A 144,179-nucleotide genomic window follows, 5' to 3' on the forward strand; every position below is an offset into this window, starting at 1 on the left:
GTCTCCAATATTCAGTATGTTTCTACCAATGTCTTCTTACATTGCCTGTAGTGCTTGCTTCATAAGGGTAGTTATTTGGTGCATCGGTAATCATAACTATTATATTTTTTATTTTGAAATGAAATGTGCCTTTCTTTATCCTATACAATAATTTTGACTCGAATTTTACTTGTCTGATATCAGAATTGCAATCTACACTTTCTTATTATTTCCATTTGCCTGTAATTCTTTTGTCCATCTCTTTGTTTTGAACCTTTCCAAATCCTTTTGTTTAGGTTTGTTCTTATATGCATTAAACAGTTGAGTCTTGCTTTGTGAGTTAAACTGAGAATCTCTTCCTTTCAATAAGTAAGTTAAGCCCATACACATTTATTAAGATGATTGATATGCTTAGTCTCTACGTTGCCCAATTATTTAAGTTACAATTACAATATCTGTTCTATTTGCTTTCTCAATGTAATGTGTTCTCTTTACTTGTTTATTTTAAAACTGAAATAATATTTTATTTTTTGTCCTAATGGCTATCTTCACAATTTTAAAGTGCCCCTTTTTTCTTGTTTTCTTATCTAACCTTTTACTGGCTGGTCAGTTTGTGATGCTATACTTTGACTATACCTATTGCCTATACAAAAAATTAATGAATTTATTCTACTTGCCTCATTTCCACTCCCTTGTCACCTTTTTAGCTGTACTATTTCTTCTGTCCAAAGGTATATTAGTATATTTTAATACTCATCTCCACCCTTGTTTTAGTTTCAGATCATCAATTTAAAATACTAAATACATATCAGCAGGGTTTTTTTGCTGAAATTTCCTCCGTTACCCTTTGATTGGATAAAGCTCATCTTTGCTTAGAATGTTCAAGAAATAAACTTCAATATCTTGAATGTTTTAAATTGTTTTATTTATAGCCTTCACACTTGAAGGATAGCTTACCTAGGTAAAAAAAGCTTTGTTCAGACATTCTTTCCTTGAGTGTCCTGAAAATGGTGCCCTGAAAATGTTACTCATTGTTGTCTTTATTTATATGCTGTTTTGGGAAGGCTGATAGTCTAATTTTCATGAAATGTATTTATTTGTTTGCTTGTTTATTTAGGCTGAGGCACGGGGGACCTTGATAATATTTTATTTTTAAAGTTTAATAGTTTTATAAAAATATGTCTATGGTTTGATTTTTCTGAATTGATCTCTGAATTGATTCTGAATTGATTTTTCTGAAGTAGGAAGTCCTGCTGATTAATGTTATTTTATTTCTGGAAATTGTTCCTGTCTTATATATATAAATACTAGTTTTGTTTCCGTGTTTTGTTTTTCTTCTTCAATAACTTCAAATTATGCTTATGTGGATCTTCTTTGCTTGCATATTTCAACCACTGTTTCTCTGGCCCAATTTACTTCTTTCTTATCTCAATTTTTATTCTCTTTGATGTTTTCCTACTTTTATTTCTCAGACATCTTGTAATTTAGTCTTATTATTATGCAATTTTCTCTTTTTCTTCTATATCTTTCCTAAGATCAATCAAATACCATTTTATTACTTGATGGTTTGGGTATATTTCTGTCCTTTCTAAAATTACTAACCTAAGATTATTGGTTTTTTTAATATTAGCAAATGTTTGAGAATATGTAATTTATTTCACAATATTGGTTACATTTCTGCTGTGTGTGGTGGGAGGGAGAAGCTTTCATTAGCTAAAGTAGTTTGATTCTTATTTTTAGTTTTCTCTGATAGTGTCTTTCTGGAAGTCAAAATTTATTTTGCCATGAATTTCATGGACAGGACTCTTGATTTAGGGTGATTTAAAACATTCTTATAGAAGGCCTGCCCCACTCTTTGTCATGGTGGGAAAGTGCAATTTCTTTAGTTGATGGCACTTAGAGGACAGGTTTTATGTTTTGTGCTCTGTTATTTTATTTATTTATTTGAGACAGGGTCTTGCTCTATAGCACAGGCTGGAGGGCAGTGGTACAATTGTAGTTTACTATAGCCTTGAACTCCTGGGCTCAAGCAGTCATACTAACTCAACTTCCCAAGAAGCTGGGACTACAAGCACCACCACACTTGGCTAACTTAAAAAAAAAAAGAAAAATTTTTTTTTGTAGAGACAGAGTCTAGCTATGTTGTCCAGGCAGGTTTTGCTCTGTGATTTTTGTCTTTTCTTTCATCTTTCAGTATTTTAAGTCCCTATTGCTCTGTTTGTCTCTTCACTGCACAGTTTTCAAAGTCTGACTCTCTCTTCTTTCTTCCCTTATTCTTCCCAGAAGAAATAGCTTTCCAAGACTGTATCCTTTTTAGGTCCCTTATCTGTAGCCAATGTACTGATATACAGGCTCTTTTTCAGTATTTTAGCACTTAACATGGACTTTCTTTTTTCTAGTGATAATGTTAGCTCAGTCATAAGCCCTCCTTTTGCTTCTCCTATCTTCCACTTGGTTTTTCAAGATGTCTACCCCTTACTCTCTGCAAAGGTCAGTGGAAGCTCAGCAAACAACTCTACGAAAGTGATGTTTATATTTCTATTTATAGGTAATTTGAAGCAGTGGTGTTCCGTTTTTTACTTGGGATTTCTGGGTTTCTCTGTTGTTGTTCATATTGAATTGTATTGTTTTGAAGAGTATGTTGGGAGACTTTAATTGAGGTGGCCACCATTACTTTGGCTATTCCAATTCCATCAGTTTACTTGGTATGGTTTAGCTGTGTCCCCACCCAAATCTCATCTTGAGTTGCAGTTCCCATAATTGCCAGGTGTCATGGGGTGGACCAGGTGGGAGGTGATTGAATCACGGGGGTGGTTACCTTCATGCTGTTTTCATGATACTGGGTGAGTTCTCACATGATCTGATGGCTTTATAAGGGGCTTTTCTCCCTTTTGCTCAGCACTTCTCCTTGCTGCCACCCTGTGAAGAAGGACATGTTTGCTTCCCCTTCCACCATGCATGTAAGCTTCCTCAGGCCTCCCCAGTCATGTTGAACTGAAAGTCAACTAAACCTCTTTTCTTTATAAATTACCCAGTCTCACGTATGTCTTTATTAGCAGTGTGAGAACAGACTAATATAGTACTTTTTAAAAAGTTGTGTTTCATCTATAGACTCTTAATTATTGCAGAAGAAAATATAAGCTTCTCTAGATTTTATTCAAAATTCTTCACAATATGGCTTAAATTTAATTTTGAACCTTCATCAGCCAAATCTCACTCCTAGCCCCGCACAACTATCTTCTATTTTAATAACCTGTGCCACAGTTTTTTACATTCCTTAATTTTTCCATGTATTTCTCATCTCTATACTTTTGCTGTGCTCTCTCCTCCTCCAAAACTGCCCTCCATTAACTTATTCACCACTTAAAAGTATTATTTCTTTACTGGGTTTCTGCCCTTTCCCCTTAGGTTTAATTAAGTTTTTACTCTATGATTATATGAAAGGAAATCAAATCAGGAGTCATTTCCCACTCTTGAGACTGGTACAATGGGGTGGGATAACTAGATGTAACATTTAAGCGAGATAATCTTTTTCTCTATTCCAAAACTAATTTCAAAGGAAGGAACAAATTCAACTACATCAATCATTTATGACTCATTAAAACTGACTCCCACTTAGCATTTTGGTAACATATGCTAACCTTTTCTTTGGTAAACATTGTGATTATGAAGTTTCAATACCTGTGATATTTTGTATTTTCCCAAAGATGTTTTTAAAACATAAGACGTTTTAAATAATTAAAGGTGAATTTTTCACAGCATAAATATTTTCTATCCTTGATTAACCATTACAAGAGACATAATTAGGAGGCTGGATGTCAATTTTAAATTTTAAAAAGAAGATATGCTTTTTACATAAAAAGGCACTTTGATATTTTCCAATTTATAACTGCGGGTGTTGACTTCTACGATCACTTGTCTTCATAAACTGGAGTGTGCTTTGAATTATATCTAAACATCTACAGCAGAATATGGAGGAAATGAAACTTTGGGGAAGTCTCATTCACTGACAACCCATGAAGTACCTTATCAAGAACTTCTGAAGAATCTATTACCTTTCAGTTCCTAACCTTTCTTATACTGTGGGGATTGGCCTACTCTAGGTAAACTAAATTTGTGAAGCCTTTGTAGTTCCAACTTGATATTGTATGTTTGTTGCTGATTTGGGCATATTTTGCTTACTGAGGGAATTACTGCTGAAATAATTTGGCTAAACTTTGAGGTAAAATAAAATTAAATATATAAATATTGAAACCTTATTCCTCATAGGCTATATATTTAGGCAAATACCACATTATCTACCATATTGCCCCTTAGAAAACTGACATTTGGAGTTCTTCCCTTAATGTTCCCATGACCCTCTAAATGGTATTTTCCCAAATGAATAATGTCACTGAAGGAGTGGAAGAAATATTTATAACTGATGGAATTTTCCTAATACAACTTATCAGACTACTACACAGATAGCGGGCCTTAATATCAAGATACCAAACACATCAAATAAGTTTGGAAATCAAATTTAATGCTCTTTAGCTGATGAAAAGGTAATGACTTCTTCCCTGGCTTCCTTTCCTATTTATATATTTCTGTCCCTCTATTTTGCCCTCAAGTAGGCACAACACAAATTGGATTTTCTTAGTCAGATTGGAACACAGCCCTGTCCAGAAAAGAAGCTTAATTTTTTTCTTTGATGAAAAAAATCTGTACATTAATGAAAACATTTGGTAGAAGTGATTAATATGAAAAATTAGAGTGAAGCAGTCACAATTCTTACTTTTTCAAGGTTATCTTTTCTGTTGCTTTTAGCCATGGCCCTCCAGAAGGATGACTGTCTCTTTTCCTTCCTTCTTTCTCTCTTCTTTCCTCCCTTCCTTCCTTCCTTCCATTAAGCAAGATAATCTTTTTCTCTCTTCCAAAACTAATTTCAAAGGAAGTAACAAATTCAACTAAATCAACCATTTATGACTCATTAAAACTGACTCCCGAGCCAAGATGGCTAAATAGGAAGAGATCCAGTCTACAGCTCCCAGAGTGAGCGACGCAGAAGACGGGAGATTTCTGCATTTCCATCTGAGGTACCGGGTTCATCTCACTAGGGAGTGCCAGTCGGTGGGCACAGGTCAGTGGGTACATGCACCGTGCACAAGCCTAAGAAAGGTGAGGCATTGCCTCACTCGGGAAGCACAAGGGGTCAGGGAGTTCCCTTTCCTAGTCAAAGAAAGGGGTGACAGACGGCACCTGGAAAATTGGGTCACTCCCACCCGAATACTGTGCTTTTCTGATGGGCTTAAAAAACGGCCCACCAGGAGATTATATCCCGCACCTGGCTCAAAGAGTCTGATGCCCATGGAGTCTCGCTGATTTCTAGCACAGCAGTCCGAGATCAAACTGCAAGGCAGCAGCGAGGCTGGGGGAGGGGTGCACCACAATTGCCCAGGCTTGCTTAGGTAAACAAAGCAGCCAGGAAGCTCGAACTGGGTGGAGCCAAACACAGCTCAAGGAGGTCTGCCTGCCTCTGTAGGCCCCACCTCTGGGGGCAGGGCACAGACAAACAAAAAGACAGCATTAACCTCCGCACACTTAAATGTCCATCTCTGACAGCTTTGAAGAGAGTAGTGGTTCTCCCACCATGCAGCTGGAGATCTGAGAACAGGCAGACTGCCTCCTCAAGTGGGTCCCTGACCCCTGACCCCCAAGCAGCCTAACTGGAAGGCACCCCCCAGAAAGGACAGATGGACACCTCACACAGCCAGGTACTCCAACAGACCTGCATCTAAGGGTCCTGTCTGTTAGAAGGAAAACTAACAAACAGAAAGGACATCCACACCAAAAATCCATCTGTACATCACCATCATCAAAGACCAAAAGTAGATAAAACCACAAAGATGGGGAAAAACAGAGCAGAAAAACTGCAAACTCTAAAAAGCAGAGGGCCTCTCCTCCTCCAAAGGAATGCAGTTCCTCACCAGCAATGGATCAAAGCTGGATGGAGAATGACTTTGACGAGATGAGAGAAGAAGGCTTCGGACAATAAAATTACTCCGAGCTACAGGAGGATATTCAAACCAAAGGCAAAGAAGTTGAAAACTTTGAAAAAAATTTAGAATAACATATAACTAGAATAACCAATACAGAGAAGTGCTTAAAGGAGCTGATGGAGCTGAAAACCAAGGCTCGAGAACTACGTGAAGAATGCAGAAGCCTCAGGAGATGATGCAATCAACTGGAAGAAAGGGTATCAGCCCTGGAAGATGAAATGAATGAAATGAAGCAAGAAGGGAATTTTAGAGAAAAAAGAATAAAAAGAAACGAACAAAGCCTCCAAGAAATATGGGACTATGTGAGAAGACCAAATCTACGTCTGACTGGTGTACCTGAAAGTCACGGGGAGAATGGAAACAAGTTGGAAAACACTCTGCAGGATATTACCCAGGAGAACTTCCACAATCCAGCAAGGCAGGCCAACATTCAGATTCAGGAAATACAGAGAACGCCACAAAGATACTCCTCAAGAAGAGCAACTCCAAGACACATAATTGTCAGATTCACCAAAGTTGAAATGAAGGAAAAAATGTTAAGGGCAGCCAGAGAGAAAGGTCAGGTTAACCACAAAGGGAAGCCCATCAGACTAACAGTGCATCTCTTGGCAGAAACTCTACAAGCCAGAAGAGAGTGGGGGCCAATATTCAACATTCTTAAAGAAAAGAATTTTCAACCCAGAATTTCATATCCTGCCAAACTAAGCTTCATAAGTGAAGGAGAAATAAAATACTTTACACACAAGCAAATGCTGAGAGATTTTGTCACCACCAGGCCTGCCCTAAAAGAGCTCCTGAAGGAAGCGCTAAACAGGGAAAGGAACAAACAGTACCAGCCGCAGCAAAATCATGCCAAAATGTAAAGACCATCGAGACTAGGAAGACACTGCATCAACTAACAAGCAAAATAACCAGCTAACATCATAATGATAGGATCAAATTCACACATAACAATATTAATTTTAAATGTAAATGGACTAAATGCTCCAATTAAAAGACACAGACTGGCAAATTGGATAAAGAGTCAAGACCCATCAGTGTGCTGTATTCAGGAAACCCATCTCACGTGCAGAGACACACATAGGCTCAAAATAAAAGGATGGAGGAAGATCTACCAAGCAAATAGCAAAAAAAGGCAGGGGTTGCAATCCTACTCTCTGATAAAACAGAATTTAAACAAACAAAGATCAAAAGAGACAAAGAAGGCCATAACATAATGGTAAAGTGATCAATTCAACAAGAAGAGCTAACTATCCTAAATATATATGCACCCAATACAGGAGCACCCAGATTCATAAAGCAAGTCCTGAGTGACATATAAAGAGACTTAGACTCCCACACATTAATAATGGGAGACTTTAACACCCCACCGTCAACATTAGACAGATCAACGAGACAGAAGGTTAACAAGGATACCCAGGAATTGAACTCAGCTCTGCACCAAGCAGACCTAATAGACATCTACAGAACTCTCCACCCCAAATCAGCAGAATATACATTTTTTTCAGCACCACACCACACCTATTCCAAAATTGACCACATACTTGGAAGTAAAGCTCCCCTCAATAAATGTAAAAGAACAGAAATTGTAACAAACTATCTCTCAGATCACAGTGCAATCAAGCTAGAACTCAGGATCAAGAATCTCACCCAAAACCGCTCAACTACGTGGAAACTGAACAACGTGCTCCTGAATGACTACTGGGTTCATAACAAAATGAAGGCAGAAGGAAAGATGTTCTTTGAAACCAACGAGAACCAAGACACAACATACCAGAATCTCTGGGATGAATTCAAAGCAGTGTGTAGAGGGAAATTTATAGCACTAAATGCCCACAAGAGAAAGCAGGAAAGATCCAAAACTGACACCCTAACATCACAATTAAAAGAACTAGAAAAGCAAGAGCAAACACATTCAAAAGCTAGCAGAAGGCAAGAAATAACTAAAATCAGAGCAGAACTGAAGGAAATAGAGACACAAAAAACCCTTCAAAAAATGAATGAATCCAGGAGCTGGTTTTTTGAAAGGATCAACAAAATTGATAGACTGCTAGCAAGACTAATAAAGAAAAAGAGAGAGAAGAATCAAATAGATACAATACAAAATGATAAAGGGGATATCACCACTGATCCCACAGAAATACAAACTACCATCAGAGAATACTACAGACACCTCTAAGCAAATAAACTAGAAAATCTAGAAGAAATGGATAAATTCCTCGACACATTCACTCTCCCAAGACTAAACCAGGAAGAAGTTGAATCTCTGAATAGACCAATAACAGGAGCTGAAATTGCGGCAATAATCAATAGCTTGCCAACCAAAAGGAGTCCAGAACCAGAAGGATTCACAGCCGAATTCTACCAGAGGTACAAGGAGGAACTGGTACCATTCCTTCTGAAACTATTCCAGTCAACAGAAAAAGGGGGAATCCTCCCTAACTCATTTTATGAGGTCAGCATCATCCTGATACCAAAGCTTGGCAGAGACACAACCAAAAAAGATAATTTTACACCAATATCCTTGATGAACATTGATGCAAAAATCCTCAATAAAATACTGGCAAACCGAATCCAGCAGCACATCAAAAAGCTATCCACCATGATAAAGTGGGTTTCATCCCTGGGATGCAAGGCTGGTTCAATATACGCAGATCAATAAATGTAATCCAGCATATAAACAGAACCAAAGACAAAAACCACATGATTATCTCAATAGATGCAGAAAAGACCTTTGACGAAATTCAAGAACTCTTCATGCTAAAAACTCTCAATACATTAGGTATTGATGGGACATATCTCAAAATAATGAGAGCTATCCATGACAAACCCAGAGCCAATATCATACTGAATGGGAAAAAATTGGAAGCATTCCCTTTGAAAACTGGCACAAGACAGGGATGCCCTCTCTCACCACTCCTATTCAACATAGTGTTGGAAGTTCTGGCCAGGGCAATTAGGCAGTAGAAGGAAATAATAGGTATTCAATTAGGAAAACAGGAAGTCAAATTGTCCCTGTTTGCAGATAACATGATTGTATATCTAGAAAACCCCATTGTCTCAGCCCAAAATCTCCTTAAGCTGATAAGCAACTTCAGCAAAGTCTCAGGATACAAAATCAATGTACAAAAATCACAAGCATTCTTATACACCAACAACAGACAAACAGAGAGCCAAATCATGAGTGAACCCCCATTCACAATTGCTTCAAAGAGAATAAAATACCTAGGAATCCAACTTACAAGGGACATGAAGGACTTCTTCAAGGAGAACTACACACCACTGCTCAATGAAATAAAAGAGGACTCAAACAAATGGAAGAACATTCCATGCTCATGGGTAGAAAGAATCAATATCGTGAAAATGGCCATACTGCCCAAGGTAATTTATAGATTCAATGCCATCCCCATCAAGCTACCAATGACTTTCTTCACAGAATTGGAAAAAACTATTTTAAAGTTCATATGGAACCAAAAAAGTGCCCGCATCGCCAAGTCAATCCTAAGCCAAAAGAACAAAGCTGGAGGCATCATGCTACCTGACTTCAAACTATACTACAAGGCTACAGTAACCAAAACAGCATGGTACTGGTATCAAAACAGAGATACAGATCAATGGAACAGAACAGAGCCCTCAGAAATAATGCCGCATATCTACAACTATCTGATCTTTGACAAACCTGACAAAAACAAGAAATGGGGAAAGGATTCCCTATTTAATAAACAGTTCTGGGAAAACTGGCTAGCCATATGTAGAAAGCTGAAACTGGATCCCTTCCTTACACCTTATACAAAAATCAATTCAAGATGGATTAAAGACTTAAACGTTAGACCTAAAACCATAAAAACCCTAGAAAAAAACCTAGGCATTACCATTCAGGACATAGGCATGGGCAAGGACTTCATGCCTAAAACACCAAAAGCAATGGAAACAAAAGCCAAAATTGACAAATGGGATCTAATTAAACTAAAGAGCTTCTGCACTGCAAAAGAAACTACAAACAGAGTGAACAGGCAACCTACAAAATGGGAGAAAATTTTCGCAACCTACTCATCTGACAAAGGGCTAATATCCAGAATCTACAAAGAACTCAAACAAATTTTCAAGAAAAAAACAAACAACCCCATCAAAAAGTGGGTGAAGGACATGAACAGACACTTCTCAAAAGAAGACATTTATGCAGCCAAAAGACACATGAAAAAATGCTCACCATCACTGGCCATCAGAGAAATGCCAATCAAAACCACAATGAGATACCATCTCACACCAGTTAGAATGGCAATCATTAAAAAGTCAGGAAACAACAGGTGCTGGAGAGGATGTGGAGAAACAGGAACACTTTTCCACTGTTGGTGGGACTGTAAAGTAGTTCAAACATGTATACATGTATACATATGTATACATGTATACATATGTAACATATGTACATATGTACATATACATATGTAAACATGTATACATATGTAACTAACCTGCACATTGCGCACATGCACCCTAAAACCTGAAGTATAATAATAATAAATAAAAAAAAACTGACTCCCACTTAGCATTTTGGTAACATATGCTAACCTTTTTCTCTCTCCCTGCCTCCCTTCCTTCCCTCCATTCCTCCTTTTTCCTACCTCCATCTCTCTCTCTGTGTCTTTCTCTCTCTCTCATAGTCTGACTTCTCACTGGAGAAACATTTATATTAGGTGGAAATTTTATATTTGAAAGCCTAGTTCATCCGGGCTGGCAATAGAATGATGGAGAAATGTTTTGTCACGAGATTGTTCTCTGTAGTGGAAAACATTGATTTCAATGATTTGTCTATCAACTGCCAATATACCAAACATGTATTAATTTGTTTTGTCATAAATTCTGCATATTTTATATTTAATATACAATAGATTTTTTCAAAAAGATTTGATGAGCATCTCATTGGAGTATGGGTACAGAAAAAGATTTCTATATGTTTTATTGACTGCGTTTTTTGAAGTAAGTATTAAGTGAACAATTGAGGAAATAAAAACTTAAGGAAGTAATGTCTGTAACTGATATTTAGCTAGTTCCAAGGTAAACTTTATAACTGCAAATCTATCAAACCATTACTAAGATGACCTTAATAGAATTTAGATTACAGTCATATACTTTTAACTTGTCTCCCCGCTTTGACTCTAGACTCCTGCATTCTTCACACAGCAGTCCAAGGGATCTTTTCATAATCTAAATCAATTTGTATCATGCTTGTGCTCAACACCACCCAATGGTTTCTTATATCAGAGCCTACTCATATTCCTCCAATGCCTACTTACTATTTTGAGGGAGCAATTGTACCCCTGATGTATTCATGAATGATTAGAATAAAAACTACATTTTCTTCTTTATCTCAGACCTACAGGTAACCATGAGATGAAATGAAATTCTATTCAATGTAATGGAATCAGAAGTGTCTTAAACACTTTCTGGGACATAACTTTTTAGATAGAGGTATTTTCCTTGCTCCTTTGTATTTTATGGTTGTTGAAATAGAGAGTTGATGACTGGAGTTCATTCAGCCATTTCAGTCCCTGAGGCAGAAGTCATAGTCTGAGTATGATTGAACAGCAAGAGACAGGAACTTAGGTCCCTGATAATTTTATGAGTTTCAACAGGATGCCTGTATCTTGATGTCTTTATATGAAAGTGAATGAATCTTTATCTTTCCTGGAAAGAGACAGAGAGAGAGGGAGAGGGAGAGAGGGAGAGAGAGAGAGAGAGGGAGGGAGAGAGAATATACTTATAATATATATATTCTAATGCTTCTGCTTACATTCCATTGAATGGACTTCTGCTTAAACTTCTGCTTACATTCCATTAAATAGAATTCAATCTTGTGGCTAACTCTAGCTCTGAGATAAATTAGAAAATGTAGTTTTTATTCTAATTATTTGTGAATACATCAGGGGTGCAATTTCCCAAAAAGAATAGTAACTATGCATTGGAGGAATATGAGTAGACTCCAACATAAGAAGCCTTTGGATGGTGTTGAGCACAGGCATGACACAAACTGATTTAGATTCTGAAAGGATCCCTTGGACTGCTGTGTGACAAATGGAGGAGTCTAGAGTTGAAGCAGGGAGACCAGCTAGAAGTCTATGACAGTAATCTAAATTCTATCAAGGTCATCTTAGTAATGGTTTAATAGATATGTAGTTATAAGATATATGTTATAAAGTTTACTTTGGAACTGGCCAAATATCAGTTACTGACCCTACTTCCTGAAGTTTTTATTGCCTTGATTATTCACTTAATATTTACTTGAAAAAACACAGTCAATAAAAAATGTAGAAATATTTTTCTCTACCCCTACTGTAATGAGATACTCATTGAAAGATAGAAGATTCATGCACTTCCATATGTGTGTGTGTGTGTGTGTGCACGTGCTTGTGTGTGTTTGTATACATATATATTTCATTGATGCCTAATTCTAACTTTTCACAAAATTGAGAGGGAAATTTAAAATCTTCTTCATGGCTTGTATGTTCCTATATGACTCAGCCCTTGGCTTTCTCTGTTATTTCCTAACCTTCATCCTCATTCATTCTAGTACAGCTATGCCAAACTTCTTGCTGCTTCTTAGAGCACATCACACCATAAGGTTGTCCTTTCTGCCCTTCAGACTGCAATGCTCTTTCCCCAGATACTCACATAACTTTAGTCTGATCTCTGCTTGGATCTTTTCCAGAAATGCCTTCAAGTCATCATATATTAAATAAAAGCACAAGTTAGTCTTTCTTTGCCTGCTACTTCTTTTGTAGTACTTATTAATCTCAGCTAATATATTATATATTTTATTTGTCTTTTACTTTATCTGTCTTCTCTGTTAGAAGGTAAGTTCCATGAGGGTAGGCACTTCAATTTGTTTACCATGCTATCTCCTAGACCAATAACTGTTCCAGGTACAGGTGTCCAATATATATTTATTGGCTGTATAAATGCATAAATAATTGATTATACATTAACTTACCCACAAAATGTTCTTATACTATTCTTATAATATCATAAAGTATATATCCTATGTACTATACCCAGGACATCTAGGATACAGTTAGGCTGGTAAACTGATAAGACACTGATCATCATTTGGATGGTCAGTTTGTTAAAGGATCCCTGAAGAATCTTCAGAGTGTTACTTGGTGAATTCTTATGTTGTTCTGTGAGTTTTACATACAGAAAACAGGAAGAATTTTGCTGATATTAGACCTTAAGTTCAGTTTTTTTAAATGGGAAAAGAGTAGAAAATAAATGCAGTGACTGTTACACCACAACCTGACCTGGACAATTTTTGACTCAACATGATACTATCTAACATTATATAATTCAAAATTCTGGAAATATAGTGATTTCACACTACTGTGGGATTGTTTGGATACATGCGTGTTATGGATGGGAGTAGAACTTTCCCCCATGAATATTCCCACAGTCAATTATACTGGACAAATTGTCAATCCTGGGGAAGAAATTTCCTCAAGAGCCTCAAGAGGTGTGCCACAGCTGAGAAGTGTGAACATCTTTCATTTTCTCTAAATGTTTTGGACATTTGGCCTAGATTCAGTGAGACACAGGTAGTTCTCACATTGGTGGAGGCAACCTGGATGTAAACAGGAAGAAGTGGGGCTGACAAAAACTCTGCGGTAAAGGGCTGCAACTGTGTAATAATTGTGAATTATTTTCTATGCTGTATTTTCTTCTAGTGTGGTCAAGCCTTTGGTAAAACCTTGATAAATGTTCTCTATGTCATGAAGAAGTAAGGAAAAGGGACTATTCTACATATTAGGATAAAGCAGTCAGAGAGAAAGTAGAGTCCCTTTCCAAAAATTCAGAGAGCTGGTCTCTTGGTATGGATGTGCCCAAAACAGTGGTAATTAACCCAGGTGATATAGCCGAGACAGCAGTGCCATATAATAATAACAAAATTGGAGGGACAAATCAGAAGGTCCTGATACAAGAGCCAGAACTGTGAAAAAATTTTAGAAATTGTTACACTTGAGAATTTGAGAAAGTGTTCATTTCTGCACTAAAGCATGTGGGAGGTCATTCCATTTTAAAGAAGGCTACCTAAGTAAGATCTCCTTTATATATTCTTTTCTATTTATATACCAGAGACCATTCATTTAAAAAAAAAAAGAGCATTTTTCACATTATACTGAAAATTGTTGCTTTTTACCCAACACTAGCCCGTACATTCTTTAAAGACAGGAACTACCTCATTTATCCACGTATTCCCAGTAACCAGCACATTGCTAAGCAAAGGGAACCCCTCATAAATATTTGTGGAAGGCAGAAACAAATCTTTTCAATAGCATTTACAGTCATTCCCATGATTTGAATGAAATAACATATACAAAATATGTGTCTTAATAATGTTAATTGAATCTGAAGTTGTGTCAAGGGCCTTGCACAAACAAAAACTAAAAAAAAAAAATCAGCAAGGAATATTTTAGAATACCTTTATTGCAAAAACACTTGTGCATTGTTATAGAATAAGTTACATGACATGAAAATAATGCTCTACATCATTAAAATTCAATAATTTTCGTCTTCACATTTTTACAATTCCTACCCTGTCTTTCAAAATTACAAAACAAGAATTTGGAGTAGAGAAAAGCCTATGGAAGAAACATCAGAATAAAAAGGTATTTTTCTCTCAGTCCAACTGTGACCTAATTCTAAGAAAACACACTAGCTTTAAATTATGATCTCTCTAAATACTTAACTTCCTTCCTCAAATATAAGTTCTTGGTATTTTTTTTTTTTTTTTTTTTTTTTGAGACGGAGTCTCTCTCTGCCTCCTGGGCTCAAGTGATTCTCGTGGCTCAGCCTCCCGAGTAGCTGGGATTACAGGCACATGCCACCATGCCCAGCTGATTTTTGTATTTTTAGTAGAGACAGGGTTTCACCATGTTTCCCAGGCTGGTCTTGAACTCCTGACCTCAGGTGATCCACCCACCTCGGCCTCCCAAAGTGCTGGGATTAAAGGTGTGAGCCACCACACCAGGTCAGTTCTTGGTATTTCTAAGGCTAAATCAAATGAACATGGTGTCTGATGCCTGATCCCTCACTAGATACTGGTTAGCAACAGTTCTGGCATATATAACGTACCAAATGCAACCACATTCTATTGTGTGTAGCGTAAAAGGAAAATTGGTAAAAAACAAACATCTAAGTTCTTATTTACGATCTTAGCAGTTCAAAGGTTATGAAAGGAAAACATTTTGCCACAGTTCTCAGGAATTTGCAAAAATTCAATTGTATCATAGTTCATTCATTTGGCATCCTTCTTTCTTAAGTCAGCCAAATGCAAGGACATTCAGCTCCTGTCTTCTTTTAACAGCAATCATTTGGACTGAGAAGCTTCCAGCCTAAGCTCAATCTTATGGATACTGATTGCTTTTCTGAAACATACTATGACATTAATTGAAGCCCATTTACTCTGTGTGCACAGGGATACACAGACATAAACATTTAGTGCTTTGGCAAATTGATATGATTAAAACAGAAAGGTAAGAATGACAGATGAATTTCATATGTTTTAGAGTCAGATTAATAGCCAAAAATGAAATAATGCCTGTTCCCGTTATATAAGGGAACATCATTATTTCTTTCTACAACCAATTTGAATGAACACGTTTTGGGATCTGAGCTCAAATTGTACTTCACCAGGAATTATTAAGCACAGAATAACAGAAAATAGTAAGGCACTACTTAATAACTGTAAGAACAGAAATTGATATTTCATTGCTAAGGATTAATTTTCTTAACTGTGGTTTCCTCTGTATAAATAGATTTACAGTTTCTATCACCTCCGTGTACTTTCATAACATTAAAAAATAAACTTTGAAAGAGTGATGCCCACAAGATGGAAGAATAGGAAGTCCCAGCATTTAGTTACCCCAGAGAAATAGCAAACAATAATATATACACAAAAATACCATTATGAGAAGTCTACAATGTAGGTAAAGAGTTGCAGCACAACACATGAGCACAAAACCAAGAACAGCCACACTGAAATGGCTATGAGTAACTTCACTTTATCCACATCAGCCTTTCCCCAAAACTGGCACAGCTCAGCACAGAGAGAGATCGCCTGGCCCATGACTTCTACAAAGGGAATAAAGAGAGGGTGAACCATAAGCCTAGCTTCCCAGCTTTTCAATATGCTCCACTAGAGGCTAGTTTCTGTGTTACCTCAAACAAAGTGCTGGAGGAAGCAGCATAGCTCAGATTACTGGGATAGCTTGAAACAAAGAAAAAGGGGTGGGCACCCTCCTACAGCTAGCACAGATCTGCAAGATTGGAAACAGTACAGAACTGAGACTTCTCCCTCAGGAAAGAAGATGAGTGGAATGTGACTCCAATGTCCCGTAACTCCAATGTCCCTGGCCTTTCAGCACACTGCTCAAGGAGTCAGTGCCTGTCTTGCCTTACACTGAGCACTAAAGGAACTGACACAGTCTAACACCAGCAGGAGCAAGAAATCATGAGCTTTAAAAATAAAAAGACTCGATGCCTGGGCAACTAGGAACACAGGCCTCGAATCCCTAGCCAGGCTGATCAGGAAATTTTTTCTGTCAAAACCACTCTATGGAGAATTGCTAGAAGAGTTAGTTGTTTCTTTGAATCTCCGGACATCAATACAAAGCTACAAAAAATAGGAAAAGATCAGGAAAGCATGACATAATCAAATAAAGAAAACAAATCTCTACTAATGGATCCTAAAGAAAGGGAGATATAAAAACTATTTGACAAAGAATTCAAGATAGTCATCTTCAAGAGGCTCAGGAGTTGCAAGAGAACAAGACAATTAAACAAATTCTGAAAAATAATACATAAGTAAATTAAGAATATAAACAAATAGAAATAATTTTTTTAAAGAACCAAACAAAAATTCTGGAACTGAAGAATATAACTGAACTAAAATATTCAATGTAAGTGTTCAGGAGCATATTTAATCAAGCAGAAGAAAGAATTAGTGAACTCGGAGGGGTGAAGCCAAGACAGCTGAATAGGAACAGCTCCAGTCTACAGCTCCCAGCATTAAGCGATGCAGAAGACGGGTGATTTCTGCATTTCCAACTGAGGTACCAGGTTCATCTCACTGGGGAGTGCAAGAAAGTGGGTGGAGGACGGTGGGAGCAGTGCACCAAGAGTGAGCTGAAGCAGGATGAGACATCATCTCACCTGGGAAGTGCAAGGGGTCAGGGAATTCCCTTTCCTAGACAAAGAAAGGGATGACAGATGGCACCTGGAAAATTGGGTCACTCCCACCCTAATACTGCACTTTTCCAATGGTCTTAGCAAATGGCACACCAGGAAATTATATCCCGCACCTGGCTCAGAGGGTCCTATGCCCACGGAGCCTCGCTCCTTACTAGCACGGCAGTCTGAGATCAAACTGCAAGGTGGCAGTGAGGCTGGCGGAGGGGGGCCCACCATTGCCAAGGCTTGAGTAGGTAAACAAAGCAGCCAGAAGCTTGAACTGGGTGGAGCCCACAGCAGCTCAAGGAGGCCTGCCTGCCTCTGTAGACTTCACCTCTGGGGGCAGGGCATAGCCAAACAAAAGGCAGCAGAATCCTCTACAGACTTAAATGTCCCTGTCCGACAGCTCTGAAGAGAGTAGTGGTTCACTCATTATGCAGCTGGAGATCTGAGAACAGACAGACTGCCTCCTCAAGTGGGTCCCTGACCTCCGAGTAGCCTAACTGGGAGGAACCCCCCAGTAGGGGCAGACTGACACCTCACATGGCCGGGTACTCCTCTGAGACAAAACTTCCAGAGGAACGATCAGGCAGCAACATTTGCTGTTCACCAATATCTGCTGTTCTGCAGCCTCCACTGCTGAAACCCAGCAAACAGGGTCTGGAGTGGACCTCCAGCAAACCCCAACAGACCTGCAGCTGACGGTCCTGACTGTTAGAAGTAAAACTAACAAACAGAAAGGACATCCACACCAAAACCCATCGGTACGTCAGCATCATCAAAGACCAAAGGTAGATAAAACCACAAAGATGGGGAAAAAACAGAGCAGAAAAACTGGAAACTCTAAAAATCAGAGCGCCTCGCCTCCTCCAAAGGAATGCAGCTCCTCACCAGCAATGGAACAAAGCTGGACAGAGAATGACTTTGACGAGTTGAGAGGAGAAGGTTTCAGACAATCAAACTACCCCGAGCTAAAGGAGGAAGCTCAAACCCATGGGAAAGAATTTAAAAATCTTGAAAAAAAAAAATGGTTAGATGAATGGCTAACTAGAATAACCAATGCAGAGAAGACCATAAAGGACCTGATGGAGCTGAAAACCAAGGCACGAGAAATATGTGACAAATGCACAAGTCTCCTCAGTAGCTAATTCAATCAACTGGAAGAAAGTGTATCAGTGATGGAAAATCAAATGAATGAAATAAAGTGAGAAGACAAGTTTAGAGAAAAAAGAATAAAAAGAAACGAACAAAGCCTCCAAGAAATATGGAACAATGTGAAAAGAACAAATCTACGTCAGATTAGTGTACCTGAAAGTGACAGGGAGAATAGACACAACTTGGAAAACACTCTGCAGGATATTATCCAGGAGAACTTCCCCAATCTAGCAAGGCAGGCCAACATTCAAATTCAGGAAATACAGAGAATGCCACAAAGATACTCCTCGAGAAGAGCAACTCCAAGACACATAATTGTCAGATTCACCAAAGTTGAAATGAAGGAAAAAATGTTAAGGGCAGCCAGAGAGAAAGGTCGGGTTAACCACAAAGGGAAGCCCATCAGACTCACAGCTGATCTCTTGGCAGAAACTCTACAAGCCAGAAGACAGTGGGGGCCAATATTCAACATTCTTAAAGAAAAGAATTTTCAACACAGAATTTCATATCCAGCCAAACTAAGCTTCATAAGTGAAGGAGAAATAAAATACTTTACAGACAAGCAAATGCTGAGAGATTTTGTCACCACCAGGCCTGTCCTAAAACAGCTCCTGAAGGAAGCACTAAACATGGAAAGGAACAACCGGTACCAGCCACTGAAAAACATGCCAAATTGTAAAGACCATCGAGGCTAGGAAGAAACTGTATCAACTAACGACCAAAATAACCAGCTAACATCATAATGACAGGATCAAATTCACACCTAACAATATTAACCTTCAATGTAAATGGGCTAAATGCTCCAATTAAAAGACACAGACTGGCAAACTGGATAAAGAGTCAAGACCCATCAGTGTGCTGTATTCAAGAAACCCATCTCACATGCAGAGACACATATAGGCTCAAAATAAAGGGATGGAGGAAGATGTACCAGGCAAATGGAAAACAAAAAAAAGGCAGGGGTTGCAATCCTAGTCTCTGATAAAACAGACTTTAAACCAACAAAGATCAAAAGAGACAAAGAAGGCCATTACATAATGGTAAAGGGATCAATTCAACAAGAGCTAACTATCCTAAATATATATGCACCCAATAAGGAGCACCCAGATTCATAAAGCAAGCCCTTAGTGACTTAGAAAGAGACTTAGACTCCCACACAAAAATAATGGGAGACTTTAACATCACACTATCAACATTAGAAAGATCAACGAGACAGAATGTTAAAAAGGATATCCGGGAATTGAACACAGCTCTGCACCAAGTGGACTAATAGACGTCTACAGAACTCTCCACCCCAAATCCACAGAATATACATTCTTTTCAGTACCACACCACACCTATTCCAAAATTGACTACATAGGAGGAAGTAAAGCACTCCTCAGCAAAGGTAAAAGAACAGAAATCATAACAGACTGTCTCTCAGACCAAAGTGCAGTCCAACTAGAACTCAGGATTAAGAAACTCACTCAAAACCGCTCAACTACATGGAAACTGAACAACCTGCTCCTGAATGACTACTGGGTACATAAAGAAATTAAGGCAGAAATAAAGATGTTCTTTGAAACCAATGAGAACAAAGACACAACATACCAGAATCTCTGGGACACATTCAAAGCAGTATTTAGAGGGAAATTTGTAACACTAAATGCCCACAAGAGAAAGCAGGAAAGATCTAAAATTGACACCCTAACATCACAATTAAAAGAACTAGAGAAGCAAGAGCAAACACATTCAAAAGCTAGCAGAAGGCAAGAAATAACTAAGATCAGAGCAGAACTGAAGGAAATACACACACAAAAAAAACCCTCAAAAAACCAATGAATCCAGGAGCGGTTTTTTTGAAAAGATCAACAAAATTGATAGACCGCTAGCAAGACGAATAAAGAAGAAAAAAGAGATGAATCAAATAGATGCAATAAAAAATGATAAAGGGGATATCATCACCAATTCCACAGAAATACAAACTACCATCAGAGAATACTGTAAACACCTCTATGCAATAAACTAGAAAATGTAGAAGAAATGGATAAATTCCTTGACACATACACCCGCCCAAGACTAAACCAGGAAGAAGTTGAATCTCTGAATAGACCAATAACAGGCTCTGCAATTGAGGCAATAATTAATAGCTTACCAACCAAAAAAAGTCCAGGACAAGACGGATTCACAGCTGAATTCTACCAGAGCTACAAGGAGGAGATGGTACCATTCCTTCTGAAACTATTCCAATCAACAGGAAAAGAGGGAATCCTCCCTAACTTATTTTATGAGGCCAGCATCATCCTGATACGAAAGCTGGGCGAGGCACAACAAAAAAAAGAGAATTTTAGACCAATATCCCCCATGAACATCGATGCAAAAATCCTCAATAAAATACTGGCAAACTGAATCTGGCAGCACATCAAAAAGCTTATCCACCATGATCAAGTGGGCTTCATCCCTGGGATGCAAGGCAGGTTCAACATATGAAAATCAATAAACATAATCCAGTATATAAACAGAACCAATGACAAAAACCATATGATTATCTCAATAGATGCAGAAAAGGCCTTTGACAAAATTCAACAACTCTTCATGCTAAAAACTCTCAATACATTAGGTATTGATGGGATGTATCTCAAAATAATAAGAGCTATCTATGACAAACCCACCACCAATATCATACTGCAATAGCAAAAACTGGAAGCATTCCCTTTGAAAACTGGCACAAGACAGGGATGCCCTCTCTCACCACTCCTATTCAACATAGTGTTGGAAGTTCTGGCCAGGGCAATCAGGCGGGAGAAGGAAATAAAGGGTATTCAATTAGGAAAAGAGGAAGTCAAATTGTCCCTGTTTGCAGATGACATGATTGTATATTTAGAAGACCCCATCATCTCAGCCCAAAATCTCCTTAAGCTGATAAGCAACTTCAGCAAAGTCTCAGGATACAAAATCAATGTGGAAAACCCACAAGCATTCTTATACACCAATAACAGACAAACAGAGAGCCAAATCATGAGTGAACTCCCATTCACAATTGCTTCAAAGATAATAAAATACATAGGAATCCAACATACAAGGGACGTGAAGGACCTCTTCAAGGAGAACTACAAACCACTGCTCAATTAAATAAAAGAGGATACAAACAAATGGAAGAACATTCCATGCTCTTGGGTACGAAGAATCAATATCGTGAAAATGGCCCTCCTGCCCAAGGTAATTTATAGATTCAGTGCCATCCCCATCAAGTTACCAATGACTTTCTTTACAGAATTGGAGAAAACTACTTTAAAGTTCATATGGAACCAAAAAAGAGCCCACATTACCAAGTCAATCCTAAGTCAAAAGAACAAAGCAGGATGCATCACGCTACCTGACTTCAAACTATACTACAAGGCTGCAATAACCAAAACAGCATGGTACTGGTACCAAAACAGAGATATAGACCAATGGAACAGAACAGAGCCCTCAGAAATAATGCCGCATATCTACAACTATCTGATCTTTGACAAACCTGACAAAAACAAGAAATTGGGAATTGATTCCCTATTTAACAAATGGTGCTGGCAAAACTGGCTAACCATATGTAGAAAGCTGAAACTGGATCCCTTCCTTCCACCTTATACAAAAATTAATTCAAGATGGATTAAAGACTTAAATGTTAGACCTAAAACCATAAAAACCCTAGAAGAAAACCTTGGCAATACCATTCAGGACATAGGCATGGCAAGGACTTCATGTCTAAAACACTAAAAGCAATGGCAACAAAAGACAAAATTGACAAATGGTATCTAATTAAACTAAAGAGCTTCTGCACTGCAAAAGAAACTACCATCAGAGTGAACAGGCAACCTACAAAATGGGAGAAAATTTTTGCAATCTACTCATCTGACAAAGGGCTAATATCCAGAATCTACAAAGAACTCAAACAAATTTTCAAGAAAAAAACAAACAACCCCATCAAAAAGTGGGTGGAGGATATGAACAGACACTTCTCGAAAGAAGACATTTATGCAGCCAAAAGACACATGAAAAAATGCTCATCATCACTGGCCATCAGAGAAATGCAAATCAAAACCACAATGAGATACCTTCTCACAGCAGTTAGAATGGCGATCATTAAAAAGTCAGGAAACAACAGGTGCTGGAGATGATGTGGAGAAATAGGAACACTTTTACACTGTCAGTGGGACTGCAAACTAGTTCAACCATCGTGGAAGTCAGTGTGGTGATTCCTCAGGGATCTAGAACTAGAAATACCATTTGACCTGGCAATCTCATTACTGAGTATATACCCAAAGGATTATAAATCATGTTGCTATAAAGACACATGCACACATATGTTTATTGTGGCACTATTCACAATAGCAAAGACTTGGAACCAAGCAAATGTCCAACAATGATAGACTGGATTAAGAATATGTGGCACATATACACCATGGATATTATGCAGCCCTAAAAAATGATGAGTTCATGTCTTTGTAGGGACATGGATGAAGCTGGAAACCATCATTCTCAGCAAACTATTGCAAGGACATAAAACCAAACAGGACTTGTTCTCATTCATAGGTGGGAACTGAACAATGAGAACAGATGGACACAGGAAGGGGAACATCACACACTGGGGCCTGTTGTGGGTTGGGGGGAGGGGGGAGGGATAGCATTAGGAGATATACCTATTGTTAAATGACGAGTTAATGGGTGCAGCACACCAACATGTCACATGTATACATATGCAACTAACATGCACGTTGTGCACATGTACTCTAAAACTTAAAGTATAATAAAAAAATGGAAAAATATTTTCATTTAAATAATAATAAGAAAGCATAATATATTAAAATTTATAGGATTCCACTAAAACATTCCTTAGAGGGAAATTTATGACATTAAATGAATATGTGTTCTTGATGAGTATTGATGCAAAAATCCTCCACAAAATGTTGGTGAACCAAATCCAGCAGCACATAATAAAGCTGATACACCACAACCAACTCAGCTTTATCCCTAGGATGCAAGGCTGGTTCAACATACCCAAATCAATAAATGTGATTCATGACATAGAGATAACTAAAGACAGAAACCACATTTTAATCCCAATAGATGCAGAAAAGGCTTTCAATAAAATTCAACACCTCTTCAAAAAAAAAGAGAAAGAATTAGTGAACTCAAAGATAAGAAAACAACAGACTTGAACAATGCTACAGGCCAAATTTACCTCACAGATGTGTAATAAACTTTCCTCTCACTAGTAGCAGAATATGCATTCTTCTCAAGTAAACAGGGAATATTCTACAGGATATGTCACATATTAGGTCACAAAGCAAGTTTTAACAAACTTAAGAAGGTTGAAATTAAACCAAGTATCTTTTCTGAGCACCATGAAATTAAACTACATACTATAAACGGTAATAAAATAAATGGGACACACACAAAAATGAAGTTATCCAATGCTCTTGAGTTGGAAGAATTAATAGTGTTAACTTGTCCATACTACCCAAAATGTTCAACAGATTCAATGCAATCCCCATCAAAATTCCAGCTGAATTAATTATATTTCTTTACTGAAGTTAAAACAGAAATATAGATCGATGGAACAGAATAGACAGCCCAGAAATAAAATCATGCATCTACAACCAACCGATCTTCAAAAACGGTGCCAAGAATACACAATGGGGTAAAACAGTCTCTTCCACAAATAGTGTTAGGAAAACCAGATGCTCACATGCAGAAGAATAAATTGGACTCTCATCTCACACCATATATAAAAATCACCTCAAAATAAAGACTTAAATGTAAGACCCCAGACTGTAAAACTCTTAGTACACATAGGGGGAAAACTTCTGGATGTTGGTCTTGACAATGATTTCCTGTATATGACAAAAGCCCAGGCAATAACAACAAAAATGAACAAGTGAAACTCCTTTAGACTAAATACCTTCTGTATAGCAAAAGAACCAATCAACAGAGTGAAAAGGCAGCCTATAGAATGGGTTAAAATATTTTCAAACCACATATCCAATAATGGATTAATCTCCAAATATATAAGGAACTTCTACAACTCATTATCAAAAAATAATTTTTAATGGGCAAAGGATTTGAATAGACATTTCTCCAAAGATGACATACAAATGGCCAAAAAATATATAAAAAAGCATTCAAACTGAGCTCAGTGGCTCACACCAATAATCCAACACTTTGGAAAGCTGAGGTGAGAGGATCACTTGAGCCCACGAGTTCGAGACCAGTCTGGGCAACACAGTGAGACCCTATCTCCACAAAACACTTAAAAATTAGCCAAGCATGGTGGTACATGCCTGTAGTCCCAGTTACCCAGGAGGCTGAGGCAGGAGGATCACTCGAGTCCAGGAGATTGAGGCTGCAGCAAGCTGTGTTTGTACCACTATACTCCAGCTGGGTGGCACAGTGAGACCCTGTCTCAAAAAAAAAAAAAAAAAAAATTCAACATCACTAGTCATCAGAGAAATGTCAATCACCTCACACCTTTAGGATGACTCTTAAAAAACAAGTGCTGTTGAGGATGTGGAAAAGCTTGAACTCTTATACACTGTTGATGGGAATAGTTGAGGCAGCCACTATGGAAAGCAATATGGAGGTTCCTCACAAGAGTAAAAATAGAACAACTATGTGATCCAGCAATCCCACCTCTGGGTATATATCCAATAGAATTAAAATCAGGAACTCAAAGGAATTTCTGCATTCTTATGTTCACTGCAGCATTATTAGCAACACCCAAGATTTCAAAACAATCTAAATGTCCCTCAATAGATGAATGGATAAAGAAAATGTGATATATACATACAATGAAATATTATTTATCTCTTAAAAAAATTCTACCATACGTAAGAACATGGATAAACCTGAAAGATATTGTGCTAAGTGAGTTAGCCAGAACAAATGCTGTATGATGCCACTTATCTGAGCTATCTAACATTAAGTTAATCTCATAGAAAGTAAAATGGTTGTCACTAGGAGCTGGGGGAAGGGTAAATGGGAGGTTGTTGACCAAAGGGTATAAAGTTTCACTTATGTAAGACAAATAAGGTGAGACTCGGTCTCTACAAAATATTGTAAAAATTAGCCAGATGTGGTGGCATGCACCTGTGCTCCAAACTACTCAGGAGGCTGAAGTGGGAGGATTGCTTAAGCCTGGGAGATTGAGCCTGCAGTGAGTTGTGTTCACTCCACTGCACTCCAGCCTGGGCAACAGAGCAAGACCCTGTCTCAAAAAAAAAAAAAAAGAGAGATCTGGTGTACAACATTGTGCCTATACATTTGTTAAGAAGGTAAATCTCAAGTTCAGGGTTTCTGCCACAATAAAAAAAATAACTAAAAATTAAAAATAAACTTTGGTTTCTCTTTAGATAAACATACTTATGTTTATGTTTTAAATTACCATATTTTATATTTAAGCTAAAGGTTGTTTGCCCCAATTCAGGAGACTTCAGAACATAAAGCAGAATTAGAGTATCATTTGATAATTGTTTTCAGAATCTCAAAAGTTTTAGAAGCATAACATTTTTTCACTGCACAGAATTTTAATGCTTTCAGCACTACATGCCTCAGCAAAGCACACAGGCTGGCTCATGGTACTATCAGACAGGTGTCTGTCTCATTCATAAACATGTGCTGCTGAATGTTATCTCTAGCCACAAACTGTCTCTTGCCACTGCAAATCATTGTGAACCTTGATTAAACACTCTTATCTCCTGCACCACATTTTAGCTACTATAATGGCTCCAGATCACCTATTTACAGAAAGAAATATGTGAGTAAATGTAGTTATTATAGGGAGGTGACATGAATATGAATATTTACTCTGGTGTTTTGTGTGTACAGATATTTTTTAGTAAGTGTGAAAGGTTTTGATTCATACTTGAAAATGTACTTATTTCCAAAATAAAATAACCTTTTTTTCCCACTATAAAGCGGCTATTGTAGCTATGGCTAGATATAATGAGAGATTTAATATATATAATTTCTTTCTCTTATGTAGCTACAGTAACACAAAACAAAGATTCTTCTCAAATGACCTTTATCAAGTTTATACATAAATATTGTCAATCATTCAATGATGAAAGGACATTTTAAAACCTGTACTGTCATTTAAATAGAAATAAGAAAGACTTTTTTTTTTTTTTCTTGCAAGGACTATCTGGTAAGACATCTGAGCACATGGGCTTGTAACTGACTCTGTACTTTGCTTTTATGCCAATAGTTTGAGCTGATAGTTTAGGTTGATTTTCTACCTAAAGCAAGAATAAAAAAGTTAAAAAAAGTCCACATTCTTTTCTAATACTAATCATTTAATGCTTAGACTAATGAATTGATTCAAACATTTTAAAATATTTTGTTTTGAAAAAATTACAGATTCATAGAAAGTTGCAAAGATATTACAGAGAGGTCTCATTTTCACCTAATTCAGTTTCTCCCCATACTTATATCTTAAGTAATTATAGTATAATATCAAAAGAAGGAAATTGACATTGGTTATAATGTATATGTATTAGTTCTATGTCTTTTATCACATTTGCAGACTCACACAACCACCAAGATACAAAACTAACCCATTCCCACAAAGATCTCCCTATTATTACCTCTTTATAGTCACATCTACTCCCACTTCCCTGCTCCCCCAGCATTCCTAACCCATGGTAACCACTAATTTGTTTTCCATCTCAGTAATTTTGTCCTTTCAAGGACATCGCATCGATGTACTCAGATCTTTTGACATGGGCTTTTTCTTCACTTGGCATAACGTCCTTGAAATCCATCCAAATTGTTGCATGTATCAACAATTCATTCCTCTTTATTATGGAGCAATATTCCATGATATGGATGTACCACAGTTTGTTTAAATATCCTCCTACTTTAAGAAATTTTGTTTACTTATAGCTTTAAGCTTTTATAACTAAAGCCATTATGAACAACCATGTACAATTCTTTGTGTGGACCTAAGTTTTCATTCCTCTGAGATAAATGCCCAGGAATGAGATTTATTGGCCATATAAGTATATGTTTATTCCTTTAAGAAACTGCTGCGGCTGGGTGCAGTGGCTTACGCCTGTAATCTCAGTACTTTGGGAGGCCGAGGTGGGTGGATCACCTGAGAGCAGGAGTTCGAGACCAGCCTGGCCAACATGGTGAACTCCATCTCTACTAAAAATACAAAAATTAGTCAGGCATGGTGGCAGGTGCCTGTAATCCCCGCTACTAGGGAGGCTGAGGTAGCAGAATCACCTGAACCAGGGAGGCAGAGGTTGCAATGAGCCGAGATTGCACCACTGCACTTCAGCCTGGTTGAAAAAGCAAGACTCTAACTCAAAAATAAATTAAGAAAAAAAAAGAAAAAGAAAAAGAAACTGCTGCACTACTTTTCAGAGTGTCTGTACATTTCTTCAAGCGATGTATGAGAGAGATAATTCCTGTGTATGCTTACCAACATTTGGTATTGTCAGTAGTTTTAAGCTATTCTCATATGTATGTAGTGATACTGATTGTGGTCTTCATTTGCAGTTTTTAATCACTAGTGATGAACATTTTTGCATGTGCTTATTTGTCATCTATATATCCTCTTTGGCCTGCTCATGTCTCTTGCTCATTTTCTAGCTAGAATTTTTGTTTTGTTGTTATTGTTGAGTTTTGAGACTTCTTTAAATATTCTAAATGAATCATCTGTAAGATATACGGTTCCCAAATATTTTCTCCCAGTGTGTAGATTGTCTTTTCATCCTCTTAACAAGGTCCTTCAGAGTAAGTTTTAAATTTTGATGAAGTGTCGTTTACCAATTCTGTTTTTATGGCTTTTTTGAAGTCAAGCACTCTTTATCAAGCCCTAGAGCTTAAAGATTTTATTTTTCTTCTGAAAGATTTATAGGACTTTTTATCCTACCACTTTTTAAATCATAATTTTAAAAACCATAAAATTTGCCATGGTTAAGATGAACTGTTTTCAAGTGTACTGTTTAGTAATGTTAAGTATATTTGCATTGTTGTGAAACAGATCTCCAGAACATTTTCTTGCAGAACTTAAACTCTATACCCATTAACCAATTACTCTTCTTCCCTCCCCCATCCCCTAGTTACCATTATTCTACTTTATATTTCTATAAATTTGATGACTTTAGATATTTCATATAAGTGGAACCATACAGATTTTTTTGTGACTCGCTTATTTCACCAAGCATAGTGTCCTGCAGGTTCATCCATGTTGTAGCATGTGACAGGATTCCCTCCACTTTAAAGACTGAATAATGTTCCATTGTATGAATATACCACATTTTGCTTATCCACTCATCTGTCAATGACATTTGGACATTTGCATTGCTTCCACCTCTTGGCTTTGTGAGAAGTGCTTCTATAAACATGGGTGGAACAGGTTTATAGTTTGCTTTATAATTAAATCTATAATCCAGTTTGAGATGATTTTTGGCTAACGTGTGAGATTTAAGGTGAGGGTCATCTTTCTGGATATACAATTTTTCCAGCAACATTTGTTGAAAAGACTCTTTGGCAATACTTGCGTGGAACTATTTCTGGTTTCTTTTTCTATTTCATTGATCTGTTTTTCATCCTTCAGCTAGTACCACACAGTCTTGATTAAGGTAGTTACATAATAACTCTTAAAATAAGATGAAGTGATTTCTCCAACTTCATTTCTATTTTTCAAAAATTGTTTCAGCTCTTCTATTTCCTTTTCCTTTCCTAATAAATTTTAAAATAACTTTAGTTTTGTCTTTAAAAATTCTTGCTAAAATTTTTATAATAATTGCATAAAATATGTGTATTACCTTGGGAAGAAATGACATTTTTACTCTGTTGAGTGTTCCAATCCATGAACACTGGATGTCTATTTATTTAAACCTTCTTTCTTTCATGACTGTTTTGTAGTTTACATCATAGCAGTCCTGTACATATTTTGTTAGATTTCCACCTAAGTACTTCAGTTTTTTAAAAAGATTATAAGTAGTATTGTATTCTTAATTTTAGTTTCCACAGGGCCATTGCTTTCATGTAGGAATACAATTAATTTTGTATGTTTTACTTGGAACTTTTGGCATCGCTGAACTCATCCGTTCTGGGAGTATTTTTATAGGTCCCTTATTTTTTTTGTAGACCATTGTGGCATCTGCAAGTAGGGACAGCTTTATATTTTCCTTTCTAATTGATATCTTTTATTTCCTTTTCTTACCCTATTGAGCTTCCTAGAACTTCCTGTAATATGTTGACTAGCAGTGGGACTGGGAAACACCACTGCAGTGTTCTCATCTTAAGAGGAAAGCATTCTACTTTCACCACTAAGTAAGATATTAGCTATAAGATTTTTGTAAATTTTCTTCATCAAGTTGAGGGTGTTTCTTTTCCTTATTTTCTGGGCTTTTTATCATAAATGAGTGTCAAATTTTGTCAAATGCTTATTTTGCCTCAATTGATATGACAGTGTGATTTATCTCCTTTACATTGGTAATATGGTGAATTACAATAATTGTTTTGAAATATTGGACCAATTTTACATCTCTAGGATGAACTCCAAATGGGCATTATGTATAACTGTTTATGTATTGCTGAATGCTATTTTCTAATAATTCATAAATGATTTTTGCCGTATATTCATGAGAGATATTAGTTAATAGTTTTCTTCATTTTGTACTTTTATTTGGGTATAAAAGTAATATTGGTTTCATAAAATGATTTGCAAAATGTTTCCCCCTTTCATTTTCTGGAAGAAATTGTGCAGATCTTGTGTTATTTCTTTTTTAAATGTTTAATGGTATTCTCCTGTGAACCGATCTGGACTCAGATATTTCTTTTTTAGTAGTTTTTAAATGATGAATTTAATTTCCTTAATAGTTGTAGAGATATGCAATTATCTTTTGCATACTGAATGATCCTTGGTCGTTTATGTGGTAATTGTATAGCCCATTTCATCTAAATTGTCAAATTTATGTGTGTAGAGTTGTTCATACCATTTCTTTATTATCCTTTTGATATCTATAGGGTCTATAATTATATTGCCTATTTCATTTCTGATATTGGTAATTTGTCTCTCTCTGTCTCTTTTTTTGCTCTGTCAGTTTTGTTGGAGCTTTGCCAATTTTATTGTTATTTCTAAAGAACCATCTTTTTGTTTCATTGATTTTCCCTGCTGTTTGTGTATTTAATTTCATTGACTTCTGCTCTTATATTCATAATTCTCTTCCTCTAGCTTGCTTTGGATTTTGTTCTTCATTTGCTAGTTTTTTGGTGTGGGAGCTTAGGTGGATTTGAGGCTCTTTCTCTTTTTTAACATAAGAATTTAACACTATAAATGTCAGCACTGCTTTAGCTGCATGCCCAAATTTTTGATGTGTTAAATTTTCATTTTCTTTCTGTCCCATTTACTTTTAAAATTTCCCCTAAGACTTCATCCTTGACTCAAGAGTTATTTACAGGTGTTTCTTTTAACACCCAAGTGTGGATATATTTCTGTTATCTCTATTACTAATGTATAGTTTGATTCCATTTTTGTCAGACAACATACTCTATGATTTCAATTCTTTTATATTTTTTGGTGTTAAAGTCCAGGATATAGTCTAGCTTGGTAAATGTTCTATATATATGTGTGTATTCTGCTGTTTTTAGTATTCTAAACATATAAATTGGATGATGTTCATTGATGGTGTTGTTTTATATACTTGCTCTGTTCCTGTCTAGTTGTTCTAACAGTTGTTGGAAGAGGCTTGTTGATGTCTCCAAACATAATTGTAAATTTGTCTATTTATTATTTCAGTTCTATCAGTTTTTGCTGATAGTCTACCACATATTTTGTAACTCTATTGTTTAGTCTATATTTTCTTGGTGGGTTCTTTTATTATTATGTAATGTCCCTTTTTGTTCCTGGTAATTTTCTTTGCTCTGACATCCATTTTATCAGATATCAATATAGTCACTCTTGCTTGCTTTTGATTAATGCTTATATGGCAAATACATTTCCATCCTTTTACATTCAACCTACCTATATTGTTCCATTTGAACTGAGTTTCTTGTAGGCAGCATACAGTAGGGTTCTTTTTCATCCACTCTAACAATCTCTGTCTTATTGGTATAAGAAGCCTATTTAGATTTAGTGTAATTATTAATTTATTAGAACCTAAGTCTACCATTACTTTTATTTTCCATTTCTTCTGTTTTTCCTTACTGTTTTCCCTTCATTCCTGTGAGTTGCTAGAACTATTTTTAGAATTCCATTTTGATTTATCCATAGTAATTTCATTATATTTCTTTTATAGCTTTCTTAGTGGTTGTTCTGGGTATTATATAACTGATTATGTAACTTTAAATATAATTTGTTACAATTTATTGATATTAAAATTTTACCAATTTGAGTGAAGCTTAAAAACCTTACCTACTTTTACGTCCCTTTATCTTGCTCCTTTATAAGTATCTTCAATACATCCTTTACATTTACATTACATTGAGAACCAGATCAGTGTTGTAACTTCTGCTTTAATAGTTAAAAATTATAGAGAAAAATCAAGAAGGAAAGAATGTCTACTATATTTGATGCTTCTACTCCCTCAAGAAAATGTTATTTCTCCCTTCCTGATGTTCCCCAAATCCTTCTTTTATGATTCCCTGCCTCTTTGAAGAACCTTCTTTAACCATTCTTTTAAGGTAGGTCTGCCAGTTTCTTAGTTGTTTTCATTAAGGATATCCTGATTTCTATTTCATTATACAGAGATTCTTTCATCAGATATAGAACTTTGGACTGCCTACTCTACTTTTCTAGGAGCATTTGGAAAATGTGATACTTCTTTTGTCTTCCATAGTTTCTGATGTGAAATCCACTGTCATTCATTTGGTTTTCCCCAGTAGGTGAGGTGTTGTTTCTCTATCTCCGCTTTTAAGGTTCTCTGTCTTTAGTTTTCACAATTTTGATTATGATGTGTTTTGACCTGGATTTCATTCAGTTTATTCTGTTTGGGGTTTGCTCAGTTTCTTCAATGTGTAGGTTAATGGCATTTGTTAAAGTTGGGGAAATTTTCAATCATTATTACTTTGAATATCTTTTCAGCCCAACATTTTATCCTCTCCTTCTGCAATACCAATCATACAAATGGTATATATCATTTGTTACAAGTCTCACAGGGCCTGAGGCTCTGTGCATTTTGCATTTTTTTTCCAGTCTATATTACCTCTGTTATTCAGAATGGATAATCTTTATTTTCTTTATTTCTTACATCATCTATTTGTTTTCTGTCACTTTCTATTTGCTGAGGTTATTTTTCATTTGTTCCTAGCTGCTCATGATGCATTTTGATGATGGCTGCTTTAAATAATTGTTAGATAATTCTAACATTTGATTCATTTTGGTTTTGGCATCTATTGGTTTTTTTCTTAATCAAGTTGAGAATTTCATGACTCTTGGTATGTTTTTTATTGAAACCTAATATTTTAGATATTATGAGATTCTAGATCTTATCTAAATCAGTTTAGTAGACCTCCTCTGACACCACATTACTGGGGAAAGAGATACTCACTTCACCTTATTACTGTCAGGTAGAGTTAGAAATCTAAATTCCTCATTTTGCCTCCATTAAAAATCCAGGGTAAGAGGGGTACCTGTTTCCTCCACATCCAGAGTGGGAGTTCAGGCTTCTTAATAGGAATGAAAGGGGTTCCTTATCACCAGTTCAGGTGACAGTCTTGGCTCCCAGCTCCCTACTTGGGGAGCCTTTGCTGCTGGAGGTGGAGGTGGGGCCACAGTAGCTGTGTAAGTCAGAATCTTTTACTGTTTGTTTTATAAGACCTAATGTTGTTAGCTGTGCTTACCAGGAGGAGTGGGGGAAAGCATATCTACTCGATCTTTCCAGAAGTTGATCTCCCAATAATTGTTTTCTAATGCAGTCACCAAAAAAACACAATTACTCACTTCCTTTAAACTGGCCTCACATGCTTTAGAACACAAACACTTATTTACCAGTCATTAATCATTTTAGCATATAATTATTTCAAATAAGAGTCAAATAAAATACAAAGTGAAATATTGTATATTCCCCCTAATATTTTTTCCCCTTAACTGTTAGAAACATTAAAATGCCCTACTTGGAATATTGATTCTCTTTTGTAGTAGTAGACATGTTCATAGAATATAAATTTTGAAATATTTTGCAAGCATTTGTGCTGAATCAACCTAAACTAACATGGTAAAATTATTAAAAAAAAAAATTACCCAGAACAGCGGGAGTCTGGCAATATGGCCAAATAGGAAGAGCTTTGGTCTGCAGCTCCCAACGAGATTGATGCAGAAGGTGGGTGATTTCTGCATTTCCAACTGAGTAACATGGTTCATCTCATTGGGACTGGTTGGACTGTGTTTGTATCCCAAGAAGGGCGAGGTGAAGCAGCGTGGGGCATCACCTCACCTGGGAAGTGCAAGGTGTCGAGGAACCCCCTCTCCTAGCCAAGGGAAGCCATTAAGGACTGTACTGAGCACTCTGGCCCAGATACTGCATTATTACCACAGTCTTCGCAACCCGCAGACCAGGAGATTACCTCCGGTGCCTACACCACCAGGGCCCCTGGGTTTCCAACACAAAACTGGGTGGCTGTTTGGGCAGACACCGAGCTAGCCGCAGGAGTTTATTTCTCATACCCCAGTGGCACCTGGAAAGCCAGCAAGACAGAACCGTCCACTCCGCTGGCAAGGGAGCTGAAGCCAGGGAGCCAAGTCCTCTGGCTCGGCGAGTCCCACCCCCACGGAGCCCAGCAAGCTAAGATCCACTGGCTTGAAAGTCTCGCGGGCAGCACAACACAAGTCTGAGCTCGACCTGGGACACTGGAGCTTGGTGGGGGGAGGGGCATCCACCATTGCTGAGGCTTGAGTAGGCAGTTTTCCCTCACAGTGTAAACAAAGCCACCAGGAAGTTCAAACTGGGTGGAGCCCACCGCAGCTCAGCAAGTCCTCTGAGGCCAGACTGCATCCTCTACATTCCCTCTCTGAAAAGAAGGCAGCAGCCCCAGTCAGCGTCTTATAGATAAAACCCCCACCTCCCTGGGACAGAGCAACTCTGGGAAGGGGCAGTTGCAGGCGCAGCTTCAGCTGACTTAAACGTCCCTGCCTGCTAGCTCTGAAGAGAGCAGCAGATCTACCAACAAAGTGTTCAACCTCTGATAAGGGACAGACTGCCTCCTGATTGGGAGACACTTCCCGGTAGGGGCCGACAGACACCTCATACAGGAGAGCTCTGGCTGGTATCTGGTGGGTGCCCCTCTGGGACGAAGCTTCCAAAGGAAGGAACAGTTAGCAATCTTTGCTTTTCTGCAGCCTCCAACGGTGATACCCAGGCAAACAGGGTCTGGAGTTGACCTTGAGCAAACTCCAGCAGACCTGCCGCAGAGGGGCCTGACTGTTAGAAGGAAAACTAACAAACAGAAAGGAATAGTATTAACATCAACAAAAAGGACGTCCACTCAGAGACACCATCCGAAGGTCACCGACTTCAAAGACCAAAGGTAGATAAAATCCGGGAAGGACAAAAAGGCTGAATATTCCAAAAATCTGAATGCCTCTTCTCCTTCAAAGGATAATAACTCCTCACCAGCAAAGGAACAAAACTGGATGAAGACTGAGTTTGACGAATTAGTAGAAGTAGGTTTCAGAAGGTGAGTAATAACAAACTCCTCCGAGCTAAAGGAGCATGTTCTAACCCAATGCAAGGAAGCTAAGAACCTTGAAAAAAGGCTAGATGAATTGTTAACTAAAATAAACAGTTTAGAGAAGAACATAAATGACCTGAAGGAGATGAAAAACACAGCATGAGAACTTCGTGGAGCATACACAAGTATCAGTAGCCAAATCAATCAAGTGGAAGAAAGGATAACAGAAATTGAAGATCAATTCAATGAAATAAAGTGAGAAGACAAGATTAAACACACTGAAAAGAACAAAGCCTCCAAGAAATATGGGACTATGTGAAAAGACCAAATCTACGTTTGATTGTTGTACCTGAAAGTGATGGGGAGAATGGAACCAAGTTAGAAAATACTCTTCAGGATATTATCCAGGAGAACTTCCCCAACCTAGAAAGACAGGTCAACATTAAAATTCAGGAAATACACAGAACACCACAAAGAAAATCCTCGAGAAGAGCAACTCCAAGACCCATACTCATCAGATTTACCAAGGTTGAAATGAAGGAAAAAATATTAAGGCCAGCAGAGAGAAAGGTTGGGCTACCCACAAAGGGAAGCCCATCACACTAACAGCAGATCTCTCAGCAGAAACCCTACAAGCCAGAAGAGAGTGAGGGCCAATATTCAACATTCTTAAAGAAAAGAATTTTCGACCCAGAATTTCATATCCAGCCAAACTAAGCTTCATAAGTGAAGGAGAAATAAAATCATTTACAGACAAGCAAATGCTGAGAGATTTTGTCACCACCAGGCCTGCCTTACAAGAGCTCCTGAAGGAAGCACTAAACATGGAAAGGAACACCTGATACCAGCCACTGGAAAAACATACCAAATTGTAAAGACCACCGATGCTATGAAGAAACTGCATCAACTAACAGGCAAAATAACCAGCTAGCATCATAATGGCAGGATCAGATTGACACATAACAATATTAACCTTCAATGTAAATGGGCTAAATGCCCCAATTAAAAGACACAGACTGACAAACTGGATAAAGAGTCAAGACTCATTGGTGTGCTGTATTCAGGAGAGCTATCTCACATGCAGAGACACACATAGGCTCAAAATCAAGGGATGGAGGAATATTTACCATGCAAATGGAAAGCAAAAAAAAAAAAAAAAAGCAGGGGTTGCAATCCTAGTCTCGATAAAACAGACTTTAAACCAACAAAGATCAAAAGAGGCAAAGAAGGGCACTACATAATGGTAAAGGGATCAATCCAACAAGAAAAGCTAACTATCCTAAATATATATCCTAAATATATATGCACCCAATACAGGGGAATTCAGATTCATAAACCAAGTTCTTAGAGACCTACAAAGAGACTTAGACTCCCACACAATAATAGTGGGAGACTTTAACACCCTACTGTCAATATTAGACAGATCAATGAGACAGAAAATTAACAAGGATATCCAGGACTTGAACCAAGCTCTGGACCAAGCTGACCTAATAGATATCTACAAAACTCTCCACTCAAATCAACAGAGTATACATTCTTCTCAGCACTACATTGCAATTATTCTAAAACTGACCACGTAATTGGAAGTTAAACATTCCTCAGCCAATACCTAAGAACGGAAATCATAACAGTCTCTCAGACCACAGTGCAATCAAACTAGAACTCAGGATTTAGAAACTCACTCAAAACTCCACAATTACATGGACACTGTACAACCTACTCCTGAATGAGTACTGGGTAAATAACAAAATGAAGGCAGAAATAAATATGTTCTTTGAAACCAGTGAGAACAAAGACACAACGTACCAGAATCTCTGGGACACATTTAAAGCAGTGTGGAGAGGGAAATTTATAGCACTAAATGCCCACGAGAGAAAGCAGGAAAGATCTGAAATCAACACCCTAACATCACAATGAAAAGAACTAGAGAACCAAGAGCAAACAAATTCAAAAGCTAGAAGAAGATGAGAAATAACCAAGATCAGAGCAGAACTGAAGGAGAGACATGAAAAACCCTTCAAAAAAATCAATGAATTCAGGAGCTGGTTTTTTGAAAAGGTCAACAAAATTGATAGACCGCTAGCAAGACTAATAAAGAAGAAGAGAGAAGAATCAAATAGATGCAATAGAAAATGATAAAGGGGAAACCACCACCAATCCCAAAGAAATACAAGCTACCATCAGAGCATATTATACACACCTCTATGCAAATAAAGCAGAAAATCTAGAAGAAATGGATAAATTCCGGGACACATACGCCCTCCCAAGACTAAATCAGGAAGAAGTTGAATCCCCGAATAGACCAGTGACAAGTTCTGAAATTGAGGCAGCAATTAATAGCCTACCAACCAAAAAAAGCCCAGGACCAAACAGATTCACAGCCAAATTCTACCAGAGGTACAAAGAGGAACTGATACCATTCCTTCTGAAACTATTCCAAACAATAGAAAAGAAGGAATCCTCCCTAACTCATTTTATGAGACCAGCACAATCCTGATACCAAAACCTGGCAAAGACAAAACAAAAAAGAGAATTTCAGGCCAATATCCCCGATGAACATCTATGAGAAAATCCTTGATAAAATACTGACAAACCGAATCCAGCAGCACATCAAAAAGCTTATCCACCATCAAGTCAGCTTTATCCCTGGGATGCAAGGCTGGTTCAACATATGAAAATCAATAAACATAATCCATCACATAAACAGAATCAATGACAAAAACCACATGATTATCTCAATAGATGCAGAAAAGGTCTTCAACAAAATTCAACACTGCTTCATGCTAAAAACTCTCAATAAACTAGGTACTGATGGAACATATCTCCAAATAATAAGAGCTATTTATGATAAACCCACAGCCAAGATCATACTGAATAGGCAAAAACTGGAAGCATTCCCTTTGAAAACTGGCACAAGAAAAGAATGCCCTCTCATCACTCCTATTCAAAACAGTATTGGAAGATCTGGCCAGGGCAATCAGGCAAGAGAAAGAAAAAAAGGGTATTCAATTAGGAAAAGAGGAAGTCAAATTGTCTCTGTTTGCAGATTACATGATTGTATATTTAGAAAGCCCCATTGTCTCAGCCCAAAATCTCCTTAAGCTGATAAGCAACTTCAGCAAAGGCTGAGGATACAAAGTCAATGTGCAAAAATCACAAGCATTCCTATACACTAATAACAGACAAACAGAGAGCCAAATCATGAGTGAACTCCCATTCACAGTTGCTACAAAGGGAATGAAATACCTAGGAATCCAACTTACAAGGGATGTGAAGGACCTCTTCAAGGAGAACTACAAACCACTGCTCAAGGAAATAAGGAGGACACAAACAAATGGAAAAATATTCCACGCTCATGGACAGGAAGAATCAATATTGTGAAAATGGCCATACTGCCCAAAGTAATTTATAGATTCAATGCTGTCCCCATCAAGCTACCATTGACTTTCTCACAGAATTGGAAAAAAACTACTTTAAATTTCATATGGAATCAAAAAAGAGCCCACATAGCCAAGCCAATCCTAAGCAAAAAGAACAAAGCTGGAGGCATCATGCTACTTGACTTCAAACTATACTACAAGGCTACAGTAACCAAAACAGCATGCTACTGGTACCAAAACAGAGATATAGACCAATGGAACAGAACAGAGGCCTCAGAAATAATGCCACATATCTACAGTCATCAGATCTTTGACAAACCTGACAAAAACAAGAAATGGGGAAAGGATTCCCTATTTTATAAATGGTGTTGGGAAAACTGTCTAGCCATAAGCAGAAAGCTGAAACTGGATCCCTTCCTTACACCTTACACAAAAATTAATTCAAGATGGATTAAAGACTTAAATGTTAGACCTAAAGCCATCAAAGCCCTAGAAGAAAAACTAGGCAATACCATTCAGGACATAGGCATAGGCAAAGATTTCATGACTAAAACACCAAAAGCAATGGCAACAAAAGACAAAATTGACAAATGGGATCTAATTAAACTAAAGAGCTTCTGCACAGCAAAAGAAACTATCATCAGAGTGAACAGGCAACCTACAGCACGGGAGAAAATTTTTGCAATCTATCTATCTGGCAAAGGGCTAATATCCAGAATCCACAAAGAATTTCAACAAATTTACAAGAAAAAAAACAACCCCATCAAAAAGTGGGCAAAGGATATGAACAGACACTTCTCAAAAGAAGACATTTATGCAGCCAAAAGACACATGAAAAAATGCTCATCATCACTGGCCATCAGAGAAATGCAAATCAAAACCACAATGAGATACCACCTCACGCCAGTTAGAATGGCAATCATTAAAAAGTCAGGAAACAACAGGTGCTGGAGAGGATGTGGAGAAATAGGAACACTTTTACACTGTTGGTAGGACTGCAAACTAGTTCAACCATCGTGGAAGTCAGTGTGGCGATTCCTCAGGGATCTAGAACTAGAAATACCATTTGACCCGGCAATCTCATTACTGGGTATATACCCAAAGGATTATAAATCATTCTACTATAAAGACACATGCACATGTATGTTTATTGTGACACTGTTCAGAATAACAAAGACTTGGAACCAACCCAAATGCCCAATGATAGACTGGATAAAGAAAATGTGGCACATACACACCATAGAATACTATACAGCCATAAAAATGGATGAGTTTATATCTTTGCAGGGGCATGGATGACACTGGAAACCATCATTCTCAGCAAACTATCACAAGAACAGAAAACCAAACACTGGCATGTTTTCACCCACAAGTGGGAACTGAACAATGAGAACATACAGACACAGGGAGGGGAATATCACACACCAGGGCCTGTTGCAGGGTGGGAGCTAGGGGACGGATAGCATTAGGAGAAATACCCAACGTATATGATAGGTTGATGGGTGCAGCAAACCACCATGGCACCTATGCCATGTGTATACATGCCATGTATACATGCATAGGTATACACCTATGCCATGTGTATACCTATGCAACAAACCTGCACGTTTTGCACATGTACCCCAGAACTTAAAATATAATGAAAAAAATTTAACCAGAACAACAAGAAAATTTGTTCTCTGCATCATTTTGACTTAAAATATCTATTTTTATGAAGTTCATTACTGCCTTTTAAATTGTTCAAATATATTTTGAGACACTGAAAATTCCTTTCTGAAAGACTTCTGGTTTGATGTGTTAAACTAGAGTCCCAGCTCTAGGTGCACTTTTTCACTGGGCTTGAGAAGGGCATATTGTTCAACATGATTTAAATTACTTGTGAGTACACACAAAGAAAAAAAAAAAACTAGTGTTTTCTGTTTAGTGCCTTTATATTCTCTTTTAAACCACTATTAAAAATAAAAAGCATGACAATGTTTTCCAATACTTAATTTTTTAATTCACAAAGTACTATTTTATTCAATTTAATTGCATATTAGATGTATCTTTTGAGTTACATGCAACAGAAAATGTTTTTTAAACATTCCTATATAGACATTTTCTGTGCTATTTACACAGTACAGAAAGCCCTCAATGAGAATTTAGGCACATATGCTTACAAAGGAAAGCATTATAATTATTAGAAAGTATGTCAAAATAAATCCATGATCCTTGATTTAAATAAAACTAAAGATTATGATCATATTTCTTTAATCGTACAAAGACAGTTAATAAAATGCTACAGTTATAAACATTATGTGCTATGATTGTGCAGCATTAAATAGTATTAAGTTACATATGTAATAAATCTAACATTGTGCTACATTATTTTCTAAATTAAAAATTAAATAGCAAAATCAGTTTTTATAAACAAAGTTTTTGAACATAATAAGCCAACACATAAAAATAATATACATAGTTGTTGCAGGTTAATCATGTGATTAAAAGTAATTTTGACAATGTTATTCATGAATTATTTTCACTGACTTCACAAGCAAATTTTATTGCAAAAGCAAAATCACGCATTCATGAGTCACTGAGAATCACACAGACATTATTATTATGACACATGAATCAGAAGATATGCAAGTCCAAAGAATTCTCCAGTGCATTCCATAGGCCAGCAAAAACATGACTTTCTTTGCCAGCTTCTCTTACAATTTGTGAATCATACTTTTGAATGCCAATAAATCTCAACCTATTAGATGCTTTTGGAAATTAATAAAACTTTAAGCTTACTAAACTGTCTCATTATAGGCAGTTTATAGTGAGACTCACCTGACATTTACTTAAAATGGCTATTTCCCTATGTTTACTAAAAATGGCTATTTCCCTGAAAGTTGATTTTTTTAAATTTTATTATTATTAGACTTTAAGTTTTAAGGTACATGTGCACAATGTGCAGGTTAGTTACATATGTATACATATTTATCATTTACTTGTTGCAGATGCTACTGCTGTGTCTATGGCAGAGTATCCATAATGTACTTAAATTCTCTCTGCAGGCTAAATGTACGACCAGAGAGTATTTTCTGCCTGTTGTCCTGGGGAAATCATAAATAGCACCTTCTTTCACTTTCAGTGGTTGGATGATGAATTTTATGGCCACCCTCCCAATTTATAAGTAAAATTACAAAAAAAAAAAACAAAAAAAAAGAAAGAAAGAGTGCTAAGGCAAATAAATGTGTCTTGATTCCCCAGCACCACTATAGGGATACAAGAGTGGCAAAGCATGGGTTCCATAAAAATTCCATGGAATTTATGATATAACTGACCAGTTGAAAGGAATAAAATTGATATTAAAAAATACAGATTATAGATAATAGCCTCATTTTCTAAGAAGCATGTAATTTGCAGGCCAAAGCTGTTCAACATAGTGGTTAATCCTAGGTTCTTCAGGAGGACTCCATGAATGTGAATCTCAGCTCTAGACACTTATAGGCAGGGTGACTTTAGGCAGCTTACCTAATCTCTCTAAGCTGGAGTTTCCTCATCTATAAAAAAGTAGATATTAACTGTTTTTATAGCATAGGACCATTGTGTAGATAAAACGAACAAAAGATGTCAAAGCATTTTGCACAATGCCCATCATATGCCACGCACTCAATGTCAGTTATTATTATCCTTAGTGAAGCAGAATTCAGTTGGTAAACAGGGCATGTAACTGACCTTCTGGATACAGTGCAGATACATTCCTAAGTATCATTCGAAAGAAAGGCCCATAGTTCCATTTTCTTTTTCTCAATACTAGAGTAGGATAAATTCATGGTTAATTAATAAAAATCGAAATAGACATTACATAAATCTGTATAACTTAAGATTCTAAAATAATTGAGTCATTCTTCCATTTTTCATTCATTCAGTAAGTATTTATTCAGAATATAGTACAAGTAGGTCACTTTGCCTTTAATTAATACTGCAACACATACTTGAACTTATTTCCACCTACAGATGAACAACACTAATGAGGAATAAGTCCCCAATTCTTTGCATAAATTTGTTCGATTAGACAAAATGAAAGAAATGCTTTCAGTGATCAAAACTAAACTATGAAACTGTGAAAATAATTATACCTTTTAAGATTAAATTTTGAATTGGATCTGAGATATTCTGAAGTATGCTGGCAGGGGAAAGTGGAATGAGGTTAGTGGAGTGAACACAAACATCAACTCTCTACCATATGATGTAAAGGAATACAATCGCTAAATTTTGGGGGGAACAGATACAGGGTCTTCCTCTGTCTCCCGGCCTGAAGTGCAGTGGCAATCATAGCTCAGTGCAGCATCAAACTCCTGGGCTCAAGTAATCCTCCTGCCTCAGCCACCCAAGTAGCTGGAGCTACAGGCAAGTACCACGCCTGGCTAATTTCTTTTTTATTTTTTGTAGAGACAGAGTCTTACTATGTTGAGACCAGCCCAGGCTGGTCTCAAGTTCCTATCCTCATGTGATCCATCCTCCTTGGCCTCCCAAAGTTCTGAGATTATAGGTGTGAGCCACCATGCCTGGCCTAAAATTCTTTACATTTAAAAATCAATGCATTTTCTTATTAGAATAAAGGATAAAAATAAGGTTTGCATTTGTACTGTCCATGAAACACGAAGAACAAGGGAAATTTAAATAAGTTGAAAGCAACATAATCTGTGTAATAGTTTAGTAATAGTCTAGGAATTAGAACTCGTTTTGCTCACAAGACACTAATTCATTATTACAGAAAATATGACTGGACCTTTATACTATTCTATGTGTTTTTCAAAGTAAAACAAGCAAATACTGAAGTTATAAAAGCTTATTTTTCTTTATTAGAATATTTTTTTTCAATTCTGATTTGTCACAATTTAGATTGTTTTTCTAAGAATAAGTAGAAATTTATAAAATTTAATTTTTATTTATACATTCATCCATTCAATACACATTTCAAGACATCTGTATTGCACCCTTTCAGTGGTAGTTACAGGACAAAGAAAATAATCCAAGAGAGAGACCAACAAATGTATATTTATAACACAGAATAATAAACACAAATAAATGTGGAGTTACTTAAGCATGTAAGATGGTACCTGCTCTACTAGGTATGGGGGCTTCTCTAAGAAACAAGATCAGATTAAAGTCTTGAAAGATAATCTGGGGTTAGTCAAGCAGGTAGAAGTGTGAAGAGCACTTTCTGAGCGGAATCTCCATGTACCAAGTCTAGTTCAAGAGACTGGATAGAGATTAGCAATTTGGAGAATGCAATATTAAGAAATGGCAAAGGTAAGCCTACAGAGATTCCAAAGTTGCATAGTGAGGTTTGTGTTTGAGAAAGTGGACTCAGGCAGCCATGCAAAAGAGGGATTAATAGAAAAGGAGACTGAGGTAGGAAAATCAAGGCATTAGCTGTTGCAGCTGGTGTGGGCAGAGTTGGGGAGGCAATGGGGTGGATTCATGAGCTATTAAAAAGGTCAAAGGAGCAGGGATTCATGACCCATAAGTATTAATTAATACAGAAGAAGAAAATATCAGAATGAGTTCTAGACCGGGGCCTGAGCAGCTAGATGTTGGGATAATAGCAAAAAGACTGCAAAAGGAGAAGATTTACACTTTGGCAAAAAATGTGTATGAAAGTATCTGGGAATTTTATGCCATCATTAAATCTACTTATTATGCTGAAAATCCTTGTTAGCTGGAAAGACTAAGAGAATTCCCCAAGGTGCCTAATATATAAACTTGGAGTAGTTTTCCTACTTCAGCTTTTATGTGGCTTATTATTTGCAGTCAATTTATAGTTGGTCAGTATTAGTTAATCCATTTATCATCTCTATAAGATTGGTTAATGGAAGCAGATTAAAATCCAACAGTGGTAATTTTCTAGAAGTCCTCTAGAGAGACTACAAAAAGCCAAAAATCAACTTTAATTTTTGAGCACTTTTCCTATTTGAGGTTACTGAAATAAATTGTCTTTGCTAGAAAAAAATAAACAGTATTGCCAATTAAAAATTCAATTTACTATAGAAATATTTCTGATTATTTTACCTTTGGGAAGCAATGCTTCTTGCTTGAAAATTGTATCAGCCTCAATGGTTAGTGGTGGTAAAATGGAAGAATGCATACTGCACATGGGCTACACATTTGTTTCCTTGTGTTCTATATTCCCAGTCACAAATATATTGCTTTGAATTGTATTTAATCAAACAGCAGATTTGACTAATATTTCCCTGAATTCAAATAGTTTAGATTAATTAAGCTAACTGATTGGTTATCTACCATTATATAGATATCACCCAAGTAATGTTGTCAAAATAATAATTAATTAAACTAAAATAAATGTATGGCCCTGAGACCAGAATAAAATGAAAACCAAGAATAAAATAAAGTTTGCCATTACTGGGATGTATTCAAGTTCAGCAAACTTATATGTGTAGTTAAGATGCTTTACAACAAAATATTGCATTTTGTTATAGCAACAAAGTATTGAGCAGCTTCCAAGTCACTACCTTATGTGTATTATTCATACTAGTAATACTGGTAAACATTAGCGATATAATTTTCACTACCAAAATTTTATTATATTTTTCTTAGCCAATACATGGAGCACATTTTTATAAAGTATTTCTTTTCAAATAATTGAATTCCTCTTCCCCAACCTTTAAATCCCCTAGTCGCCAAGAATCTTGGGTTCCACACCACCACTTTTTCCTTCTGTTCTTAAACTTGTTGCCCTATGAGCAGTGGGACACTGCACCCACCAGCTCCAAGGACACATCATGGTCATTTACGTTATCTAGTATCCTGTGGCATGATTTTAGTATTTCATTCAAGCACTGACAACTTTTCATGTCGATTCAGATTTTATAAGATTTGATTACAGTGAGTTTATAAAATATTTCAGTTATATATGCAATAGAAACGAAGTATCCTATTTTTGAAGGTAAGCCTAAGGCATTCACAGCAATAAAAAAGAAGCACTTTAGTACTTCTGGACTTCAGTCAAGGGAATTATTATTGTAAAGCACTAATAATGCAGGTTTAGATATTTAACCAGCCATGGATACCAGGAAGCCAGGTGTTAAATCAAAGACACCAGGAAACCATGAGCCACAAAAGCATCAGTATAGCAGTGTTTTAAGTATTACAACTATACAGACCTGCACCCCAAAACATAAACAATGGTGTACCTTATGAAGTTCAAAACCCTACTTAAAGACTAAGAAGCACTTTAGCCTGGTGGGGAAAGCAGTGGTTATGAGTGGAATAAAGACTGGAAAATTTGCTTTTGTAGTGCAGAGCTTTAGAGCAAGCACAGTTTTATTTATCTGCCTTAAACCAATATTTCCGGATAAAAGGTATGTTTTTACTAATGGAGATTGTAGAATAACTATCATTAGCAAAGGCAGAAAGTATTCATTTCAACTTAGTAAAGACGTATTTTTTCACTATCACAGAAAGATGACCTTTACATAAAAATTGTTACATATACTTCCATAGATACTAATAGTAAGCATGATTTTTTTAAAAAATAACTTTCTAAGACAAATGACAAAGGCTTTTTCATGAATTCTTTGGTTATAAACAGGTTTTGAGTGATTTTTGTTCTATGAAATATTAAGTGATTCTGCTGGTATCTGTTCTGTGTGTCCTTTGAAGACCAGAATATAATTAATTTTATTCTGGTCTAACATATTTATTCTGATTTACATTGCTTTTATGTAACATAATTACAGAAAGAAAATATACCTTTAGATCTGAGATAGCATACATCGTTGATGAAGCTCCTGCTGAGCATGTTGCATAAGCTTTTCATCCTTCTAAAACTAAAAACTCAGAGGCTCTTAACAGGAAGGATAAACAAAGCTGAAATATGAACTCTGTATATCTTCCAATGATTCTTGACATGATGTTTTGTATTCACTGGCCCAGAGACTCCTGAGTTAAATAAAGCATAATCAAATATAATTAGTATGTTCTGGTTATTTTACAGTAACTTACTATCACTTTAGCAAAGCAAAAAATACTGGGAAGTGAGGGATCCAATCTACTGCCAAAACAAAGAGCTCCTACTGTAATGTTGATGAACTAAAAATTTTGAATCTAATCAGCAAAGAAAGTTAGCTTATATGCATAAGTTTACACCCCCAAATATATGGGAGTATATGAAACTAAAATAACAGAAAATCCAGAAAATTTGAGAGGAAAACAAATAAAACTACATGAAAAACTGTAAAAGAAACTAGTCCATGGTGATAAAATAAAATATGTAGTCCATGGTGATAAAATAAAATAAGATAAAATAAAATCTTTTGCACAAAAGATTTACTTCTAGATTGGTTGCTATGTGTCCTCTGGTGGAAAAGGAAAGTATTTATTTTTGTATAACTATACTGTATATTTTCCCCTATAATAGTGTAAACAAGCATATTTGAGCACATCATAAATGACCAGATCTTCTATGGAACTAAAAAAAAGTAACTGATTAATAGATAGCCTATGTATATTGAATTTTACCTTTTATTTGGAATATCATTCAGAAGTAACTTACATTTTTTCTATGCCTGGGGACATTATTTTCTATACCATTGCTATCATCTGATTTCCTGTATAGAAAACAAAAAAGAAAATTACTAAATGCTTATATTATATAAAATTAAATCAGAACATCACTGATATGGCTATCAGGTTAAAATGTAAAATGTCAATACAGACAGAATTCTTTCTTCCTAAAAATGTTTTACTTATAATGTTGAATTTATTTTTATGGCATTGCTTGAAGAGGAGCTGTTACCACAAATGATAGTGACAAAGGCTTGTTGATTTTATGCACAGGGAGAATTGCTTCTCCCCAAGCATAAGTGAGGACTTGGGTGTAAAGACCATAACTTATGTGTGGTTTTGGAAACATGCAAGCTAATAGCCAATTAGGAGGTCAGCCAACATGTGTGATATTGGTGCTATACATTTGTATGCTTATTACACTGAAATAGAGGTTAACAATGGTTCTTTTTCCACCCAAAGTTTATCAGAGCAGGACTACAAATGTGGGCCTCAGATTCTAAAGACTGACGAAAACTAAAATAACCAGTATGCATAATGAATACCTTGCCCTTCAAGGTCTTGGGGGCAGGCTTCAATTATCACATCATAATGCATATCATAAGACAGTGTTACTTATAATTAACTGATAATATTTTCTAAAAAAAAGAAATCCCACCTGAGTGCTTTTTTCTTTTGTGTGTACTCTTCAAAAGCAGAATAATGGTCACTAAGAAAACACCTCAGCAACTATTGCAAGAAATGGTTTGAGGGGCACCAAAAAGCTCATTGTTCTGAATGAGTTCAAGTGCCCTTGATATTTGTATACAATCTAAAGATAGTGAAATAACCTAAAGAAAAACTAAACACCTTCAGTGATCCTTATGGTGCTGTACAAGATGAGCAAAATGATGTACATTAACCTAATTTTCAGAAAAATAATTCATCTTTTACACTATAGATTGAATCCATTTTACACTGTTCAGAAGTAATGGTCCATTCCACACTGTTCTGGCACCATCCGTTCAGAGTGTGTTTTAAATCAGAATGCAACTTCCAAATGTGAGCTCAGAGGAATGGTTAGAGACAGTGGGAGGCAGAGCTCGGAGAATAGAGGAATCCGAGCAAGGTTCTGTTTTCAAATATGTCAATGACTGTCACGTTTGTTATATGATGCTAAGAACAAGAAAAAGGCCAATACATGGAAATAGGAAAGATTAGAAGTTCAAATCAACATAAATAAGACGTCTACATTCTCCAGAAAGAGAAGGGATTCCCTTGGGAGAGATACAATTCCCTTCCAACTATGGGAGTCTGTGATTCTAAGACAACGCTGCTTTTCTCTATCTGGTGTTATAGGATTTCTGATGTAGTTATTTTGTGCCCTTAACTTGGAAGCTCATATCATATTGTTTTATTTTACCAGCCTATGTGAACAGAGTGAACATGATTATTTGAATAATGTCTACAAACATCTAAATGACAACTGTCTGCTCCACTCCCGCTATCCGAGCCTATAACACTCACTCCATAGAGCTCCTGTTGGCTGATAAACTCTAAGTGCCATTTTGTGTTAGTTATACTTGCTCAGGCCTTCCACTTCTCAGGTTTCTTGCAGCAACTTTAATCTAGCCTCGTTTTCCTGGCCCCCAGCCCTTGGCTCTATTGCTCAGGCTTTAATCCCAGTCTTAGACACCTCTGTCACTAGCCTCCATACTCAGTTCTCTGGCTTGGAGGAATTCGGAACTCGCATCTTTGCCAAACTAAATTACATCCCTGGTGATTTTATTTCCAGACCTCCTCATGCTTAACTCTAAACAAAGGCTGTATAAGAGAACCTGTGACACAATTTGTGTTCTCTGAATAATAACAAATAGAATTCTAGGCCAGTGATTTTCAACAGACAGAGGATCAAAACCATTTGTAGATGTTTTCAAGAAATACAGATGCCACAGACCCAACCCAAGAGGTTCTGATCCAGGAGATTCAGCAAGGTCTGAGCAACTGTATTTTTAAAGAGACACTTAAGTGATCAAAAATTGCCAGGCTTGATAACTACTGCTTTAAAAAAATAATATTAAATACTTCCTGATGGTTACTGCACACCTTCTGTGCACCATAACCTATGCTATGCATTTACACATATATAATATTCATTCCATCCAACAACCTCATATGGTGAGTGCTATTATTAAATCCATTTTGTAGAGAAGAAAGCTGAAGTACAGAGAAGTGCAGGTAGTAAGTGATGAAGAAGAATTCTCACGCAGGCAGGCAGACTTGGAATGCCACTTTCCACCGCCACGTGGACATATACAGAAAATACTCCTCTGCCTTTTTTCCCCCAACTGCAAACATTTCATTCAATTTTATATTTCCCCGTATTTCACTCAAGTGAAAATTAATCTGTAAAAAATAATACTTACAGCTGTTCAATCTGCTCAAATTCTTTCCCCTCATCTGTGTAACAAAGGAAGAATTTGACTATGAAGTTGGTTTGTCATTTTTATGGAACATATATGCTCAATTAAACCTCCTTCCTAAGTAAGAAAGTACTATGCTGTTTCTCTTGTTTGGAATGAAGGAGAGACATGCTACCTTAAACACCTACACCTCCTTTATCTGCACTACAGACCTTATCTGCATTTCTGATCAAACATAGTTTAGTGGCCTGATATTTTCAAAAACATGACTGCTTAGTTTGTCATTATTTAAATAATTAAAAATTTAGTATAAAATCAGGAAAGAATACAGGATGTAAGGTCAATTTTCTCAAGGATTACTGCTTTATCAACCTGTAACCCATCAGGCACAGGCTGCAAAAATAGGAAATGACAGGATGGTCTCTCTTTAATGAGAACTCTGGAATGGTTAATAAAATTTTTTTTAAATGATAATCTAAGTGAAAGAAAAATTATTTCTTTGAGACTTTTTATATTAAGCTATCATAGATTTTCCTAATATTCCAGTGCCAGAATACCTATCACCTAATTGGTACTTAGGTACCAGTAGCACCAAAAAAAAAAGGTGGGGGCTTGGGGGGGGTGGGGAAGAGAAAGAAAAAAGGCATTTTTAATACTAAGTTTTTTCAGGAATTGAAACAGGAAGACCATTGGTATGTTTCCAGCTCACTGTCACCATTGTTGTAAACCTAAATACTGTTCCAAATAAGAAAATGAAGATTTTCCCCAAAAATCCTAAAGTCATTGCAATGTATCAAATCATAATCCATATCATAAGTAAATTATACTTATAATTAACTGATAATACTTTCTAAAAAAAAAAAAACAACAAAAAAAAGAAATCCCACCTGAGTGCTTCTTTTTCTTTTGTGTGTACTTTTCACAAAGCAGAATGGTGGCCACTACAAGAACCACCTCAGCCACTATTGCAAGAAATGGTTTCAGGGGCACCAAATAGCTCAGCACCACAAGCTCAATGTGTTCTTCACTCTCGCCTAATTGGAATAGTGCATGGCACCAGTAAGATCCTCCATCTTCCTCCAAAAGTTGTGTTATCTTCAGCTTTGTTTCATTAGCATATGTTCCATTGATCACATATTTATTCATTTGAACACCAACAGGAACCTAATATGAGGAGATATTAAAATCCATTCCAATCATAGTACATAAAAGATACATGATATAGTTTTTCAGTGAAAGCTATTAGATAATGCCAACAACATTGCTTACTAGAGAAAGGCATATTAAAATTTGTGAGAGGTTATCTATAACAGACTTAAGTCTTATCAGAGTTTGATCTCCCAGGGAGCAAACAAAGAAAAAAATGTATACATTGCTATAAGGACTTAGCACTGAATGTTTAAAACTACAAAGAAGCAAATAGGTCATCATGGCTAAGTATTATAGAAGAATTAAAAACAGAAAAATCCCAGTCATCTGAGTCTCACATTCCTATCCTTGCCTAGTGCTTTAGTCAAAGTACTTTTTCCTTCACAAGCACAGGCACATATTCAAACAACTACCACCCTGGAAGCTACTATTTCTGATCATTTCTATAAAGGAAAATCGCTCACTCAGACAACGTGATTTCCCCAGGCTAGAAATGAAGATGAAACTTTCAGGCCTTTGGAGCTGATGTAGATAGAATGGAGGGCACCCTCTGTGAGCCTCGGATCCGAAGTGAACTGCACACCTTCCGTCTTTTCATATCTGAATTTCTTTCTCTCAGATAAGCTGGCTTCTAAGATTTGCAGGGTTTTCCACAGCCTCACAAGGTGCCATACTAAGCTATTTGGGGCTGTTTTATTTAATCTATTTAAATTAAATTTTATTCCCAAGCCATTTGATGCTTTCCCTGCTCCATCACTCAACCGCACTATTCAATAAATGCTAATCTGCATACAAATATTCTCAGAGCTTATCCAAGGAAGAACTATCTGTGAGTATATTATTTGTGCAAAAAAAATATTACAGCAACCTGGCACCATGTGCACAACACTGCCTGGAATGTTTGGTACCGATTGGTCAGAGCTAATCAATCAATTTTAATAAGTACTCAGCTGATTCTGATGCACATGGTTGGTCTACATTTTGAAAAGGCATTTCTGCTCAAGTTTTGACCTGCGCCCTGTTCCCCAAACTTTTCTCACACCCTAATACAACTCATGCTTAGAGTCCAATTAAGAGGCTAATGACTAGTATAGCAATGGACAAAAGCACCAGTACGTCTAAAATGACATTTTCAACATCTGATATAATTAGATGAAGTCTAATGTTTTTCACGTATTGTTGTACCACATACACATCAATAAATAAAGCTGTGTATTTCAAATACCACAGTTGACATTTGTTTTTACAAAATTATACTTTTTAAAAAAAAATTACATATACACAATGATTGCCTTTCCTCATCATCCATCAGAAGACAAGCAGGAGTAGGAATGGCTTCAGTCTGCATCTATGGGATTTGGTTGGAACTATTTCATTGAAAAACTAACCTGTTAGCACAGAGTAAGTCACATTCCCTTCTGAGTCATCTGTCATCCTTCAATAGTCTATAATAACGCCAATTTTGTCTAAGAAGGAATTTAATATTTCATTGTAACATCTACACTGTCTCATATGTTCCTTCTACAATTATAGCTTGCCTTTAACAGGACTTTAATTGTAATGCTTATTAGTGCCAGGGCAAAGGAAAGGTGTCTCCTAAAGGACAATATCCTAAATTTTCCTGCCATTAGAGGCTATTTGGGGAAAAGAAAGGAAATCAGGAATTATTTATAAAATACTCATGTTTTTCTTAATATCAGCTATTTGAATAGCGATTTCTCTTAGTAAAAAAGCAATTAAAAGTATTGGCTTCTCTCAGGTAGCTTGAAAAAGCCAATGACACTTACTGATAGAACCTAAGAGGTAAGATTAAGTTACAAAGTTTTCATTATTTTCTCAAATAGTGCCATTATTTTGCATTCTATCACAGATGTTTCAGGAGACAGAAGCCCAAAAAGGTGTCTAGCATTTTTTCTATTACTTTCATGGAATGATTTTTAAAAAGAGTATTTTCTAATGGGGTTATTTCTAAACTAGGAAACTATACACAAAATGTAATTTCTTTTCAAAGAATGTAATTAAATTGTTAAACCTAAAAAACAAAGTACCAGCTAATGAAACGTTAAGAGTATCTTCATATGTATAATGTAAACATGCCAAAAACCATCAAATGACAACTCCGTTTGTCACTGCTCTTTCTTTTTTTTTTTCATTTGAATTAGTGTTATTTAACGAAATTCTTCTTGGTTTTATTTAATTTTGATATATCATTTATTCATTTGGTTATTCAGCAAATTTTGTTGAGCATATACTATATGCTAGGCACTTTTCTGTGCATGGGGATTGCAATTTTAAACAAAACAAAAATTTTTCACTGCCCTCATAAACATTCTAGTAGTTGATGTGGGAAGGTAGATAATCAATTAGACACAGTAAATGAAATTTAAAAGTATACTTATCAAGTAACAATTCCTTGGAGAAACGAAAAATGCAGAGCATAGTAATGGTCTTGAGGTATGTGGCTGGAACAAGGTTGCTCTTTAAATGGTGTTGTCAAAGTCAGACTTTACAAAAGGGTGAGATTTGAGCAAAGACTTGAAGCAGTGGGAGTGTATGGAGGGGACAAAGGGGCCAGGTGGCTTTCTGCACTGCTCTTTCTTTATGAACATAAGCTAAACAACAAGATAACAAAAGTATAAATCATCTTAGGAATGCTGAGTCTGTTACAATCTTGTTATTTATTAAATAAATGTTTTTTGTTGTTGTTTTCTTCAAATCAAGGAACTATCTTACCTTTACACTCCCATTACTTCTGTACCAGGTCCAATTTAAAGGAAAACAATTTTGACATTTACATGTCAAGACAGTAGAATCCCCTACGTAAGAGATCAATGGCTTGTTTTTCCCATGAAGTTCAGGGACTGAGAATAAAATAGAGAAATGTATGTTACTGAAAGAATTTAGGTAAAGGAAATGTATTAAATGTGCAGATATTGTCTCCTTTCATTTTTTCATTACATTATTTTACATACTTTCAGTTATATATAAATGAAGCTAATTTATAGTAGTTAGGGTGTAGTTAGTAGTAATAATAATAGTAGATAGATTCAATATAATTGTCTCCAATGTATAGAAATGGAAGGTCTTCTATTATTGAGCCAAACAACAAAAGTATTGTTCCTTTTTGGATAAGTTACATGTTTTGGGTAAGAAAGAGCCTTCATGTTTTCAAACCCCTGTTCTTTCTTCCCGCCTACTAAGCTACCTTAGAGTAATTATTTTCTTCAAAGTTTTGACCTCAGGTAGCATTTGAGTGAGAAGATAAAATTTCCAGGATAGGAAATCTTTAGTTGATACTAATTTATGAAAAGCCAGCAAAGAGTTAGAGAAAGTGGGAACAAGGAACAAAGGAAAATTAACAGAAAGAGAACAGCGTAAGAAAGAAAATAAGATTTAAAAATGCTTTTATGCGGTTTTGTAAAAAATATATATATACTAATATCCATTATGATAAATTTCCTAGTCAAGGAAGTTTGAAGTAGATTCCATTAGAAACAGAATACAAATAGGCACTGAATTTCGAAAAAAAAAAATAAGTTTTAAGGATGTAAATAACTTGGTAAAGAATATTAAAAGATAAGAGCATAAACAGTACAATGAAAAGCCTACATGGTGCAATCAGTTCCTTCTGATTGACCTTGAAGGATGTATTATAGAAGGTACACTTACACTGAACATGTAGACTCATCAACTAAGATTATTTTGTTAATTTTTTTCTTTTACTTTTTTGAATTTTAGCAGGTTTTTTGCTTCTTTTGGTTTTATGTGTCTGTGTGTGTGCACATGCATGTATTTGTATGTTTACTTTTTTCATTTATATGTTTAGTTTGCCAGTAGGGAAAGAATGGATGAAATCATGTCAACTAAAGACCTGCAGATAAGCAGAGATCGGAGCTTGGCTAAAATAGGGAATCTTTGCTGAAGCCACAAGGTTTCCTACAACCTGAGAGGAAGAGCAGCCACACTTCCTGAGTTCCATCTGAAGAGGCACAAGATGCATTAGCGCATTACTAGGGCAATGACCTCTACAGCCCTGTTAGGCTCACCTTAAAACAAACGCTGCTTTGGAGTGCAGGCTTTGCATTAGACACTAAGTAGTTAAGGACACAGTTTCCGCTTTCCCAGGTTGTTTATCTCTCAGAGATCCCATTTCTCAATCTCTACACGTTTCTTTCTGGCAATTGAGTCATGCTTTAGCAGGAAAATATGTGTTGAAATAGGTTCAAAATACCAAAATTTACCCACAGGCTAAGAATAAAATGTGGAAGAAAGGTAATTCTTGGGGAAAAACCTGGCAAAATATACACTGCTTTTCAGTATTCCTCGAAGAGCCCCCTGCTTGGGAAGCATACTGGAAGCTGCAAGGGGCTTTTCAAGAAAGTTGAGTATTCTATGAGATTTGATGAGGAACACATGACTATGTTATTGAACCATCCCAACTAAATATTAAGATCAGGCTGTAAATTGCAGGTAGCTGACAATGACTGAGTGATAACATGGAAAAGCTGAAACCAAAATTCTGTTTTCTTGCCGTCTCTTCAGTTTTCTTGATTATCCCCTAGACTAACGACTAAAATACCACAAACCATGCTTTTGTTCTGCTATATGTGGCTAATAACAGCAGTGTGGATTTAAATTTCAAAATGCACTATGTTCAGGGAACATGACATTTGTTTGAACTATTCTGGGGTTTGGGGCCACAGCTTATATTTGGAAATATTTATTAATATAAGGACAGTGCGACAGTATTCTAATGTGCCCTGTTGACCTTTTAAAGACTTTGCATAAAGTAGGATGCATAAGAGTGCTAGGGTTGGAATAAACCAGGTTTGGAGGTGGTGAAATTGCTGATTCAGGCTAGTTTCTAGGAAGATGGGGTTTGGATATACCCAGTGAACGTAACAGCTCTCTGCAGTTGTAAAATTGGAGACTATATTTGTATATTCATGAACTAGAACAAATTGGCCTGAATGTCATACTGGTTCAAAGACTTTTAGGTATCACCAAATTAGGAAAAAAGATTACGCCATGTAGTAAAAGAATGCTAACTATACTTCAACACTGGGATCCAGGGCTGAAGTCCCAGCTGATTCTATTATGCTACCTTTCCATACTTTGAATTTTTAGATACTTCCAGGGGAAGACAGATATTTGAGCTATGACAGGCTTCACTACATTTGGTAGTATCAAAATCTCATCATGACTTCCAAAAAGTTCTTGTTCTTTACCAATTAAATTTCTTCATACTTTCTACTAAGAGATTTTAACATTGATAAATATTATGGAAGCTTTCAGCAACCACTCAGAATATTTGATCCACTACTGAGAAACACTATAGACCATCACTCTTCTTTCTCTTTCTCGGGTGGCAAGTTATCAGCAATGCATTAGCAGTCACAAACTTCCAGTGTACACTTTTGCTGTCTCCTCTGTCCTGGCATCAACAGTGAAACACATAAAGTCATCAGGTTTTTGTGCATTGAACTGATCAGTAATCTTGAGGGCCTTTTACAACCTTGTAGTAGTAAATCAACCAGCACCCATAAAGACAGCAGCAGGGACTTTGCTGATGAATTGTTCTGAAGACTCAGGCTCATGCACTATAGGTGGCTCATGTAGTAAATGGCAGAAAAACTTATCTTTGGCTCAATTTAAAATAGAGAATAAAACAGGCTTTTCATCTACATGCAGTTGTAAGTATTCTAAGAAAAGATAATTATTATTCTTAGGAAAAACCATTAAGTAAACCATATGGAGAAATAATATAATAGGACATTTATAAAAACATACACCATTTTATAAGCCTTTCAGACCTATTAAATAACTATAATATGAATAATGTACAGATGTCTTTAAATACTACTCAAGTAAAATTATTTCTCTAAGCAATATTCAATTTAGATGAATTATAGAGAATTTTTATTTTACCAAGGAAGATTTGAAAGGACCCAACTTATTAATTTTATAAATATCTTCAAGATATAATACATACTTAAAAGTTACGTTAATGTTAAATGGGCATTAAAAACAAATTAGCTAACCTAAACTGCTTCAAGTCAACTAGAAAAGAAAAAAAAGGAAGTATTCAGTGATTCTTTGCTTTCCTTAAAGCCCTGATTTAAATCCTAGGCCTTGGGTCAATGCTGCTGACACCAGCCAAAATCAGCTTAGTTATCTCAAAACAGCTGGAGAATCAAGAGGCCTTCCGTGTAAATACTTGCTATTCAGTGTATTGGTATATTGAAAAGTAAAATGCTCATTAATCTTCACATTAGACACAAGAATGATCACTTCCACATAATGATGTAAGTAATTATCAAAACTAATGAGAAAAAATGTGTTATCTTCAATACTGAAAGCAGGTATTACTAGTATGTATTGTCAGAGCACAATGTCTTAGGAAAAAAAAAAAAAAAGAAAACAGTGTTTAAAGTTGAATATCTTGGGAGCATTTTAAGTCACAAGATTCTGTGAGCATTTCCTCAGAATTTGTAGGCCTTCTTTACATATTTTTTAAAAACTCAATAAAACATGTTCACTGAAATTTTGTGTGTTTAATATTTTTTGCTCATTGGGAAGAAAAAGAAAGAGAAAGGGAGGAAAAAAGGAAGAAGGAGGAAGGAAGGGAAGGAAGGAAATGAACTCAAAAGGTGGGAGGGAAGAAAGGACAGAAAAAAGGAAAGGAAAAGAGAGATTAAGGAAAGAGGAGGGGAAAGGCAGATGGGGCAGGGGAGGGAAAAATGAAATGCGGAAGGAAAAGGAAACTGAAAGGAAATGTATATGGTGTTATCTAGTCCTTCACTAAGTTAAAGTCAAATGGAGGGAAAAAAGAAAGAATATACATGACTAAAATAATCAAAGAATTATACTAGTTTCTGCTTTTGGAGAGACGAAAATATATAAATACAAGAACTTATTATATTCACCACACTGGAACAATTACAAAGCCATAAAAATAAAATGACTCTGTGAGTGCAGAAGGGATGCAATGAGGGACAAAGGAGTGAACCATTAGATCATGGCAATGGTGAAGCAAGCCGTTCTGCTATTGATGGAGCCTTGAGAATAGCATCCACATTCTGTCACAGCAGACAGTCGGGCTTTAGGAATTTTAGGAAAAGTTACAATTTTCATGTTTCCTAGGAAATTAGTGCAAAGCAGAGTCCAACATAGTTAATATGGCAACAGATTGCATTTCCCAAATATCAGGATGATATTATGGTTCACTAATCACCACAAAATACTGGGTTTTTCATAATGATAATTATCTAACTCTAACAACTAGTCTTTATTATGAGATTGAAACCTCTTGAGTTTTGGTTTAATGATGGTAACAGTAAAATATTTTAATTCGTTGGTTTCCAAGGAAAAGAAATGTGGATGATATTCTGGAGCTTGTATATATTTTTAAACCTCCTTTCTTTGTGAGATAAAAAGTAGGCAACCCTTTGTGCATCTCCATATTATTTTTAAGTTTTATGGATCCTAAAATCCCATGTCCTGGAGCTATGGATATAGAACATCAACCCACACTCTCAGAGGCTGGGACCACAATAACTTAGAAATGTGAAGGACTATTATAAAAGCTATGAATTTAGAGGGATAAATAAAGAAATTCAGGCAACTGATATAATTCACTAATAATGTGGTAGGCTGGCCTTTTGAACTAAAACCTGTGCTTTAAATTGAGGAACAGAAGCAGGAAGGAAGTGGACTTGGGGGATACAAGACCATTTTCAAGGCTGCCTCTTGTGGCTCTGGAAAGCATATGACTTTCTTTCAGCTATATTATGTTTATTACTGTAAAAATAATTTAAAAATTACAGGATTGAGAAATCTAAGAACATAATGCTGAAGTTATTAACTATTCCTCAAGTTATTAATACTGACCTTTGAAATTAAATGTTCCCCTTCGTTCTTTTTCCTCTCGAAAGAAACAAGAATAACTTCCCATTTGTTTGCTATTAATGATGGTGAACCTAAAGATAATTCAAGTTATTAATATAGGCTTAGTTCTCAAAACCTTCTTAATGAAAATGAAAAGAGCCATTAATCAAAATTTAAAAAGAGAAATAATTCTGTAAATATGCAAATTAGAATATTAGCATAACATTCAAGTGGCTGCAGAGCAAACAATGCTCAGTCAGCAAAAGTATTTAGAATTAAGCTACTTTTGGTGAGCAAGGTAGGTTAAAATTTGTATACTCACCTGTATTGGGTATACAAGGTGCTTCCTGTTGCACTGACAAGATAATTATTCTCAAGTTGTTCACCAACTTTTTTCCAAGTCACATTTACGGCATTCAAATCCCCAGATGTTGTGAACTGGCATGTGAGATTTACATCAGAAGGCCTTTCTAAAGTGATATTTTTTTCTATTGGCATACTAGAATGTTCTATTAGCACAAAAGAGGACAAAATGTGAAAGTTATATTCAGAGGAATCTAATATATAAAACCTTTTAAATTATTAACAGTAGTGTTTTATTGACAATTTCTTAATGTAACATTCATTTGAAGAATTATTCCTCTATCAACATAGATGGTTCCCTTTCTTATTCCCTTTTATATGCACACCTAAAGAAAAGTTTTGATCCAACATTAACACAATTAAAAAAAAACTTAAAGCTGTGATAGTTATCTCCTTAAGCTCTGTACTGAGCAGAATATAGGGTAGAGAGTACCCTATAACATGTGCCGTATGCTCTGACAGTGTAAAAACAGCACAACTGTAAATACACACACTCATGGGTGAGAATGGAATGCCTGTTTCAATAATTTTGAGTAATCATGTTGTTGGTAGTTATTATGAGAATGTTTTGTGTGTAACATGGATTTGAGTGATATATTCTAACCATTCCTAGTCTTCTTCAGAACCTGTAGGGACCGGATGTAGACATAGGTACAGGACAGAGAATTTAAATAAGCATCCAGTAGTTCTGAATTTTAACTGAATTTCAGTATCAGTATGAATTCATGAGGTGTTTATCTTTTTTTTTTGACTTTCAAAATAGATATTTATTTTGGATTGATTGATTACCATAAGAACACTTAACATTAGACCTTCCCTCTTAGCAAATTTTTTAAACTTGTACCTAAAAAGTAGTCTGAAAGGTTCTCAATTTCTCTTCCCATCTACAGATGGGAAGAGAAGGAGCTAACCCTTAGAGAAGCTTTAGGGAAGTTGAGGTGTTTATCTTGAAAACAATACACACACACACACCACACACACACACACACACACACACACACACACACTGAAGGGGTCCAGAATATGCCAGGATAGCATACAAATTATTTTGAGCAGAAGGCGTTTGAGTTCCTAAAATAGCTACTCTAAAAGCAGAGCCTTTCAAAGGAACTCCAAAAAACCTCCACTGTCATAAATCCCCTCCCTAGGAGCAATAGGGAGAATGGACTCTTATCACTGAAGATGAGAAATCTTCACACCATACCTAAACAGACACTGTCACAAAACTATCATATCTTCCACCTGTTACCTAAAGGGCTCATTTATCTTTCCTAAAACTCATTTTGTTTTTCCATAAGCAGCCTTTCTCCTCCTCTCCTTACCCTACTAAGATGGTATATAAGCCCCCACTTTTAACTGCCCCTTTGAGCTACATGTTTTTCTAACTTTTGTCCATACATGATTAAATAGGCTTTTTGTTTTGCTAATTTATCTCTTGTCAGTTTAATTCACTGAGCCTGAAATTGTCGAGAATTGCAGAGAAAAGGTTCCTCCCTGACAGTCTGGCAAGGAATATGGAATGGTTAGGACTCCCCACCCTTCCACTCCAACCCCACTTTCAAAGCCTGAGATTTCAGGACCTCTGACCCAGCAGGTAGGTATGAGCTTTTTTTGCTTGCAGTCTGAAAAGTTTTGCCTATTTTATTTCATTAATGTCTTGGTATTTTATGGCATAATTAACATGTTAGTATTATTTTTAAAAACTACATATCTTTTTATCTCTGTTCTTTTTAAAAAACAGATTTTCTTTCTTGGACTTTCATTCTTTCACATGCACTTCTTTTTTTTATTATAAGTTTTAGGGTACATGTGCACAATGTGCCGGTTTGTGCAAGGGTGCACTAGAGCAAGAGCAGTAAGAGCCTCTACTTGTCTTTTCTTTCTTCAGTTTAACCCTCAGTTTCCCAACCACTAACTCTCTAACAATACACACACACACACACACACACACACACACACACTTAAGGAAAACACAAAAAAGTTAACTTTAATTTTGAACAGTGGCAAATAAAGAAAAAATATTAAGCATGTACCTTGTTTGTCCTACACTAACTGTATCACTGGCTAACCAAACAGTAGAGAAAGTAAACGTTCTCTTTATAGAAAAATTCCAGCAAATGAATAAAAAAGAAATCATACAAATATACCATAATGATGCTGCAACCCCTAGTAAATCACGGATCTAGGCATTTTGCATCAACTGCTGCAATAATTTCAAAAACAGAATTATGTCTCTCTTGAGGAAGAATACCCCACTACCTAGGATATAGTCTTGTCAAAAAAGGTGCTGGAGGAGGTTCTTGAAACTGGTTAAGTCTCTGGATCCAATTCCCAGTTTACAGGAAATACAGATTATGGAAGAACACATTAACCTACATTTCATGAAAATAATCAACAAAATCCAGATTCTGGGAAAATTCTACAAAATAAATGATCTGTTTTTTTGTTTTTCTTTCTTTTTTTTTTTTTTTTTTTTTGAGATGGAGTTTCTTTCTTGTTGCCCAGGCTGGAGTGCAATGGTGCTGTCTCAGCTCAGCTCACTGCAACCTCTACCTCCCGGATTCAAGAGATTCTCCTGTCTCAGCCTCCCAAGTAGCTGGGATTACAGGCGCCTGCCACCATGCCCGGCTAATTTTTTTGTATTTTTAGCAGAGATGGGGTTTCACCATGTTGGCCAGGCTAGTCTCAAACTCCTGACCTCAGGTAATCTGCCTGCCTCAGCCTCCCAAAGTGCTGAGATTACAGGCATGAGCCACCGCACCTGGCCTGGTTTTTTCAATAGATAAATTTTAAAAGGGAGAGAGATGTCTTTGTATTGGACGTCAGTTGCTATGTTTGGGGCACCTGAAGATTATAAGATACTCAAAAAATACCATTAAAAGAAAAGCAAAACTGAACTGTAATATTTAGGGATGCATATCTGGGTAATAAAACAATATAGAAAAGCCAGAAAGTGACTGCATAAAAATCAGAATAGTGGTAATTACTCTTAAGGGGAAGAGAAGGAGTTGTGTTTGGAAGATGGCAGTACATCATATAAACAAATTTCTCAAGCTCTTCTCATTCTCAATAATGGTATAGTATGATTAAATGTAGAATGCAGAGCCAAAATGTAGAAAGAAAAATAATATAACTCAAATAAAATGGTCAGGTGCATTGGTTCATGCCTGTAATCCCAGTAATTTGGGAGGCTGAGGTGTGTGGGATTGCTTGAGCACAGGTGTTCTAGACCAGCCTGGGCAACATGGTGAGACCTCGTCTCTACAAAAAAAAAAAAAAAAAAAATGAAAAAATTAGCCAGGCTTGGTAGTGCATGCCTGTGGTCCCATCTAGTCGTAGGCAGAGATGGGAGGATCTCTTGAGCCCGAGAGTTGAGGCTGCAGTGAGCTAAGGTGGCACCACTGCACTCCAGGCAGGGTGATAAAGCAGGGCCCAGTCTCAGGAAAAAAAAAAATTCTATCACTTTTAATTACATTTGAAACTTTACAAAATGCTTCCATAAGCAAGGACCAGATGCAAGGTTTGCAGATAGTGAAGTACAGCTCGTGCAAAGTGCTTTGTGAGCACATGCTTGAAATAACTGCTGGTATAATTGCAAAATTGCTGAATTGAATTTAATGCTCAAAAAGAAAAATAACATTTGATGTCTCTAGAATACATATATTGCCAGAGACTACAGTTCCCTTTACTGTGCTCTATTTCACTATCCTAGCATATTTTAAACATTTTGCTAGCCACACCAAATTATTCCAACTACCTTTTAAATGTTGGTGCCCATCAGGATTTTGCTCTCTGGTCTCTTTACTTCTCAATTTGGCACACCTTTGTTGGATTCAACTATTAACTCTAATGCTCTTTACTGCAAAATTAGAACCTCCACTGAAGTCTTTTTTTATTTTACAGCTCCAGGTGTCTACGGAACATCTAAATCTGGATATCCCATGGAAACTTCAAACTCAAAATATCCAAGAGAGATCCATTAATATTCCCTTGCGCTGACCTGTAACACTGAATCACATGCAGTAGTATTTAGCTGATTCTACCGCTAAAATGTCAAAAAAAAATTGCCCAGTTTTATCCAACCCTCCTATTATTGGCCTTCATTATCTTTCACCAAGACCAGGCAAATTACCTAATTTCTCTTGGCCAGCTTCTCTTGCTCCAACCAAAGCAAAACTCAAATTGTTTAACTGCCTTGATTCTATACCTTGCATTTGCAAATCAAAGTATCTTTGTATTAGACATCAGTTTCCTTATTTGTAAGGTGGGACAATAATATTTCATGAGATTGTAAAAAGTTCTATCATAAGAAACGCCAACAGTAATATAATATAGCAATTAATAAATGCCCACTTATTCTCACCATTATCTCACTGGGGAATATCATAAAAACTATCATATATGGTGCTAAGGGTTATATGTTGATTAAATCATTTAATTTTCACAACAGCTTTATGAAGTAAGTATCGGTGTTACAATTCCAACTTTAGAGATGAGGCAAAGAGAGGCTATCTTGTCTAAGATCACACATCAAGACAAAGGCAGCACTGAATCTCAGATTAGGTATGCCTGAGTCCAGATTGTGATAACCAACAGAATATACCAACTCTGAAACATATTAAATTCTCATTACAATGGAATTAACTTCATCACCTTCAAACTGTTGAACCAAGATTTTAAATAAAAGAAAATATTAATAGAAGATTAAACAAATGTACAGTGTAGCTATATACCAATGTGAATGTAATGATTAATGAACAGTGCAATCAAAATATTTTAAAAATACACATTTTCAACTAAACATAGTTTTACATAACTTGAAATGCAACACAGTTTTTCTTAATGGTAGGCCATCCTCCAAGCCCTAATGGTTGTCTCACTGTTTCCTATAATATTATGCAGGTGCTTCTGCAGTTTGCTGCGCTTCTGCAGTTTGCTTTCCTTCCTGTCAAGAAATCACAGCATCAAAAACATGCAAAAAGCTCTACCTTTTTACATATTTTGTGGTTAGCCAACAAACTAATGTGAGCTCAGTCAACAATGTTTCAACCTCCTTAATACTGCACAACTGCAATGCATTTTTGCCGCCTTAGAGGGCTGCAAAAACATACATGACATCTGCATTTCTAAAACGATAACAATTTGTTGTTTCTGAAACATATATTTAAGACTGTTCTTAAAACCATATAGTAATTTATACCTGTCTAAATAATTTCTTATTTTCATAGACAACATTTTTAAAGTATATGGGCCTTTCAGCAATTTGCAGTCTTCAGAGAAATGACATTTAGATTTTCTTGGGTCTACTCAGGACCCAATCTTGTAAACCATTTCACTAGAAATAAAAGTCTGTTTTGTTCTTTATTAAGAAAAAGAAAATATGGAAGAAGTCAATTAAAATTTATTGCATAGGATAGTGTTTCCAAACATGCTTTAAAGACAGAAAGTCTTACTAAAAACAGTTAAGTGAACTGTGACATATATGACGGATTAGGTGGGACAACTCTGATAGAAGCCAAGATAGAAAATACAGAGCCCTATCAGCCTGACTTTTCATTATTCATAATGAGATAGGAGGTGGAATGTGACTCTGGACCAGATTGAAAACTGACAGAAACAAGGAAGAGGCAACCAAAGCTCCTCTCCATAAGACACACCCACCAGCACCATGACAGTTTACCATTGCCATGGCTACACCCAGAAGTTACCATCCCTTTCCATGGCAATGATCCAGAAGTTGCCTTCTGTTTTCTAAAAATTTCTGAATAGCCTGCCCTTAATTTGCACATAATTAAAAGTAGTATAAACATGGCTGCAGAATTGCCCCTGAGCTGCTACTCTTGACACACTGCCCAGGGGGTACCCCTGCTCTGAAGGAGAAGTCACAGAGCTGTAACACCCCTGCCTCAATAAAGCTGATTTTTCTACCACCAGCTCGCTCTTGAATTCTTTCCTGAGCCAACCTTCTCAGGCTAAACCCCACTGTTAGGATTCAACTGCCCTGTAACAATTTCACCATAAAGGTCAATAAAGCTTCATGATGCAACCCAAAATGTCTATTAAACATCCAGAATCCTTACAGAAACAGAAGGCCACACTAACATGAGGCCAACACCCCTATGTAAAAATGATACAATGGATCTTATTTTTATCATTAATGTTATGCGTCTTAAATATATGGGGTTAACTTATGAATAAGAATTCTCAAAGTTTATATCCAAAATTTATAAAACATAATACTATTCCCTTGATTTACTTCTCTCCCAAATAAGTCTCACATTGATTGAAGAATCATGATAGTTTATTAAGTGATCCTATCAACAAGTTATTTACATGCCATCTGATTAGTGCCACACCAATGTGATACAGCCTAAACCACATGTGCTTCCTGAATCCCATAAACTTAAAATGTGAAATCACCAATGTGCACAGAGAAACCTGAAATTATATAAACCCAACTTGAGTAAAATGTAGTACATATACACTTTGATACACTTTTTTATATGTATATAAAATCTCCAAGTAATCCCTGGAGACTCCCTCAAGACCTATGAACTATGTTATATGAGCTGAGCCTATTTTCAAACTTTTAGAATTTTTTTTTTTACACAGACAACCTCAAAAGAGAGAGAAATACTAGAAAACATGAATGGCTTCTACACAAATGAAGCCAGGTTTTCCAAAATAATTCATCAAAGATTTGGCAATATTTTGGAAAACGTGTTAAAATTATTTAAGAGGAGATGCTAGTTGAATTTCACTAAACAAAGCTTCTATCAGTCACTGTTTTCCTCCACTTCAATTAGTAACAGAAATTAAGGCATGTAATGGTTATTTCTCTACTTTCTAAATTGATTTAACATCATTTCAAAGAAAAAAACAATTCTATTTGAATTCCAGAATTGCATGTCTCTTGTTTCAATAATGTAGTATTTAATTTGAGACAATAACATTGGGTAATAATCCAATAATTAAATATATTTTTCTACAGCATAGAGAACAACACTGCAACTATTGTTTACATCAGTTACAGGAAAACTATAGTAAATGGTTACATTGTTTTAGTAACCAAATACATTTGTTGCCATTGTTTCCAAATAATTAACATGAAGTTAATCCAACACTATAGTGGGGACCACTGATCATATTTTTGGACAACCAGAATCCGAATACCCTTCCCATCCGTGTAAGGTTTGGTGATAGGCAAAGTACTCACTCACTGCGGAAACCTAAGAACAGATATTTCTTCTCTCCACCCAGCTGAGCACTAGGGTTTGGCCATTGTAATTATAACCTTCTACTCATGGCTTTCAAGTTAGTGGGAGGGAGTTAGGGACCTAGGCAGAACTGAAAATTAATCACAACAGCAATGGCAAGTGTCTAGCAGTGACTGTGACTCATTATTCTTTCACTCACTCATTTAACACTTATTTATGGAACACCTACCACATGCTTTTCATTTATCCACTCGTTCAACAATTTTACTAAAAATATATTACGTGCCTTTATTCTAGGCCCTAGTATCAAGAGTCCAGTGCCCACAGAAATATCTTAAGCAGACTCTTCCAGTAATCCTTGCTGTCTGTCATCCTGAGGTCCTTGGCATTGCCAGAACTTGATTTCCAGTTTTCTTATCAATTCTGCTAGCAAAAATCCTTTATTCAACAAATTATTTCCTGCTTAACTGGCTATAGACTGTTTCTGGGCTTGAGATCATTAACCTAATCCATATACACCTATCAAGATTTACACTAGATACTTCATCCATGCACTCCTTCCATTTGATTAAAATTACATAGCACTGATGTCACTTGGCAGCTCACAAATATCTAGAACATATGATAATATTTGGTCCCCAGAATAAATTCTGCAAAGTGGTAATCACAGTACCAGTTCAGTACATCTGAACGACAATACCTGAGGTTACACAGAGGACAAGATCCAGGCTGAGGTAGCAGTCCAGGACTCAGATCAGCCAGTCCCTGGCCCTGTATGCTCCCCTCCATGGCAAGTCCTGCCCTTTTGTTCTTGTAGCTATAAATCACACTTTAGTATTTTTTCCATCTCTTCTACATTTACAAATCAAAATCATCTCAAGCCATAACAACTTGCCTCCGATCTTTATATCTAATTTCTGCCTTCCTTACCCCGACAAAAAGCTTTCATTTATTTTGAACCATTTTGCACATATCCACTTCAATATAATGGAAGAAAGGAACAGCAAATGACAATGTCATATCATTTGATTCCCCAGTGCAAGAACCATTTAAATTTTGAAATGGATTATTCTAATGGATTTCAAAATTATTTTAGTAGCAGAATTGTTTCAGAAATAAATCAGAGGAAAACTTAAGCAGAATCCCCACCTACACCACCTACACACACACACACACACACACACACACACAGAGATAACTGTATAAAACTGATAAAAAAAATGTTGCTACAATTAGTGAAGACTGGAGAGGGTGTGGAAAGCATTCAAGATTGGCCTCTTCATCTCTTCATCTTCTTTCCCCATCATGGTTACATCGCATGGAACAAAGGATTTAAAAGTGACACATGCACACGTATGTTCATTGCAGCACTATTCACAACAGCAAAGACATAGAATTAACCCAAATGCCCATCAATGATAGACTGGATAAAGAAAATGTGGTGCATATACACCATGGAATACCATGCAGCCACAAAAAGGAACAAGATCATGTCCTTTGCAAGGACATGGACAAAGCTGGAAGCCATTATCCTCAGCAAACTAACACAGGAACAGAAAACCAAATACCGCATGTTCCCACTTATAAGTGGGAGCTGAACAATAAGAACACATGGACACAGGGAGCGGAACAACACACATTGGGGCCTGTTGAGGGAGGGCAGGGGGTGCAGAGCATTAGGGAAAAGAGCTCATGCATGCTGGGCTTACTGCCTAAGTGATGGTTTGATAGGTGCAGCAAACCACTATGGCACACGTTTACCTATGTAACAAACCTGCACATCCTGCACATGTACCCCAGAATTTAAAAAATAAAATACAATAAAAGTAACTGGATTTCATCAAAGGAGAGGTAAACATCAGCCTCAGTACACACCAGATCAAGATAAGGGCTCAGAAATACCTAATGTAAACTGAAAAGCACGGCCTGCTACCTTGGTAATGAATTTCTCTAAACTGCAGGTGTCTACACCCTGATGCCAGTCCTTGATATTTAGTCTTACAATGGTTTATGTCTCATGGTATCAACTTCTAAGGTGCTAGCCATGCAGACACTCAGGGACGCAGTACATACATTTTGTATACACCCCAAGTGACTGACTGTCTCAGGTCGCATGCCTCCTTTGCAGAAAGGGCTCCTCTAACCTTACAACACTGCTAACAACAGACTCTCTCTATCACACTTCCTTTATATACTTCCTAGCATTTGGCACTGTCCAGTTTCGCCTTTCATATTAATTTGTTTACTTACTTATTCATTGCCTTTCCCACTGAAACATATACTGTATGACATGGGGGAAGGAGGGCAGAAAGGGAAGTCTGCCACATTCACCACTGTAAACCAGGCTTTCAATAAATTTTTGTTGAAGTGGTTGTAGCTCCTGGAATATAGTACTTGAAACACGAATCACTTCTTTAGACAGATAAGGCACCTTATCTGACTGCCTTAGACTGAAAATTGAAGCATATTAAAATTCTGCCTCATGATTTATATGAGGAATTCTAGGCAGAAAGTACTTTACGGAATATGCAAGAAATGCATAAGAAGTTCTTGTCTCACACAGTTGACTCATCAATTGGCCAAAACAAATTTGTTTAGTACTTTTATATGCTATATGTGATACAGAGGGGATTTAAAAATTACTAATCTAGCAGGGGACATAAAACTCAAACATAAATAACTACAATTAACTACAACAGATACTCTAAATCAAATGAGATCTAAATCACAGATGGCAATACAATAGTATAAAAACATTAGTTTTCCCCAAAATAAATCTACAGAGTCCGTGAAGAATCAGTCAAATTCCAAAAGTACTTTTTACAGAACCCAATTTTAAGAAGTGCAGCCATCAAAAAGTGGGCGAAGGATATGAACAGACACTTCTCAAAAGAAGACATTTATGCAGCCAAAAGACACATGAAAAAATGTTCATCATCACTGGCCATCAGAGAAATGCAAATCAAAACCACAATGAGATACCATCTCACATCAGTTAGAATGGCGATCATTAAAAAGTCAGGAAACAACAGGTGCTGGAGAAGATGTGGAGAAATAGGAACACTTTTACACTGTTGGTGGGACTGCAAACGAGTTCAACCATTGTGGAAGACAGTGTGGCGATTTCTCAGGGATCTAGAACTAGAAATACCATTTGACCCAGCCATCCCATTACTGGGTATATACCCAAAAGACTATAAATCATGCTGCTATAATGACACATGCACACATATGTTTATTGTGGCACTATTCACAATAGCAAAGACTTGGAACCAACCCAAATGTCTATCAGTGATAGACTGGATTAAGAAAATGTGGCACATATACACCATGGAATACTATGCAGCCATAAAAAAGGATGAGTTCACATCCTTTGTAGGGACATGGATGAAGCTGGAAACCATCATTCTCAGCAAACTATCGCAAGGACAAAAAACCAAACACCACATATTCTCACTCATAGGTGGGAATTGAACAATGAGAACACATGGACACAGGAAGGGGAACATCACACACCAGGGACTGTTGTGGGCGGGGAGACGGGGGAGGGATAGCATTGGGAGATACACCTAATGTTAAATGACGAGTTAATGGGTGCAGCACACCAACATGGCACATGTATACATATGTAACAAACTTGCACGTTGTGCACATGTACCCTAAAACTTAGAGTATAATAAAAAAAAAAAGAAGTGCATGTGAAAGAATGAAAGTCCAAGAAAGAAAATCTGTTTTTCTAAAAAGAACAGAGATAAAAAGATATGTTTTTAAAAATAATACTAACGTGTTAATTATGCCATAAAATACCAAGAAATTAATGAAATAAAATAGGCAGAACTTTTCAGACTGCAAGCAAAAATCTATTAGTGGATCAGGAAATCAATTTAATAGTTATCACCAGATTTGTTTTTTAATAGATTGGAGTAAAAGAGAAATTATCAGAGTATAACAAGCCTATTAGGTTTAGGTGTAGGTGTTATCCGATGAATATTTTGTTTCATATGTGTGTAAACATGCAGTTGGTACATCAGGTTACAAAGTAAAATGTACTTTTTACTTTGGGAAGTACTTTAATAACTTGGTAAAACAACGTAACAGTAGAGAAACAGAACAGAGTATGGGAAATGAAATATGATTAGAGTGCTATTTCAAAGCTATCAGGAAAAGGAGAATGATTCAGTTAAGAGCATTGAGACGCTGGCTAACAGTACAAAATAATAACCATAAAATTAGTTCCTTCTCACATACAAAACATAAAACTATATCATAAATGGGTTAAAAAGTGAAAGGTGGTAAAGTATGCAAATAATAGGAGGAAACATATAATGAAACTTCTTCACAATTAAAAAACACCACATAAAAGTTTAAAGTGGGAAAAAATATTCGCAACTTCTATAAAAAGTAAAAATTCAGTATCCAAAGTTTCTGCCTACCTCATTTAAATTAATTCAAAAAATAAAATATAAGCCTAGTATGTGGGTCAGGGGAAGGGGCCAACTGTCAAGATGTTTTGAAGGCCAATCTGGAAGTATATATTAAAATAAAGATGTGCATAATTTCTAACTGAGCAATTCTACTTTGTGGTATTTATCACAGAGAAACATTCACAATTATGCCCAGAGAGATATATGTAGGGTGTCCCTTGCTACATGGTTTATAAAAAAAATATATTAGCCAACTAGGGTACATTAGGAAAAAAATGTCTAAGTAAGCTGGTGTATTTATACTGTGCATATAAGTTAAAAAAAAAAAGCTACATTCATATGCAATATGACTAGATCTCCAAAAGCTAATGTTGAATGACAAAAAACTAATTTTCAGAACAATACATATGGACTAATACCACTAAAACTAAAGAATACAAACAATACTACATAGTTTTTTATGGATGCACACATACACACACACACACACACACACACACACACACAGAGCATGGGAAAAAACACATTGAACAGAGTATACCACTGGAAAAGAGGAGAGAGAAGAGAGATAGAAATGGTGGGTAATTCAATGAGACTTGAACCTCATCAGTCAAGTTTTTTATTTCACCTCCTGAAGTTCTATTTGGATATTTTTTGAACCTGCTTTGTCTTTTTAAAAAATAGTATAATACTCATTCTCATGTTTTTAATATTTCTTTTATTTCTCTACCTAGTATTTCTCTGGAATGTCTAATCCTACTGCTCCTTAGCTCTGTTAGGGACTGTGTGTTTGTTTTTTATATTTTTGTTTTGTGACATGTTGAGACATGTAACAGCAGGGATTATGTCACCAGGATGGACAATGCATTCTTCCACAGAGGGTTTTTCATTGTTTTCCTGTGGAAGTACTACCTGCCACGGTCATTTTTGTGTTATTTCTCAGCTTGGAGGCTCCTGTACAGTATAATGCAGGTAATGTAAATTTGCAATTTAAACTGTGTTGAGGACAGGCCCACGTCTTTAAATAATAAGGGAAATATTTGGGGGTTTGGAGGTTTTCTTTAAAAAAATTATTTTTATTCATATTATTTTTAATTGGCAGATAACACTGGGAATCTTTTGGTTTAAATGCCTAACAAAACTTTAAAAGAAAGAAGCCAACTTGTCATCTTGTGCTGTCGGCTGATTTTCTTCCCTAAATCAAACCTTTCCCTACATTTACAGCCTAGGAAGGATAGTTTTCTGCAGGTTTTCAGTTCCAACTCTCCTCCTTGCATGAACTCAAGGCCTTCTTTTTTATATTTTTGTAGCTCTTAAAACTCAAATATCTTGGCAACAAACACAGGAAACCTAACACAATATCAGTTAACGGGTTTCATGCCCTGATCACCAATTTTGATCAGTAGAAACCTCTTCACTTTTGTGTACATAGCTATATATTTAAAAGAACGTTTACTGTATTTTAGATATTCGTAGGTGTGGCAGGAGGGTTTTCAGATTTTCTAATTTACTCTAATGCTGAAAATAATGTTTTAATATTTTCAAAACGGAAATCATTTTTACTTACAGAATTAAAAATTAACAAAAATACAGTAAATACATATGAGAGAAGCAGGAACATATGTGCTTCTCTGATACGTGCTTTATTGAAGATGGGATCTTGGCTCCATTCTTAAAGAGAGGAAGGATTTGAACACCAGTAGGAGGGAGGGAAGAGACAGGTCCCACTTACAGAGTGTGAGGTCCTGTGCCTGTGATTCAGCACCATCACCTAACTTTATGGTGAGATTCTTTACTAAATGTTAATCACAAGTTTATTAAATCATGTGTATTCCCACGATATGGGGATGGGAAACATGTGCAGGACTCTCATTTTTAATGTATAGAACAGTGGGGATAATTTTCAAATGGGGAAAATTTTGCCTCCGAGGGAATGTTTAGACAATATCTGGAGACATAGCCAGCTGTCATAACTTAGCAAGTGTTACTCACATCTAGTGGGTAATGGCTAGGAATGCTGTTAAACAACCTACAATTCTGTAGACAACCTTCTACAACCAAGAATCATCCAGCCCCAAACATCAATATCTCTGTTAATAAACACAAAAACAAAAACAAAAAAAACTGATATAGAACAAAAGTTGATCACAGCCACTGCCACTTGTGGTGCTATGGGTAGATCCCTCTTCAATCTTCGCTTTCTCTGACTCTCTACGAATGTTAGGTCTCAATTTTTTTCTCTGTACATCAACAGTCTACATACCAAGTTTGATGAGTGCCTCTGAAAAATATCATAACATTTGCAGCATTGGAGTCATGCTAGAATCTTTTCTGCAATAAAGTATTTTCCCTTCTTTTCTTCTTCTCAATCTTCTCAATCACCTGCCCCTAGAATCTGAGTGGTCCTAACCTACACCTCTTGCTGGCCGAGATTTAGACAATGTGGTTGTTTTTCCTTATCTTGACTAATCTTCCCGAATCTTACATTGTGCCTTAATTTGCACATCTGCACCTCTAATGTCTGCTTATATTATCTCCTTGGCTCACAAGGACCTTGCGGGACAGCTGCTCACATCTCAACATGTAAATAAAATGTGCCATTGGGTCAACACAGGAGAGCTGATTCCAATGTTAACAAGTTGGTCAAGGAAACTGTCAGCTGTTTACTTTTATTTCAGTCTCTTCCATTAAACTATAACACACCGATTGAGAACTAAACGCTAATATGCAGAGACGAAAAAACAAAAATAAAAATATATTGTGGTAATACAAACAATACAATGAATTCCAAATACTATGGACATTGGAAAATTAAGTATAGTGATATAAAAATAATCCATTATCAAAAGATCTGTTTTAAAACCCCTGAGAACAGAAAAAATACTTTTAGTTTCAGTCAAGTCAATTACTTTCACAAATTATGATTAAGCAAGTGCAATTTCTTTTTTTCTGTGGGGCAGGGGAGATGGACTCTTGCTCTGTCACCCAGGCTGGAGTGTGATGGCACAATCTCGGCTCACTGCAACCTCCACCTTCCCGGTTCAAGCGATTCTCCTGCCTCAGCCTCCCAGGTAGAAGGGAATACAGGTGCCCGCCACCACACTTGGCTAATTTTTGTATTTTTGGTAGAGACGGGGTTTCACTATGTTGGCCAGGTTGGTCTCGAACTCCTGGCTTCAGGTGATCCACCTGCCTCGGCCTCCCAAAGTGCTGGGATTGCAGGCAGCAAATGCAACTTCTAAAACAATAGCTTTATTACTAAATAAACCTAGAAATAGCAATAAACCTAGAAAACAGTTTTATTTGCATAGTTTACTACATCATTTCAAAACTAATGTCATTCTTCTTAAAATAAATATAATTGATTTAGTAATGCTGTTAAAAGAAACAAGTAACTGGGCATTATGCCCAGAAAGAAAGGCTGCAAAGCACAATGGTTAATAGCACAGACTGGGCACCAAGCTGCCTGCATTTAAAACCATAAGCTCCAACTCAGGAACTGTGATCCTGGTCAGTTCACTTCGTCTCTTTGTGCCTCTCTTTCCTCACCTGCAAATTACAAATAGTAACAGTACCCACCTCACTGAGCTGTTATAAGAATTAAGTTATTCAGAAATACAAACATGGTACATAGTCAACATCGAGTTTGTTAAGTAAATAATTAGCAATATTTTAAAAATATTAAATAAGTAAGCTTTTATGAATCAAAGGCCATGTTTTCATTCTCCTAGGCACAAGAATCCATATGTTTTCCAGTCTCAAGAATCTTTGGATAAGTACGTATGTCAAGAGCCAGACCAAAATCTTTCTGGTCCAAAATTTACAATTAACGTATTGTATTTGAATCTCTCTACAAGACACATTTTATCCTAACAGACAGATTAACTTCGACAATGGCCAGAGGGAAAGAGAAAATAATAAGTAACAACATAGAAATGTTATAAGTATTGTTTATAGACAGCAATGAATAATGATAAAATCAATATTGATACATATCAATGTTATGAAAATATGAAAACACTCCATTTACAAATAGTAGGTTAAAAATCTTAACAGCAGTAAGAAGAAAGTCTATGGTTCATAAGGTAAAAATTGATAATCAGGAATTGGAGTTATCTTGTCATATTCAACTAAATTAGAGTCCAGAGACCCAGTAAAAAAGAAAAAAAAAAAAACTTGGGACACAAAGCACCTGCCTGGGGCTAATACTGCAAGCTAGCTGCTGAAATGACCTGGTATAACTTTAAGACCAGTTTTACCTAGCAGCTTCTGAAACAAACTGCCATGACTCTAAGACTAATTTACCCACCACCATCACTCATCAGTCAGAGCTTGTCAGCTCCCAAAAACTTTGCTAGTGCTAATGAGTTTTCTTCCAAAACAATATATAACATTTCTCTCTAATAAAACCTCTAAGCTTCTCGTTTTTCAGTCATACTGAAGACCATTCCACTCTCTGTGTATGCCCTGAACTCCAATTCTGTTCTACCAAATAAAACATTTTGTTTAGAGATTCATCTCGATATTTTTATTTTACATTGCCACTAAAAATTATAAATATATCTTCAAATTTAAATTCTGTAGTTCAGTAAAGGTAGTTTCTAAAACCAAACTTTTCGATGGGAAGGAACTAGAGCAACAACCTATATGGAAATCTAACCATTCAGTGCCCAACTCTGAGATCTAATGTTTCTAAATTAATGTCAAATCTTTTCTTTTGTCAAAAACAAATCCAAAGTTAAATGAAGACACTATTATTATTATTATTTGACAGAGTCTCACTCTGTCCCCCAGGCTGGAGTGCAGTGGCTCACTGAAACCTCCAACTCCTGGGTTCAAGCGACTCTCCTGCCTCAGCCTCCCAAGTAGCTGGGACTACAGGTGTCCACCACCACGCCCAGCTAATTTTTGTATTTGTAGTAGAGACAGAGTTTTGCCATGTTGGCCAGGCTGGTCTTGAACTCCTGACCTCAAGTGATCCACCCACCTTGGCCTCTCAAAGTGCTGGGATTACAGATGTGAGCCACCCTGCCCAGACTGAAGACATTATTTTTAAAAAGACTATTGCAATAGAGAAAAAGCTCCAAACTTAAGATCTGCAAGCATCCCAAAAGTAAACAGAAAAGGCTATTTTTTAATATGAAGAGGGATAAGCAGTAAAGCAGGAACTTTTTTAGGGAAACTGGGCAAATGACAGAGTATACACAGACAGCACGATCAGGCTGCAGTCAGCCAATTCTCAAGATGTTCATTTTAACGCTTGCTCAGACTTAGGGTAAGCCACGTTTCAGGGGTCTGTAAGGAAGAAAAAAGACAGACTAAAGTTTAATCAAGCCAAGGCAGAGGTAAGTAACGGATAATTGCAAACAATTAGTCTCTTTATAACAGTGGGAATATGGCTTTAAATAGCACTATTTAGAATGAAAGAATAGGAGTTAAATGCTCCAAAGAGGTTAAGTAAATAACCAGCCTGATAACAATTAAAAAGTCCATTTTTTGCTCCTGCCCTGAGCATTGACTGTTTCGTTTCCAGGCCCCAGCTGTACTGGTTGAGTAAGCGGTGCCCTGCTGCCAACATTGCCAGGCTGGTTAAAGAATGTGCAAATTGCTTTCTCACATGAGTCTCTTAAAGAAACATTTCATCTTAACAGAGGCAACCAACAACTAGAACTTGCAAAAAGTAAAAGAACATAGGAAAGTTATAATAATTATTTTTTACAAGAATGAACTCCATACATTGGAATGGGGACATTTGGGAACAAACAAAAGCTGCACAAAGTCACAAAAATGCTCCCCCAAAAAGCTCAATGCAAACATTCCATTGTTATCAGATTGGGAAACACACAGCTGCGTGCACACACACACACACACACACACACACCTTCTATTTATATTAAACAGAAATAGAGAAACAGTTCATAAGACTAGAGGACAGTTAAACACTAGATGTGTATTTGGAAAAACCTAACTATTGATTTAATAATAGGTTGTGATGTTTTGAATTCTAATTATACAATTTTAATATTGTTCCTAAAACAGATTAATGACTCTTAGGAATTTAAAAGACTAAGATTACTTTGGAAACATGGAATCCAAAACTGTGAAAGAAAAAGCAGAGAAAGCAGGGCTGGGTTTAATTTTGGAGTTCCTTGCTTGCTTCTCCTTAGCACAGTGACTCATTTGATATCATCTTTAATTTCTCTGGCTAAAGGTTTTCCAACAGATATACAAATTCTCTTCTCGACCTAGAGTTATGTAATGGATGTACCAGCAGGAATTAATGAAAACATAAGAGTATCTGTAAATCAAAATTGATTCTCCCTTTTCTCAGGTATCCGTTTTCTGGGGAGCCATTCTTAGCCTTAGCATGTCTGGAATATTTTCCTCCTTTGTGTGCCCCCAGTTAAACGTCCTCACCACATTAGATTCCCAGCACACTACTGGTATGTTTTCCCACCGGGCCAGGAACAGGGATTACCACTTCACAAAGCAAAGAGCAGTAGCTTTGTTTAAGAAAAATTGCTTAAAACCTTTTTTTGGAATTGCATTATTTGAAACATGATACATTTACCAGTCAGTGATATGTTATGACTCTCCAAGGAAAAGTTATTTGCCATCATTTCTTCTCTGAGAGGTGGACTTGTAAAAGGCGAATCTATAAGAGAAAGAACATGTGATTACACATTCTTACCAAGAGTAAATGACTATGTAAAAATTACTTTGAAACAGCTAAAACCCTGTTGTGAACTATTAATAAAAAACTGCTTTCAGGAAGCTCAAAGTCTTATATACTTCAAAGACATTTAGAGATATATTAGGCTATTAAATGTGAAAAATATTCGGATTTTTTTTCTTTTTTAACCTAAAAATCCCTACTGACTTACATCAGATGGCTTTTTTTAAATAACGCCTTCCATTTTTATTCTACTATTATAGTTTCTTTACAAAACATAAATAAACTGAAGATGCCAAGGAATTAGATGAGAGAGCCAGAAAATGGAAAGACATGAAGGGGCAGAGAGAGAAGATCAAAGAAGAGCAACAGGCAGACCTTAATAAAGGGAATTAAAAAAACAAAATAGATCGCATTGGGCACCAGGGAACAGAGAAGATAAAATGGCTGACGGGCCACTTTGGGTTGCTATTTGTTTTCTAGCTACGGTTACCAAGAGGCATGCCCTATATCACCTGACTTTCAGCTTCCTCTGCCTCTGTCACTTCTCTCTCCTTTTGAAAACTTTCATTAAAGAAACAAGGTTTCTATTTCCACCTCTCTCACTCTCCTCGAAGTTACTTTGTTTATTTTATTTATTTATTTATTTATTTTTGAGACGGAATCTCACTCTGTTGCCCAGGCTGGAGTGCAGTAGCATGGTCTCGGATCTCTGCAACCTCCGCCTCCCCAGTTCAAGCGATTCTCCTGCCTCAGCCTCCCGAGTAGCTGGGACTACAGGCGCCCGCCACCACGCCCAGCTAATTTTTGTATTTTTAGTAGAGATGGGGTTTCACCATGTTGGCCAGGATGGTCTCCATCTCTTAACCTCGTGATCTGCCCGCCTAGGCCTCCCAAAGTACTGGGATTACAGGCGTAAGCCACCGCGCCCAGCCGACGACATGGCCTACTGTTCCTTTTATTTTAGAGTACCAGACCTTAACTTCCAGGAAACTACTCAAATATATCAAAAAAGTCAGAGAAGGGGGAAAAAAGGCTTATTATTGTAAACTTGGCTGCACTATTTAAATTAAATCCCATTCAATTTAAATGAAACCTGAGCCATTTTTATTACGCTTTTTAAAAATAATCTGCTTAGAAAGTTATTTCTAGTACAAGATTAGATTTCCAGTTTTTTCATTTTCTTATATGTATGAAAAATGTTATCAAAGTTAGTGATCACTTTTGTTACTTTAGCTTTAGAACACTGCTTTTACAATATTGCCTAATAAAATAACGTACCTAGCAGAACCTAACTCTCCAATAGGCTGTGTTCCTAAGGTTTAATCACTTCTAAAACAGCTTTGGAAGTTTAATGCACTTTTTAAACCACCAGGGCACACGTATACCTATGTAACAAACCTGCACATTCTGTATATGTATCTCAGAACTTATAATAATTTTTAAAAAAAGAAAAAAAGTGGCCAGGCGCGGTGGCTCACGCTTGTAATCCCAGCACTTTGGGAGGCCGAGGTGGGTGGGTCATCAGGTGAGGAGATCGAGACCACGGTGAAACCCCGTCTCTACTAAAAATACAAAAAAAAATTAGCTGGGCGCGATGGCGGGCGCCTGTAGTCCCAGCTACTCAGGAGGCTGAGGCAGGAGAATGGCGTGAAGCCGGGAGGCGGAGCTTGCAGTGAGCCAAGATGGCGCCACTGCACTCCAGCCTGGACCACACAGCACGACTCCGTCCCAAAAAAAAAAAAAAAGTCCCTAAATAACATATTAAATCAGACTACCCTCTCACAATGATTATATAGGAAAAGATGTCCTGAGTTTCTCACCTGGCTATCAAGTATACAAAACCTTTCCTCCAGTCACATCTAGTATTCATTCATTTATTCACTCATTCATTCATATTCATACCCATATTCTCCCATTCTCCCTCTCCTCCCATCACCCTCCTTCTCTGTCTTCTCCCCCTTTTCTCTCTTCCTCTTCCCTCCCACCCTCCCCAACTCTCTCTTTCTCTCTCTGTCTCACACACACACACACACACACACACACAAACACACATATACACACTGCTTAAAAGAAAGGCTCCCATAAATGTTATTTTCCTAATGAAAATTCCTTGTTTCTATTCTTGGGGCTAGCATACTTAGAGGCTAAAGACAAAATATTTCAGGAAGATCAAGGCAGATGCTATTCACTTATGGACAGGAAGCCAGGCGGGGGTGGATGAGAAGGAAACAGCTATTCTACTATATCATCTGTTCTGTGAAGCCTGCAAAACGTAAGCTTTGATATCTTTGCTTTCCTCCCCAGGGATACCCCTCTGTACAGCAGAATACAATCTTAAGGGTTCTTATTACACTCTTTATCCCTGAAACAAGCCCATAACCTTTTTGAGATTTCCAGCATCATTTATTATTATGGTTCACAGTATCAGTAACAATAAGAGTGACATAAACTAAAGAAAAAATGCTTTCTGTCATTCTTATTCCTATTCCACTTAAGTAAGTGAATATACACAGTATCTGATGCACACTTGGTACTGATGGGGAATATGAAGCTGGGCAAACTTGGTCCTTAAGGGGTTATATGGATCATAATAGTAGGGGTTTGGGCCCACAATTTGAAATTGAGAGTCATTAAAATTCGAGCAGCACCCATTAATGCATAGTATTGATTATAACTAGCCAGTATATTTTATACAAATTGGCACATGAGATAGAGTGTGAAGCCTGAGCCTGGAGGTGGAAGGACGGTGAAGATAATTCCAGGAAGATGAGCTCTAATGCTGGGGCTATTCTCCCTTACCGATCACTAGGATTTGTCTTGGATGAGCTCAACAGGGACCTGTGTCAGAACAAGGAGAGAAAATGAGTCTAAGTTTGGCTTTGGCAGAATCTAAGCTGATGACAGTCGAAGGATAGGAAAGGAAGGAAACACCAAGTTTCCAGAGGTAGGGAAGGCTGGGTATTTCCAGAATATACTAGCTGTTGAGGCCATTTCCAATTGCTGGCTCACATATTAAAAATACAATCAGACATCCATAAACCAAACACCACCAGTACCTTAACTTCATATTCCCTTTAAGGCATTAATCTTGATCAAGCTTCAGGTTCCACTGAAAAAGCCCCAAGTGCAAAAGAACACATATAACTGCTGTGTGGCTTTTGCCTTGGGAAAAGTCCCTTAAAGAGGCAATATACAGAAATGCCTTAAGTGGAAAAGCAGGACAGCCTACAAAAGGTATTAGGACAGTAAAAGAAGTTCTTTGTTTAGGCAAGATATTTTTTAACCAAAAAAAGTGAATGTAAACCTTATTGCTTTTAGTTGGAGGACAGCTGGCAGGAGGCTGATTCAGCTAACATTGGAGTTTAAAGGAAATTGGCAGGAGACTCAGGCAGATGTGGTTTGAATACTTCCCTAAAAGGATTAGGCTGAGTCACAAAAAGAAGTATAAAATGAAGAGGAAGGAATTTGGGGTCTTAATCCAAATTCTGTCACTAACTGTTACTTAGGGTTTCCAAACGCCATATGCCCAGCTCAGTGCTTTGAAAATATGTCTCCACTGTAAACCTCATCTGATAGGGAAAAAAATGAGGATAAGAAAAGTTGTATAAATATGAGTGATGATGCCAAAATCATAACATGCATTTCTCAAGTTATCAAACTCACCCTTTCTTAATCATTGCTGGAAAATTTCCATATAGCATTCTATATGCTATATGGAAGAGACAAAAATATCAACATGAAAGAGTAACATCAAATAGTTGCTCAAGAGATTAAAAGACTTTTTTCTCTCTTTGCAGGGCAGATGAGGCATGAGACTACTGCATCAAAGAATTGAGTAACATCTTAATTTTCACCTGTTATAATTTTCTGTGAAATAGCAAAATGGCCTCTACTTAAATGTTTTTCACATATTATATTTTAAAATATGTGTTGCTAGAAGGGCTTATAATTTATTCTATTAACACTTTCAAGTGAAATAAACATGCTATAATTCTACTTAAAGGTATTAAGGTAACATTTTCACATATTTCATTTTGAGGGCTTCATTTAATTGAAGTACGTTGGGAAGAAAAATAAGTAACACTAGAAAACTGCATTGGGTCTTAAGATTTGCTTCTTTAAATCAGGAAATAAATGCAACTACATCTCTGATTAAGAATAAACATTCTCTCTAAAGCCCCCAAAATCCCTTTATTATATGTTAAAATCTTGGAAGGGTCTGAACTTCATTAAGAAAAAAGTGTAAGAAGCAACTACTATTAAAATAAATATTATTCTTTTATCTTTCTCATCTCTATACTGATTGCTATCAACATGCAGTACTTAATAAATCTTAATTTTAACATTCTGATATACAGCATTATAAATGTGCAACCCAATTACAGAAACACTGATATGAATGAATATTATATATTATTCATAAAATACAGATTTGGAAATAAGAATATATTTCTTCATGGAAGCAATATTATATATAACCATGTGATCCCATGCCAAATTGTAAAGGCCACTTAAGTCATGATAATGGTTAAACCTTATCTTTAAAATACCTAATTACTAAGTAAAATACTGATTATACACAACACATGGAGAATTATGGGTTTTAGGAACGGAGTAGCCTTATCCCCCGTCCATAAATGCAGCAGAAGGAGGAAAATGGAAATAAGGCATCTCTGAGTCCTGGAAATTATACTCCAGAGAGATTCATCCAAAAAAGAAGAAAAACAAGGGGGAAAAAAAAAAAAAAAAAAGCTTGTCAAAAAATTCTAGTTATCGGGGCCAGGCGTGGTGGCTCACGCTTCTAATGTCAGCACTTTGGGAGGCTGAGGCGGGCAGATCATGAGGTCAGGAGCTCGAGACCAGCCTGGCCAGCATGGTGAAACCCCATCTCTACTAAAAATACAAAAAAATTAGCCAGGCATGGTGGCATGTGCATGTGGTCCCAGCTACTTGGGAGGCTGAGACAGGAGAATTGCTTGAACCCAGCAGTCGGAGGTTGCAGTGAGCTGAGATCACATCACTGCACTCCAGCCTGGATGACAGAGTGAGACTCCATCTCAAAAAAAAAAAAAAAAAAAAAAAACTATAGTAATCCTGATGTGAACATTTATAAGTCAGACTTTCTAAGTCACGGACAGATAATACTCCACATAGAGAACTCTTGAGCTCTTGATATTTTCTGCATAGTATGGAAGCTATTGGACAAGAAGCCTTTACAGACAAGGTTTTTTTTTAAGGCTTACTGACAAGCACAATGTACACTTTTACCAGTCTTGTAAAACTATTTTAAAAACCAGATGGTATAGGAATGGAAATAAATCGATCTTTTTAAAAAAATATAATTTTGGCAATAATATACATTTCAAAGGGCAACATAAAAATTCTGTTTCAAATCACCTCTACATGGGTCACTAAGATAATTTAACAGTAACTTATGCCAAATAAAAACTTATTAAAAAATAAAACCCCAAAAGTTAATAACTAAGATTTCTATTCTTTCTAAAGGCTATAGATGTGTTAAATGTTTCAATTGTTAGTCTATTCGATAAGAGTTGGGATTTTGTTCAGTGGCTCTCAACTGAGGGTAGTTTTGCCTCACAGGAGACATTTGGCAATGTCTGAAAGCATTTTGCTTGTCACAATTGGGGGATGATTACTACATTTATTTAGTAGGTTATATAAGTTTCCATAACAAATTACCACAAATTAGGTGTCATAACAAATGACTACAAATTTGGTGGCAAAAACAACAGAAGTGTATTCTTTCACAGTTCTGGAGGCCAGGAGTCTGAAATCAAGGTGTTGGCAGGGCCTTCCTCCTCTGAACTCTCGAGTGAAGAATCCTTCCTTGCCTCTGCCTAGCATCTGGGAGTTGCTGGCAACCTTGGCATTCCTTGGCTGGTGGTAGCTGCATTAGTCCAACACCTGCCTCTGTCTTCACATGATCATCTTCCCTCTGTATATGTCTCTGTCTCTATGTTCAAACCTGCCTCCCTTTTTTTTTTTTTTTTTTTATAAAGACCACAGTCATTAGGTTTAGGGCTTACTCTAATTTAGTATGACCTTATTTTTTAGTTCATTACATCTGCAAAGACCCTACTCCCAAATAAGGTCACTTTAACAGGTACCAGAGATCAGGGATTAAACATATCTTTTTGGGGTGTACAATTCACCCACCACATATGTAGAGGCCAGGGATACTGCTAAACATTTTAGGATAACAGCTTGCCACGAAAAAGAATTATCCAGCGGAAAATGCCAATAGTACCAAAGCTGAAAACCTTGATTTTGAACAGATACATTGGCAACCCTGATTCTTCAATGTGATGATTCTTAATAATCTTCCAATGGCCCTGTGGCCCTAAATTCCTGTTCTGCATAGTTTAGGTGCAGACATTTTTAAAGTGTGAACATTTTTTTCCACCCTTCCCTCCCAAGAACACCCTCCTGCCAGGTGCCTATTTTGAGGACTTTTTATGAAGAAAAACCACATGCTGGATGGACGCTGAAATGCAAACCAGGAAAACAGTTATAGCTATTAGCTATCTCATTGCTTTTGGCTAAGTTACAAAAGCACTTTGGGCTTCAAGATCAATCAAACGAGGTATCTAAATTCCCTTTCAGGTTCTCAGAAGTATATAATTGTAAGGCTATTAAAAGTTTCTGGTTTGGGATTAGGGACACATTAGTACAATAACCTCAATAACTTCAAAAATGCCAGGAAAAATGTTATTTTCAAAGAAAAGAATAACAACTCTTTAAAGGTAACATTCATTATTTCTATTCTAACATTATTTGAGATATTCTATGTTTAAATAGCGGCAATTTTTATTAGGAGTAGAGCTTATTTTTAGCAAAGTGTTGTGAGGTTTGTTCTCCTACATCAGCATGTATGTGATAAGTTGTTAATTTCTAACGTTCACCTTATATTGTGCAATATGCGAGACCAGCTGTACAAAGTTAACGTGAAAAGATTACACTTTAGAACGAATAGCCTCAACACATGTGATTTGTTTCTGTTGGAGCGCATATACACCTTTGGAAAATGATACCTAAGAACCTTAATAGATTTCTCAACTATTGTTTTAGTTTAATGCCTATGTAAACTGAAGCTTTCTCAGGTAAACTAATTCTTTTTGTTTCTTTTCAAACAATCTCAAAGTAGCAGAAACATTTCAAGAACAGAACATTTTCTCCTCTGAACCATGTGAGAGTAAGTTTCTGACCTGATGTTTCATGCCCCACTAAAACATTACCATCTATTTCCTACAAAGGACATTCCCCATACCATCCCAATACAGCCATTAAAATCAAGAAATGAATATATACAAAGCACCATCTCATCCCCATACCCCATCTAAGTTTCAAAAAAAAGTCCCTATAACGCACTTGGTAGCAAAATGTTCCAGCTCAGAATCACCCATTGCCATTGGCTGTCGCTTCTCTCTAATGTGGCTTCACTCTGGAACTGTGACAGTCTCTTCTGACTTTTCCATAACCTTGACACGTTTTAAAATTCCAAGACAGTTCTGCTGTAATATGATTATATTTGAGGTAGGCACCTTTGGCAGGAACATCACAGAAGTGATGCTGTGCTCTTCTCACCAGATCGCCTCAGATGGCACACCATTTTTTGGTCTTTGATCATTTGATCAAAGTGCTGCCTGCCAAGCTTCTCCACTATAAAGTTACTCTTTTCCCCTTGATATTAATAAGCATATTCTGAAGAGTTACTTTGAATCTTTAGTACTTTGTACCCCATCAAAGTTTTCATTGATTCATTTTTTAATTTGCATCAGTTAGTACTCATGAATCCTCATATTATTAAATGGATTACAATCCACTAATATTATTATTTATTTTGATGCTCAGTTTTGTCCCAGATTTGTCCAGTGGGAACCCCTTTAGGTTGGTTCCTGTATCTTTTTGACATGACTCATTATCCTTTGAGCACTCCATTGCTTTCTGGCACAAGATGTTCTAGGCTTATCTGCTACTTTCCCACACTAGCCCTGAAATCAGCCATTTCTCCAAGAAGCCTTGGTTACTATTAGTAAAGAATGGTATTTAGAATCCAAGATCTGGGTGCTAAGTATACTCATCACTACTGGAAATCACTGCTAAGAATACATGTGCACATATTCGTATACACATACAACTTATAATGTATATCATATATATTTATGTATATGATACGCATATGTATTCATCATACATATATTTACACATATACTTGTTTAAATCTATATACCTATATAGACATAGGTAAAGAAATAGGGATTTAATGTCATGGATTCCCATGGATGCTGCCAACTGCAATCCAACACCACAGGGTTCATTCTACTTTTTCTCTATTTTTATTTCATTCTTCTCTAGTGAAAAACCTAGATCCTATTATCTTTCCTAGATTTAATTATTTGATCAGTCACCCTGTATATTGCTAAACTCTCATTGCCACTGCCACATCTGTCCCCACAGAGATGTCTCCTTACCCACTCAGGCTCCAACCTCCATCGCTGGTCTGACCTTCCTACATGCTTTCCTCCACATCTTGTTTGGGATCAAACATCACCCATCTGCTGCTCCTGTACAAAAGCCTTGTTAACTTGCTCAACTCTGGGACCCTGTGTCAAGCTGCCCGCTGCAGGAGCACCCATTCAATGTGCTCAGGCCCTAACACTCCACACCAGGCTGCCCTCTTGCCTGGATGCCATCCTTACCAGGGTCAGCCTCAGATATCCTGATCTGGGCCCCTTGGGCTCCACCCACTTAGTGAGGATGTCTCCTTGCTCTTCCCCACCAAATAACTATAGGATCTATGGAGGGAAAGATGAGAGGGAGGAGGGAAGGGAATGAGGGTGACAGAAGATGAGGAAGAGTCAGTTGCCCTAATTCTTAACAAATGTTCTAAACACATAATTTTTTTGTGATGATAAATTTAGAGTAAACATGTTCATGCATCACAAACATCAATATCAAAGGCAGGCTTAGGCTGGGCACAGTAGCTCTTGCCTATAATCCCAACACTTTGGAAGGCCGAGGCAGGAAGATCGCTTGAGCCTAGGAGCTCAAGGCCAGCCTAGGCAACGTAATGAAACCATATCGCTACAAAAAATACAAAAATTGGAACTGTACGGGGAGGAGCCAGATGGCTGAATAGGAACAGCTCCGGTCTACAGCTCCCAGCGTGAGTGACGGAGAAGACGGGTGATTTCTGCATTTCCAGCTGAGGTACCGGGTTCATCTCACTAGGGAGTGCCAGACAGTGGGCGTAGGACAGTAGGTGCAGCGCATCCTGTGCTAGCCGAAGCAGGGCAAGGCATTGCCTCACTCGGGAACTGCAAGGGGTCAGGGAGTTCTCTTTCCTGGTCAAGGAGAGCGGTGACAGACGGCACCTGGAAAATCGGGCCACTCCCACCCAAATACTGCGCTTTTCCGATGGGCTTAGGAAACCGCACACCAGGAGATTATAGCCCGCACCTGGCTCGGAGGGTCCTCCGCCCACAGAGTCTCGCTGATTGCTAGCACAGCAGTCTGAGATCAAACTGCAAGGTGGCAGCGAGGCTGGGGGAGGGGCGCCCGCCATTGCCCAGGCTTGCTTAGGTAAACAAAGCAGCCTGGAAGCTCGAACTGGGTGGAGCCCACCACAACTCATGGAGACCTGCCTGCCTCTGAAGGCTCCACTTCTGGGGGCAGGGCACAGACAAACAAAAAGACAGCAGTAACCTCTGCAGACTTAAATGTCCCTGTCTGACAGGTTTGAGGAGAGCAGTGGTTCTCCCAGCACACAGCTGGAGATCTGAGAACAGGCAGACTGCCTCCTCAAGTGGGTCCCTGACCTCTGACCCCTGAGCAGCCTAACTGGGAGGCACCCCCCAGTAGGGGCAGACTGACACCTCACACGGCCGGGTACTCCTCTGAGACAAAACTTCCAGAGGAACAATCAGACAGCAGCATTCGCGGATCACGAAAATCCACGGTTCTGCAGACACTACTGCTGATACCCAGGCAAACAGGGTCTGGAGTGGACCTCTAGCAAACTCCAACAGACCTGCAGCTGAGGGTCCTGTCTGTTAGAAGGAAAACTAACACACACAAAGGACATCCACACCAAAAACCCATCTGTACATTACCATCATCAAAGACCAAAAGTAGATAAAACCACAAAGATGGGGAAAAAACAGAGCAGAAAAACTGGAAACTCTAAAAAGCAGAGCACCTCTCCTCCTCCAAAGGAACGCAGCTCCTCACCAGCAATGGAACAAAGCTGGACGGAGAATGACTTTGACGAGTTGAGAGAAGAAGGCTTCAGACGATCAAACTACTCGAAGCTACAGGAGGAAATTCAAACCAAAGGCAAAGAAGTTGAAAACTTTGAAAAAAATTTAGACAAAAGTATAACTAGAATAACCAATACAGAGAAGTGCTTAAAGGAGCTGATGGAGCTGAAAGCCAAGGCTCAAGAACTACATGAAGAATTCAGAAGCCTCAGGAGCCGATGCAATCAACTGGAAGAAAGGGTATCAATGATGGAAGATGAAATGAATGAAATGAAGCGAGAAGGGAAGTTTAGAGAAAAAAGAATAAAAAGAAACGAACAAGGCCTCCAAGAAATATGGGACTATGTGGAAACACCAAATCTACGTCTGATTGGTGTACCTGAAAGTGACGGGGAGAATGGAACCAAGTTGGAAAACACTCTGCAGGATATTATCCAGGAGAACTTCCCCAATCTAGCAAGGCAAGCCAACGTTCAGATTCAGGAAATACAGAGAACACCACAAAGATACTCCTCGAGAAGAGCAACTCCAAGACACATAATTGTCAGATTCTCACCAAAGTTGAAATGAAGGAAAAAATGTTAAGGGCAACCAGAGAGAAAGGTCAGGTTAACCACAAAGGGACGCCCATCAGACTAACAGGGGATCTCTCGGCAGAAACCCTACAAGACAGAAGAGAGTGGGGGCCAATATTCAACATTCTTAAAGAAAAGAATTTTCAACCCAGAATTTCATATCCAGACAAACTAAGCTTCATAAGTGAAGGAGAAATAAAATACTTTACAGACAAGCAAATGCTGAGAGATTTTGTCACCACCAGGCCTGCCCTAAAAGAGCTCCTGAAGGAAGCGCTAAACATGGAAAGGCACAACCGGTACCAGCTGCTGCAAAATCATGTCAAAATGTAAAGACCATTGAGACTAGGAAGAAACTGCATCAACTAACGAGCAAAATAACCAGCTAACATCATAATGACAGGATCAAATTCACACATAACAATATTAACTTTAAATGTAAATGGACTAAATGCTCCAATTAAAAGACACAGACTGGCAAATTGGATAAAGAGTCAAGACCCATCAGTGTGCTGTATTCAGGAAACCCATCTCACGTGCAGAGACACACATAGGCTCAAAATAAAAGGATGGAGGAAGATCTACCAAGCAAATGGAAAGCAAAAAAAGGCAGGGGTTGCAATCCTAGTCTCTGATAAAATAGACTTTAAACCAACAAAGTTCAAAAGAGACAAAGAAGGCCATTACATGATGGTAAAGGGATCAATTCAACAAGAAGAGCTAACTATCCTAAATATATATGCACCCAATACAGGAGCACCCAGATTCATAAAGTCCTGAGTGACCTACAAAGAGACTTAGACTCCCACAGAATAATAATGGGAGACTTTCACACCCCACTGTCAACATTAGATCAACGAAACAGAAAGTTAACAAGGATACCCAGGAATTGAACTATGCTCTGCAACAAGTGGACCTAATAGACATCTACAGAACTCTCCACCCCAAATCAACAGATTATACATTTTTTTCAGCACCACACCACACCTATTCCAAAATTGAACACATAGTTGGAAGTAAAGCTCTCCTCAATAAATGTAAAAGAACAGAAATTATAACAAACTGTCTCTCAGACCACAGTGCAATCAAACTAGAACTCAGGATTAAGAAACTCACTCAAAACTGCTCAACTGCATAGAAACTGAACAACTTGCTCCTGAATGACTACTGGGTACATAACGAAATGAAGGCAGAAATAAAGATGTTCTTTGAAACCAACGAGAACCAAGACACAACATACCAGAATCTCTGGGACACATTCAAAGCAGTGTGTAGAGGGAAATTTATAGCACTAAATGCCCACAAGAGAAAGCAGGAAAGATCCAAAATTGACACCCTAACATCACAATTAAAAGAAATAGAAAAGCAAGAGCAAACACATTCAAAAGCTAGCAGAAGGCAAGAAATAACTAACATCAGAGCAGAATTGAAGGAAATAGAGACAAAAAAAACCTTTCAAAAAATTAATGAATCCAGGAGCTGGTTTTTTGAAAGGATCAACAAAATTGATAGACCGCTAGCAAGACTAATAAAGAAAAAAAGAGAGAAGAATCAAATAGATGCAATACAAAATGATAAAGGGGATATCACCACCGATCCCACAGAAATACAAACTACCATCAGAGAATATTACAAATACCTCTATGCAAATAAACTAGAAAATCTAGAGGAAATGGATAAATTCCTGGACATACACTCCCCCAAGACTAAACCAGGAAGAAGTTGAATCTCTGAATAGACCAATAACAGGAGCTGAAATTGTGGCAATAATCAATAGCTTACCAACCAAAAAGAGTCCAGGACCAGATAGATTCACAGCCGAATTCTACCAGAGGTACAAGGAGGAACTGCTACCATTCCTTCTGAAACTATTCCAATCAATAGAAAAAGAAGGAATCCTCCCTAACTCATTTTATGAGGCCAGCATCATCCTGATAACAACGCCTGGGAGAGACACAACTAAAAAAGAGAATTTTAGACCAATATCCTTGATGAACATTGATGCAAAAATCCTCAATAAAATACTGGCAAACCGAATCCAGCAGCACATCAAAAAGCTTGTCCACTATGATCAAGTGGGCTTCATCCTTGGGATGCAAGGCTGGTTCAATATACGCAAATCAATAAATGTAATCCAGCATATAAACAGAACCAAAGACAAAAACCACATGATTATCTCAATAGATGCAGAAAAGGCCTTTAACAAAATTCAACATCCCTTCATGCTAAAAACTCTCAATAAATTAGGTATTGATGGGAAGTATCTCAAAATAATAAGAGCTATTTATGACAAACCCACAGCCAATATCATATTGAATGGGCAAAAACGGAAGCATTCCCTTTGAAAACTGGCACAAGACAGGGATGCCCTCTCTCACCACTCCTATTCAACATAGTGTTGGAAGTTCTGGCCAGGGCAATTAGGCAGGAGAAGGAAATAAAGGGCATTCAATTAGGAAAAGAGGAAGTCAAATTGTCCCTATTTGCAGACGACATGATTGTATATCTGGAAAACCCCATTGTCTCAGCCCAAAATCTCCTTAAGCTGATAAGCAACTTCAGTAAAGTCTCAGGATACAAAATCAATGTACAAAAATCACAAGCATTCTTATACACCAATAACAGACAAAGAGCCAAATCATGATGAACTCCCATTCACAATTGCTTCAAAGAAAATAAAATACTTCAGAATCCAACTTACAAGGGACGTGAAGGACTTCTTCAAGGAGAACTACAAACCACTGCTCAATGAAATAAAAGAGGATACAAACAAATGGAAGAACATTCCATGCTCACGTGTAGGAAGAATCAATATCGTGAAAATGGCCATACTGCCCAAGGTAATTTACAGATTCAATGCCATCCCCATCAAGCTACCAATGACTTTCTTCACAGAATTGGAAAAAACTACTTTAAAGTTCATATGGAACCAAAAAAGAGCCCGCATCGCCAAGTCAATCCTAAGCCAAAAGAACAAAGCTGGAGGCATCATACTACCTGACTTCAAACTATACTACAAGGCTACAGTAACCAAAACAGCATGGTACTGGTACCAAAACAGAGATATTGACCAATGGAACAGAACACAGCCCTCAGAAATAACACCACATATCTACAACTATCTGATGTTTGACAAACCTGAGAAAAACAAGAAATGGGGAAAGGATTCCCTATTTAATAAATGGTGCTGGGAAAACTGGCTAGTCATATGTCGAAAGCTGAAACTGGATCCCTTCCTTACACCTTTTACAAAAATTAATTCAAGATGGATTAAAGACTTAAACGTTAGACCTAAAACCATAAAAACCCTAGAAGAAAACCTAGGCATTACCATTCAGGACATAGGCATGGGCAAGGACTTCATGTCTAAAACACCAAAAGCAATGGCAACAAAAGCCAAAATTGACAAATGGGATCTAATTAAACTAAAGAGCTTCTGCACTGCAAAAGAAACTACCATCAGAGTGAACAGGCAACCTACAAAATGGGAGAAAATTTTCGCAACCTACTCATCTGACAAAGAGCTAATATCCGGAATCTAGAAAGAACTCAAACAAATTTACAAGAAAAAAACAAACAACCCCATCAAAAAGTGGGCAAAGGATATGAACAGACACTTCTCAAAAGAAGACATTTATGCAGCCAAAAGACACATGAAAAAATGCTCACCATCACTGGCCATCAGAGAAATGCAAATCAAAACCACAATGAGATGCCATCTCACACCAGTTAGAATGGTGATCATTAAAACATCAGGAAACAACAGGTGCTGGAGAGGATGTGGAGAAACAGGAACACTTTTCCACTGTTGGTGGGACTGTAAACTAGTTCAACCACTGTGGAAGTCAGTGTGGCGATTCCTCAGGGATCTAGAACTAGAAATACCATTTGACCCAGCCATCCCATTACTGGGTATATACCCAAAGGACTATAAATCATGCTGCTATAAAGACACATGCACATGTATGTTTATTGTGGCACTACTCACAATAGGAAAGACTTGGAACCAACCCAAATGTCCAACAATGATAGACTGGATTAAGAAAATGTGGCACATATACACCATGGAATACTATGCGGCCATAAAAAATGATGAGCTCATGTCCTTTGTTGGGACATGGATGAAATTGGAAATCATCATTCTCAGTAAACTATCACAAGGACATAAAACGAAACACCGCATGTTCTCACTCATAGATGGGAATTGAACAATGAGAACACATGGACACAGGAAGGGGAACATCACACTCTGGGGACTGTTGTGGGGTGGGGGGAGGGGAGAGGGATAGCATTAGGAGATATACCTAATGCTAAATGGTGAGTTAATGGGTGCAGCACACCAGCATGGCACATGTATATGTATGTAACTAACATGCACATTGTGCACATGTACCCTAAAACTTAAAGTATAATAATAAAAAAAAAGTGGAAATTAAAAAAAAAAAAGAAAAAAAATACAAAAATTAGCAGTGTGTGGTGGCATATGCCTGTAGTCCCAGCCATGTGGGAGGCTGAAGTGGGAGGATCCTTTGAGTCCAGAAGGTCAAGGCTGTAGTGAGCCATGAGTGTGCCTTGGTACTCCAGCCTGAATGACAGAGTGAGACCCTGTCTCAAAAATTAAATGAATGAATGAATGAATAAATAAATAAATAAATAAAGGTAGGCTTATGGTTAATCTGTTCCCTTTAAACAGATTTTGGTCTTTGATCATTTGATCAAAGTGCTGTCTGCCAAGCTTCTCCACCATAAAGTTACTCTTTTTCCCTTGATATTAATAAGCACATTCTGAAGAGTTACTTTGAATCTTTAATACTTTGTATCCCATCAAACTTTTCATTGACTCCTTTTTTAATTTACATCAGTTGGTACTCATGAATTCCCATATTATTAAATGAGTTGCAATCCACTAATATTATTATCTATTTGATGCTCAATTTGTCCCAGATTTGTCCAGTGGGAACCCCTTTAAATGTCCTTAAAGGTAAAAACTGCTAGCATGTTCTACTGAGATATGGGCTAACAATGTCAGACATATGTGGGTGCTTGAATAATATTTGCTTCAAAAATATTTATTACTAGAAAGCTGCTGTGTTTGGGGTGAGGGGTTAGTAGGGAAGGGGGTTCATAAGCAAAAGCCACATCCTCTGGAACTTAAAAGGATCATTTAAAATGATTCTATTGCAAACATTTTTCAAAAGATAAACATGACCCATTTCTCCAATTTGCACCATGTAATAGTAACAATATTTAAATATTCCCACTGATGTATCCTTTACAAAGATATATTACATGTCTTATTTAATCAAAAAACCTTAGAAAAGTCCCTGTACCTAATTTTATTCCAGGACTCAAACTGTGTCAGCATGTCATTCAGTGCAAATCAGACATTTAGATGCATAGGCTATGCTGTCAGTAGTTCTGAACTTTCACAGACATTTCCAATTAGCTCGGAGGACAACTGGATACTGTGTTTAAGAAAACAGGTACTGGATGGACCAATGCCAAATTTCCTGCTCTGCTGCTTAAGTATGTGTACTTGGGCAATTACTTAACCTAAGCCCCTATTTCTTCATCTTGAGCCCAGAAAGTCAAGGCTGCAGTGAGCCGTGAACGTGCCTCTGCCCTCCAGCCTGAGCGAAAGAGTGAGAATCCCCCAGGAGTACAGAGATCCTCAGAACTGCAATAATCTGAGATGAATTTTGAAAGGTGAATCAGGGATAGAAGAATTGGGGATACCCAGAACGGAGAAAAATGTCCTGGACAATTCTATTTTTTTTCAGCTGGAACTAAAAAAAAATGCTAACTCATAGGGCTATACATTTATAACTATTCTTATTATTAAAATTTGACTCAAAGTCTTAGGTTAACAGAAAACCTATGTCCAAGTGTGTAGGTCTATACATCTAGGTAAACAATATCCAGTAAACCTCACAATATCCTTTTGCAAAGAGAAAACTGAATTTTGCAGAGATCAATACCAAATCTAGAAAACAAGCTGAGAGTGCCTGACAATTTTTAATTCTGGCTTAAATTCGATGCTAACTTCATAACTTTTGTCTTGTACATTGTTCCACAATTTTAGCTTAAGTGGAGCTAAAAGGACAGAACTTATACCATATACATAGAGGGACATCGCCTCCCCCATTCATCTTATTGATTTACACCTTCATTTATTCTACTTTCATTTGTTTTCTCTTTTTTTTCTCTCTCTTTAGAGATCTTCTCTGCATATCAACTTAACCCTGATGCCTATGGAATAAGTATTTACCTAACAGTGCACTCTCTAGGCCATATCATTTTAAAGCTGTGGTTTTTAACCAGCTCAAAATCACATTTAAAGCTACATGGGGAGCTGATAAAACTTCTTAATGCCCACACTGAATCCCAAGCCAAATGAACCAGAGTTTTGTAGGGAAAGATCCAGGTATCAGGATTTTTCAAGCTCTCTGGTGATTCTGACATACAGTCAAGTAAAGAATCAAAGTTCTACAATGAATCCAGAATGCACCAGTTCTCAGAACTGCAATACTCTGAGGTGAACCAGGGATAGAAGAATTGGAGATACCCAGAAGGGGGAAAAATGAACTGGACAATTCCGTTTCTTTTTTTTTTTTTTTTTTTTTTTTTTTGAGACAGTTTTGCGCTGTCACCCAGGCTGGAGCTTACTGGCACCATCACCATCATAGCTCACTGCAGCCTCAAACTTTGGGCTGAAGCAATCTTTCTGCCTTGGCATCCCAAGCACCTGGGACTACAGGTGTACATCACCACAACCACACTTTTAAAATTTTTTTTTAATAAAGAAGGGACCTTGCTGTGTTGCCCAGGGTGGTCTTGAACTCCTGGATTCCAGCCATCCTCCCACCTCAGCACCCCAAAGTGCTGGGATTACAGGCCTGGACAATTCTTTATAAGTGGTATTATGGAAAAGAGATGTGGCACAAGGAAATTTAGAACTGAAGCAACCCAAGATGTTCTGTCCAAGTTGTTAACAACTAGACCTTTTAAAAGGCATTTATAAAAATTAATAGTCTTACCTTTTGATTATCCTTTTTTCTCTATGGTGTGTTACAAAAATTCCACATATTACAAGCCCATGAAAATAAATTCCCATGAAAGTTTGAAAACTTTTTGCAGAATAATATCCCAATTTTAGTTACTGGTGGCCAATATTTACCAGCTTGAGAGCTGGTGTTTTATTACCCTTACTGGCTGCTAACATTTATGACACAGAAACTTGCAATAGGTTGGATGGAATCCTTTCAATATGAAAAGTAATTATAAACAGGTGAAGGTAAAATAGCAACTTTCGTGTTGGCTTTGGTAATGTTTTGCATGTAATCCCTCTGTCAAAGTGTCTTAAACAATAAAACAACAAGCAAAAATCACACACACACACACACACACACACACGCACACACACATTTTGTTTTCAAAGACCACGGTGTAAAATGAAGATACACACACGTTATCCTTTAAGTTGTGGATCTTTGGTTGGCTAGTTGGTTATGATGATTTTTCCCCCACTCAGCTCTAAGAAAACATCCTCGGCAAAGTGAGGTGGCTCACGCCTGTAATCCCAGCACTTTGCGAGGCCGAAGCGGGCGGATCACCTGAGGTTGGCAGTTCAAGACCTGACTGACCAATGTGGAGAAACCCCGTCTCTACTAAAAATATAAAATTAGCCGGGCATGGTGGCGCATGCTTGTAATCCCAGCTACTCTGGAGGCTGAGAGAGAAGAATCGCTTGAACCCGGGAGGAGGACGTTGCAGTGAGCCGAGATCACGCCATTGCACTCCAGCCTGGGCAACAAGAGCAAACTCCGTCTCAAAAAGAAAAAAGAAAAAAAAAAAAAATTCCTCAAAGCCAACCCACCTGCCAAGAGGAGGGAAGGAGCTGATACTCGAGCCTCACTCTCGAATCAAGAAAAGGGAGTAGGCCTTGGGGAAATGTGGCTTTCAAAATTCATGCCACATTTGCACAAGCCAAATCGCTATCTGGTCCCTGCATCCACCCACACACCCCACTGCCGTCTTCCTAGGAAAAACCAGACTCTGCCCTGTTACCTACGCGCCCGACTCGCGGGGCGCTGTTTGTTCAAGACTCGCCCCAAAGAGCTCAAGAGCGCGAGCCGCACCAGTTCCAGGGTTCAGCTTAGGTGACACAAACGTAGCCAATGGGAGGCCGCCGCCGACTCTCACCACCCGCCCTCACCAGCATCCCCGCGCCTCTCCCCGCCACCCCTGCCCGGCGCGCCGGCGATGCCCTCTGCCCGCGGGGACCCAAGCCTCGCGCGCCCTCCGCCCTCCCTACCCTGGCCCCTGTACCCATCACACCTGGGGCACTGCCGTCAGCCGAGCTTGGGCGCGCGGCGGCGACAAGGCACCAGACGAGGAGGAGCAGCCGGGGCGTAGGCGCCCTCGCCCCCAGCAGGCCGGGGAGGGCGCGCATGGCGCCAGAGGGTCCGCCTCGGTCCTCGTGGAGACTGCTCCCTCAGCTCGCCGCCGCGGGTGTCCGGAGTCCCTGCGCACACTCGCAGATGGCCCGGCACCCGCAGCCAGTGCCGCGGGCGGGACGCTGAAGAAAAGGCGGAATGGGAGGGGCCCGGCCGCCTTGCCCTACTCCCCCGAGACGCTCTTACCGCGCCCGGCCTTCCATCAATTATGCAGCACTCAGCCGGCTGCTGGCGTTCCCGGATGTGCGGTGCTGCTCCTGGCTGCAGCCTCTCCGGCCTCCGCCCTCTCGGCTCTAGCAGGTCGGGAGAGAGCTTGGGCAGGTGATGTCTAGCCCATCTCGTGGGGAGAGGTTGAAACTCTCCCTGCAGACTGGCCTTTGCACTTCATCTGAGGCAGGTTTCACTAATTTGCGTTGATGGGACAGATGAGAGACACTTTCCTCCTCCCCGACCCCGGACAGCTTTGGGCTGTCTTATGAGGGAGGCTTATTTTTGCACAGGTGTAAGGTTTTATCTAGCTGCCAGACAACTTGTACTAATCTTTCTTTGCTTTGCCTGCCAATCACACACACCCTCTCTTCTAGCCTCTGAAGGCTTAACTGATTTTCTACGGAGGAAGGTTTCAGAGTCCCAAGGCCCCATACAGTATCTGATTTTACTTTATTTTTGTTTGTTAAGCCTAACAGCTTCTGAGGAGCCACGTAGAGTTCAAGAAGCAAAAGCTACTGGGAGTAGATGCTACGTAAACTGCACAAGACGTTGACCTTTGTTAAATCCGATCACTGTTTAAGATAATGCTATCTCTTACCCACAAGGCTGTAGCTTGGAATATTCAGTGCTCTGAACCAAATTAAATAAATTAGTGCTTTATCCGGGAGGGGAGGAGAAATCTATGTTGTAACATTGAAACACATTGATTTGATTTCTCTCCAAGATGTTATAACGCATTAAAAGATATTTTAAATATTTTTCACGAGCTTTGTTTCCTCTCCCTTTATTTTTTGAAGTTCAGCTTTCACATTCGTAAATTCAAAATATATCAGCGTTAAAAAAAAAAAAAGGATTGGAAATAACATGAGACAAATTTTGAAAATTGAACTATTTCACAAAATCTATGCTTATTCCAGGCAGGAATGGTTAATTTGTAATTGGTACGTATTACTAAAACATGTCCGTTTTTGTTTTAGTATTATATGCGCAAAACTTTGGAAACAGAATGTAGATTCTTCAAATTGGCAGTGAGAGAATATGAATAATACAATTCATTCAACAATATTATCTACCAGGTGCCAGTCATTGTGTTCAAAAGAGGCTAGATAGGCACACATGCACAAATGCATGCATGCACACATGTACACACACACACACAAATTAGACAACTGTTTATCTGTGAATAACAAATCTCAGAAAAGCCTCTTCTCAGAAAATTATGGTCATAATGATTAAAATCTTTTGAATGAAACTTTAAAAGATGCCTTCAAGGACTAAATTTTATGCACTGTTGACCCTCTGAGGGCATTGACTGGGCTTGCTAAACCCAAATTGCCTAATCAATGGCTGCTACATCACGCCTCTTTCTTTCTACCCTGCATCTGGACTCAGGACTAACTGCACACATTTCCCTATAATTAGGTAGAGTGTCAACAGTAAGCACTTCTCACCTCAAACTAAACTCTCATTGACTTTTCCCAGTTAGTCTCATAAAATCCTTAGACACAGTATTCACCCTTCTTCAAATGAGCTGAACTTACTTAAAGAAACATTTTTTTCAGTTGAATCAGCCTATTTATGACCAGAAAAACTTACTTGCCCAAGTTGATGCTGATCCCCACTGTTGCTTTTGCTGTTAGAACAAAAAAGTTGAGAAAGAAATATAATTCTCATTTTGCTAAGAATTTTGAAAGTCTTTTCATCATTGTTCCTGTTCTGTATTTAGATATTTGATATTTCCAGCCTTATGCACATCCCACTTTTTCAAATGCTCCATATCCTTTAAAACCAGCTTATCAACTGCCTTCCCTATATAACTTTTTCTGACCTTTCTGGTCCAAATTGACCTTTTCCTCCTTGGTGAAATAAATATTGCAACAAGCACTTTGATACTCACATCATCGTGAAGTGTATAAAGGGGGAATAAGGGTCCTTTGTTTTCTCCGCTTGAGTTGGGTGGGCTCTGTGACTCCCCTAACCTACTGAATATTGCTGAAGAGATATTGTGTGGGCTGGCCAGGCGTGGTGGCTCGCACCTGTAATTCCGGCACTTTGGGAGGCTGAGGCAGGCAGATGACAAGGTCAGGAGCTCGAGACCAGCCTGGCCAATATGGTGAAACCCCACCTCTACTAAAAATGCAAAAAAAAAAAAAAAAAATTAACTGGGCGTGGTGGCACATGCCTGTAATCCCAGCTACTTGGGAAGCTAAGGCAGCAGAATTGCTTGAACCCAGGAGGCAGAGCTTGTGGTAAGCCAAGATCGCGCCACTGCATTCCAGCCAGGGCAACAGAGCAAGACTCTGTCTCAAAAAAAAAAAAAACAAAACAAAAACAGAGAGAGAGAGAGATTGTGTGGGCTTTCTGTTCCAGACCACAAGAGCTTCCACTTCCTTTCTCTTGGAGACCTTGCTCATAGAAGACAGCTGCCTGGTGAAAAGTACTACAGTATTATCCTGAGACTGCTACACTATGAGAAACCCAAACACCATGGAGGACCCCGTAAAAATAAAGTCAGGTCAAGTAAAAAAGGAATATGCAGGTTATCATACATACAAAAGAACAGTTCACAAACCGGAAGACTTCAAATCAAAAGTAGTAAGAAACTTGACATGTAAGTTACAGTGCAGCTTATAAAGCATCAATGAGGAAGTGCATTGACCTCTATTGTGACTGGCTATTAAAAACTTATATTCCTTTTTGGGCAAGTAGAGCTGTATAAGCTTATTTGTCTGTAACAAATTGGTTCAATTTCATCATACTAGCAAGAAAGGGAAGCTTAACTTTTGTTAATGGTTAGAAATTGCATTTCAGGGAAATCAGGATAGCTTAAATTTTGGTTATGTGGCTATGAGTGGTTAACCTAAGGATATACTGTGGCCTCCATTTTGATTATACTTTAACAAATCCCCCATACAGGACCTTAAATCATTGTTGAATGTTTCCTTTGCTGTGCAGAAGCTTTTTAGCCTGATTCAATCCCATTTGTCTATTCTTTCTTGGTTGCCTGTGCTTTAGAGGTCTTACACAAAATATTATTGCTCAGACTAATGTCCTGGAACACTTCCCCAAAGTTTTCATCTAATTGTTTTATAGTCATAGTTCCAGGTCTTAGATTTAAACCTTTAATCCATTTTAATTTTATTTTTGTGTATGGTGAGATATAGGGGTCTAGTTTCATCCTTCTACATGTAATTACCCAGTTATCCCAGCACCATTTATTAAACAGACACTCCTTTTCCTGTTGTATGCTCTTGGTGCTGTTGTTGAAGATGAGTTGGCTGTCAATGCATCAGTTTATGTCTGGGTTCTCTATTCTGTTTCATTGGTCTATGTGTCTGTTTTCTTGCCAGTTCTAGGCTAATTTGGTTACTATACCCTTTTTTTAAATGTTTAATTTTTGTTTGAAGTTCCAGGGTACATGTGCAGAATATGCAGGTTTCTTTCATAGGTAAATATGTGCCATGGTGGTTTGCTTCACAGATCATCCCATCATCTAGGTATTAAGCCCAGCATGCATTAGCTATTCTTCCTGATGCTCTCCTTCCTGCAACACCCCACCCCCAACAGGCCCAGTATGTGTCCATGTGGTCTCATCATTCAGCTCATTCAGATGAGAATATGTGGTGTTTGGTTTTCTGTCCCTGCATTGGTTTGCTGAGGGTAACAGCTTCCAGCTCCGTCTATGTCCCTACAAAGGATATGATCTTTTTCCTTTTTATGGCTGCGTAGTATTCCATGATGTATATGTACAACATTTTCTTTATCCAGGCTACCATTGGTGGGCATTTGGATAGATTCCATGTCTTTACTATTGTGAATAGTTGGTTATTATATCTTTGCAGTAAATTTTGAAGCCAGGTAATGTGATGCCTCCAGCTTTTTTTTTTTTCTTTTTTTGCTCAGAATTGCTTTGGGTCTTCAGGGTCTTTGTGGTTTCATATAAATTTTAGCATTTGTCCTATTTCTGTGAAGAATGGCATTGGTCTTTTAATAAGGATTGCATTAAATCTGTAAATTGCTTTGGATAGTATTGTTATTTTAGCAATATTAATTCTTCCAATCCATGACATAGAATATCCTTATTTAAATGATTTGTTCAATTACTTTAATCAGTTTTTTATACTTATATTTGTATAGACCTATCAGTGTTGGTGCATAGATGTATATAATGGTTACATTTTCTTGCTGAATTGACCTTTTAATCATTATGTAGTAAACTTCTTTAACCCTTTTTACAATCTTTGATTTGTAGTCTATTTCCTCTAATATAAGTATAGTTACTCCCCACTCTTTTTTAGTTTCCAGTTGCATGCAATATCTTTTTTAACCCCTTCACTTTCAGTCTATCTATATGTTTAGAGGTGAAGTGGGTTTCTTATAGGCAGCATGTAGTTAGGTATTGTTTCTTTATCCATTCAGCCACCCTGTGCCTTTTAATTGGAGAATTGAGTCCATGTAAATCCAGTGTTATTACTGATAAGTAGGGAATTGCTACTGCCATTATGTTGCTTGTTTTCTGGTATTTTGAAACTCCTCCCTTCCTTTCTTCTTTTCTGACTCTCTTCTTTTGTGGTTAAGTGATTTTCTGTGGTAGTATGTTTTGATTTGCTGCTTTTTAATTTTTGTGAATCTATTATAGGTTTTTGCATTATGGTTACTATGAGGTTTACAAAAAACATCTTGTAGATATAACAAGTTATTTTAAAGAGATGACAATTTATCTTAGATCACAAAGAATAGAAACAAATAAAGAAAAAACAAAACTTCCACATTTTAACTTCATTTCTCTCTCATTTTGAATTTTAATTGACTTTACATATTTTTATATTACCTATCTCTTAACAGGTTTCTATAGCTATGATTGTTTTTGATAGATTTGCTTTTTGAGGCTTCATATTAGATTTATAAATGGTTTGCACACTACAATTATAGTATCAGAGTATTCTGAGTTTGTGTCCAGAATTTATTCCTTCTGGTGGGCTCTTGGTCTCACTGACTTCAAGAATGAAGCTGCAGACCTCGTGGTGAGGGTTACAGCCCTTAAAGGTGGCACATACGGAGTTTGTTCCTTCTGGTGGGTTCATGGTCTCACTGACTTCAGGAATGAAGCCACAGACCCTCGTGGTGTTACAGCTCATAAAGGTAGTGTGGACCCAAAGAGTGAGCAGCAGCAAGATTTATTATGAAGAATGAAAGAATAAAGCTTCCACAGCGTGGAAGGAGACCCAAGCAGGTTGCCACTACTGGCTCTAGTGGCCAGCTTTTATTCCCTTATTTGGCCCCACCCATGTCCTGCTGATTGGCCCATTTTACAGAGTGCTGATTGGTCCATTTTACAGAGTGCTGATTGGTCCATTTTTACAGAATGCTGACTGGTGCATTTACATTCCTCTAGCTAGACACAGAGCACTGATTGGTGCATTTACAATCCTCTACCTAGACAGAAAAGTTCTCCAAGTCTCCACCTGACCCAGAAGCCCAGCTGGCTTCACCTGTCAATCCCCCCTCCAAATAGGACACCCCAACTGCTGTGGGAATTGGGCGATGACCACCTTAGCTACTTCCTGCTGGATAGGGGCAAAGAAGGGGCCTTGCAGTGGTAGTGTCCTCCAGAGGGGAACTCTCTAGGCCAGACAAAGGGCCAGTGAGTTGATCCAGGGTCCTCAGTAGAAGTTGTTAGTTGACCTCATTTAGGGTTCCATTTGTAAGACCTCTATAGCTTGATGGCATCCATCCTGGAGGAAACAAATTTGACAAGGAGGTTAAAAACACAGGGCCCGAAGGTAAGTAATAGCAAGATGGCTGAAACAGGACCTAGAAATGGGAGAAGCCATGTTGCCCAACTCCAGAGGTTGGTATAAGAGTTTGAAAGGCGTTGTCTGATTTCAGAAGCCTTTTCCTGTAAATGCCAGGCAGCATCTTCTACTATCTCTGACTGATTAGTGTAAAAACAACAGTCTTCCCCTAAGAAAGTGCAGAGTCTTCCTTTCTCAGCAGTGAGGAGGTCTAGGCCTTGGCGGTTTTGGAGAGTCACTGCTACCAGAGTCTGTTTGGGATTGTAGAGTAAGGATAGATTTTGTTATTTTTTCTGAACTGTCTGAGAAATCCTTTGAGACTGTGTGGTAGTAGGATAATACATGTTACACTGTTAACTTTTAGCAAACTTTACTATTGTTGAAAACCTTGTAAGTTTGGGATTTCAATTATCCTTTGCCATTAATAAGACCTCGTTCAGTCCATATTAATTTAGAATTTGTATAGATGGCTCCTTCCTGATTCTGTAAGTACTTTAAGGTTTGGCTGAGTGCAAACAACTGGCATGTTTGAGCAGACCAGTTATTAGGCAATTTTCCTAAATCTGCTTCTACAAGGTTTTCCTTATCACTTACTGAATACCCATTGTGTCTTTTTCCCTTAATCACCTGGGAGGAACCATCTGTCATCCAGTCCTGAAGGGAGTACTTCCTAGGTCTGATCGGACCTTTGTACCATAATTAAGATTTAGATCCCCTGTTAGGAAACCTGCTGGGTTAAGGATTTTTGATAGGAAGGCTACAGTTTTGATAGGAAGGCTATAGGTTTTCAGTGACCTCAGTGTTTTTGGGCTACACCCTTGTTTACACTGACAACAAGGTGGTTAGGAGTGTTATAGGGTTATGGAGAAGACCTTCAATTATCAATTGTAGGTTTAAAATTTACCGTGGCTTTTAAAGGAATAGGATACACTGTTTTTTCTTTACTACTTCCATCTCTCTTTCTCTTTGACTTCTTTGTCTCTCTCTTTCTCTCTTTCTGACTCCCTCTTTGTCTCTTCCTCTCTCTCTTTGGCTTTCTCTCTCTCTTTCTCTCTCTCTCTCTCTCCCTCTTTGTCTCTGTCTCCTCCTCTCTCTCCCTCTCTCTCTGACTTTCTGTCTCTTTCTCTTATTTCTGCTGGTCTTTGCCTGCCTCTGCCAGCTGCTTATGCTGCTGCTCTCCCCTCTCCTTCCCCTTTTTGATGGCTTCAGCAGTGTAAGACTGCCACATCCTTGGGTTTTTGCACTGAGTGCAATAACTCCATGATTTCCTAGTGGTATTTAATAGGGCTTCCCCAGAGGTTAGGAACTCCCTTTCTTTCCATATTGCAGCATGGGCATGTAGGATTAGATAAGCATACTTACCATCTATAGCAAAGTCTCCCAATTAGAACTGAGGAGGTGGGAGAAATACCTGGTTACTGGCTGTCCCAGGATTCCTCGGATGGTAACGGACCTTGAGGACAGCTGTCTGGGACAGGAGATTAACACTGAGAAAGATGCACCAGTGTCCAGGAGGAAGTCTATTTCCTGGCCCTCAATAGTTAAATGTACCCGGGGCTCAGTGACGGTGATGACATGAGCTGGCGCTTGCCCTGGGCACCCTCAGTCCTGTTGTTGGATCATCTGGTTGGGGATTTCTGACACAGAGAACCTTTGTTCTCTGACGCAATGAGCCTTCCAGTGATTGCCTCAGCATAATGGACACGGGCGAGGGGGCGGCTTGTTTCTCATTGGACAATCTTTTTTAAATTGTCCTTGCAAACCATACTGATAACAAGCCCTACCACGTGATTAGCCTGCTCCATTTTCTGTCCTGTCTGAACCACCAAGGTTTGTTTGTCTGAGGGCCATGACTAAGGCTGTGGCCTTTCTCTGATCTCACTTTTCCTTTTCAGCCTGTTCCTCTGGTCCTGATTATGGAACACTAAGGTTGCCAGGTTTAATAATGCCTCCAGATTTTGTTCAGGGCTCAGGGCTCGCTTTTGGGCTTTCTCCTGATATCTGTGGCTGACTGGATAATAAATGTATCTTTTAGGATCAATTGACCCTCGAGGGAGCCAGGTGACAGGGGAGTATATTTTCTTAGGGTCTCCTGTAGCCTCTCGAGTAAGGCAGGATTTTCTTCCTTTCCCTGAGTTATGGTGAACATCATTGAATAATTCATGGGCTTTTTCATAATTCTCCTTAGTCCTTCTAGAACACAGATCAACAGATGTTTGTGACTCCAGTCCCCATGATCTGAGTCTAGGTCCCAGTGAGGATCCATACTGGGGATGGCTTGCTGACTGGTAGGGAATTTGTCCCTTTCTTCAGCTGTCATTCTATCATTTTCTTGACTAAGATTCCAGGTATCTCCAAACTCTCAGGCTGCAGCTAAAGCCACATTCTTTTTATTAAAGGCCAGGGTTTGATCTAATAGCATGACATTTCTCCAAGTGAGATCAAAGGTTTGCCCTAGACCCTGTAGGACATCTATATACCTATCAGGATCATCTGAAAACTTCCCCAGGTCTGCCTTGATCTGCTTTAAATCAGAGGGAGAAGGGGACATGTACCCAGGTTGGGCCAAATTCCCCTCCCCCTATAGCTTAAAGTGGACATAACCCATAGCCCGGGGGGTTTTGCAGTCCCTTGGAGATTTCTTTTCTTATTTCCTTCTATGCAGGGATATTAGAGGAGTCTTATCACTAATAGGAAGGGGAGTTATAGGAGGCTAGGATATGGGGGTAAGCTGAGAGGTCCTCTTGTGGGATATAAATTGGAAGCTTTGCATAGTTGTGGATTCTCCTTCAATGAAAAGAAAGCTTGGACATAAGGTATTTCACTCCATTTGCCTTCCCTCTTACAGAAAAGGTCAAGCTGCAGGATAGTATTGTAATTTATACTTTCCTCAGGTGGCCATTTTTCCCCATCAGAGAGATAATATTGGGGCCAGGCCATAGTGCTGAAAAAAATGAACCACCTCTTTTTCAGGGTTTGCAGGTCAAATTGGTCCCAATGGCTTAAGATGCATTTCAAGGGTGAGCCTGTTGGTGCCTGAGTGTTTCCCATCACTCGGTGAAAGTCCCATGTGGGTCAGCAAGATGTGTCCTGAATTTATTCCATCTAGTGGGTTCTTGGTCTCGCTGACTTCAAGAATGAAGCTGCAGGCCTCACAGTGAGTGTTACAGCTCATAAAGGTGGTGCATCTGGAGTTTGTTCCTTCCAGTGGGCTCGTGGTCACGCTGACTTCAGGAATGAAGCCACAGACACTCGCAGTGAGTGTTGCAGCTCATAAATGTAGTGCAAACACAAAGAATGAGCAGCAGCAAGATTTATTATGAAGAGCAAAAGAACAAAGCTTGCACAGCATGGAAGGGAACCTGAGTGGGTTTCCACTGCTGGCTTGGGTGACCAACTTTTATTCCCTTATCTGGCCCCACCCATGTCCTACTGATTGGTCCATTTTACAGAGTGCTGATTGGTCCATTTTTACAGAATGCTGATTGGTGCATTTACAATCCTCTAGCTAGACAGAAAAGTTCTCCAAGTCCCCACCTGACCCAGAAGCCCAGCTGGCTTCACCTCTCAAGTTTATTCATGAACATAATTTTACCAACATGCTTTATACCTTAATTTTTTTTGCACATTAATGATTTTTTCTTTCAGAATGAAGAACTCCCTTTAGCATTTCTTGTAAGATGAGTCAGGTAGTGGTGAATTCTCTCAGGTTTCCTTTGCCTGGAAAACATTTTATATCATCTTCACAATAAGTTTGCTAGATACACTATTCTTGAATGACAGTTTTGTTTTTTAACTTTTATTTTAGGCTTGAGGATACATGTGAAATTCTTGTCATAGGATTTGTTGTACAGATTATTTCATCACTCAGGTATGAAGCCTAGTACCCAGTAGTTATTTTTTCTGCCCCTTTCCCTCCTCTCACACTCCACACTCCAATAGGCCTCAGTGTCTGTTGTGATCTTCTTTGTGTTCATGAGTTCTCATAATTTAGCTCCCACTTATGAGTGAGAACATGCAGTATTTTGTTTTCTGTTCCTGTGTTAGTTTGCTAAGGATAATAGCTTCCAGCTCCATCCATGTTCTTACAAAAGACATGATCTCATTGTTTTTTATGGCTGTATAGTATCCCATGGTATATATGTAGCACAATTTCTTTATTCAGTCTGTCATTGATGGGCATTTAGGTTGATTTCATGTCTTTGCTATCATGAATAATGTTGCTGTGAACATTTGTGTACATATATCTTTATGGTAGAACTATTTATATTCCCCTGGGTATGTACCCAGTAATGCAATCGCTAGGTCTAATTGTAGTTCTGCTTTTAGCTCTTCAAGGAATCACCATACTGCTTTTCACAATGGTTGAACTAATTTATGCTCCCACGACTGTGTATAAGTGTTCCCTTTGCTCTGCAACCTCACCAGCATCTGTTATTTTTGACTTTTTAGTAATAGCCATTCTGACTGGTATGAGATGGTATCTTATTGTGATTTTGATTTGCATTTTTCTAATGATCAGTGATATTGAGCTTTTTTACATATGCTTCTTGGCCGCATGTATGCCTCCTTTTGAGAAGTGTTTGTTCATGCTCTTGGCCCACTTTTAAATGGGATTGTTTTTCTCTTGTAAGTTTGTTTAACTTTGCTATAGATGCTGGATATTAGAACTTTGTCAGATATATTATAGTTTGCAAAATTTTTCTCCCATTCTGTAGGTTGTCTGTTTACTCTGTTGATAGTTTCTTCAGCTATGCAGAAGCTCTTTAGTTTAATTTGATCCCATTTGTCAATTTTTGCTGTTGTTGCAATTGCTTTCAGTGTCTTCATCATGAAATCTTGACCCATTCCTATGTCCAGGATGATATGGTCTAAGTTATCTTCCAGGATATTTACAGTTTTGGGTTTTATATTTAAGTCTTTAATCCATCTTGAGTTGATATTTGTATATGATATAAGGAAGGGATCTTCTCATATGACTAGTGAGTTATCCCAGCACCATTGATTGAATAGGGAGTCTTTTTCCCATTTTTTTTATTATTTTGAACTTTATTGGTTTTATGCATTTCTTATGGAATTAATTGTTAGACTCACATAACATTGCATTTTTTTTCCTCTGTGCATATTGCTTTTTCCTAACCTTTATTTTAAGTTCAAGGGTACGTGCACAGAATATGCAGGTTTGTTACACAGGTAAACATGTCATGGGGGTTTATTACACAGATTATTTGATCACCTTAGGTATTAAGTCTAGTATCCATTAGTTATTTTCCCAGATCCTCTTTCTCCTGCCGCTTTCTACCCTCCAATAGACCCCAGTGTGTGTTTTTCTCCTCTGTGTGTCATGTGTTCTCATCATTTAGTTACACTTATAAGTGAGACCATGCCGTATTTGGTTTTCTGTTCCTGCTTTAGTTTGATAAGGATAATGGCCTCCAGCTCCATCCATGTTCCCACAAAAGGCATGATCTCATCCCTTTTTATGGATGAACAGTATTCCATGGTGTGTATGTACCACATTTTACTTATCCAGTCTGTAGTTGATGGTCTTTGCTATTGTGAATGTCTTTGCTACTGTGAATACTGCTGCAATGAACATACACATGCATGTGTCTTTAAAATAGAATGATTTCTATTTCTATGGGTATATACCCAGTAATGAGATTGCCAGGTCAAATGGTATTTCTATCTTTAGGTCTTTAAGGAATTGCCACACTGTCTTCCACAATGGTTAAACTAATTTACACTCTCACCAAAACTGTGAAAGTGTTCCTTTTTCTCCATAATCTCACCAGCATCTGTTATTTTTTGACTTGTTAATAATGGCCACTTTAACTGGTGTGAGATGATATCTCACTGTGGTTTGATTTGCATTTCTCTAATAATCAGTGATGTTAAGCTTTTTTTCATATGTTTGTTGTCCACATAAATGTCTTATTTTGAAGTGCCTGTTCATGTCCTTTGCTCACTTTTTAGTGGGGTTTTTGTTTTTCTTGTAAATTTGTTTAAGTTTCTTATAGATGCTGGATATTAGACCTTTGTCAGATGCATAATTTCAAAAATTTTCTTCCATTCTGTAGGCTTTCTGTTTATTCTGTTGATAGTTTATTTTGCTGTGCAGGAGATAGTTAGTTTAATTAGGTCTCATTTGTCAATTTTTGTTTTTGTTGCAATTGCTTTTGGTGCCTTCTTCATGACATCTTTTCCTGTGCCTATGTCCTGAATGTTATTGCCTAGGTTGTTTTCCAAGGTTTTTATAGATTTGGTTTTTACATTTAAGTATTTACTCCATCTTGAGTTAATTTTTGTATATGGTGTAAAGAAGGGGCCCAGTTTTAATTTTCTGCATATGGCTAGCCAGTTACTGAATAGGGAATCCTTTCCCCATTGCTTGTTTTCATCAGGTTTGTCAAAGATCAGATAGTTGTAGGTGTGCAGCATTATTTCCGAGTTCACTGTTCTGTTCCACTAGTCTGTGTGCCTGTTCTTATACCAGTACCATGCTATTTTGGTTACTGTGTCCCTGTAGTATAAAGTCAGGTAGTGTGATGCCTCCTGCTTTGTTTTTTTTGTTGTTCATTTGTTGTTTGTTTTTTGTTTTCTTAGAATTGTCTTGGTTATTCAGGCTCCTTTTTGTTACTTGTGAATTTTAAAATAGTTTTCCTAATTCTGTGAAGAATGTCAATGGTAGTTTAATGGGAATAGTAGATTCTTCATGATATTGATTCTTCCTATCCATGAACATAGAATGTTTTTCCATTTGTTCATGTCACCTCAGATCTATATGAACAGTGGTTTGTGATTCTCCTTGTAGAAATCTTTCACCTGCCTTATTAGCTGTATTCCTAGGTATTTTATTCTTTTTGTGGCAATTGTGAATGGAATTTCATTCATGATTTGGCTCTTGCCTTGACTGTTTTTGGTGTATAGGAATGCTAGTGATTTTTTGCACATTGATTTTGGATCCTGTGACTTTGCTGAAGGTGTTTACCACCTTAAGAAGCTTTTGGGTTGAGATAATGGAGTTTTCAAGATATAGGATTATGTCATCCACAATGAGAGATAGTTTGACTTCCTCTCTTCCTATTTGAATGCCCTTTATTTCTTTCTCTTGACTGAATGCCCTGGCCAGAAATTCCAATGCTATGTTGAATAGGAGTGGTGAGAGAGGGTATCCTTGTTTTATGCCAGTTTTCAAGGAGAATGCTTCCAGCTTTTTCCAATTCAGCATGATGCCTGTTGTAGATTTGTCATAGATGGCTCTCATTATTTTGAGGTGTGTTCCTTCAATACCTAGTTTATTGGAGGTTCTTTACATGAAGGAATGTTGAATTTTATCAAGTCTTTTCTGCATCTATTGCAACAATCATGTGGTTGTTTGTCTTTTGTTCTGTTTATGTGATTAATCACACTTACTGATTTGCATATGTTGAACCAACCTAGCATCCCAGGGTCTACTTGATTGTGGTGGATAAGCTTTTTGATGTGCTGCTGCTGGATTTGGTTTTCAAGTATTTTGTTGAGGATTTGCATCAATGTATATCAAGAATATTGGCCTGAAGTTTTCTTTGTTGTTGTATCTCTGCCAGATTTTGATATCAGGATGATGCTGGCCTCATAAAATGAGTTAAGGAGGAGTCCCTTCATTTCAATTTTTTGGAAGAGTTTCAGGAGGCCCATTGCTTGTTTTTGTCAGCTTTTTCAAAGATCAGATGGTCATAGGTTTGCTGCCTTTTTTCTGGGCTCTATATTCTGTTCCATTGGTCTACGTGACTGTTTTTATACCAGTACCATGCTGAAGAAGTTTTCTGGCTGAGACTATGGGTTTTCTAGATTTAGAATCATGTCATCTACAAACAGAGATATTTAGACTTTCTCTCTTTCCATTTGGATGCCCTTTATTTCTTTCTCTTGCCTGACTGATCTGGCCAGGAGTTCCAATGATATGTTGAATAGGAGTGGTAAGAGAGCGCATTCTTGTCTTGTGCCAATATTCAAAAGGAATGCTTCCATCTTTTGACCATTCAGTATGATGTTGGCTGTGGATTTGTCACAGATGGCTCATTATTTTGAAGTATGTTCCTTGCACACTTAGTTTATTGAGTTTTTACATGAAGGGGTGTTGAATTTTATTGAAAGCCTCTTCTGCCTCTATTGAGATGAGCATGTGGCTTTTGTCTTTAGTTTTGTTTATGTGATTAATCATATTTATTGATTTGCAAACGTTGAACCAACCTTGCATCCCAGGTATGAAGCCTATTTGAACATGATGAAATAGTTTTTTGATGTGCTGCTGGATTTGGTTTGCAAGTGTTTTTGTTTTTTGTTTTTTGGGGATTTTTGCATAGATACTCATCAAGGATATTATTGGCCTGAGGTTTTCTTTTTTTGTTGTGTCTGTGCCTGGTTTGGGTGTCAGGATGATGCTCCATAGGATGAGTTGGGGAGGAGTCCTTCCTCCTTAATTTTTGGAATAGTTTCAGTAGAAATGGTACCAGTTCTTCTTTGTACATCCGGTAGAATTCAGCTGTGAATTCATTTGGTGCTGGGCTTTTTTTGGTTGGTAGGCTATTTATTACTGATCCAATTTTGGACCTTGTTATTGGTCTGTTCAGGAATATTGTCTATTCCTGGTTCTGTCTTGGGAGAGTGTATGTGTCCAGGAATTCATTCTTTTCTAGGTTTCCTAGTTTGTGTACACAGTGGTGTTTTTTGTAGTTTCTGTTATCTATTTTTATTTCTGTGGGATCAGTGGTAACATCCCCATCATCATTTCTAATTGTGTTTATTTGGATCTTCTCTCTTTTCTTCTTTATCAATCTAGCTAGTGGCCAGTCTGTCATAACTTTTTCAAAAAAACAACTCCTGGATTCATTGATCTTTTGAATGGTCTTTCATGTCTCTATTTCCTTCAATTCAGCTCTGATTTTGGTTATTTCTTGTTTTCTGCTGAATTTGGGGTTGATTTGTTTTTGCTTCTTTGGTTCTTTCAGTTGTGATGTTAGATTATTAATTTAAGATCTTTTCTGCCTTTTTGATGTGGACACCTGGTGCTATGAAATTCCCTTTTAACACTGCCTTAGCTGTGTCCCAGGGATACTGGTATGTTGTATCTTTGTTCTCATTTGTTTAGAAGGACTTCTTGATTTCTGCTTTAATTTAATTATTTACCCAAAAGTGATTCAGGATCATGTTGTTTAATTTCCATGTAATTGCTTGGTTTTGAGCAATTTTCTTAGTCTTAACTTCTATTTTTATTGCACTGTCGTCCAAGAGTGTGTTTGGGATGGTTTTGGTTCTTTTTCATTTGCGGAAGGTTGTTTTATGTCCAATTATGTGGTCAGTTTCAGAGTATTAACTATTTGGTGATGAAAAGAATGTATATTCTGTTGTTTTGGGGTAGAAAGTTCTGTAGAGGTCTGTCAGGTCCATTTGGTCCAATGTTGAGTTCAGGTCCTGAATATCTTTGTTAATTTTCTGCCTCAATGATCTATCTAATACTCTCAGTGGGGTGGTGAAGACTTCCACTATTATTATGTGGGAATCTGAACCTCTTTGTAGGTCTCTAAGAACTTGCCTTATGAATCTGGTTGCTCCTGTGTTGGGTGCATATATATTTAGGGTATTTAGGTCTTCTTGCTGAATTGAATTATTTACTATTATGTAATGCCCTTCTTTGTCTTTTTTTTTTTTTTAGTTATTTGCATTTTTAATGTAATTTTAAAATCCTGGATCCCAGAAAGTCTTGGCTTGAATTTGCTTTTCTGTATAACAAACAATTTTATTTCCCACCCTAAATTCTATATTTTCTTCATCTATATTGATACCACAATCCATTCCAGTTTTGATAATTGAAACGTCATCTTTATGGTGTTTCAGTGAGGTTAATGATCCCTTCCAAATTACATGTCCATTACGGGCTAATTTAATTTTTTTTTCTAACTGCCCCTTTTGGACTCTGCAGCAATCCACAGGAAATTTTTTCTTCCCTTCTGTTATAAAGAAGGTAGCTAGTATAGACTCTTCACCTACTGGGTGCTCTTCCACAGCACAGGGTAATCTGCTGCTCACTTCCTCTTGCAAATCTCCAACAAGACGGTAAATTATTTTGTGAAGTTTAATTTTTACTCCTTTTTTGCAGTTGACTGTTGGATAACGTTGCCTGTATTCACATTAAAGCCATATATAACACCATCAAATCTTTCAGCAAGGTTAACATCATTTGCACTTACATCACCCACTCCAAAATGTACCAATTCTAGTTCACACTCGTGTGATGCATCATAGGTATCTATAATGTTCAAAATGGCCTCAACAGATCATCAACATCACTTGTAATAATCACTGGGAAGTACATTTGAATCTCTTTCCATTTTCTCTTTTGGCTTTAAGGATGTTTGTTCTTTTCTTTCTAAATACTTTAGAAATTATCTCTCCTTCCACTGCACATTGCCATACTTCTCGTGGGCTTTCCAATGTGCTTCTTGGTGTTCCTTTGACTTTTCTTCTATTATTTTCAGATCCTCTTCACTTTTCTCCTGTTCTTGTTCATACTTCCTCCAGTCAAAACTTCACGTGCCCTTAGCTCAGATTCTACTTCAAGAACTTTATCTCCTGCAGAAGGAAGGTCTCTCCAGCCTATAATTCCCTCTGCCATGCTGGGATAGGGCTTACCGATTGTTTTTCCATTTTCATCAAACATTAAGTGTACTTTTGCCCAACTTTTTCCAGCAACCAGAACAGAGTCTTCTCTTAAATTCCCTCTTTGAATTATAGCTGTAGTAACAGGACCTCTTCCTTTGCGACTCTATTACTGTTCCTTACACTGGACCAGTGGGGCTCTGCTTTCAATTCTAACATTTCTGCAGTTGTTCTTCTGCCAAAGCCATCAGATTATCACCTGCAAGTGCAGAGACAAGCAGTGTTTGAACATCACCTCCATAATCTTCACACACCACATGATAAGCCATAGCTTTTTTTCCCACTTTCTCAGGATCAGCCTCAGCTTTGTCACATTTATTTATGTCAAGGACAATAGGAACTTGAGCATCCTTGGCATGCTGAATAGATTCTACACCCCATTATCTGCAGCTACAACCAAGATGACAATGTCAGTGACTTGAGCCCCTCTGCTCTCATTGCTGAGAAAGTAGCATGTCCTGGAGTATCAAGAAAAGTTATCTTTTCCCCCGAAGGCAGAGACACAAGAAAGGCACCAATGTGCTGAGTGGTACCTCCAGCTTCCATTGCTGCCACTTGAGTTTTTCTTTTTTCTTTTTTTTATTATACTTTAAGTTCTAGGGTACATGTACACAATGTGCAGGTTTGTTAGATACGTATACATGTGCCGTGTCGGTTTGCTGCACCCATTAACTCATCATTTACATTAGGTATTTCTCCTAATGTTATCCCTCCCCTATCCCTCCACCCCACGACAGGCCCCAGTGTGTGATATTTCCTGCCCTGTGTCCAAGTGTTCTCATTGTTCAATTCCCACCTATGAGTGAGAACATGCGGTTTTTGGTTTTCTGTCCTTACAATGGTTTGCTCAGAATTATGGTTTTCTGCTTCATCCATGACCCTAAAAAGGACATGAACTCATCTTTTTGTGGCTGTATAGTATTCCATGGTGTATATGTGCCACAGTTACTCAATCCAGTCTATTATTGATGGACATTTGGGTTGGTTCCAAGTCTTTGCTATTGTGAATAGTGCTGCAATAAACATACGTGTGCATGTGTCTTTATAGTCGCATGATTTATAATCTTTTGGGTACATACCCAGTAATGGGATGGCTGGGTCAAATGGTATTTCTAGTTGTAGATCCTTGAGGAATCACCACATTGTCTTCCACAATGGTTGAACTAGTTTACACTCCCACCAACAGTGTAAAAGCATTCGTGTTTCTCCACATCCTCTCCAGCACCTGCTGTTTCCTAACTTTTTAATGATTGCCATTCTAAATGGTGTGAAATGCTGTCTCATTGTGATTTTGATTTGCATTTCTCTATGACCAGTTATGATGAGCATTTTTTCAGGTGTCTGTTGGTTGCATAAATGTCTTCTTTTGAAAAGTGTCTGTTCATATTCTTTGCCCACTTTTTGATGGGCTTGTTTGATTTTTTTCTTGTAAATTTATTTAAGTTCTTTGTAGATTCTGGATGTTAGCCCTTTGTCAGATGAGGAGATTGCAAAAATTTTCTCCTATTCTGTAGGTTGCCTGTTCACTCTGATAGTAGTTTCTTTTGCTGTGCAGAAGCTCTTTAGTTTAATTAGATCCCATTTGTCAATTTTGGCTTTTGTTGCCATTGCTTTTGGTGGTTTAGTCATGAAATCCTTGCCCATGCCTAGGTCCTGAACGGTATTGCCTAGGTTTTCTTCTAGGGCTTTTATGGTTTTAGGTCTAACATTTAAGTCTTTAATCCATCTTGAATTAATTTTTGTATAAGGTGTAAGGAAGGGATCCAGTTTCAGCTTTCTACATATTGTTAGCCAGTTTTCCCAGCACCATTTATTAAATAGGGAATCCTTTCCCCATTTCTTGTTTTTGTCAGGTTTGTCAAAGATCAGATGGTTGTAGATGTGTGGTGTTATTTCTGAGGCCTCTGTTCTGTTCCATTGGTCTATATCTCCGTTTTGGTACAGTACCATGCTGTTTTGGTTACTGTTGCCTTGTAGTATAGTTTGAAATCAGGTAGCATGATGCCTCCAGCTTTGTTCTTTTGGTTTAGGATTGACTTCACAATGTGGCTCTTTTTTGGTTTCATATGAACTTTAAAGTTTTTTTCTATTCTGTGAAGAAAGTCATTGGTAGCTTGATGGGGATGGCATTGAATCTATAAATTACCTTGGGCAGTATGGCCATTTTCATAATATTGATTCTTCCTACCCATGAGCATGGAATGTTCTTCAATGTGTTTGTGTTGTCTTTTATTTCATTAAACAGCAGTTTGTAGTTTTCCTTGAAGAAGACCTTCATATCCCTTGTAAGTTGGATTCCTATGTATTTTATTCTCTTTGTAGCAATTGTGAATGGGGAGTTCACTCATGATTTGGCTCTCTGTTTGTGTGTTATTGGTGTATAAGAATGCTTGTGATTTTTGTACATTGATTTTGTATCCTGAGACTTTGCTGAAGTTGCTTATCAGCTTAAGGAGATTTTGGGCTGAGACCATGGGGTTTTCTAAATATACAATCATGTCATTTGCAAACGGGGACAATTTGACTTCCTCTTTTCCTAATTGAATGCCCTTTGTTTCTTTCTCTTGCCTGATTGCCCCAGCCAGAACTCCCAACACTATGTTGAATAGGAGTGGTGAGAGAGGGCATCCCTGTCTTGTGCCAGTTTTCAAAGGGAATGCTTCCTGTTTTTGCCCATTCAGTATGATATTGGCTGTGGGTTTGTCATAAATAGCTCTTTTTATTTTGACAGATACTTCCCACCAATACCTAGTTTATTGAGAGTTTTTAGTATGAAGGACTGTTGAATTTTGTCGAAGGCCTTTTCTGCATCCATTGAGCTAATCACGTGGTTTTTGTCTTTGGTTCTATGTATGTAGTGGATTACATTTATTGATTTGTGTATGTTGAACTAGCCTTGCATCTCAGGGATGAAGCCAACTTGATCTTGGTGGATAAGCTTTTTGATGTGTTGCTGGATTTGGTTTGCCAGTATTTTATTGAGGATTTTTGCATCAATGTTCACCAGGGATATTGATCTAAAATTCTCTTTTTTGTTGTTGTGTCTCTGCCAGGCTTTGGTATCAGGATGATGCTGGGCCTCATAAAATGAGTTAGGGAGGATTCCCTCTTTTTCTATTGATTGGAAGTTACTGGTTCCTTGTTTTGTTCACTTGAGGAGAACATGGTTTCCTGATTGCTATTGTTTTTTGTGGATGTATGTCTGTGTCTTTGCATTGAAGGATTGGTTATGTATTCCAGTCTTCCTTGTCTGACTTGTTTAGGTTTTTACTGGATATATTTGCTTAGAGGTTCTTTATTGCCAGGTCATTGCCTCCTTTTCAGTTCTAGATGGCACCTTAATCCCAGGTTCACCTCAGCTCTAATAAATAATCAGAGTGCTGCCCTTTGCTAATGGGAGAGGTCCAAAAGGGGATGTCCCAGCAATGTAGGAAGGCTAGTCAGGGGATCCTGCCCAGGGGACATGTGGGACAAATTTCTGACAGTGTTGTGCTGCTGAATAGCCAATCTGATTTGGCATCTCCTTTGGCTGAGTGACACAGCAGAATTTCCAGGGCTGGAGATGGTAGACATTGCTAAGCTCCTTTAGAAAAGTCTGCCCACCAATACTTCACCAGGGCTTGAATCATTTTATCAACTCCATGGTAAGTAAAAGAATGAAAAGCTCAGAAGAATGGCAACTTTAGGGATCCAGAAAGTACTAAACAGCTACCTGGGTGCCCCCAGAACCTCTCAAGGATTTCACATCCTGTATTAATCCAATCTTTTTTTTCTGTTTCTAAGATATTTTTACCATTCTTGTAAGTTCTGAATTTTTTTTTATGTCCTTTGGGTGGATTTCACTCAAGGTGCATAGTTTATTAGTTGAGACAGTTTTGAAGGTTTTTTTTGTTTTTTGTTTGTTTGTTTTTTTGGTGGTAGCTTTAGCATGAAAATCAGCCATGGAATTTCTCTGATATTCAGGGTCTCTTTTATAAGTAGGAGTTTTAATTTTTATGATAGCTACTTATGCTGGCAGCAATAATGCAGAGATTAGCAACCTCAGACCCATTTTTATAGGCATATCATTTGACGTTAAGGATCCCCTCTATTTCTACAACATACTAAAATCACGGACTACCGCAAAAGTATACCTGACATCAGTCTAGATATTTACAATCTTATCTTTTGCTCTTTTACAATCTCAAGTGAGGGCAAATAATTCTGCAGATTAGGCTGAATTAAAATGGGGAGATCTCCTTTTTATCATCGTTCATGTTGAATTGTAACAGCATGCCCAGCTTAGTATTTTCCTTCAAAATTTTTGGCATAGGAACCATCAGCATAGAGCAACAGTTCTGGATTGGTGAATAGAATTTCTTGCAAATCCAATCTCGGAGTCAAATTTTGGGAAATCAGTTTAACACAATTATACATCTCACTTTTGTTGGGTAAAGGTAAGATGGTAGCAGAGTTTAAAGAAAGAATTGCAGCAAAGAATATGCAGATTTGAAGGCGATAGGAGCAGAATCACATAAAATATTATCCTGCTGGCTGAGAAATGCTGGGTACATTCAGGATTTAGCAAGCTTTCTACAGCATGTGAAAGGTATAGGCATAAGTTATTGCTTTGAAAAAGTTCTGGGAAAGATTGTATAATTTGGCATCTGCAACTACTGCCTTTAAACAATTTGGATATGCTGTAGCAACCAGACAAACTGTACACTATACTAGTCTATGGGCCTATTTTTTCCTACAAGTTTTTGAGTGAGGACCCCTAGAGTCTGGTTGTTTCATTCATGAATAAACAATGTGAGTGGTTTAGAATAATTGGAGAGTCATAACACAGGAAGATTTTGCAAAACCTGTTTTAGTTTGGTAAGGGCCTTCTACTATTTTGCTTTCCAAAGAAAAGGGTCCTGATTGCTATTTTTGGTTAGTTCATGGAGTGGAGAGGTCAGTGTTGTGACCTGGTCTATCACGAAAGTCTGAGGAATCCTCTGAGTTGCCTTTTAGTCACAGGTCTAGAATAATTTTGAATAATATTTATTTTTTCTGGAGACAGAAAGATTACTTTTGCAGAGAAGTCATGACCAAGATAATGTGCCACTTCTTGTGAGAATTGAAGCTTATCTCAAGAGGTCTTATGGCCCTTATAAGCTGGTTGTTATATATATTTGGTCAATTTGTACTTCCTCTTTAGATGAAGAACAAAGAAGCAAATTACCTACATATTGAATCAACGTAGAATGTCTGGGAAACTGCAGTATTCAAATCTTGATATAAAATTTGTGAGAAATATGAAGGTGGCTTTAATCCTTAAGGTGTTACTGTCAAAGTACATTGTTGATTTTTCCAAGTGAAAACAAACAAATACTAACACTTTTTTTGTCTACTGGAATGCTATAATACATATACAAAGTATAAGTCTACTACTGTGAAACACTCAGATTCAGTTGATTCCTTTGACAACAAAGTGTTTGGATTTGGTATCACAGGGAATCTTTTTTTTTTTTTTTTTTTTTGAGACAGAGTCTCACTCTGTTGCCCAGGCTGGAGTGCAGTGGCACCATCTCGGCTCACTGTAAGCTCTGCCTCCTGGGTTCATGCCATTCTCCTGCCTCAGCCTCCCGAGTAGCTAGGGACTACAGGCACCCACCACCATGCCCGGCTAATTGTCTTTTTGTATTTTTAGTAGAGACGGGGTTTCACTGTGTTAGCCAGGATGATCTCGATCTCCTGACCTCATGATCCACCTGCCTCAGCCTCCCAAAGTGCTGGGATTACAAGCGTGAGCCACAGTGCCTGGCCGGGAATCTTGATATATAATTTTACTTGTAGCTCTAAAGCCCTGTACAAATCTCCATCCCTGTCCATGGAATTTCTTGATAGGTAAGATAAGAAGGTCACAAGGACTAGTACACAAAATAATTACTCCTTGATTTATTAGGTCCTCTACTCTTAAAGTGAGTCCCTGCGTTGCTTCAGGTTTCCGAAGGTATGAGGGTAACTTACAAAGCAGTTTAGGCTGGGCACGGTGGCTCACGCCTGTAATCTCAGCACTTTGGGAGGCCACTGTGGGAAGGAGTTTGAGATCAGCATGGCCAGCATGGTGAAACCCCATCTCTACTAAAAATACAAAAATTAGCCGGGCATGGTGGCGCATACCTGTAATCCCAGCTACCCAGGAGGCTGAGGCAGGAAAATCACTTGAACTCAGGAGGCAGAGGTTGCAGTGAGCCGAGATCACACCACTGCACTCCAGCCTGGGCAACAGAGTGAGATTTCGTCTCAAAAAGGAAAAAAAGAAAAAGAAAATAAAGCAATTTAAAAGGGTCAATCACAATTTTAATGGATCTGATGTGTTTGATCTTTCCCACATCTGTAGAGTAGAAGTCCATAGAGTATCAGGAATTTCAGAAAGATGTATGTCTATACATTTATGGAACTTAATAGTTTCCTTAGGACAGTCAATTTGGTGTTTTATTGTCTGATAAATCTTAGATTTCTAGGGTCATTTCTCCAGAGAATAATTTTATTGAACCTCCTATTTAGGAAAACAGATCTTTATCTAGGAGATTCAGAGGAGCAATATCACATAAAAGGAAGGCATGATTCTCAGAAAAAGGGCCAAGGGTGACAGCTGAGAATTCTGTTAAAGGAACCTTTTGAACTTGATTTGAAACTCCTGCCATTGAGATAAATTTTATTATCCTGAGAAAGTTCTTGATATATCATGGTGGACTCTAAAGTAGAAAGAGTTGTTCTGGTGTCACAATACAAATGTCTTCATTTAAGTTTGGTTTCTCCTCATTGATTTAAAGGAATTATTGGAAGTAGCTTACTGGGCAATTCCTTGGAACCCTATCAACATTAAGAGTTGTTAAAAGGATGTGGGGGTTGTTCCAATTTCCCCTTATTTAGCAATGGGCAGTCTTTTTGCCAATGCCCCTTCTGCTTCCAGTAACCCTAAGCATCTTTATCAATGGAAGCAAAATTGGGAATAAGATTTTTTAAAGATAGGCCAAATTCCCTGCAGCTGTTGTAATTGTAGAGTCATTGGTTTGTTTACCTGATGGCTTCTTTTTTTTTAATCTAATATCCCTTCAACATGCTCTACTAGATGTTGCAGTTCTGTGAGAATTACCTCTCATTTTAGTTTAGATTTCTTCAGTGAGTCACTTATTTCTGTATGCAATCCAGGAACAAAATGGGCTGGTATAGCCACTTTATCGTCCTGGCCTTTAAAGCCAGTATTATGTGAAAACTGTCTACAGATGGGCATGATAGTCTGCAGCAGATTCATTTTTTTATAAGGTTAGATTATGGTCCAGCCTATTCTCATTGGAAGTGCTTCAGGAATAGCATCTAACAGTTGTTGGCCCATTTTTCTGTCCATATGCATTTCTTATTTAAAAGCATGCTTAGCAGGATCCTCAGTATATCCAGATGGATTATCCCAATGTGGTTTTTCTAGCCATTTTCAGTTACTTCCTGTGCATACTATCACATGGACAAATTGGTACAAATTAAAAGCATGGATTATAGACCCCCTAAAAAAATTTTAAATCCTTCTATAAATTTGGTTTGTATTTTTTTAATATCACAAAATCTTTTATAATGGCTCAGAGTTCTGTGTAAGACCAAAGTTTAAATTCAGCTGTGACAGATACTCCTGGCTCATTTGAGTGTCTAATTTTTTAAAGGAAGCTGGTGTGAAGAGGTTTAGGTGGAAAAGCCAAGACATTAAAGGGGTTAGTAGTTTCAGAAAAATCAATTACTGGAGGATGAAATGAAGCAGAGGGATTCACAGAAGGGTCTATAGAGTCAGGCTGAGTTTTAGCTTTTAAATTATTATTTGCACACTGGTAGACATTATTTTGGAGAGGTTATTGTGAGTCATTCTTTCTATTAAAAGCCTCTACCTACCAGTCCAAGATTGCATTCCATTGTCTTTGAGAGGTTCTGGGTTATTTCTTTTCAAGAGTGCTTTCAGAATGAACTATTTTGTCTAAGTTGAAGGTCACCCAAAGCAGCCACTGCAGCCTCACATTGTCCTTTATAAAGTTTGCCAATTTTTCACACACACAAAAAAGACACAAGATCCTGATCCATAGCTGTTATAAATATAGGAAGCAGGGGGTTCAGACAGATGTAGGGAAGGGATTATGGACCAGGTGGAAAGTATCTTTGCCTTGTATTTCCTCAAATAAATGTATCTGTAGGGAACCTTGTACTTGTACTGCTGTCCAGAAACCCAATGGAATGGCAGGTTTTCTCCTGTTACAGACACAGGGAATAATGGGTTTGCTCCTCCTGCAGATGTAAGGATGACTTATCAAGAAGCTTTCACACAGCACAGGTATGCACAACAAAGTTGAAGAGCTTGAAATGCAGAGAGTACATCCTGGATCTGAGAGTACCCTTGAGCTCCATGTTCAGCAAGAAAGCAGTGAGCGCCATTGGCTCTGTGGTACTGGCATCAGGTTACTCACCTGTCTTGGAGCTTATCAACAATCTACTTTACATCTCATATTTGATACCAGAAACTGCTAAAAATAAAATCAGATCAAGTAAAACAGGAATAAAGGGGTTTATTGTGCCTACGGCATTAGGTTACTCACCTGCTTTGGAGCTTATCAAGGATCTAGTGTACATCTCATATTTGACACCAGAAACTGTTAAAAATTTAAAAATAAATAAATAAATAAATAAATAAAAATAAAAAATAAATAAAAAAATCAGATCAAGTAAAACAGGAATATAGGAGTTTATTGTGCCTACCAAAGAACAATTCAAAAACCAGGAGATTTCAAACTGAACGTGTTAAGAAGCTCATCTCACAAGTGTTACAGCACAGCTTATAGCTTTATAGCATCAGTGAGAAAGACATTGAACTCTATTGTAATTGGCTACTATAAATTTGTATCCCTTTTAGGGCACATAGAGCTGTAGGAGCTTATTTTTCTGTAGCTGATTGATGCAACTTTATCATACTGACATGAAGAAAGGCTTTATGGTTTGTTTATGGTTAGAGCTTGCATTTCAGAGAGATCAACATAGCTTGCATTTTGTTATGGCTATGGTTGGTTGTTCTGAGTGTATATCCAAACTGTGGCCTTCGTTTTCAATATTTTTTAACATCCCTTAACAATGAGATGCCATGCAGAGAGAGAAAGAGAGAGGCCAAGGAGCAGTGAGGTGCCAGATTTGTGAGGGACCCTTCTTGGAGCTTTCAGGCAAGGCAAGCCTCCAGCTGAGTACCACACAGGGATCCAGTTGATGCCACTTGGAGCAGAAAAACTGCCCAGCTAATGTTTGCCCAAACTTCTGGCCCACTTAACTGTGAGGTATAATAAAATTGCTGTTGCTGTAAGCCGCTAAGTTTTGGGGTAGCTTATGTCACCACAATAAGTAATCCAAACATTCTCCTCTAAACTTAGATTGTCTATAGGATTAATGTGACAAGTAATAACTTATGGCCTTGTGACTTGACCTCCACTGTTGGCTTAAATTTCAATTTAAATATTTTATTGTTATTCAGTTTGTCATGTGAGTACATCTTCTGTCCCAGTGAGATTACAATTCTTTTTTATTACCTACAAATAGTCTTATATATAGTATTTTTGGTGAACTCTGCTTTTATTCTTTAGAAAATTAATATAGGAAAAACTCACCTTTTTTTAACTGAAATTTGTGTTGTGTTTGTATAATGCTACAAACATCTTTATTTGTTTTTCCTTTCAGTATATGAGCCATCATTGAATAAAAGTGAGTGACAAGGTGCTGGGAAAATGTGGAAATGAGAGTGGGAATGTGATGTAGGTTATCTCTTATTAAAAATAATATTTGATTAAAAATCGCTAGAGAAAAACATATGTCAGCCACTGAGTGGTATATAAAGTAATAAAATAAAGGTGAGAATTTACAAATGATCCATTAGTAGAAAACAAACAATAAAAAAAAACAAAAATACAAACACAAGTCCTGGGATAGTATAGCCAAAATTCTGTGATGACCCCCAAGATTACTGACTTATATAATGTATATCATATATTATAATATATCGTAACTTATGTAATTCATTCCCCTTGAGCATGGAAAGGCCTGTGAATATATTGTGGTAGTCACTCCTTGATTAGGTTATATTTGATAAGATTCCATTTTAGCCAACTGGATGGAGAAATTCCTAGTGAGAGAGATGCCCTCATGCTTGTCTGGAAGAAGTAAATAGCCACATTGTGAAATGCCTATGAAAAGGGGTAACCTTCAAAAGCTGAGCACCTTAGTCCTACAACCCCAAGGAACTGAATTCTGCCAATGACTAATGAACTTAGAAGAGGCCCCCAAAGTCTCAGATGAGATCACAGCCTGAGCTAACACCTTGATTGCAGTCTGTTGAGACTCGAGCACAACACCCAGTAACTGTGCCTGAACTCTTTACTCATAAAATCTGTCAGATCATAAATTTTTGTTGTCTTAAGCCACTAAGTTAGTGATAATTTGTTACACAGCAATAGAAAACTAATACAGTATGATTCTACTCATACTGTAAAAAACTAAAAAATGGTTCTATACTTGAACAAGGTCAAGAATGAGTGTGGAAGGAAAAGAAGAAACCAGGTTCCTTGATGACATTATTGAACTGAGCAGCCAGCCCTGAGATGCTTACTTGCAGACCTTCTGTAAAACAATAATAATAATACCAGTAACTGTTAGTTACAGCATTGTTATTTGGATTTTTGAGTAATGGACAACTGAATGCATTCCTATTTGCTCTAGGACTTTCTGTGGCCTGCTTTAATTTAAATAAATATAAAGCCTTGTGCTATGCCTTAGAATTGCCATTTGAAGTCCCCACACAGGATTATCTTTCTACCTTCTAGCTTTAATGGCTCATCCTTGCTATAAGAATAATATCCAGTATCTAAGGTCTTTCATTATGTGGGCCTTAAATAACTCTTTAACTTACCTTTCAACATCTTCCTGCACCCAAACTCGAATTATCAAGAGATACTTGAAGTTTCTCCAAAGTTGGCTGTCTTATGTACCTCATTGATTTTACCTCTAATTATTTTATTTTTCGTCTTCTTTTTTGCACGTTGGCATAGCTTTGCCTGAAGCTCTGATGACTAGTTCTCAGTTCAATTCCTGTGCACCCTTCCCTTTGGAAACCTTTTCTGATTGTCCTTCTTCAAGAGCTTCTTCTCTGGCTTCCCCAGCATCTTGCGTACATCTTTATCCCAGCTCTTAACCCATTAGGCTATAGTCATTTTTATCTCTATCGATTAATCCCCAAATGCTGAGGCAGTGTCTGGGTTACCTTTGTGTCCTATGTGCCATGGTATCCAGCACACAGCTGTCATTCCATAGTTATTTCTTACACCGAAGGAAATGATGAAATTCAAAAGCCACAAACAGGTATACTTTGAAAAGCAACCATCTCCTGGAGTATCTTTCATTGAGCTTCCCTCCCTAGAGATAACAGTCATCAGTTGCACCTTCTTCCAGAGATCTTCCAAATCTATGCATACATTTCTGTTTTTCTTTCCCTTCTCCACAGATGGCAGCATTCTGTGATTGCTGCCCCACACCCGGCTTTTCTACTTTAACAGTATGTCTACTGATTCACATATACAGCATTCCTCTTTATACAGCTAAATATTACTCCATTCTGTGGATGTTCAACTGTGTATTAATCTGTTCTCAATTGACTACATTAACATTAAAACTCCCCATTTACAAATAATTCAAAAATTATTATTGTATATTTCTTTACTGGTTCCTATGAATGCATATGTAGAATATAATTGTAGCAATATTTCTTTGTCAAAAGATATTTGTGCTATACTTTTTTTTTTTTTTTTTTTTTGAGACAGAGTCTTGCTCTGTCACCCAGGCTGGAGCGCAGTGGTGCGATCTCGACTCACTGCAAGCTCCGCCTCCTGGGTTCATGCCACTCTCCTGCCTCAGCCTCCCGAGTAGCTGGGAGTACAGGCGCCTGCCACCACGCCCGGCTAATTTTTTGTATTTTTAGTAGAGACGGGGTTTCACCGTGTTAGCCAGGATGGTCTCAATCTCCTGACCTCGTGATTTGCCCGCCTCGGCCTCCCAAAGTGCTGGGATTACAGGCGTGAGCCACCGCACCCGGCCTGTGCTATACATTTTCATAGATATTGCCATATCATTTTCCTTCAACACTGTAATTCGTTTGCATTCTCACCAATGAGAGGGTTTGTTTCCCTATACCAATTACTACAGATCAAATTTTAATCTTTATCAATCTGACAGATGAAAAATGGCATGAATTTACAGTTTACTTTGTATTTGTGTTGTTATAAGCCAGGGTGAGCACTTTTTGTGTATTAAAATGTGATGTAAAATCTTGCTGCAATCAACAAATCCAGTCTGGCTAGTTCAGCCAGAAATATAATACTTTTGGGAACACAAAAAACCATGCAATAAATGGCCTGACATGGATACCACTGGGGCCTCTTTCATCACACATGAAATGCCAGGTCTTAGTGCTCCTACATTCACTATTGCACCATCACTGACAATACCTGTGATCAGGTACTTGCCCTTGCAATTCCTGCTGCCACCTACACTAGCAAAATGGGAACACTGTTTTGCTCATCTCTATATCAGTCTCATAGGGGTGTGTCTGTTGGTGGAAGTCTAGGTCACCTGCCTATGTGCTAGTTGCAACAGAGGCTGGGTATTTGAGTTCTGGTTTTGATGGGAAAGACAGGACTCATGATGTTAACATTTCCCTCAATATGCAAATGTTTTTCAAAATATGAAAAGAAGCCCTGAACATGTCAAATATCCACTCCAGAACTCCAAACCATTCTTCATACTCAGTCTTTGAAACAAAAGCAGATATTTCCCCAACATAGTACACCTTCCACTCATTTCCAATGCAAACATTCCCATTCCCAGCATCCCCCAGAAAAGGTTGTGTCTCATGTCTCTAACTTGTACAGGTGCATTCTAAGATCCTGGGAGAGAAGTTAGTAATATGTTTATTTTCCATATGCTTTTGTAAAATTTGCTGAAATAAACTACTTTAACTGAAATTGTTTAATACTACTATTTATTTCTACTTCAAACTTTTCATTGCACTTAGTCACGTGTCAGATGGTGTGCTAAGAAGAAGTTAAGGGTACATTTGTTAGGGATTTTTTATAATATAGTTTGTGTTTTGCAGTCACTTCTGTGTAGAGACAGGTTATTGCTAACCACCACAGTGTAGAAATGGCTTCAAGGCATACAGAGCTTCGCTCTGTAACTCACCCAGCACTGGGATTAGTATTCCAATATGAAAGTACAGTGTCACAAACCAGGTCCTGATATCCTGGTGTCACTTGCCACCAGAAGTAAGTACAGAGTGCAGAAGATACCAGGTTACAAATGTATGGAGCCAGGAGCTGGTTTGTCAAAAATTCTTCCAATCATCAGACCAGTTAAATTTAAGGGAAAGTTTCAATTCTCATCCACATTTAGACAGAACTGAAGTTTGTCCTATCAGGGATATATTTCACAATACAACATATACAATTACAAATGGACCATAAGTTATTTTTTCTTTTATGATGGTAATTGTGTGAAATAGAATGCTTCAGAAATGGAAGGTTAGTGGGAAGAACTAGCGCACCTGCCACACTGCAGCTGGTCTTGGCAGCATACTCGACACTTACAGTCTTCCTTTTATTCTGTTGGGGCTCAGAAACCAGTACCCTAGAATATGGCACTTTGACATGCTGAACTGAAAAAGAAACCTCCCGAGCTCTCTCTGGCCTTCCTTTGCTCTCCTGTCTCTCAATCCTCCTTCCCAAAGCACAGGAAAAATTTATTCTCTGAAGATCCCTTATCTGCCTAAAGTTTGAACCTGCCAAAAACAAAGAAATAAAACCAATTACTTTTGGTTTCTTCCCTGAGTTTTCGTTAGCTAAATTCACATCACAGAAAGAAAGACTAAACTCTTTAAACACATCTGGACAGACTTTTGTCACAAAGCATTTTCTGCTCTGTGGGCCCAATAGACTTTGTCCCAGGCCATTATATGTTCTTTACGCCCATTAAATTCCCCTCAAAATTATTTTCTACCTCTTTAAAATCATCCACGCTTCTCCATCTCACTCTCCTCTTAAAAAAAAAAAGATATAGAAACTTCTAAACCCCATTGAAATATTGATCAATCACTCTATAATTCTTCCCTGTACATGCTAATAAATTATATGCCATTTTCCTAGTAATCTAGGAAATGGCTTTTATAAATTAATTTTTTAGCAAAAATTCAAAGGGCAAAGGGAAAGTTTTCCCTTCACTTCTACACAACTATCCAACCTGCTAGAACCTATCTGGCTTCAGTTTCTTACTTGGATGCATAACACGGACCCTCATTCCAGAGGAGCCACAGCTCCTGGCCACTGTGCCCTTCTCAGTCTTTTTACTGTGTGTGGGTCATTCGAGTGCCAACCTTACCAACATGCTGACTCCTTTTCTTTTTTCCATTCCTTGGTGATGAGGACAAAGTACTCAAGTGGCAGTGATGCCTCAATGTCAATGAGACTCTTTCTGTTTTCTCTAGTGGAAGTATTTTCTCCTTGAGAACCAGGAACTTTAATTCCACAGAAGCCTGAGTTGCAAGGATAAGAAACACGAATTCTCTAATTTCCACTGCTTAGTTCCTGGGTTTATATAAATTTGTTGTTTTCAATTATGCACTATATTGCAAGATAGCATTCTATCTTCTCAAAGTCCTGTTTCTGAATTGTCACTTCAGCCATGTCTTCATAGGCAGCTCTGTACCTCCATCAAACTGACAACTTCTGGATGATGAAAATGTGATGTGACCGGTGGACCCCGTGGTCATGTGCCTGCTCTTACACTTCCTTTGCTAGAAAATGAATTCCCTGGTCTGTCACAATGTTGTGTGGGACTCTAAGTCAATGCATCAAGCATGTAGTAAGCCATGGGTGAGATGTGCAGGCTGAGATTCTGCAACCTGGAAAGACAAACCTTCACCAAAAATACATGTCTATTTCTGTTAAAATGAATTACTGTCTTTCCCAAGGGTTGAAGGGGTCAAAGTGATCAAGCTAGTTAGCTCCATCAGAAATGCAGCACTGGCCTCTGCTATTGACAATTTGGAAATTCAGCATCAGCCAAAACTAGACCATCCTTGGTGTTGTAGGTTGAACTGTGTCTTGCCAAAATTGATAGGTTGAAGTCCTAACCTCAGGAACTCGAATATGGTCTTATTTAAAAATAGGATTGTTGCAGATGTAGCTAAGATGAGGTTATACTGGAGTAAGGTGGGCTCCTAATTGAATATGACTGTTGTACTTATAAAAAAAAGAATGCTATATGAATGAAAAGACAGAGAAACAAACAGAGCGACGATGATGTGAAGCCTTCAGAACTGGGAGACAATACATTTCTGTTGTGAGAGCCACCCAGTTTGTAGCACTTTGTTGTTGCAAACTAAGGAAACTAATATACTTGGCAAGTAGAAACTCATGCTGTTAACATCATTCTTAGCTTCCATCTCTTCCACCATGTTTATTCATTTCAAATGAGCATTGTCCCAACACTGAGCCCAGCCACCTGATGTCAACTGGCTGAGTGGGCATTAACATGAAGTACAAAGACTTCACTCTGTGTGCCCATTCAGAAACATTCATCCTCAGGCATTTTCCTGAGACCTCCTTTTTCTCAAATATTCAGTGTTTTCTATTCCAGGTTCCTGACAAATTGACCAAGCTATTTTCCACTGTCTGTGAGTCTGTTCATATGCTAATCTTGGGTTCCTTCTTTCTCCTTAAATTTGGATGATCAAGTGAACCTTCTGAGGCTCTGCCCATTGGGAGTATTTCGCCTCACCACTGACTTACGAGTTCATCTCTGAGTGGGCCTGAGTGCAGCTTCCATCCAGGAAGCAAGCTCAGATTTATCCCTCCTCCATCAGCTAGTTATCTGGGCTTCTCAATATAACTATGATGAGTGCTGAGAGAGGTACTGGTGCAAATGTGGTGGGTGCCATGAGACCCAGTCTATCTTCTCATTCAGCTTATTGGGTTCTCTGACTCTGTTCATGCACCATCCTAGATACATCACTTCCATCCTCATTGCTGCTGGTTCTGCTCAACCTTAACACTTTTGTGAGTCTTACAGTACTAATGGACTACTCTGGCCTCATGGTCTCTTACTGCCCACCATCCAGAACTCCAGTGGAAACAAAAGAAGCCCTTTTTTGAAAAGTATGTAATCCTTTGGTACAGATAACATGGCATTGCTCCAGTTCCCAAAATGTCAGCTATGTTTTTCCTATTTGGGCTTGCCAGAAACCCCATATAGCAACTTTTCCTAACAATAATACCTCTAATATCATAGGTTCTGCTCAGTTTTGTGGCCCAAGCAGCATGGCAGCCCATGAGTCTGCCTGGATATGTTGTAGAGACCTTCCCTGTTCTGGACAGTATTTCATGTCAACTACTATATGGGTCAGAGAAGTATTCTCAGCTATGGAAAATGCTGCACCAAACCTGAAAGGAACTACCAGACCTGTGCTTACTTCTGCATAGTGGACAACAAAGAATAAATGTTTCTTTCATTTCAGAAGGGTAATTCTAACAGGCCATAGATACTGGAGACTGAAAAATCAGACTGAAGTGATGAGCCCCTGAATCTCCATAGGATTTATTTCTCACCCTCTGGAGTTTAAATGTCTTACCACGGACCTTAATATACTAGCTGGTTCTTGCACATCCAATCTGATTAGCATGGTGTCATTGAAATAGACATTGATATAGACCCATGTGATAGTCATGGTGTCATTGAAATAGACATTGATATAGACCCATGTGATATTCTGCAGGAGTTGAACTAGTCTGGGTATCTTCAGAATATATTATGACAGAAGGGAGAGAAGACAAACCTAGACTCAAGGTAAGATAGGAAAAGTACTGTTGTCTATTCCAAGTAAATATAAACTATTTCTGATTTTTTTATTGATAAGGAGGGAAAAAAGATGCATTAGCTAGTTCCTGGAATTCATATGTCGAAGCTTAATCCCAGTACCTTTCAATATGGCCGTATTTGGAGATAGGGCCTTTAAAAGGTAACTAAGGTTAAATGAAGCCATAAGGTTAAATGAAGCCATAATGACACAAAATACACATCTATTATGCCCTCATAAAAACAGGAAGAGACACCAAGGATGTGCATATACAGAGAAAAGTCCATGTGAGAACACAAAAAGAAGGTGGTCATCCACAGACCAAGGAGAAACCAAACCTGCCGAAATCTTGATCTTGGATTTCCAGCCTCCAGAAATGTAAAATAGATAAATTTTTGTGTTCTTTAAGCCACTCCATCCGTGATATTTTGTTATGGCAGCTCCAGCAGACTAACACAAATGTCTATATTCCTGAGGCTGTGTTAATCTACTCTAGCAAGGGTACCACATCTGGCATAGCAGCTGCAACTAGGACTACTGCTTAGTTAAGTTTGCAATACTGCACTGTCATAGCACAGGAATTATATATATATTTGGGGGTGGAAAGGGTGGGCAGACTGATGAGTTAAATGGGATATGTTAGAGATCACCACTTCTCCATGCTTTAGGTGTTTAATAATGGCAGTAATTTCTGCATGACCTTGAGACATAATATTAGTTTTGATTAACTATCTTGGTTGGGATTAGGGGAATTTTCAGAAGTTTCCACTTAGCCTTCTCTATTATAATAACTCTTGTTCTGGAGTCTAAGAATCTAACATATATATTATGCCAAAACCAAATATGTTTTTTTTAATTATGCAATCAGAGACTAGATGAGTGATTGCCAAATAGGTCTCCAGACCCAGGGAACCCCAGTGAGGCAAATTTGAACCAAGATTTTATTTACTACACAATCCTAAGTAATAATTCCTAGACAAAGGGCCTTGAGTTTTATTGGGGTAATTTCCTTTAGCCTCCTGGTTATCCATCCTTGCTTTCTTTTTATTGTACAGTTGAATACCCTTGTTGACTGCCTATTTATTTTGTTCTAATGGTGTTATGTTCTAACTGTTTCCATAGACCTCTGTGGGTCAAGACCCTTGGCTGTCCCTCTAAGCTTTCCATTCATTACAGTAATTGTGTCCATTTAGCTTCTTTTGGTTAAGTGCCATAACCCATCTAGCCTCTATTATTTCTAATCACCACTGTTATTATCAATGAGCCTAGTTCTGTAACAACCTCTCTTACTTTGTTAGGGAGGAGAGTCACCACTGAACACTTTACTGATGCTGTTTCTCCTCTCCCCAGGACATTTTAATTGCTGCGATAAATAGTATCCTCAGAGCCCTCCCAAGGAACAATTGGAAAATTGTGGGTTTTTCTGGCCCTCACTAATATTTGACTCTAGCACACCTAAACCTCTGAAACTTTTTTTGTCCACTACTAGATATGATAATTTATGCATGGGGCATAATTCATATTTCTAGGGACAATCCTGTTAGTGAATTTGTGCCATCTCCTTGAGTCCTGGACATTACATTAGTCCTTTGTCCCAGAAGAGTGCTTTCCCAACCTAAACTCTCCTTTCACAGCCTTGTGTTCTCCCACTCAACATCCCTAATCAAGAATTCTCAGAATCCACCCTCGTGTGTGCTTCTGCAGCCATATGCTGGAAATGTGAGTCATTTGCTGATGCGATACACTTGCATCTTGCTTGAGAGCTCATGCTTGATAATGTTTATTTTATCTCCAATTCATGAAAGCATGCTGCTGAACATGCATGATTTTATGACTTGATAGTTCAGATGATACTGTGTTCATGATGGGCTCAGCCTCACTCAAACCTGGTATTTACTGAATACCTATATGTGTATGTGTTGTCACGCAAGTGAAAAGACGTGCAATGATTTTTATGTTTGTATCTTAGTGAAAAGCAATGGCATTGTGGCATGTTTTCTTCATTTTGGTGAAGAAAGTCCAACATACCCCAGACTATGGTTGGCATGAAGCTCCTAAAGTTTGACTGAGGTGAAGCCACTTGTATTTAGGGAAGAGGTTATTTATCTTCTATCCTCTGGTGTGAATACTTTTACCACAGCATTTGATTACCTGCTACTTTCAGCTCACCAGATTCTATCAGCATAATGTAATTAGTATAGTAAACTAGTGCAATGTCCTATTACAGTGATACAAATTGTTACGCCTTCAGAGACCATTCCCACAGATATTCCCAGGCAGTTACTGTATTAAAAAATCACATTCTTGCAATTTGGTAGGGGACATGCTGGGATTCAACTGTGGTCATAGGTACAATATGGGTGAGGATTAAAGAGGATTAAGTTCTTTTTGTAGGGTTAAGTGCCTCACATAACTTTGTAACCAGATCTTTTTGCAAGTAAGAATCTGCTTTTTCATGAGGAGAAATAGGAGCTACTTCTGCTAGTAAAGGATATTTCATTAAATTGGAGGATTTTAGAAACCCTCAGTCATCTGAATCTTCTCATATGTCCCCATTCTTTTTTATTGTAATGCATGAACTTCCCTCTCCCCCTCCCCTCTCATTTTTTCTTTTTTTATTATACTTTAAGTTCTAGGGTACATGTGCACAACGTGCAGGTTTGTTACATATGTATACATGTGCCATGTTGGTGTGCTGCACCCATTAACTGGTCATTTACATTAGGTATATCTCCTAATGCTTTCCCTCCCCCCTCACCCCACCCCATGACAGGCCCCGGTGTGTGATGTTCCCCTTCCTGTGTCCAAGTGTTCTCATTGATCAATTCCCACCTATGAGTGAGAACATGTGGGGTTGGGATTTTTGTTCTTGCAATGATTTGCTGAGAATGATGGTTCCCAGCTTCATCCATGTCCCTACAAAGGACATGAACTCATCCTTTTATATGGCTGCATAGTATTTCATGGTGTATAAGTGCCACATTTTTTTAATCCAGTCTATCATTGATGGACATTTGGGTTGGATCCAAGTCTTTGCTGTTGTGAATAGTGCTGCAATAAACATATGTCTGCATGTGCCTTTATGGCAGCATGATTTATAACCCCTTGGGTATATACCCAGTAATGGGATGGCTAGGTCAAATGGTATTTCTAGTTCTAGATCCTTGAGGAATCACCACATTGTCTTCTACAATGGTTAAACTAGTTTACAGTCCCACCAACAGTGTAAAAGCATTCATATTTCTCCACATCCTCTCTAACACCTGTTGTTTCCTGGCTTTTTAATGATTGCCATTCTAACTGGTGTGAGATGGTATCTCATTGTGGTTTTGATTTGCATTCCTCTGATGGCCGGTGACGATGAGAATTTTATCATGTGTCTTTTGGCTGCATAAATGTCTTCTTTTGAGAAGTGTCTGTTCATATACTTCACCCACTTTTTGATGGGGTTGTTTGTTTTTTATTGTAAATTTGTTTGAGTTCTTTCTAGATTCTGGATATTAGCCCTTTGTCAGATGAGGAGATTGCAAAAATTTTCTCCTATTCTGTAGGTTGCCTGTTCACTCTGATGGCAGTTTCTTTTGCTGTGCAGAAGCTCTTTAGTTTAATTAGATCCCATTTGTCAATTTTGGCTTTTGTTGCCATTGCTTTTGGTGTTTTAGACATGAAGTCCTTGCCCATGCCTAGGTCCTGAACGGTATTGCCTAGGTTTTCTTCTAGGGCTTTTATGGTTTTAGGTCTAACATTTAAGTCTTTAATCCATCTTGAATTAATTTTTGTATAAGGTGGAAGGAAGGGATCCAGCTTCAGTTTTCTACATATGGCTAGCCAGTTTTGCCAGCACCATTTATTAAATAGGGAATCCTTTCCCCATTTCTTGTTTTTGTCAGGTTTGTCAAAGATCAGATAGTTGTAGATGTGCGGCATTATTTCTGAGGGCTCTGTTCTATTCCATTGGTCTATATCTCTGTTTTGGTACCAGTACCATGCTGTTTTGGTTATTGCAGCCTTGTAGTATAGTTTGAAGTCAGGTAGCGTGATGCATCCACCTTTGCTCTTTTGACTTAGGATTGACTTGGCAATGCGGGCTCTTTTTTGGTTCCATATGAACTTCAAAGTAGTTTTTTCCAATTCTGTGAAGAAAGTCATTGGTAGCTTGATGGGGATGGCATTGAATCTATAAATTACCTTGGGCAGTATGGCCATTTTCACGATATTGATTCTTCCTACCCATGAGCATGGAATGTTCTTCCATTTGTTTGTAACCTCTTTTATTTCATTGAGCAGTGGTTTGTATTTCTCCTTGACGAGGTCCTTCACATCCCTTGTAAGGTGGATTCCTATGTATTTTATTCTTTTTGTAGCAATTGTGAATGGAAGTTCACTCATGATTTGGCTGTTTGTCTGTTATTGGTGTATAAGAATGCTTGTGATTTTTGTACATTGATTTTGTATCCTGAGACTTTGCTGAAGTTGATTATCAGCTTAAGGAGATTTTGGGCTGAGATGATGAGGTTTTATAATATACAATCATGTCATCTGCAAACAGGGACAACTTGACTTCCTCTTTTCCTAATTGAATACCATTTATTTCCTTCTCCTGCCTGATTGCCCTGGCCAGAACTTCCAACACTATGTTGAATAGGAGTGGTGAGAGAGGGCATCCCTGTCTTGTGCCAGTTTTCAAAGGGAATGCTTCCTGTTTTTGCCCATTCAGTATGATATTGGCTGTGGGTTTGTCATGGATAGCTCTTATTATTTTGATATATGTCCCATCAATACCTAATTTATTGTGAGTTTTTAGCATGAAGAGTTGTTGAATTTTGTCAAAGGCCTTTTCTGCATCTATTGAGATAATCATACGGTTTTTGTCATTGGTTCTGTTTATATGCTGGATTATGTTTATTGATTTTCATATGTTAAGCCAGCCTCGCATCCCAAGGATGAAGCCCACTTGATCACGGTGGATAAGCTTTTTGATGTGCTGCTGGATTGGGTTTGCCAGTATTTTATTGAGGATTTTCGCATCGATGTTCATCAGGGTATTGGTCTAAAATTCTCTTTTTTTGTTGTGTCTCTGCCAGGCTTTGGTATCAGGATGATGCTGGCCTCATAAAATGAGTTAGGGGGGATTCCCTCTTTTTCTATTGATTGGAATAGTTTCAGAAGGAATGTTACCAGCTCCTCCTTGTAGCTCTGGTAGAATTCAGCTGTGAATCCATCTTGTTCTGGACTTTTTTTGGTTGGTAAGCTATTAATTATTACCTCAATTGCCGAGCCTGTTATTGGTCTATTCAGAGATTCAACTTCTTCCTGGTTTAGTCTTGGGAGGGTGTATGTGTCAAGGAATTTATCCATTTCTTCTACATTTTCTAGTTTATTTGCATAGAGCTGTTTACAGTATTCTCTGATGGTAGTTTGTATTTCTGTGGGATTGATGGTGATATCCCATTTATCATTTTTTATTGTGTCTGTTTGGTTCTTCTCTCTTTTCTTCTTCATTAGTCTTGCTAGCAGTCTATCAATTTTGTTGATCTTTTCAAAAAACCAGCTCCTGGATTCATTGATTTTTGAAGGGTTTTTTGTGTCTCGATCTCCTTCAGTTCTTCTCTGATCTTAGTTATTTCTTGCCTTCTGCTAGCTTTTGAATGTGTTTGCTCTTGCTTCTCTAGTTCTTTTAATTGTGATGTTAGGGCGTCAAATTTAGATCTTTCCTGCTTTCTCTTGTGGACATTTAGTGCCATAAATTTCCCTCTACACACTACTTTAAATGTGTCCCAGAGATTCTAGTATGTTGTGTCTTTGTTCTCATTGGTTTCAAAGAACATCTTTATTTCTGCCTTCATTTCGTTATGTATCCAGTAGTCATTCAGGAGCAGGTTGTTCAGTTTCCATGTAGTTGAGCAGTTTTGAGTGAGTTTCTTAATCCTGAGTTCTAGTTTGATTGCACTGTGGCCTGAGAGACAGTTTGTTATAATTTCTTTTCTTTCACATTTGCTGAGGAGTCCTTTATTTCCAACTATGTGGTCAATTTTGGAATAAGTGTGATGTGGTGCTGAGAAGAATGTATATTCTCTTGATTTGGGGTGGAGAGTTCTATAGATGTCTATTAGGTCTGCTTGGTGCAGAGCTGAGTTCAATTCCTGGATATCCTTGTTAACATTCTGTTTTGTGGATCTATCTAATGTTGACAGTGGGGTGTTATTGTCTCCCATTATCATTTTTTGGGAGTCTAAGTCTCTTTGTAGGTCTCTAAGGCCTTGCTTTATGAATCTGGCTGCTCCTGTATTGGTTGCATATATATTTAAGATAGTTAGCTCTTCTTGTTGAATTGATCCCTTTGCCATTATGTAATGGCCTTCTTTGTCTCTTTTGATCCTTGTTGGTTTAAAGTCTGTTTTATCAGAGACTAGGATTGCAACCCCTGCCTTTTTTTGTTTTCCATTTGCTTGGTAGATCTTCCTCCATCCTTTTATTTTGAGCCTATGTGTGTCTCTGCATGTGAGATGGGTTTCCTGAATACAGCACACTGATGGGTCTTGACTCTTTATCCAATTTGCCAGTCTGTGTCTTTTAACTGGAACATTTAGCCCATTTATGTTGAAGGTTAATATTGTTATGTGTGAATTTGATCCTGTCATTATGATGTTAGCTGGTTATTTTGCTCATTAGTTGATGCAGTTTCTTCCTAGTCTCGAAGGTCTTTATAATTTCTCAGGTTTTTGCAGTGGCTGGTACCAGTTGTTCCTTTCCATGTTTAGTACTTCCTTCAGGATGTAGGGCAGGCCTGGTGGTGACAAAATCTCTCAGCATTTGCTTGTCTGTAAAGTGTTTTATTTCTCCTTCACTTATGAAGCTTAGTTTGTCTGGATATGAAATTCTGGGTTGAAAATTCTTTTCTTTAAGAATATTGAATGTTGATCTCCACTCTCTTCTGACTTGTAGAGTTTCTGCCGAGACATCCACTGTTAGTCTGATGGGCTTCCCTTTGTGTGTAACCCGACTTTTCTCTCTGGCTGCCCTTACCATTTTTTCCTTCATTTCAACTTTGGTGAATCTGACAATTATGTGTCTTGGAGTTACTCTTCTCGAGGAGTATCTTTGTGGCATTCTCTGTATTTCCTGAATTTGAATGTTGGCCTGGCTTGCTAGATTGGGGAAGTTCTCCTGGATAATATCCTGCAGAGTGTTTTCCAACTTGTTTCCATTCTCCCCATCATTTTCAGGTACACCAATCAGAGGAAGATTTGGTCTTTTCACATAGTCCCATATTTCTTGGAGGTTTTGTTTGCTTCTTTTTACTCTTTTTTCTCTAAACTTCTCTTCTCACTTCATTTCATTCATTTGGTCTTCAATCACTGATACCCTTTCTTCCAGTTCATCGAATCGACTACTGAAGCTTGTGTATTCATCATGTCGTTCTCGTGCCATGATTTTCAGCTCCATCAGGTCATTTAAGGACTTCTCTACACTGGTTATTCTAGTTAGCCCTTCGTCTAATCTTTTTTAAAGTTTTTAGCTTCTTTGCGTTGGGTTTGAACTTCCTCCTTTAGCTCAGAGAAGTTTGATTATCTCTAGCCTTCTTCTCTTAGTCTCTGTCCAGCTTTGTTCCATTGCTGGAGAGGAACAGCATTCCTTTGGAGGGGGAGAGGTGCTCTGATTTTTAGAATTTTCAGCTTTTCTGCTCTGTTTTTTCTCCATCTTTGTGGTTTTATCTACCTTTGGTCTCTGATGATGGTGACGTACAGATGGAGTGTTGGTGTGGATGTCCTTTCGGTTTGTTAGTTTTCCTTCTAACAGTCAGGACCCTCAGCTGCAGTTCTGTTGGAATTTGCTGGAGGTCCACTCCAGACCCTGTTTGCCTGGGTATCAGCAGTGGAGGCTGCAGAACAGTGAATATTCCTGAACAGCAAATGTTGCTGCCTGATCGTTCCTCTGGAAGCTTTGTTTCAGTGGGGTACCCAGCGGTATGAGGTGTCAGTCTGCCCCTACTGGGGGTGGCTCCCAGTTAGGCTACTCAGGGGTCAGGGACCCACTTGAGGAGGCAGTCTGTCCATTCTCAGATCTCAAACTCTGTGCTGGGAGAACCACTACTCTCTTCAAAGCTATCAGACAGGGACATTTAAGTCTGCAGAGGTTTCTGCTGCCTTTTGTTCAGCTATGCCCTGCCCCCAGAGTTGAAGTCTACAGAGGCAGGCAGGCCTCCTTGAGCTGCAGTGGGCTCCACCCAGTTCAAGCTTCCTGGCTGGTTTATTTACCTCTCAAGCATCAGCAATGGCGGGCACCCCTCCCCCAGCATCGCTGCCACTTTGCAGTTCAATCTCAGACTGCTGTGCTAGCAATGAGTGAAGCACCATGGGCATGGAACCCTTTGAGCCAGGTGTGGGATATAATCTCCTGGTGTGCCATTTGCTAAGACCATTGGAAAAGCACAGTGTTAACTTGGGAGTGACCCGATTTTCCAGGTGCCGTCTGTCACCTCCTCCCTTGGCTAGGAAAGGGAATTCTCTGACCGCTTGCACTTCCCAGATGAGGCAATGCCTCATCCTGCTTTGGCTCACACTCGATGGGCTGCACCCACTGTCCTGCCCCCACTGTTGAATGAGCCCCAGTGAGATGAACCCAGTACCTCAGTTTGAAATGCAGAAATCACCTGTCTTCTGCATTGTTCAAGCTGGGGGCTGTAGACTAGAGCTGTTCCTATTCGGACATCTTGGAACCACCTCCCATATGTCCCCATTCTGATTTTCACAGCCCAGCTCTCTCTCAGTAAATACATTTCCTTTCACATAAGAAAACTACAGAGTATTCAAATTCAACTCTCTATAATGCAAAAACTCCAAGGTTAAACATTTTAGTTTGATTTTTAGTTACTTTAAGTTTTGAAGCTGCTAATGATGAAGTATTATTTTGCATTAAATAGAAACTTTTGTTTTTCTAACACTGACTTCAGCCAAGATTTCAGAACTTTACATGATCATTCTCTTTCTTTAGGCTCTCCAGCACAGTTGGAAATAAGCAGACAATCTCACAGTCCTTGAATTCTCAAGTTTAGCAAGTTCCACACTTAGCAGCACTTGATATCTAAGGCCTTCCCAACAATGACACTTCATTCCAAATGATATTTGAATCAGTTGCCTGGTCATTACATGCTTTCAAATGCCATTTGCTGTATCATCCCAGCCTTTCTCTTTGATGAAGAAATTCTACTATGCCCCTAGAATAATCCCACTTTTTAATTTTTTGGATGTCCTTTTTCTTTGAGTACCTACATATTACCGTGTCACTTGTGACTGTTAATAGCAAAGAAGAGAATCCATTCTGGCAAGTTTAGCCAGATGAGAAAACAAATCATCATATGGGCTAGAGAAGAAAACAACTCAGTGCAGCCAAGATCAACATTGTAAAACTACATTTAAAAAAACAAACAAACAAACAAACAAAAAACTGACCTAAAGAGTATATTGCCACTGTAGCCATTGCCTCCACCAAGCATAAGATGCCAGGAATCCAAAATATTAAAATTATCAGCTGGGTGCATTGGCTCATGCCTGTAATCCCAGCACTTTAGGAGGCCAAGGCAGGAGGATCACGAGGTCAAGAGATGGATACCATCCTGGCCAACATGGTGAAACCACATCTCTACTAAAAATACAAAAATTAGCTGGGCATGGTGGCACATGCCTGTAGTCCCAGCTACTCTGGAGGCTGAGGCAGGAGAATTGTTTGAACCCAGGAGGCAGAGGTTGTAGTGAGCCGAGATCATGCTACTGCACTCCATCCTGGCAACAGAGTGAGACTCCATCACAAAAAAAAAAATAAAAATAAAAAAAAGTATCCTACAGCAAGCACCAATGCCTTTTTGTATCAGGAAGTGAACCTTGAAATCACTGCAACTCACAAAAATCAGAGGCCTTTATTATTACCTATATTAGCAAAACTGGAAAATCCTCAGAACCCATTTTCTCTTCATGTTAACTGATGAATCAGGGTGTTAAATGGGTGCTTGTGTGACTGTCAGAGGCTAGCTTACATAGTTGTGTTATACTTGGGTGGGAAGACATAACACATAATTCAGTTAATTTTCCAAATATAAAAATAGGACAAATGCACATAATAGCATATGTATTTCTTTTTTAATGAACTAACTGTTCAGGTCATTGATTTCCATTGTCTATTTAGTGTTCCATAGTAACATTTCCCAATTTGCCTTTTGTCTTGTGACATTGTTTATAACCAAAAATTATTTTGGTTTTTAGATTAACCAGTCTTAAAAAAAAATCTTATGCTTTTGTTTAAAAAATATAAAAAATAAAGATATCTTATGTTTTCTTCTAGTATTTTTTGCTTTGTCTTCTTATGTTTGAATCTTTCATGCATTTGCAAACTTAATCTGATAATTATGACTCACTTTCCTTTCAAATTTAGCCATCCTTTATTTCAGAATTTCACATTGCTTCCACATTTTTGTCAATAAAGTAATCCAGTCATTTAAATGAATTACTCATGTATTATTTTTAAATATTCTGTACTGTTTCTCTTATTTCAAACTGCCTCTAAGAAGTGACAATGTCTAATTAAAGCTATGTGGAAGGGTGGCTAACCAAACACACAAACAGAAAAGGAAAATTAAGTAATCTGAATATTTAGCCTGATGGAAGTAAAGATTTCATAACTGAACTGAATCTAATGAGAATCAGTTTGTGTTTGCATTTTAGAGACAAAGCAATTTATAGAAGGTGAAATCAGAGATATAAAAGTCCTTATACATGAAATTTTATCTCAAGCTTTACAAGGTGGGAGTGGGGAAGGGATGAGGAAGGACATTTTTCACAATAATGATGTAAAAGTCTTAATTTGTATTCAAGTGTTTGAATTTATGCAGTTTTATCTCCAAATAGAGTCAATATATTATTTTACATGGCATTTTAACTGTTTTGTTTAAATATTTAAAGGAATAAATTTTAAAAGTTATATAAAACTTGGCCAGTTGTGGTGGCTCACACCTATAATCCCAGCACTTTGGAAGGCTGAGGCAGGTGGGTCACCTGAGGTCAGGAGTTTGAGACCAGCCTGGCCAACATGGTGAAACCCTGTCTCTACTAAAAATACAAAAATTAGCTGGGTGTGGCAGTGCATGCCTGTAGTCCCAGCTACTAGGGAGGTTGAGACATGAGAATCATTTGAACCTGGGAGGTGGGGGTTTCAGTGAGCACCACTGCACACCAGCCTGCATGACAGATTAAGACTCTGACTCAAAAAAAAATGTTATATAAAAGTAACTAGTCTCTATGATATTGTTTGGCTGTGTCCCCACCCATATCTCATCTTGAATTGTAGTTCCCATAATTCCCACATGTCATGGGAGGGACCTAGTGGGAGGAATTAAATCATGGGGGTGGGTCTTTCCCATGCTGTTCTCATGATAATGAATAAGTCTCATGAAATCTGATGGTTTTATAAAAGGAAATTCCCCAGCACACACTCTGTTGCCCACTGCCATGTAAGACATCCGTTTGCTCTTTCTTTCTTCATTTTCTGCCATGATTGTGAGACCTCTCCAGCTATGTGGAACTGTGAATCCATTAAAATTCTTTCCTTTATAAATCACCCAGTCTTAGGTATCTTTATCAGAAGCATGAGAACAGACTAATACAATAAATTGGTACTAGTAGAGTGGGATGCTGTTGTAAAGATACCAAAAAATGTGGAAGTACCTTTGGAACTGAGTAACAGGAAAAGGTTGGAACAGTTTGGAGGGCTCAGAAGAAGACAGGAAAACATGGCAAAGTTTGGAACTTCCTAGAGACTTGCAGGACTCAGAAGACAGGAAAATGTGGGAAAGTTTGGAATTTCCCAGAGATTTGTTCAATGGCTTTGATCAAAATGCTAATAGTGATATGAACAATAACGTCCAGGCTAAGGTGGTCTCAGATGGAGATGAGGAATTTGTTAGGAACTGGAGTACAGGTGACTCTTGCTGTACTTTAGCAAAGAGACTGGCAACATTTTACCCCTTCCCTAGATATTTGTGGGCCTTTGAACTTAAAAAAGATGATTTAGGGGATCTCACAGAAGAAATTTCTAAGCAGCAAAGCATTCAAGAGGTGACTTGGATGTTATTAAAAACATTCAGCTTTATGTATTCACAAAGATATGGTTTGGAATTGAAACATGTTTAAAAGGGAAACAGAACATAAAAGTTTGGAAAATTTGCAACCTGATGATGCAGTAGAAAAACAAACAAACAAACAAACAAACAAAAACATTTTCTGAGAAGAATTTCAAGCCAGCTGCAAAAACTTGCATAAGTAATGGGATGCCAAATGTTAATCACCAAGACAATGGACAAAATGTCTCCAGAGCATGTCAGAGACCATCCCAGCAGCCCCTCCCATCACAGGACTGGAGGCCAAGGTAGAAAAAATGGTTTCATGGGCTGAGCCAAGGGCCCCCTGCTCTGTGCAGCCTAGGAACTTGGTGTCCTGCATCCCAGCTGCTCCAGCCATGTCTAAAACAGGCCAAGGTACAGCTTGGACTATGGCTTCAGAGGGTGCAAGCCCTAAGCCTTGGCAACTTGCATGTGGTGTTGAGCCTGCAGGTGCACAGAGTCAAGAACTGAGGTTTGGGAACCTCTGCCTAGATACCAGAGGATGTATGGGAATGCCTACGTTTACAGGCAGAAGTTTGTGGCAGGTAGGACCCCTCATGGAGAACCTCTGCTAGGGCAGTGTGGAAGGAAAATGTGGGGTTGAAGCCCCCACAGAGTCCCTGCTTGGACATTGCCTGGTGGAGCTGTGAGAAGAAGGCCAGCATCCTCCAGACCCCAGAATGGTAGATCCACTGACAGCTTGCACCATGTTTCTGGAAAAGCCACAGACACTCAACACCAGCCCGTGAAAGCAGCCAGGAGTGGGGCTATACCTTGCAAAGTGACAGGGCAGAGCTGCCCAAGACCATGGGAACCCACCTCTTGCATCAGTGTGATCTGGATGTAAGACATGGAGTCAAAGGAGATCATTTCAGACCTTTAAGATTTGACTGCACTGCTGGAATTTTGTCTTGCATGGGGCCTGTAGCCCCTTCATTTTGGCCAATTTCTCCCATTTGGAACAGGTGTATTTACCCAATGCCTACACCCCCACTGTATCTAGGAAGTAACTAACTCCCTTTTGATTTTACAGGCTCATAGGTGGAAGGGACTTGCCTTATCTCAGATGAGACTTTGAACTGTGGACTTTCAAGTTAATGCTGAAATGAGTTAAAACTGGGGGACTATTGGGAAGACATGATCGGTTTTGAAATGTGAGGGCATGAGGTTTGAGAGGGGCCAAGGACGGAATGATATGGTTTGGCTGTGTCCCCACCCAAATCTCATTTTGAATTGTAGCTCTCATAATTTTCACGTGTCATGTAAGGGACCCCCTGGGAGGTAACTGAATCATGGGGGCGAGTCTTTCCCATGCTGTTCTTGTGATAGTAAATAAGTCTCATGAAACCTGATGGTTTTATAAAGGGGAGTTCCCTGTACATGCTCTCTTGCCTGCCTCCATGTAAGCCTTCCCTTTGCTCTTCCTTCGTATTCCAGCATGATTGTGATGCCTCCAGCCATGTGGAACTGTGAGTCCATTAAACTTCTTTCCTTTATAAATTATCCAGTCTCGAGTGTGTCTCTATTAGCAGCCTGAGAACAGAGTAACATACTCTAAAATTAGATATTTATCCATTTATAGTGTTACTAATATCCTCATTTCTGTTTCATTAACTGTTGCAGAGAAAAAATACTTTAGTTTTACCAGCATGGCAGGTGCTCTATATGTCTTCTTGAAGATGTGGCAAAATAAAGAAATAAATAGCAACATTGTTCTAGGTTCTGATACAAAGCAGCTTTGTTTTTATTCTGGACAATTAATGGTTGCTAAACAAAGTGGTTAAGTAATAAACCTAGGCATTGTTATTTATGGAAACTGATAACCGAAAGGGAAAGGCAGATAGATTAGCTTCCCTCAATGAAGAAAATTAGCAAAAGTAAAGAGGTCATGAAAAACAAAAACAGAAAAACTTCTGCCTGGAGATGAGAAAGCTTTGCATATTCACACTGGTAAGAGGATGTTTGGAGGCAGCAGT

At 37.9% G+C, this 144,179-nt stretch overlaps 1 protein-coding gene and 1 pseudogene across 2 annotated transcripts; both read right to left on the reverse strand.

Annotated features, from left to right (window-relative positions):
• Positions 1-43,223: 43,223 nt before the first annotated feature.
• LOC129015764 (embigin-like) lies at positions 43,224-96,667 on the reverse strand. Of its 2 annotated transcripts, XM_054454287.2 has the most exons (9): positions 96,286-96,667; positions 76,989-77,072; positions 58,736-58,922; positions 58,417-58,505; positions 53,260-53,387; positions 50,265-50,541; positions 49,381-49,414; positions 46,965-47,019; positions 43,224-46,351 (listed from the first exon to the last, which is right to left on the reverse strand). In XM_054454287.2, exons 1-9 carry the CDS (start codon positions 96,398-96,400, stop codon positions 46,334-46,336), a joined length of 987 nt encoding a protein of 328 aa, XP_054310262.1. In that variant the 5' UTR covers positions 96,401-96,667; the 3' UTR covers positions 43,224-46,333. The 2 variants fall into 2 exon arrangements, with proteins under 2 accessions (XP_054310262.1, XP_054310272.1); XM_054454297.2 differs by lacking the exon at positions 49,381-49,414 and having other exon boundaries at positions 46,217-46,351; positions 96,286-96,655.
• Positions 96,668-112,129: 15,462 nt separating this feature from the next.
• LOC129040588 (translation initiation factor IF-2, mitochondrial-like) lies at positions 112,130-127,967 on the reverse strand (annotated as a pseudogene).
• Positions 127,968-144,179: the final 16,212 nt, after the last annotated feature.

This window comes from Pongo pygmaeus, chromosome 1 (genome assembly GCF_028885625.2).
Source record: "Pongo pygmaeus isolate AG05252 chromosome 1, NHGRI_mPonPyg2-v2.0_pri, whole genome shotgun sequence".
NCBI classification, from domain to species: Eukaryota; Metazoa; Chordata; class Mammalia; order Primates; family Hominidae; genus Pongo; species Pongo pygmaeus.

Excerpts from the sequence above, each read along its gene's own strand:
- LOC129015764 (XM_054454287.2), bottom strand. The coding sequence starts at position 96,400 with ATGCGCGCCCTCCCCGGCCTGCTGGGGGCGAGGGCGCCTACGCCCCGG. Across the intron at positions 58,506-58,735 it reads ACCTTGTATACCCAATACAG|GTTCACCATCATTAATAGCA; the intron begins GTGAGTATACAA and ends AATTATCTTTAG. Across the intron at positions 53,388-58,416 it reads GGGAACATTTAATTTCAAAG|TCCCTGAACTTCATGGGAAA; the intron begins GTCAGTATTAAT and ends TTTTATTCTCAG.